The sequence below is a fragment of the Lytechinus pictus genome, chromosome 17 (assembly GCF_037042905.1).
Source record: "Lytechinus pictus isolate F3 Inbred chromosome 17, Lp3.0, whole genome shotgun sequence".
NCBI lineage: Eukaryota > Metazoa > Echinodermata > Echinoidea > Temnopleuroida > Toxopneustidae > Lytechinus > Lytechinus pictus.
This window is the reverse complement of record NC_087261.1, coordinates 25194678-25338856: the sequence shown is the minus strand read 5'-3', so window position 1 is coordinate 25338856 and position 144179 is coordinate 25194678. Positions and strand designations below refer to the sequence as shown.

At 35.0% G+C, this 144179-nt stretch overlaps 5 protein-coding genes across 6 annotated transcripts in view; 4 read left to right on the top strand and 1 right to left on the bottom strand.

Annotated features, from left to right (window-relative positions):
- Positions 1-6315: 6315 nt before the first annotated feature.
- Positions 6316-20711, bottom strand: LOC129280941 (peptidyl-prolyl cis-trans isomerase E-like). 2 transcript variants are annotated; one of them, XR_010296355.1, is made up of 11 exons: positions 20417-20525; positions 18217-18359; positions 16762-16788; positions 16246-16327; positions 14886-15013; positions 13571-13697; positions 11219-11298; positions 10724-10829; positions 9267-9342; positions 7609-8578; positions 6316-6620 (listed from the first exon to the last, which is right to left on the bottom strand). XR_010296355.1 is itself a non-coding variant. In XM_064112567.1 (10 exons), exons 1-10 carry the CDS (start codon positions 20451-20453, stop codon positions 8443-8445), a joined length of 942 nt encoding a protein of 313 aa, XP_063968637.1. In that variant the 5' UTR covers positions 20454-20711; the 3' UTR covers positions 6316-8442. The 2 variants fall into 2 exon arrangements, 1 of the variants encoding a protein (XP_063968637.1); XM_064112567.1 differs by having other exon boundaries at positions 6316-8578; positions 20417-20711.
- Positions 20712-48901: 28190 nt separating this feature from the next.
- Positions 48902-61081, top strand: LOC129281003 (uncharacterized; the record flags this gene model as incomplete). The annotated part of the gene is made up of 6 exons (XM_054916992.2): positions 48902-49148; positions 49955-50029; positions 50384-50677; positions 54247-54399; positions 57767-57848; positions 58110-61081. Coding segments are annotated over 6 exons (1527 nt in total), but the record flags the coding sequence as incomplete, so codon positions are not given.
- Positions 61082-89699: 28618 nt separating this feature from the next.
- LOC129280021 (uncharacterized) lies at positions 89700-112297 on the top strand. The gene is made up of 12 exons (XM_064112611.1): positions 89700-89961; positions 90393-90467; positions 96444-96737; positions 97440-97634; positions 104003-104104; positions 104435-104650; positions 105080-105154; positions 106182-106484; positions 107702-107749; positions 108564-108722; positions 109273-109360; positions 109744-112297. The coding sequence occupies exons 1-12, from the start codon at positions 89700-89702 to the stop codon at positions 110498-110500; spliced, it is 2574 nt and encodes an 857-aa protein (XP_063968681.1). The 3' UTR covers positions 110501-112297.
- A 3750-nt stretch (positions 112298-116047) lies between these two features.
- LOC129280035 (uncharacterized protein DDB_G0271670-like) lies at positions 116048-128114 on the top strand. Its single transcript, XM_064112610.1, has 9 exons — positions 116048-116451; positions 117936-118049; positions 118429-118644; positions 121835-121912; positions 123650-123943; positions 124698-124739; positions 125992-126294; positions 126894-126978; positions 127367-128114. Exons 2-9 carry the CDS (start codon positions 117965-117967, stop codon positions 128112-128114), a joined length of 1851 nt encoding a protein of 616 aa, XP_063968680.1. The 5' UTR covers positions 116048-116451; positions 117936-117964.
- An 8362-nt stretch (positions 128115-136476) lies between these two features.
- LOC129280025 (uncharacterized) overlaps positions 136477-144179 on the top strand; it is a 9850-nt gene continuing 2147 nt past the window's right edge. The window contains exons 1-3 of the mRNA XM_064112609.1: positions 136477-136638; positions 139487-139600; positions 140657-140872. Coding sequence (XP_063968679.1) covers positions 139516-139600; positions 140657-140872 — 301 coding nt within the window. The 5' untranslated portion in view covers positions 136477-136638; positions 139487-139515. The remainder of the gene's footprint in view (positions 136639-139486; positions 139601-140656; positions 140873-144179) is intronic.

The window sequence follows — 144179 nt, the reverse complement described above, 5'->3', positions numbered from 1 at the left end:
TGTTTGATACTTTTAAAAATAATATTTTTCGAGCAATTATATTGTTTTTAAAAAGATACGCTACGTTAAGGTTGACTTTATGATTTTTTTTTTAATTTCAAAGGATTTTAGGTACATTTCAAAGTGTTGTTGTTGTTGTCTAAGTTACCATCTATCCGTCTGAAATTTAATTATTTTTCTGTTTAATTGATTTAGAAATTTATTTGCATTCACAATCATTGTTTTAATTTTTTGCTGGATGTGGATATAAGAATGAACCATTGAAATATATGTAATTGACTTTAGGACTTGAAAATAATGAAAGTATTTATGTGTATTCATTGAACCAAAGAATGTTAAATTGTGAAGCTATTTAAATTTAACTCCTACATTTAGATACTCGGCTTAAGGCCAGAAATTGCATGTAGATAAACGTCTGTTTTGTAGTTAGTCATCTGTGATATTTATATAAAGCACCTTGAGAACCTTTTAGTTTTATTTTGCTTTTGTGAAGAATATATAACCCATAACAGCCCTACATGTTAATCATTCATATCTTTACTTTGCATATTTTAGGTATGGGAATACAGAAGAATAATTAACTTTATTGGTACATGTATTTGAATATTTTGAAATGCTCATCATCATTTTACCAAAAATGTAGAAAATTACTTTTTCTGATTTTCAAATGTTCATCCAACATTGAGTGACATACATATCTGAATACATGGCTGTACGCAGAAATATTTTGCGGGGGGGGGGGGGGGGGCGCAGCACGCGTAAACTTTTTCGAAAAAAAACTTCGAAAGCGACCAAGCTTGTCATTGGGGCTTTTTTTCATTTTGTCAAGTTAAATTGAAGGATTTGGCACATACTTTGGTGACTTTTGTGAAAATGTTCAGTAAAAAAATGTAAATTTTCAAAATTTCTGGGGGAGCAACTGCCCCCCCCCCCGCTGTGTATGGCCATGTCCAAATATATGAACAAAATTGCCAAATTGATATACATGCACATCTTATTCAGGCATGTAATATCCATACAGATGCACTAGTCCTGATTAAAACTGACCTCCCAGTATTCTCATGCTACTGAAATTTTGTACATTTTTAAAGTAATGAAGAGAAGGGCCAAGCTTTCAGGCATATGTGTCATATTGACTTCTATTTTGTTACTTACATGAAATGTATTATTCAGCCAGACAAAATGTGGTAAAAGATAATTCGCCTTTCACTAAGTATTAATGAGGAAAGTTTTCTTAAATTGCATAAATAATTGTTGTTTTCATTCATGTATTTCACCATTTTTTATTTGATTTATCATTATTTTTATGGTTTTATGTTGTTTCTTATTCAAGAGGTTTAGTAGAAAATGTATTGTTTTGGTCATTTGTTCAGAAGGTACAGTGTGAAAAAAGATAATCATGTTTTATCAAATTTCTATTATGAATTGATATTTGTATTTATATTTTGCGCGATATTTGATATTGTATTTCTATTTTGCACTGAGTAAAAGCAAGTAGATATAGTTTTTATGCAAAAATGATTTATGTAGAAAACCCCTTTTTGAAAAAAAAAAGAACTGAACTTGCAATGTTTTATACAATCCTCACACTACACTGACCAACTCTTATTTCAATTTCAATATTAAAGGGGAATCCAGCCTTGGCCATTAAATGTTGTGTGAGGAAGGAAAAAAATAAATTAAACAGAATGGTGAAAGTTTGAAAGAAATTGGACAAGCAATAAGAAAGTTATTGCTGCTTTAAAAATTGAGATCACTAATACTATGTAGATTTCAAATTGGCAACTGTGTAAGTAAATTATGACAAGGGGCAAGGACAACTTTCTCATTGGCCATGTACTTTATTATCAGGGATTTGTGGTTTTCTCCTAAGTACCCATTCCCCTGGGGCAGTAATCTAAATACAACCCAGGTAGTATATTGTTTTAGGTCCTGATGAAAGAAATATCTAATTTGAAATAAAACTTTTGGGAAAAATGACATTTTAGCCATAATATGTATTGGAGTACATGGAAGAGTAGTCCTTGCCTTACATCACTATTACATCCCATATGCGGCCAATTTGAAGTCTCCATGGTTATAGTGATTACCAATATTTACAACTTTTAAAAAATTCATAACTTTCTTGTTGTTTGTCCAATATTGTTCAAACTTTCACCTATCAACTTGTCTGATTTTTCTTTTCCTTATAAAAACAAGTTTTTATTTGGGTTGGATTTCCCCTTTAAGTAATGTGTAGAAATATTCAAGATTTGTATTAGGATATCTGTCAACAATTTTAACTGTAATTTTATAGATACACATACTTGTTTATTGGTAGATATCGCTCATCTTTCGAGAAAATGCTTACTTAACTGAAAGTGTAGTTGATTTTCCTCATTGTGAAAATCTGTTTTGTAGATGTTCAATTTTGTTAAGACTCTTGGTACTTGTACACATTGAAAATTAATGTATTTGTCGGTAGCCCTTTTACCAAAACATTTTTGTAATGACAGTAATCAATTCCTGTTCTGTCGAAAATTTGCCATTTATTGCACATTTCAATTGCATTTTTGCTATTGATGGATGAACTTTAAATATCGTAGATAATAAATTTATACTTCCTTTTACAAGAGACAAAACATCAATCAATGAAATTCTTGCAAGAGATTTGCAGGACTTATAATTGATATCAGCGCCAAAACTGGACTTGTAATTGATTTCTAGACCTACTTGTATGATTGATTCTTATACATTGTACCTAATGACTATCTTGTCATCGTAAAATTTTCTTTTAGAACCTCTTTAGATGATATGTACAATATTCTTCTTTCAATCTAAGGTTTAGTCTAATCTGATTTAAATCCAGTCCTATCCTAGTCAAAACTTTTCTCTATCAAGTTATCTAAATATAAGATAATCAATGAGTATATTTAGTTGGACATTATTTACTAACCACAAACATTGGTGGTTGAAGCAACATACCCGTGCATATCTTCACATTCTGTATGAAAATTGCTTGGACAATCTCTCTCTGGTCATTCATTTTAGCACATTCCGAACTTTGTAAGAACTGCATGTAAAGCAAAGGGTAATATTGAAAGTGCACATGTGCAACTGTATTGAACATTCTCCTTTAATCAACACTTTTGATGTCATTTTGATGTTTTGTCATGATAATTCTGAAAGAACCAATAGTTCATTATTATATATAATAACCAGTTGGAAGGTGAAGTGAAGTCTGTTCTTCCAAACTTGTAATAACAAATGAGTATTTGATTCCTATCGTAATAAGGTGTATAGGCTTTTTCATGAAGTTATTTTGAACTTTAAACTTTAAGTGGAATATGTGAGCTACAATGTACACGTGATATCCACCAAAAAAGGAAGATATATACAAATATTTTTTGAATGTCTGCTCATTTTTTTGTTTTTCATTCAATTCCACTTTTTGTGAGGGTGGACTTGCCCATAAATTTATTGATTTGGTGGACATGTTTTTACTTAAATAAAAATCCTTCAAAAATAAGCAACTCAGGGATGGTCTGGCTTTTAAATGTCACAAAATTGGTCTGGAATTTAGTTCTTATTTGCAATACTGCTGTTATACATTGAAATTATTAGAATAATGTACCTCCAGTGGAATTAATGGGATATACATGTATTGTCAGGTGTCACTCTTCTTTCACATGAAACTGTTTAGATCTGACATTCTCATTCATGAAAATATTTTACCAATTTCAATTTGTCCTGTTATCTTAACATAACTATAATCTACCAGTTTCTTTGTTTACTCAGATAGAATGTGAATGACACTGTTGAACAATCTTGATAGTCCAGGGGCCCGTAACACAAAGCTTAGCAATGATCGTAGACACATTTTGCTACGATTGATTCCATTGACTACAATGTACAATCAATCATGAAAATCAAGCGTACGATTAATCGCTAACCTTTGTGTTACGGTACCCAGTTCAGAGTTTACCTCATGGGCAAATTTTCTTAAGTGACCGTCCCTTTCAAACTATATAACCTGGTTGAATGATAGTAATTCATTGATTTTAAGTAAACAGGATCAATGTCGTGTACTTCCAACTTATTCAATGTCAAAAGTTATTTCCACAATAACAGCAAAGTGAATACTCATAATTATCAAGAAAATTATAATCCAAATTGAAATGTAACAATACATTCACAAAAGTGGTTGGATTTTTATGCTTGTAAATGCTTAACTGCTGTCTTGTGGAGGAAACCTTGAGAAAATATTGCTTGCAATTCAGGGCCCTGTTTCATAAACACTTGTTATCATAACAAATGCCCAATTCCTATATCAAGTTTTCTATCAGCCAGTCAAATTTGATTACTTCAGTAGCTTTCATCCGTTGTGGCAAATTGGTTATTATGAAAAGTTTAATGAAATGGATCCCAGGCTCGTGATAAATTGTTTGATGTAGGCAGGACTAATTGCATAAAAGATGATTCTAAAATGTATTCCTTTTGCTACTCTCAATGGCCCGTATTCTGAACTCGGGTTTAAATTAAACTATGGTTTAAAGTTGTGGTTTAACTATGGATAGCCGATTGGGGGACAAATCTTTATAAGTACACGTTCAATGTATTAATTCAAATGACACTCAAATACTTAATAACTGCTGGGAATGATAACTGAAGTATTTTTCTTCATTATGAAAGCAAATGGAAACATAACAGTAACATATGAAATATACAATGAAAACAGAATTTTTGGCTCACCATAATTTTAGCAGTTAGACTGTGGTGTAAGTTAAATCTGACTTCAGAATACGGGCCAACATATTTTTGTTCTACACATACATGCATGATGTAGATTAATAATATTTTGGGAATTATCTGAAATGTGTATTGTCATTTGTCCCTATAATTGCCATTTCATTGAAGTTGAATTGGATTTGCATTCTTTAATTTGCATGAGCTATTCAAAATCATATTCTTTTGTAACTATTTATTCATCTGGGCCCCGTCGTACAAAAAGTTACGATTGATCCAATCAATCGTAACTGTATGGGAATCAATCAGTTTCATAATTTTTTCTACATAAAATTTTCAAAATGTCCTTTACTAAGGTGAACACACCAAACTTGTCAAGAAAACAATGAATTTATGTCATTTACGTCATATCTAGAAAACATTTTGAACAAACATGCATTTTAGATGTTGACATAGCTGGCCATCCATAGTTGTGATTGATCAGATCAATCGTAACTCTGTGTAAGACGGGGCCAAGAAGAACTTCTATACAGATTATGACTGGTACATTTTATATTTGTATTCGGTCTGTAGGCAAATAATGTCTTTGTCTTTGAAAGGAGACCAAAGAAATATGTGCAAGAATATTTTTCTTGTTGATGAAATACTAGAGATTGTAATGCTCATGTTTTGTAAAGACTTTTGGGGAGAAGTTTTTTTGTAGTGTTGTATGTATAGTGCTGGGTGTATGTTGTTGTTGTTTTACGTAAAATAGAAGATATTTTGGTATTGATGTATATATTCGCGAGGCATCATTTTGATGCGAAAATAAAAAGGAAAGAAAACAATTCATATAATCTGCATTGTATGTCGTGTATGCTCTGTCTTTTTTTGTTTATAAGAAATCTTTGTACCATATTGCAGCTACAGTATGCGTGAATTAAAAAAAAAACCAATATATTTATTCTAGGAATAGGATTTTCTTTTTTAAAACATGGTCTTTTCCGTTTCTGAAAACCTCTAACTCTGTTTCGAAATGGGACTCAAGTTGTTCATAGCAAAAACATGAATTCTCTTCTGCAGAGGTATTTAATTTTCACATCAAAAGTAAAGGACCAAAACGGACAATCTGTTTTGATTTACCGAAAATGGAAAGTCACAGTACCTAGTATTCAGCGCTGATAAATAGAAAGATTATTCATTTTTAAAAATTTGATTCCATAGTCTGTTAAAATTAAATAGGAAATGAAATACGATATCTAGAATGTGATATACAGTGCGTCCCAGAAAAAAAGAAACCGGGATTCCCACATCTTTCTTCTTCAAAGGCAAATTCATGATGACATTTCATTTACATCATCATACAATTCATTTATTTCCCTACATTTTGATACCTAATATGTGACGAAACCTTTCCGCACAAATGAGCAAGACGAGTTTGAATTTTACATTATGGTTATCATAGTCATCACAATCATCATCATCAATCATCATTATCATCACCACCACCACACCACCACCATCATCGTTATCACCACCATCTTCTTCACCAAAAGAAATTGCAATATCGAATACAATACCAATAATAAATATAAAATAAAGAAGGAAGAATTGCCAAAGACATTTCCTATAAAAAGGTGGACATTTAATCATCCAATAAATATGTACACTGCAATATAATTGCAGAAATAACAGCTGGTTTCACAATGCATGTACTTATCAGTGATACAAAATGAAATTAGTCTTGTGATTGATATCATTTGTAAATTGTTGATTTGATGACCCTTGACCTTGCCAGTTGAGAGGACACATTGAAAGAAGAAATGTGTCTTTTCTTGCTTGAGTAGAAGCAGAAGACTTGGAGAACTGCCGTCAGTGATGATAGGGAGTTTCGGAAATCATTATGCAGACACTTTCTGGAACATAGAGAATCTATTGTCAAAAGCCCTTCATGGCAATGCAGTCTTTGTAGAAAATAGGTGTATCAAAACAGCTGTGCCATCCGTGACTATGGACAAACAACATATTTGCAATTATTCGTCAGCTCAGAATTTTATGACGATAAGCTGTCCCGGTTCGTCACAGTTCTTCGACAAAGACCTCTCAGCCGTCCGTTATGATTTGACAGACATTTTCAATAGATTAACTATTTTGCAGATTCTGTCCCAGTTGAAATTGCGAAAACTTAATATTGATGTCGATGATGGCCACAGCAGACCTGCCAACCTTCTACAACAAAAAAAGTATTCTTAGAAGGAAAAAAAAGAGTATTTTTTTACAAAAGAGTATTCTTAAAAATTTGTCTCAATATAACAATCGCCAGCCTGTTGTAGTGAGATCGATGAAAAAACACGTTATTATTATTATTTGTTTGGCGTCACCTGTGCCTGGGAGGCGAAAAGCGAACTGAATCACTGTGACCCGCAGGTCTCTCCTCCCGATATAACTGATTGGAGGGAGTGCAGGTGGACCACTACACCGGGGTTTCCCCCTAATCTTATTCGAATAGTGCAGTGGGTTCTTAAAGTGCAAAGGTGGTGGCTCTCCTCTACACGGGGCCTCCATTTAAAGTCCTATCCAAGGGACGGAGTGTGAAATGACTCTACTTGAAAACTTGATAATTCACCATTTTAAACATGTGCCTGTAGGCAAGAATTTACTTGCTTTTTTCATGCAACAAGTTACTGGCCCGACAGTGATTTTTACTGGTCTGGGACCGTCAGACCTGGCGCTAGTGTCGCGCGCTGTGTATACTAATAATACAAACTCCATGATTGGAAATTAAAAAAAAAGGTAACAAATCATACAAAAAAAGTATTGGCATATTCATAGCAAAAAAGAGAAACAAATACTCTAAAAAGGGAACAGTTGGCATATCTGCCATGGTGACAGAGGAGGTAGCACTGATAAATATGTTTTATAATTTATGATCCTGCAAAGTTTTCACAAGTCTATAGATGGAGGCATGTCCGTTTTACACTCACTGGACATATAAGAGGTCCGAAAAGAAGCCTGAACAAGTTAAAACTTAATATATGCTGTACAATATTAAGCCTGAAAGGCCTGACATGGGGAGGCATGAAGACTGGCATTTCCACACATTGTAAAGAGTGCTGTGTTTTTGAAAATGGCACATCCAACTAAATCTTTCTCTGGAACTTGTATCCAACTACATGTATCAGACCAGTTCTCCACGGTATGCAATGGTGACAGTTTCCTTTGGTTTTTGATTAATTCTGATCCTTCAAAATCGTCACAATTCCCTCTAGCCAGCTGCGTTGAAATACAATGCACCAGACGGAAGTCTTTCTTTCTACCTAGCACTCAACTATCAAACAAGTTCTCCAGTCTGTAATGGCAGGCACGTATCCAGCATCAGATCCTACAAAGCATTTCAGGGGCCCAATTGTCTGGGGACAATAGTGACTCTGCTATGCTTGTGCATGGGCCCATACATTTCCCTGTCATAGCTGATGCTGGATACACTAGTGTGTAATGGTGACACTTTCCTTGGATTTCTGATTAATCCTGATCCTTAAAAGTCCCTCTAGCAAGCTGCATTGACACAACACATCAAAACAAAGTCTTTTTAACTAGTATCATACCAGTTCTCCACAGTCTGTAATGGTGACACTTTCCTTGGATTCCTAATGAATTCTGATCCTTAAAAATCCCTCTGGCGAGCTGCGTTGAAACACAACATACCAAACCAAAGTTTTTCTAACTAGTATCCAACTATCATACCAGTTCTCCACAGTCTGTAATGGTAACCGTTTCCCTAGGTTTGCCTGACTTTGTTCCAACCGATTCCATCTTTTTCACGACATTCATCCCATCAATCACCTGCCCGAAGACGCAGTGTTTGCCATCCAACCTGAAAATGCAAATAAAAAATATAAAGCGTCAAACAAAATTATATCCACCAGAAATGGCAAATTGTAAATATTACAATAATTTGGTAGTAGAATGATATTTTAGTATACTTTATCTCTGATTCATGCAAATAAAAGTAATCAATTTTTATGTCTGTTATGTTACGAAAACTATTTTTTATAAATGATATGAATACATGTAGAAGAGAACAATAAATAAAATCAAACATCTGTCATAAATGTAAATTTCCAGTGATATAAAAGAAGGTGAAAACAGGGGATAAAATTATATAAGAACTAATTATTCCAACAATGAAACAACTTGCCACATATCACAGTGTCTGCACCTACAATACCCGAGAGCCCTTCCCTCTTGGACAAGAGGAACAATCAACTAAGTACACCGATTAAGTATACCAAGTAAAATCAAATTGAAAGTTGAATTAAAGTCTGATTTGGGTAAGTGAAAACTGAAGCCCTAATCAGTTCAACCAATATATTTACTTCGATATGTATTTTTTGTCTGTTGTTTTCATAAACAATCCTTGAGATAGCCACAGAGATATTTTGCAGCAGTTATTCAGTCATTGACTAGCTTAAATTCTAACTTAGAAGAGATTTCAGTTCATTTTTCTAAAAAGCTGGGGAAGGGGGACTACTTCTACAGAATATATTCATGAGTGATATTACCATTCTGTCTTTTCTGTTGTCAAGAAGAACTGTGATCCGTTGCTATTTGGACCCGAATTGGCCATGGAAAGCATTCCTGTAAAAGAGCAGACACAAAACATGTTTAATATAAATCAGCTTTAAGTCTAAAAGTTGAGGATATTGATTTGCTCTATCAATTTTGATCAATATTATCAACATTATCACCTGAATAATGCTATATTTCATGGTTCAAATGACAAACCTTGACTGGTTCATTCTGGACACCACATAAAATGCATTGGCTGGGTGTATGATTATTTGGATGGAAAGAACTGGACTTAACTTAGTAATGAAACCAGCCACAAAACATGTTTAATATAAATCAGCTTTAAGTCTAAAAGTTGAGAATTGTGGATTAGCTCTTTCAATTTTGATCGATATTATCAACATTATCGCCTGAATAAAGCCAAATTTCATGGGTCAAATGACAAACCTTGACTGGTTCATTCCATTATGTTAGCTGAACACCACATAAAATGCGTTGGCTGGGTGTATGATTATTTGGATGGAAAGAAATGGACTTAACTTAGTACTGAAACCAGCCACAAAACATGTTTAATATAAATTAGCTTTAAGTCTAAAAGTTGAAGATTCTGGATTTGCTCTATCAATTTTGATCGATATCAACATTATCACCTGAATAAAGCCAAATTTCATGGGTCAAATGACAAACATTGACAGGTTCATTCTAGTGTATTAGCTGAACACCATATAAAATGCATTGGCTGGGTGTATGATTAATTGACTAGAAACAAATGGACTTAACTTAGGACTGAAACCAGCCACAGTAAGATTTTTTAAAGGACCAGTCCACCCCAACGAAAAGTTGATTTGAATAAAAAAAGAAAAATCAAACAAGCATAACACTGAAAATTTCATCAAAATCGGATGTAAAATAAGAAAGTTATGACATTTTAAAGTTCGCTTAATTTTAAGTTATATGCACATCCTGGTTGGTATGCAACTGAGGAGACTGATGACGTCATCCACTCATTATTTCTTTTGTACTTTATTATATGAAATATTCTAATTTTCTCTTAATTGTCAAGTGAAACAACGATTAATTCCTCCCTGAACTTGTGGAATTAGGTTTGTTTAATACTATATATGGTTCAGTCAAGTTGGTCCTTCTTGTCAAATCTGTAAGAAGTGAAATATTGTATAATTCAAACGATAAAAACCCCAAAAGAAATAGTGAGTGAGGGACACCATCGACTGTCTCATTTGCATGTAACTGAGTTGTGCATATAAGCGAAACTTTAAAATGTCACAACTTTCTTATTTTTCATCGGATTTTGATGAAATTTTCAGCGTTATGCTAGTTTGATTTTTTTCTTTATTTGTTCAAATCTACAATTTTCTGGGGTGGACTTGACCTTTAAATTCCGACCCAAGATCATGCCATTCAAATTGTTATTAACCGCCTAAAAACTCACCTGGACTTGTGTGCTTCAGTACAAAGTTTTCATCAGCGAATTTCTTGCCGTAGATAGACTTGCCACCGGTTCCATTATGGTTGGTGAAATCTCCTCCCTGGCACATCTATATGTCACAGGTTAAAGGTCAAGGGTCATATCTCGAGAAAATGCCACTTGTGGTACCAATCCAAAAATGAGTTCAAACAGAATTCAACAAAATGACCACCCAGGTGTTTGTGTGTATACATACAGAAATATGAGCCAAATTATTCTGGTACAAAATCTGTAATTACTAACAAATTAACAAAATAGGCATGGAATTTCTAGCAAAGTGTCTGGCCGTCTTCCAAGCAACAAAAATGCAATGTCTTACATATGCTTATTTATATCAGGGGTATGAGTGATCTAAAATAACAAGAGTTGATAAAAATCTAAAAGACTTGCAGATTTTGTTAAAACACTGATTAGGCACCAATCAGAATTGAGCTTTCAGCGGGCTAATTAAAAGGATACAAATTGTGGGATGATCCGATGGAAGACACTGCCCTTGTAGCCATAGCCCTTCTCATGCGTGCACAAACAGCGGAAATTCTCTGCAACATGAAAGGAAATAAAGTTGATACTAGTACATTGGAAATATCATTTAAAGAAGTGCATCATTGCTTTATAATTACATGTACCTGCAGTTATCAGTGTGACATCTGGGCCCAATCTTACAAAGAGTTACGAATGCTCCAATCAATCGTAACTATATGGAAACCCATCAGTGTCATAATTTTTTCTACAGGAAATTTGCACAATGTCCTTGGTAAACAAAGAGCACAGTGAATTTTCAAGGAAACAATGAATGCTTGCATATACATCATAGAAAATATTTTGAACAAACATGCATAATCGATGTTGACATTGCTGGCTGTCCATAGTTGTTATTGATCGGATCAATCGCAATTCTTTGTAAGACGGGGCCCAGCTCTACGCTCCATTGTGTAATGACCTGCTATTTTTTTCATCCATCTACCCATTAGATTGGATAATTGTTTACTAACACCCTTTTAAAAGTGTATTATTACTTTTTTACTATCACCTGCTGTCATTGGTGTGACCTAAGCACTCTCCGTTGCATTGCGAAATGACCTGCTGTTTTTTTCCAACCATCTACCCTTTAGATTGGATATTTTTCACTAACACCCTACTAATAGTGCACTATTCTTTAACCCTAAGAAGACTGGGGGGGCAGATTCAGCCCCCCTCGACATTTTGCGCAAATTATTTTGACTGCGTCGCTCGCTGACTTTTTACTTTCAAGTCTCGCGCAACTTTTGAGACCAAAATTGCGACCCTCGGGTAAGCGGTTCTGATATCACCCAACATTTCGTAAGTGCATGCAGGCCCAAAGTTGCTCAAAAACGTGAATTTGTGTACAAATCCAATGCAAATAGTGTTTTTAGCCAAAGTTTATAAATGTATCATTATTTTCCTTTAACTGATTAAAATCAATGAACTCCATCTTGTATATGGTCAATATAAAGTCCCCGACAATTTCCAATGAAAAAATAATAAAAAACAAAAAGTACATGTAAAAAAACAAGGAAATACATAAGAAATTTAGAAAACAATAAAATACATAAGAAAATAAATCTGATGTTGTAATTTTTTAAAATAAAATTTGATCAGATTCCTGTAAAGAGTCTGTGTACCCAAAATTAACATTTTAGGGGCATTATTTAGTTCATTAGAGCAAACTTTTACTCTTACCTGTAGTCACTGGTGTGACATCAGCTCAAAGTTGTTGTCATATGACCAGCTAATTTTCCTCAAAACATCTACCAATTGGGAGAATTCTAAACACCTTACCAAAATGGCATTATAAGTTACTTTTACATAGGAAATATTAACTCTTAACATGCCATACACACTACTAACCCAACGCCACAGTGCTAATCCGATGCTAATCACCCGTGCCAGCCACAAAACGCCCCTGTGCCACATTGATTTTGGGATCGCAAGTCGTATTCACTCATTTCAATAGTCATGATTACAATTGCTTGTGACTCTCTAATTTTATTACTTATTATTAGTTTATCCACAAAATATTGTGTAGTAAAGTTGTAGAAAATTTCATACCCCTTATAATGGTGTCCTCATTATATGGATTGGTTATTATCTTTACCGCTAAAATATGAGTTGTATCAAGTAGTTCCATTTTGTGGAGTGTTTTGTATGGATCAAAAAACCTAGGTCTCTTCCCTCTCGGAGGCGGAGCCATATCTTGTAAAAAATGTAGAAATACTCGAAAAAGTCGAAAGTAAACCGCGTGAGTAAGTTGATATGTCAGAAAACAGAGTTCGCACTGCACACAATAGTGCTAATTACGGCGTGCATGCGATGCGCAATACAATGCAAAACGGCGTAACAATGATTGTAATTCCGAATGTGCGCAGTCATGCACGAAGCAGGCGAGGGTAGGAAACAATGCAAGCACAAGCAATCAACAGTAGGCGTGCGAGCACGAGTGTGGCATGTTATAGTAGGATACGTAGCGTGCACGAAGCACTCAATGAGTTAAAAGTACATCATTGCTTTACTAGTACCTGTACCTGCAGTTATTGGTGCGACAGCAGCTCTATGCTCCATTGTGAAATGACTTGCTATTTTTTTTCAACCATCTATCCATCTGATTTGATAATTATTACTAACACCCTACTTAAAGTGCATTATTTCTTTACTATTACCAGCTGTCAATGGTGTGACATCAGCTCTAGATTGTACTTTAATATGACCTGCTACATTTCTTCCAAATATCTACCAAAGTGGGATAATTCCTACTATTACCTTAGTAAAAGTACATTATTACTTTACTATTACCTGCAGTCATCGGTGTGACATCAGCTCGAAGTTGTACTGTGATGCGACCCGCTGCTTTACTTCCTATCTTGATATCAAAGAATACTTGAGGGTTGGCCTTGGTCTTCTTAGATGGTGGTTCAGCCGTCTGTACGTGAATATAAAATTTGACAAAAATTATTAAAATGACAATTTTTTTATGAATGAGAAGCATGCTGGATGATAACAAAATGCTGTGAGTCTTGTTAACAGATTGAGCACTATGTTAATAGGGAAAATGTGTGCCATAGGTTATAGTGAAATTGAATTGCGATCACAAGGTTAAAGGAGAATGAAACTCTTGGAGCAAGTTAGCTTTTGTGAAAGCAGAAAAATAAAAAAATAAGATCAGCAAAAGTTTGAGTAAAATAGGACTAGCAATAGAAGAGTTATGAGCATTTGAATGTCGAGATCACTAATGCTATGGAGATCCTCCCATTGGCAACGCAACCAAGATCTATGATATCACAGATGAACAACTCTCCCCTTTTGGACACTGAAAATATACCCCAAAACATCTCTTTTTGCTCATTCTAATCATATGACAAACGATTCATCAATGATATGATGTTGTGAAACCTCTGTACTTGTCCTCTCATAAAGAGAACACCTCACCTTGTGATAGATTCTATAAAAGTGAGAATATAAGTGAAATAAGTACTAAAGCAATGAGGGAGTTGTACGTGTGTGACATCACAGATCTTGGTCACATTGCCAATGGGAGGATCTACATGGCATTAGTGATCTCAATATTCAAATGCTCATAACTTTCTTATTATTCATTCAATCTTCCTCAAACTTTCAACAATATGTTTCTTTGATTTTTCTCTTTGATATGGATTCAGCTGGTTTCAAGGGTTTCATTCTCCTTTAAGATCACTTTCCTCAGATTAAAACAAGATATCCTTTACTGTTTTTGAGGGTGTCTGTGTATGGGAAACAATTCAAAGTAAGGGTTTGATTTCCTCCAATTTTACAAAATAGGCCCCCAAAATAAAGTACATGTCCAAAAAGTTGTGAAAATCCCTTTAAACAGAAAAAAAAAATCAGAAATCTTTTTTTAATGGTACCCTAAAAATTTGATTTTTTCAAATGTTTGATTCTTCATATTTTATTCCTGATACAAATGATTGAAAAGTGACTCGTTTTTCTGTAAAAAAAAAAAAAAAATCAGAAATACAAATTATCTGACATTACCTTGATTGGTTTGATGGGTGTTGCCCCAAGCAAGTATCCCCATTCATTGAAAAGTAATAATTTATATAAGATATGACATTATTGTAAACAGTTCAAATACCTCTCCTGCATTCTCCGCTGATCGCTTGGTTGCCGTGGCGTCATCATCATCACCTCCCACCACTCCCCCTTCCTCTTTCTTCAAAGTGGCACCGGCATACTTCTTCAACCAGGTATCGTCAGACCATACTGAGCGATGGACAAAGACAAAAGACAATAGCGGATAGGGAAAGAGAAAAGGGACGAGAAAAAAAGAGGTGAGAGAATAAAGAGGAAAGAGTGGAGATGGAGCAGAAAGAAGAAAGACAGGAGAAAAAACCAAGGGGGGAAAGATGATGACATAGAAAAGGAGGAGATGGATGGGAAAGGACAAGAAGGAGCAGAAAGGGGAGACAAAGAATGAGAAAGGACAGAAAAAAGGGGGATGGGGGTGAGAAGAAAAAAGGAGGAAATAAATATCTTTGGCTTCCATTTAACATAATTTTGGTTGCCTTGTAACAAGAACCTTGATTATTTGTGAACTACAACCAACTTCACAGTGTGGTCAGGCCCTGTAACATAGTCCTTTGTGATCGATTGTAAGGCTGACTTTTATGATTGATGGTACACAATGATAAACACACACAAATGTCAAATCAGCCTCACAATCCTCACGTGGAGCGTTGTGGCCCAGTGGACTAGTCTCAGGACTTTGAAAAAGAGGGTCGTAGGTTCGAATCCCAGCCATGGCGTAATTTCCTAAGAAAGAAATTTATCCACATTGTGCTGCACTCAACCCAGGTGAGGTGAATGGGTACCCGGTAGGAAGAAATTCCTTGAATGCTCGAGCGCCCGATCAAGGTAGCCGTGCTAAAGCCGGGGTAATAATAATAGCAGGGTCCGCTGGGAGAACATTTTTCGGAACTGAAGTGGCTACCCTGGGTATAAAATATGCCGTTATTATTATTATTTATACAATCAATCAATCGCTAATCTTTATGTTAGAGGGCCCAGATGCTTCTGGAAGGTCACTCAGTCCGTATCCAGCTACATGAGTCACCTGCTGAAGATCATAGACATTCTTGCAATATCGTACCCTCAGGACTGTGAATGTCAACTGAATTATATAAAAAAAACTCTATTCTAGCTATCTTGACTTCAGGGGAGTGTTTCATTATTACTTTTTTGTCCCACAAGTTGTCCAATCTGACAACTTTCCTTGATTCTGATTGGCTGAGAAGCAGTTCCTATAGATGGTAACTGTCAGATAAAACATAATTTGTCGAATGAAATATCCAACATTTTAATACAATATTATCCATTAATGACATGCTTCCCTGGTGATTCTTAAAAAGTCTGCTTATCATAATAATAAAATTTTGCTTAAAATCATGGTAATGTAATTTAGAATGCCTGTAATTTTAGCATTATCTTAATCTTACCTGCTTTGGCTGACCCATCCTTGATTTTCATTGGCTTGGCAAGGTTGACACGGATCGTACGGCCAAATAGTTCAGAGTCATTCTGAGGATAAATAGATGAATAGATAGAGAGAGAGAAAGAGAGTGAGATAGAGATATCATATGGCAACATTGCATGAGACAAAGTTATAAAATACTGTAATCTGGCAAAATAAAAAAAAAAAATCATACAAAGTGATGATCAAATCATCTTTAAACATGTATACACCAATATACACCGATATGGGTCAACGCCCCAAAATGAAACCTCAAAATTAATTATCCTACTCAATCTTCCCAGACAGTCAATGATAACATGCATAAATGATTTTACAGATTTACAAATACTTTCATCTCCCCTCTTCAATCTTCCTATTTTTCTTCTTGTTGTTATTGGATCTTCTTCCTTTCTTCCCTCATCTTCTTCCTGTCCTTATTCTTTTTCTCTCCTTTCTGTTCCAACATTGTACAGTTAAAAAATAATCTCCGATCACCTACCATGTTATCGATTGCAGCTGCGCAGTCCTGCATGGACAAAAACAAACAAAACAATTACTGTAAATCATCATCAAGTCAGAAATTTTAAACGGACATGAAATATCAAAATATGTATAAAGGGATTGATCACTCAATTAAAAATAAATAGATGAAAGAGTATTTCACAGTCTTTTCAAAAGTCTTATTAACAGAAAATAATTTTCTCCCTTACTTTCACAAGAGTTAAAATTAAAAAATATGAAATGAAAATAATAGAGATATTTTCAAATGACAGACATCAAAATTATTCACTGTTCCTTCTTGGAACATTTATTTTTTAATAAACAGTTCCTTAACTCACAAACAAATACTGCATGAACACTTGATCCACATTTCTCAAGTATGCTGAAAGTAACATTTTTTCCTTGAAGATATCATTACTACACCATACAAAAGAGCTTTACTTGTTGAAACTCAATCAAAAAGTAAACTTTGTCTCTGCATCCATCCCTGGGTCCCATTTCTTCAGGTACTCTGAACTTTTACAAATTTGGACACATTATCATTAAAAAAATTGATATACCGTATGGGCACCAGTATTCAACCTAGCATAATTCAAAGATTTTGACATATTCCCCCAAATATTTAGAAATAGGGAATTTATCTTAATTTCATACCTTTGTTATTTCCAGGGTAACCTGTTGTCGGTACTTTCTTTATCAATCTGTCGACTGAGCGCGCGGAGGATCGAATTATGTGGCGATGGCCTTTTGCACTGAATGGCACTAGTATTCAACCTAGTGAGGATAGATAGCGAATCTTAAAATGGTTTAGATCGCTAAATTAGATCTAGATCTATGTAAGTCTCTGGCTTTGATTAATTCCCTGTTTGGTCTCATCTCAAATGGTCTAGTCCATAGTCGGATGGGACAAGGGCAGATTGAGAGACAGGGCCATCTTTCATTGCTAGGTTGAATACTAGTGCCGACGGGTTAAATACTAGTGCCAAACACCATCGCCGTATAATTCGATCGCCCGCGCACACAGTCGACGGGTTGAAGAAAAAAATAACGGAAAAAGAATAACGGAAAAAGAATAACCAGCATTTGCTCTTGAAAATAAGACGGGTCTGAAATTCAGGTAAATTTTATATTTCTATATATTTGAGGAAACTCTCCAAACGGGTTGAATACTAGTGCCCTTACGGTACTGGTAATTCTTTAAAAATACACACATCCGTCTCTGAATCACTTTAAGCTGATCTAACCCTACAAATGTACGGTACACTTGGTTCAAATTCCTCAGTTTACCAATACATAATTCTGATTAAAAAGCGATGTGGTTATTGTTCGTTTTGGGCCTATTTCACGCCATAGTAGTCTCATCAGTGGTGAGACGCTTGGTGGTGAGAACTCAAAGGTAGAGAAACTGTTACATGTAGGTAATTAAATAAAAGAATAAATACAGGAGCTTTACCTCTGCAAACTCAAACTCTACAAAAGCAAAACCTCTGTGCTTTTCAGTCTCATAGTCAAGGGGGATTTGTATGTCCATGATATCGCCAAAAGGAATGAAGGCTGCATGAAGCGTCTTCTCTGTTACCTCTTCTGCCAATCCTCCTAGAATCCGAAGAAATGATAGTTGATACATGATTAACAAATTGCTATGGGTTTGGAATGTAGCCTTATCACAACTAATAATAATATTAATAATATAGGATTTCATTTGTATAGCGCACGTATCCACCTTGCTAGGTGCTCAAGGCGCTCCTATATTACCCCGGCTAAGCTAGTCTACCAATTCTGGTGCGCACGGCTTTTTGAGGAATTACTTCCTGCCGGTACCCATTTACCTCACCTGGGTCGAGTGCAGCAGTGTGGATTTAATTTCTTGCTGAATATCAGATAGAGTTCACGGTCTCGAAGTTCGGGTAGGTGGACCGTAGTGTAGTGGTAGTGAAGTGGAGTGGAGCCTGCACGAACTTAGCTCGAGGTACATGGGCGTTAGATTGTGCTGTTGCCGTGTTGGGCATGTGCACAAATAGTCATGCGTGAATTTGCCCCAAGTGTTCTTGCATATTATATTTTGAGTGGTTCGTTTAGCGGTATCTTAACATTTTCTGGCAGCCGAGACCGAGTTGATGGTCTATCAATGTGACATGTTTCCATGGCTCCTCCGAGAGGCTCAACACAGTCCCAGGGTAGCGAGCATGGTGAGGGACCATTTCTTCTGTGTATTTTTTTGGCACATAACCACAATCTAGTTTGCTATTTTTCCAGAAGTTATAGGGAATTTGTGTAACTTTTAAGTAATTTTTATTATGTTTTAGCCTTGAAGATCATTTTTAATTTATGTGTTTTTAAATGAAGAATTAAGAGCTTTCTAAATTTTGTGGTCCTTGCTAAAAAAATCTTGACAAACTCACTCATTCAATTAACAAGGTTATGATATAACCTTGTTCTCAGTTACATCTCCATGTTGTGTGGCAAAAATAAGGTAGTGCCACTAGTGGCAATTTTGGATTATTTTCTCTTTTTCTATGGGACAAATGCTTGTTTTTTTTACACTGTCAGTTTCCAATACAGCTATTCATCATATAACTTGGCTCTTATGTAAATTTGATTCTTTAAATCATTTTTTCTTAATCAAAAATAGAGATTGAAAAATGAAAAATTTCTTGCCATGTTAGTTACTTTCCACCAATAGAGGGCTTACACAAAAATATGCTCAAAATTCAAGTTTTTGAGCACTCTGGTGAAAAAAAACAATTATTCCCACGTTACTAATGAAAAATAAATTGCAACTGTATGAAAATTAGTAATTTTGGTCACAAAAGTGATATTTTAATGATTTTTTTAAGTATGTGCTATGTACAGCATTGGCATACCATAGACTAGTTCTACCCACTTGTTCACTGCAACCACCCTGCCTGTGGGGAATCTACAGGTTGGACTATGGCATGCCAATGCTGTACAGAGCACACACTTTAAAAAATGATTAAAATTTCACTTTTGTGACCAAAATTACTAATTTCCATACAGTTGCAATTTCTTTTTCATTTGTAACTTGGGAATAATTTGTATTCACTAGAGCGCTCAAAAACTTGAATTTGGGGCATATTTTTGTGCACGCCCTCTATTGGTGGAAAATAATAATATGGCAAGAAAATTTTCATTTTTTAATCTCTATTTTTAATTAAGAAAAAAATAATTTTAAGAATCAAATTTACTTAAGGGCCAAGTTGTATGACGAATAGGTGCAATGGAAACTGTCGGTGTAAAAAAAATCAAGCATTTGTCCCAAAGAAAAAGAGAAAATAAGCCAAACATTGCCATCCTTATTTTGCCACACACATGACATGGAGATATAACTGACAACCACTAGGTTATATCATAACCTTGTTCATTGAATGAGTGGTTCTACCTGTAGATTCCCCACACTCCACAGGCAGGATGGTTGCAGTGAGCCAGTGAGCAAGTGGACAAACTCAAGTTTTTTTCAGGACAAGCAAACACACAAACCATCATATGGGACTACGTCTACGAATTAGTACACACGTATTTATTCTCAATTATATATTGCCATTTCATTTTCATAAGTAATGAAATAAATGAAAAAATATAGACGTCCCTTCGATCAATAGCAAAAATCATTGGGAAATGGATTAGAAACTCACCAACGTAAGCGATTCTCTTGGTATTTGTTGACGACATGACTGATTACGCTTCGTATCTCGCTCGATTGACTAGTAAACTACGGTAGGCACTTATGATCCAAGTTTGAAAGGAGACTCGTAAAATGACGTCAGTCTCGCCGATGAATATTCATTAGATCGTGGTCGTGCGTGTTCAATACACACTGCGTGCAGGCATGCAGATACTAGTAGTTATATGCGAGGAACTTTGGCTCCAGAGACAAGTTGTCAAATAACGTGTGTGTGTGTGCGTGTGTGTACCATCGGCTGGTAGTATGCCATGCTGTCTAAGACTTCAAACGCGTCGGAGAGAGTGCATGGCAATTCGGTAAAACGAAGTTTCCGATATAAAGAGATAATAAAATAACACTATGTACAGTACGCCCGGGGGGGCCACTTACATTGACGAGTGGATACCATGCGCGACCAAAAAAAACACGTAAAAAGGATGTATTTTTCAAGAGAGGGCACGTTACGTACGTAACGTGATAAGGGTGTCAAAAACACAAAAATATTGAAAAAAGGGTATCTATTTCCAGTACGTTGAGAGGCAAATGTCAGACTCAGATCAGGGGAGGCAGGAGTACAATCAGGTTTTTTTAAAGGGAAGAATAGTGTAGAATAAAAGGTATTATATATAGCCAAATGATCTAGGTGAGGGAAGTGAACAATGATGTTTTTTTAAAAAAAGAATGAATATACCTTACCTGAATATTATGGTGAAGCCAATTTAAAAGGAGGTGAGACAAGTTTCAATGGAGGTTTTAAAAAAGAATAAACTGTATTATGGTGAAGCCAATTTAAAAGGAGGTGAGGCAAGTTTTAATGGAGGTTTTTAAAAAGAATAAACTGTATTATGGTGAAGCCAATTTAAAAGGAGGTGAGGCAAGTTTCAATGGAGGTTTTTAAAAAGAATAAACTGTACTACAAATTATGGTGAAGCCAATTTAAAAGGAGGTGAGGCAAGTTTCAATTGAGGTTTTTAAAAAGAATAAACTGTACTACAAATTTAAAAGGAGGCGAGGCAAGTTTCAATGGAGGTTTTTAAAAAAGAATAAACTGTACTACAAATTATGGTGAAGCCAATTCAAAAGGAGGTGAGGCAAGCCTCAATGGAGGTTTTTGAAAAGAATAAACTGTATTATGGTGAAGCCAATTTAAAAGGAGGTGAGGCAAGTTTTAATGGAGGTTTTTAAAAAGAATAAACTGTATTATGGTGAAGCCAATTTAAAAGGAGGTGAGGCAAGTTTCAATGGAGGTTTTTAAAAAGAATAAACTGTACTACAAATTATGGTGAAGCCAATTTAAAAGGAGGTGAGGCAAGCCTCAATGGAGGTTTTTGAAAAGAATAAACTGTATTATGGTGAAGCCAATTTAAAAGGAGGTGAGGCAAGTTTCAATTGAGGTTTTTTAAAAGAATAAACTGTACTACAAATTTGAAAGGAGGTGAGGCAAGTTTCAATGGAGGTTTTTAAAAAGAATAAACTGTATTACAAGTTATGGTGAAGCCAATTTAAAAGGAGGTGAGGCAAGTTTCAATGGAGGTTTAAAAAGAAATAAACTGTACTACAAATTTAAAAGGAGGTGAGGCAAGTTTCAATGGAGGTTTATAAATAGAATAAACTGTACTACAAATTATGGTGAAGCCAATTTAAAAGGAGGTGAGGCAAGTTTCAATGGAGGTTTTTAAAAAGAATAAACTGTATTACAAGTTATGGTGAAGGCAATTTAAAAGGAGGCGAGGCAAGTCCGTTTTTAAAAAGAATAAACTACTACAAATTATGGTGAAGCCAATTTAAAAGGAGGTGAGGCAAGTTTTAATGGAGATTTTTAAAAAGAATAAACTGTACTACAAATTTGAAAGGAGGTGAGGCAAGTTTCAATGGAGGTTTTTAAAAAGAATAAACTGTACTACAAATTATGGTGAAGCCAATTTAAAAGGAGGTGAGGCAAGCCTCAATGGAGGTATTTAAAAAGAATAAACTGTATTATGGTGAAGCCAATTTAAAAGGAGGTGAGGCAAGTTTCAATGGAGGTTTTAAAAAAAGAATTAACTGTACTACAAATTATGGTGAAGCCAATTTAAAAGGAGGTGAGGCATACATATGTAATGTCTTTCAAGCTGTATGACAAAAATATTCTTTTCCATCCAACATCAGCTTCTACTATTTTTTAAGGTTAGTTTTTATTGTCATGTTGGCAAATTGTGAAATAGTTCATGTTGAAATTACCTGTCATGCATTTGTAATGTTATTTTTTTAGAATATATTCTGTCATCATTTTCAGTACATAAAAGTTTATTCAATGTATGCCTTTACCAAAGTTGGCCATAAGCACAGTGGGTACCAACTATCACTGAAGACAACACAACAATTACTCAAAATATATGCATAGCCTTATGAATGTACAAGTCAATAAAATCTACTATGACTACATAGCTTTTTTTTGTGCAACACAGTCATATTTCATTTGGATCAATTCAAAATTGAGTGGTGTTTTGGGGGTAATGATATGGTAACTGCAGTTCTGTTGTCCTCTGACAGTTGGTGTTGTAAGGATGTGATTGGCAGTGTGTGGACGTCATGTTATAAGAGAAAAAAGTTAAAGTGAGAGTGTTGGCTTTGAAATGGACTCAACCTATGAAAGTTAAAGTTTGTGCTGCAGAAACTGGTGTGGTAGTAGGATGATAATGATGATGAGGAACAGGGCCGGTATTCAATGCTACTCTTAAAGCCACAATTTCAAGTATATTTTACTCAGTATTTTGCAAAAGTAAAATACTTATCCATCTTTGGTATTCAATTGCATTTTTTTTGGGCTAAATATTTTGCTTAAATGTAAGTCAGCCATCTACTAGACTTAAGTCTACATATACAAAAATGATACGCACAGAAATACATTCACACATTTGGCACTATTTGGCTCAAAATTTATAACATCACAATGGGTATTAGTATTTAGTTCAATTTGGATAAGGTAAATTCTGAGATCTGATCTGCATACAAGTTTAAGCATTTTGATAAGCCAGCCAAATTGCTAAGTAAAATACTTACAAAATAAAAACTTAGAATTTAATAGGCGGCCGAGGTATTATTTTCTTCCAGAGGACATGTACAGATTTCTTGTTGACAAAGGATGACATGATGATTATTTTGCAAATATGGCTTATTAAAAAATATATTATGTATATTCCATTTCAGTGACAATTGCATTTTTGGGGAGGGGATATTACGTATTTGGGAATGGAAAAGTTCAAAATTAATGCAAACTTAACCTATTTACGCAGGGGGGGGGGGGGGGCTCTGAGCTCTGCGATTTAAAAAAAAAAGTCTTTTGCATGTTTTGAGACCAGTTTTGCGAAGCCCGGGTACTGGGTTCTGAAAATTACCAAACAATTTGTAAGTGCATATCAGACAAAAATGGCTCAAAATTGTGATATTTGTGTACCACGTCAATGGAATATGCGTTTTCAACCAAAATTCATGAATGCCTAATTGTTTTTAGTTTTGTTGAACTAAACTGATTTATTTTATGCTGTTACGAGAGTCCGAGCATCGTTGAAAAATAACAATGCAATACAAAGGTAAAAACACAAGAAATACATTATCGAAGAACACCACAAAGAGTTTCTAAACCAAAAATTAGAACATTTGGAGCTTTATTTAGGGAGTTAGAGGAATAGGTATAGTATACTAATTATGCACAAATGAGCATAATCAATTAATAGCAATTTGCATGAAATAAATAACTACACAATTTTGTGGATTATTAAAAGCAATTGCGAACTTTCTCTTCACTATTCATTGTTTTTAGAAACCTCATTGAAAACTTGCCTCATGCACCTCTCAAGATGGCTTCATCATTTGAATTATATTCTACACTTATCATTCTTTAAAAAAAATCATTGTAGACATATGCCTCACCTCCTCTCAAATTGCCTTCACCATAACTTGTAATACAGTTTATTCTTTTTAAAAACCTCCATTAACTAATTACCTCACCTCCTTTTAAATTGGCTTCACCATAATTTGTAATACAGTTTATTCTTTTTAAAAACCTCTATTGAAACTTGCGTCGCCTCCTTTTAAATTTGTAGTACAGTTTATTCTTTTTTAAAAACCTCCATTGAAACTTGCCTCACCTCTTTTTAAACTGGCTTCACCATAATACAGTTTATTCTTTTTAAAAACCTCCATTAAAACTTGCCTCACCTCCTTTTAAATTGGCTTCACCATAATACAGTTTATTCTTTTTAAAAACCTCCATTAAAACTTGCCTCACCTCCTTTTAAATTGGCTTCACCATAATTTGTAGTACAGTTTATTCTTTTTTAAAAACCTCCATTGAAACTTGCCTCGCCTCCTTTTAAATTTGTAGTACAGTTTATTCTTTTTAAAAACCTCAATTGAAACTTGCCTCACCTCCTTTTAAATTGGCTTCACCATAATTTGTAGTACAGTTTATTCTTTTTAAAAACCGCCATTGAAACTTGCCTCACCTCCTTTTAAATTGGCTTCACCATAATACAGTTTATTCTTTTTAAAAACCTCCATTAAAACTTGCCTCACCTCCTTTTAAATTGGCTTCACCATAATACAGTTTATTCTTTTTTTAAACCTCCATTGAAACTTGTCTCACCTCCTTTTAAATTGGCTTCACCATAATATTCAGGTAAGGTATATTCATTCTTTTTTTTTAAAACAAATCATTGTTCACTTCCCTCACCTAGATCATTTGGCTATATATAATACCTTTTATTCTACACTATTCTTCCCTTAAAAAGAACCTGATTGTACTCCCAGCTGCCTCGACCCTGATCTGACATTTGCCTCTCAACGTACTGGAAATAGATACCCTTTTTTCAATATTTTTGTGTTTTTGACACCCTTATCACGTTACGTACGTAACGTGCCCTCTCTTGAAAAAGACATCCTTTTTATGTGTTTTTTTGGTCGCGCAAGGTATCCACTCGTCAATATAAGTTGCCCCCCGGGCCTACTGTACATAGTGTTATTTTATTATCTCTTTATATCGGAAACTTCGTTTTACCGAATTGCCATGCACTCTCTCCGACGCGTTTGAAGTCTTAGACAGCATGGCATACTACCAGCCGATGGTACACACACGCACTCACACACACGTTATTTGACAACTTGTCTCTGGATCGCGAGCCAAAGTTCCTCGCATAACTATCTGCATGCCTGCACGCAGTGTGTATTGAACACGCACGACCACGATCTAATGAATATTCATCGGCGAGACTGACGTCATTTTACGAGTCTCCTTTCAAACTTGGATCATAAGTGCCTACCGTAAACTACCGGTACCGTATTGAACATATGGTATCGTATATAAACAAACACAAATCAAAATTATTAAACGGTAAAATAGCAGATTACAACATGATTTTGTTAAAGGCAAAGCCAAAACCAAAGGTACAGGTAAACATATTTTATGTATAGAGTACCGAAGTGATGACGTCACAAAAACTTTTTTTTGTGTGTGTGCATTTAAGTGTTTTTGATACCATATTTGGTAGAATATATGATGAAAATTAACCCCCAATACCAAAATTTGGTGGGAATCGGTCCATCGATGCATGGGGGCCTTAAGATATGACCACATCATGTGGTATTCAAGTGGTCCACATGAATACATAATTAGCCCCATTGAAGTTGATGTATTATTGGCCTGATTCTTGACTTCAGTGGGACTAATTATGTACCCATATGAGGCCATATCCTATAGGGCCCCGTACCGATTCCCACCAAATTTGTTGTGGAGCATGCTCTACCAAAATGGTTTAAAAGTGCTCACATGCAGAAAGGGAAGATTGATGACTTCACACTTCAGTACTCTATTTAGCTTGCGCTTTGTAATTATGAATCTAACTATCAGTAGTAACTTAAAATGTTATGTATTGTTGGAATGCAGAAATTAGGCCATGTTGTGGAAAATTCTGAAAGCCCGGTGCACAACTAACTTAAGGGAATCCCTTTATTTCTTCAATTAAAATAAGTTTTGGATATTCGTCAAGGAGAACTAAATGTGACGAATTTGAAGGTCTGTTACCATGGTTACACCATAAATTTGCATAGGGATTTTCCTCTGCTATAATGAATCGTCATTTTTTTTAGTAGTATGATTGGTAGCTAGGCCTAATTGCGTTAGTATAGAGAGTCATATCATATAAACACAAGTGTAAAAAAATGTATAGGCTCCTAATAATTTTTCACTTACCCTTTTTATGTTATCATGTGAAATTATATTTACTCATACTTCGTCCAGCAATCGATCCATCATAAGAATTCCAAACTACATATTCTTAAAAATGTGGGTTTAACTGAGTACTCGTGGTGCAATGCATGGCAACTTCCGATTTGGAGATTAAAATGCCACATAGGGAATTAAAATAATGTTCATATATAGAGAGCATTATATCCCTTATTATATATATATATATTTATATATATCATTTGTTGGAATACAGTGATCGCAAATAGTCTTTAAATGTGAATTAATATCCCAATAGGCTAATAATCGATTTCTTACATAGCCTGTTGCTTATTTACCAATTTAATAATTTTCACTGCACTACATCAAACGCCAGACTACATATATAGGCCTATATGATCTATGAACAAAAATATTTACAATTAATCAAAACATATAATTACTATCATGGGCAGATCCAGGTTTTTCCAAAAGGGAGGGGGCACAGTTCGCCACTGGAATTCTAACAAGCAAAAAGAAAGAAAAAAAAATCGCCTTCACTTCCAAGGGGGGGGGGGGGGCACATCCGGGTAAAAAGGGCATACACGTATTTACATCAAATTTTTTTAATTATGGCTCTAAGGGGGGGGGGCACTTGCCGAATATGCCCCCTGGATCCGTCACTGATTACTATGTTCATTATTGTTATTGTTATTATTATTATTGTTGTAATTAGAAATATATTTAAATTCTATGATCTTTTTGTTCTGTTTTCTTCCCTCTTTTTTATCATCAAAAGTGAATTTAATCAATTGAATGATCAGTATAAAGATGGACTATAAAAGCATGTAAAGAAAAATATCATATAGTCAAATTTGCCAGAAGTGAAAGTCGACGGAGATATGAGATCCCACACGGCATATTAAAGAAACATATGAATATGAAAAATAATACTGAGCAGTACACTGAATTAGTGATTTGGAAACAACCGTTTTCATCAAAATGTGGGAGTTCTGCAGTCCGGCCTCAAATTTGAACCAGTATGAATCATCAATTTCATCGAATTCTCTGGGAAAAAGATTACTGTCAGAAGACTATAACGGAAGTCGTCGGTCAGTAAAGTTGAATCCATTGCATGGTGTTCCGGATCTCGCTTTCTTTTCTCAACCCGTTGAAAGTGAAACATGACCAACAAGGGCGTAGGCTGAGTGGGGGGGGGGGGCAGTGGCGTACCTAGGATTTTTCACAGGGGGGGGGGGCAAAACCGTCCGCCAAAAAATTTGACAAGCAAAAAAAAAAAAAAAAAAAGGTCTTCAATCACAAATGAAGGATTTCGTACCAGAAAAAAAAGGTCTTCAAGCTCGTCAGGGGGGGGGGGCAAAAAAGGTCTTTCAAGCTCGTCAGGGGGGCAGGGATACGTCCTTTGCATGGATGGTGGCTCGTACGTCAGGGGGGGGGCAGACTGCCCCCTCTGCCCCCCCGTAGGTACGCTAGTGGGGGGGGGGGTGCATTGGGTACACGTGCACCCTCCAGTTGAGTCGTGTGGTCCAGTGGTTAGAGCATTGGACTCATAATCGCAAGGTTGTGAGTGCGAATCCCAACTCTGCCATTGTCGCCATGCACTTTGATAAAAGGCCCGAGAGTGATATCTGTCGTCTATAACGTCAGCCACTATAACTGATTAACCTATATACGTAAATGTTTCCTAGGTAAATGGTTATACCCTCTTGGCGTTTACCAGCAAAATGCTGTCCTGCCGAGTTCCTGCGGAAGTTACCATAAACAGAAACAGGAGTTCCGACACTGGCAAGCGAAACGAAATTTGTACCCCTTTCTCTGTTTAAAATCTTGAGCGTGCTGATTAAGCCCGTCATTCTAACAACTATTGTTTAAACTTTTAAACATTATTTTTTAAACTATTAAGCAACTTGTTTATAAGTTTAAATCAGCTTGTTTATAAGTTTGAATCAGCTTGTTTATAAGTTCAAATTATTTATAACTTTAAATAACTTGTTTATAAGTTTAATCATTACTTATTTTTAAGTTTTAAACAACTTGTTTATAAGTTTAAGCAATATTTCTAGGAGTAACACGGAGTAACAACGTGCTTGAAATTTAAAACTGCGTTTTACAGTGCACGAGGCCCCAAAAATAAAGCGGACTTAAGAAAAATAGAGGCATAGTGATGTTCAGATCAATTAACAACTGCAGCGTCTATTGATTTATACATAAAATCCTAATACAAGGGCCTGTGTAGACCCGTGTGTAGAGGTCTAGAGGAGCTATACAATACTAAATTCAATACTGCAGGTATATATATAGCTAATGGGGAGAAGGTTAAGTGCCCCCTAATGCCAAAGTCGGTTGAAATTTAATTTCATGTATATACCCCTTGCCTTCTTCACTACTATCAGTGGATTGATTGATTTTATTTGGCAAGTCACCACATAATATATAGCATAAATAAACAACAGGCTTGCACAAGATGACCAACGAAAGCTAGAAAGCCAGTGGGGCCCTCGACATGTAAAGAATTACGATGATAAAATGTAAAATTATAGTATTTACACAAAGAAAATTTACTATCAGCAATAAATAAGATATAGAGATGATATACAAAGAAAAGAAGAGGAAAAAAGAAGGAGAAGAAGAAGGGGGAGGAGAAGGGGAAGAAGAAGAAGAAGTAGAAGAAGAATGAAGAAGAAGGAGGAGGAGAAGAAGAACGATATTTTGAGGAAATGGAATCACTCCTCTTAGTTAGACCCGATCCTTCGCCAATATTACAAGGCAGCTACAGCTTACTAATATGTGCCATATAGAAAGTTGTATTTCGCAGGCTTCTCTGATTTCAAACCAAAGAGGAACTACTTTGACAATATTTGACTTCACACTTCCCGGTTCCAAAGGCGGTTTCGAATAGGTGAAGGGGGGGGGGGGGTAGGTACTGCGAGTTACGGTGAATGATCAGGGTAGTAAAATCATAGTTTATTTACCTTTATTTCCCCCTCTCTTTTTTAGTTCCCATTACGTTCGTGTTTTTTCTCCTATACGAGAATATACGAAATAATAATCAAACTTATATAGGCCGATTCAATCGACTTTCACCTCCATTAATTCAAGGGTGGCAATTGAGTAAGTTAAAGGACGAAATAGATAAAAATACATTTTGAATAGATGTATTCAACAACCTTGATAGTATCTTGTTCATGAATAAGAAGAGACTTATGAAAAGACTATTCTGTTAGTGTCATCGAAACAAAATTTATTTCGATTGAACATCGTCAGTGAAAACGGATATGGATATGATCTCCGTTTCCAAGATTGAGTTGAACTGAATTGAATGCAATGAGGGGGGGGGGGGGAGGAGGTGGACCCATAGGGGGTAGGGGGCAATCTTCCCCTAAAATCTCAAATTTCCCATAGAAAAAATACCTTTTTTTCCAAATGAAATGTCCCTTTTATGGAGTAACATTTTCTCTTATTCTGCAAGCGCACATTCGTCCCTGGAGTTTATTCTCTTTATTTTGATATGTATTAATTTGATATTGTATTTCCATATTTTCTTCATTCATTTTCTCTTTTGCGCCCGTACCTGAAGGTGGAGGGGGGGGGGGGGGTCGTTTCCCCCCTCACTGGATTCCCTGGATCCGCCAATATAAGGCCCATATACCGGTCCTACAGAAATAGCGCAGTATCATATAGGCCTACCGAAATAAAAACAAACGCGTGGATACAGGGCGGGGAAATACCACAAGCGGGTGCTATGATTAATATATGTAATTATGAAAATGGCAAGTCAACATTGAAAGTTGTTTTATGTATAGAAAAATGAACACTTGGCACAACAAAACCGAACGATGACCTCAGCTCATAAGCCCACGTCGCGCCGTAGTCTGTTTGCGAGAATATTGTTTTCGGAATGTCGGTCTCAGGGGTTGGTCTGTATTGGCCCATTGTGTAGATGCTATTGTGTATTCCATGGCTGAGTGAAGAACAAAAAATCACCGTCTCTCATTTTCAAAAGAAACTATTTGAATGGACAGCAAGTTTTTATACACACTCGCCCCCTCAAAAAGGAAGATAACACCACCAAAATCACCGACCGTGATGTATTTCCGTGTAAGCTATTTCAGGATATCGGGCTTGTACTCCTGATGAACTAATATGTTATTTTTGCCAAACACATTGAATTGACTTACTACCATATTTTGCAAATTTTGTGGAAAGTGATGTTTGATTGACGCCGTGCACTGAAAAGTTGTCAAGATCATCATGACAATTAAATGACTGAATTTGGAGTAGTTGGATATGTAAGAAGTACTACAATAAGGTAAGTAGACCTGTACATGATATCACATTCCGCTTTTTATATTTCGTTTTACATACTAAGAAAGCCTATAGCTGCATGTATAGATTAAAAAAGTAATGTCTATCCGGCATTAACTTCATTATCATGTTTGTACACATTAAGAGTAAGGTTAAACAAGTAGTTGCAGACTTGCAGTGTGATTATGCATACATGTACATGGACGGGAGGAGGGGGGGGGGGGGGGTGCGGCTATATAGCTTCCCGGATCAAGCCTCTTGACAGTGACCTTAATTGCGTGATGGTACTGGTCACTGTCACATTTCATGTCAATGTCAGAATACAAAATGATGACGTGCGGCACTTGGTTCGAAAGGTTCACAAGGTTCGAAAACAAGAAGGTCTCGCGCTATTGGACATTAGATGGAAGAATTTTTGCCGGCGTTCCTACATCATCTGGCAACATCGTGAAGAAGCTCATCACATGCGATGAAGATTTAGCGAGACCGTGACTGTGATTCGACTTTGCTTTCTTCCTCCTGTTTGGACATCTTTTAACTTCTATACCTATGATATCCTATGTACTGAGTCTGTATTACTCAATGTACATTGTGTGCATGTGCGGAGTTTATATTGCTCTCTGCTCTGCTCTCCATTTGTACATACTTGTGCAGTACCGGTCACACATCTTTGATGCCTGTTTGCCTGGCTCAGCCAGGAATCAGTGAATTACATGTATCTATTGTTCTCCGGTTTGAGGCAGGTAGGCAGTGTCGGGGATGTGTGACTGGTGGTGTTATTTAATTGCACCTGGCAAGACTTTATTAAGCTTTTTTTTATTCTGTCAAACTAGTCTTAAGCATTAACAAAATCTAATATCACTTTTTTTGTATTCTTTTATTTTGAATAATATATAAGTGTAATTTTTGTATGTATAATCTTGAGAGCCAATATCTGAATGATATTACAAGATTAAATAGATTTTTATCACCTGATGTTGATACCGAAGATGCTACTTTTAACTTATCTAATAATGTTTTTTCTATTTCTAAATTCAATACCAAATTGAGGGATTGTGTGTCAAATAATAATTGTATAAATGATAAACATTTTTCATGTATACATATAAACTGTCGAAGTCTTTCTAAGAACCATGAGAATTTGATTTCATTCTTAAGCTGTTTAGATATCAAACCTACAATCATAGGCCTAACAGAGACTTGGATTTCCGAATCCACATCAAGTGCAATATTTAATATCGATGACTATAAATTTGTTGGTTTAGAACGTAAGAATAAAAGAGGTGGAGGAGTTGGTTTTTACATTCGTAATAATGTTGAATACTCCCATGTAACAGAGTTTGATATCAATGAATGCCACGTAGAAGGTATGTTCTTGGAATTGAAACTTTGTAATAATTCTATATATGTCGCATCTATTTACAGACCACCTGGTCAGCCCATTGGTTTATTTGTTGATTCATTATGTGCAATACTGGATAAAATAAATATATCTTGTGAAAAACTGTATTTACTAGGGGATAATAATATCGACTTGTTAAAAGTGAATAGGAATTATGAGGTTAATATTTTTTTAGACACTTTGATATCTTATTCCCTGAACACTTTAATTCGTTATCCAACCAGAGTCACTGATCACTCTGCGACTCTGTTGGATAACATCTTCACCAATGACGAAAGTGTTTTTTTGTCAGGTGCATTGTTTTCAGACATAAGTGATCACTTTCCTGTTTTTTGTTTAAGTAACACCATTCTTAACTGTAATAAATATAATAATATATCTGGGAAGCGGCGTAACATCACAGATCAAAACATTGCTAAATTCATTCTTGAATTAAATAAAGTTGTTTGGAATGTTGATCATGAAGATCCTAATAAGTCTTATGATAAGTTTTTAGACAAATTTTTACATGCATACAATGTATGCTTTCCATATTCCTCTTTTTCCATAACCAATAAGAATAGGAGCTATAAGCCATGGATGACAAAAGAAATACAAAAGTTAACTAAAAGAAAATGTAAGATGTATAAGAAATTTATTAAGAATCCATCTGAATAAAGGAAATGTGTTTATAAGAAATCAAGAAATAAACTCACAAATTTAATTTAAAAAACAAAAAAATAATATTATCGATTACAGTTCCAAAATGCCTCTGGTGATATGAAACAAACATGGAAAGTGATTAACAAAACACTTGGTCGTTCTCAAAAGAAAACTGGTCTTGATAAAATTACATACCATGATCAGGTCTTAACAGATAATAAAGTGATATGTAATACAATAAACAAATACTTTGTTAACATTGGTCCGAAGTTACATTCTGAACTTACATCTAATATAAATACTCAATCTGATTTATTAAAGTATATTACTGAAAACGACAAATCTTTATTTTTGTCCCCAATAACTCCTAAAGAAATATTGGATATTGTAACTGGTTTTCAAAATAATGTCAGTGCTGGTTTTGATGGTATTGATGTCAAGGTTGTAAAGAAGTCAGTACATGTAATTGCTAAATTATTATGTGATATATTCAATTATTCTTTTGTTACTGGGATTTTCCCAGACCAGCTTAAGATTGCAAGAGTGGTCCCTGTTTTTAAATCTGGTTCTCCTGACATTATTTCAAATTATCGTCCAATTTCCGTTTTATCCATTTTTTCAAAAATATTAGAAAGATGTATTTATTCTCGTTTACATAGTTTCATTTCTCAGTGCAATATTCTTAACAATAATCAGTTTGGTTTTAGAAAGGGGCACTCCACATCTTCGGCCTTAGCAGAATTTGTATATAAAGTCACAAGTGCATTAGATAAACAGGAAACAATGATCGGTCTTTTTATTGATTTAAGCAAAGCTTTTGACTCACTTGATCATGATTTATTATTACGTAAATTAAGTTATTATGGAATTAGGGGGGTTGCACTCAGTTTATTTGACAATTATTTTCAAAATCGTAAACAGTTTGTTTCGATTGATAATTTTTCTTCCTCGTTGCAAGGTATAAGATGTGGAGTGCCTCAAGGGTCGATCCTCGGCCCACTTCTGTTTATAATTTACATTAACGATTTAAGTAATGTCTCAAAAATTGTGGACTCTATATTATATGCAGATGACACCAGCTTGTTCATGTCCCATAAAAATGTACAAACTTTACAAAATATTTTCAATAAGGAACTGAAATATGTATCTAACTGGCTTACTGTTAATAAATTAACCTTAAATGTTAAGAAATCAATTTTTTTGGTTTTTACAAATAAAAATAGATCACAATTCAAATTTGAGGTTTGTTTAAATGATAAGCCAGTTAATGAAGTTACATTTACTACCTTTCTACGTGTTAATGTTGATAATAAGTTAACTTGGAATGAACATGCTGGTGTCATCTGCAATAAAGTTGCCAAAATCGTTGGTGTTATGTATAAACTCCACACATTGCCGAAGAATATTCTTCTTTTATTGTATAATACCTTGATTTTACCATATTTGAATTATTGCAATATAGCCTGGGGTAATGCCTTCCAAACACATATTAACAGAATATTTCTTTTGCAGAAAAAGGCCATGAGAATTATAACTCACTCTTCTTATCTCTCCCATTCTGGACCATTGTTTACATCTTTGAAAATTTTGAATATAATGGATTTGAATAGAATGAATATTGCACTTTTCATGTTTTTCTATAAAAAGGATCTCTTGCCTAATTCACTTAAGAATTATTTTTTATTAAACACATCTGTACATACTTATTCAACAAGAAATGCCCAAAATATCCATATTCCACAGTGCAGTACTTCCATCTTCAAAAACAGTATATTTTATCAAGGACCAGTTATTTGGAACTCAATCCCTTCTGACATTCAATCAAGCCCTTTGGTAACTGTTTTTAAAAGGAAATACAAAACATTTTTATTGTCTAAGTCTTAGATTTATTTTTGGTTCTCCCCCCCCATTCTCATTTGGTTAAGGTTTAGTTAGGTGTTTGTTTGTTATGTTTTTTTGTTTGGTTTTTTTCTCATTGAATTTGTAATTATATGATGTTTTTAATATTTCTTTAACTTTAAGTACAATTTTTGTTATGGGTTGGCCTCACACAAGGTTTCTTCCTTTTTGGTCATTACTCACTTTCTTTAAATTTGATGTTCATTGTATTTACATTGTCTATTTTTTATGTATTTTTATCTTGATCTCTTGAGGAGAAATAAATGAAACTTGAAACTTGAAACTTGATGAAAGTTCGGGGGGGGGGGGTACGTCCCCTATTACCACATTAGTATTATTTCTCTTTCATCATTTCCTCTTTCTCTTCTTATAGCCCTGACGTTTTTATGCATGTTTTAAGAAGCTGTTGCTCGAGAATGAGCTAACGTGAAAGTATACGACCAATGGCAAAAGTTGCAGTTTTTTAAAAGCCACTTATGTTTGGGTCTTTCAACAAACTTATTATGCGCAATTGTGCACATTGTGACACAAATATTACTATTTTTTTTTTGCTTGTGCCTAAAGCAAGTCTTGCAAGCAATTGCTGTTGTCTGTTTTCGAAGCATTCTAACCGGTTGAGTTATAGGGTACTCCGGGCTGAAAATGTCATCAAAATCTGATAATAAAGTTATTGAATTTTCAAGTTTTAGCAATATTTTGTGAAAAAAAGGTATATGCACGCCGTCATGAATATGAATTAGGTGGGCTGAAGATGCCAAGTCTCCACTTTTTCTTCTGTTATTATACATTTGATATTTTTTTTAATACATGTATGTGTGATATGTCTCCTAAAAGCTAAAAATATGTTTCAGCAATGAATATTTTAGGTGTCAAATCCACTTTTTTCATTCTTGCAGGACAAATTTGAATAAATAACTTTTCATAAAATAAAACACAAAGAGGAAGTAGGGGATGTAACATCAGTGTGCTCATTGTATATTCATGAGGACGTTCATATTATTGTTTTATTACCGAAATAATACGAAGGTTTTAAGATGTCATAAATTTGTTATTGCTTGTACGATTTTGATTACATGTATACTTTCAGTGTTTTGCTTGTCTACTTTTACTTTATCTGTTCAAATCAAATTATTTTCAGCCCGGAGTACATCTTGAAATGGGAGTATGCAACGCAAACATTGCAAATTGCAAGGTGTTTGAAATGAAAAATTTAAAAGAGAAATTGACATAAATAAATTAACTGTTAATATCTTTAATCGCTATATGGAAACTTCTAATCGGCTGAACAGAATTTATCATTGAATGGTAAATATAACATCTCCATTTGCTCAAAAAAGACAAAAACGACAACATTTCTTTGTCGAAAGTTTTTCTCAGAACAATATATTCTTGTATGAAAATCTATAGCAATATTCTTTATACATTATATTTTGATTCAGCACAGGCATGGTGGAAAATCGAGTTTAGGATTAAAAAAAATCTTTTTACTTTATTAGGCCTTAAAATGATAAAATTGATGACAAAGTTTTTTTTTAATGCATTTTTTGATAACTACTTTCCACAATAAGATGATTACTGTACACTTCATTTTATAGACCACGTTATGCTACTTAAGATTTACCATGATTTTCCATGTTAAAATATTCATAACATTGCAAATATTGATTTTCATTTATGTTTACACATTCTTTTACTTGATGCAATGACTAGTATTTCAAAATTTTGTTCATATTATGATTTTCTTAATAAATTTGACTAGCAGAGACTATAATTGATTTTGTTTATTTTACTTTTTACTATCTTCTGTTTATTTTGTGTATATAAATGTTTGTAATTTTATGTGATTTTATGTTTTGCAGGGCCCCCATGTAAAACAGTATTTTAACTACTGATGGGGCTACCATGCTGAAAAAAAATTAACTAACCAAATAATTATTCAAATAAATGAAAAGATAAAAAATAGATCAATAAATAGATGAATTAATAAACACACGTTAAAAGCCATTTCGCTTTTCATAATCTTCTCATCCAAAAATTGCCATTTTAAGATGAACAAAGTCCCAGTCTTTCGTTTTTCAAACATCTGAATTTCATATTTCTCCTCTAACATGTCGAACCCCTTTCACACCATTTACCATCAGGTTTTCCAACCGGTTTAGCTTCTTAAAAATGAAATATTATCAGACTGGATTCCGGACGTGTGTGAATATCCATATTGAGGGAGCCAAATATGGCAGAGGGAGCAAAAACTTGATCTTTTTATATAAAAACTAATTGTTGTTAACATTAGGACGTAATATTCAGAAAATGTATCAGTATATCTCGCTTTCTCTATCCTTTTCATCTATCTTTTATTTTTTTCTTCCTTTTAAAAAAGTTTTATATTAGACGTGAAACAATTTTTTATCGGGGGGAGGGGGGGGGGGATACTTCTAAGCCTCCCATATGCACACCAGTGATGTTAGCGACGTATTTACATTATAGTCTTCATCATTATTTTACAGATCAAGAAAGCTTCTTTTTGACCTCCCAGTCTCTCCAAGTCACTAGACATCGTGTGTATATCTAAAGAATATGGCTACTGTCAAGGTGATCATCACAACATTACTTCTTGTATACTGCGGGAACAACTTCGTCAGTGGTGACATAACAGGTGAATGCATCTTTAAAGGGGAAGTTCACCCTGACAAAAAGTTTATTGTAAAAACAGCAGAAATAAAATAACAAATATTGCCGAAGGTTTGAGAAGAATTCATCAAAGAATTAAAAAGTTATTAGAATTTCAATTATTTGATTTGTGACGTCATATGCGAGCAGCATTTCTACATAGCGAATGGTAAAAAAAAAAAAAAAAATCATTTTTAGGGTCAACCGCAAACAAATTGCAATATAATTTTTTTTACCAGGATGCATTTTCCAGACATCCCTAAAATAACGTACTAAAAGTCCAGAAAAACCCAGTAGTGGAAAGACGTATAATTTGCATAAATCCCAAATAGCCGCCAAATTTTCAAAAAAATTGAGTTTTCGTACATAGGTTTTGACATGAACATTTCATTGCCACAAAATTAGTGTCATATGGAAGATAATTGAATTTCCTATAATTTGGTACTATTCATAAGGGATAAATAGATAATTTGGCTGAGATTTTTAGTAGAAAACTGCATTTTTGTCATTTTCCCCCCAAAATTGAAAATTTTGGAAATACATGATTTTACATAAATCTAAAAAGATAGAGCAATTACATGTACCTTGAAATGTTCCAGAAAACTTTATTGATATACTATTATCATGTGAATGCAATTCTAAATTGGTCTCATTCTTTTTAACAAATTAATAAGGTATCAAAGTTGATTACTCGAATTTAAAAAATGTCTCGTTTTGTACGCACTTTCGTAGACTAATATATGTATAGAGTGTAAAGTTAAGAATTGCATGCATTTGTGTACGCTTTTTAACCACTTGGATAGTTAAGATTAGGCTTTTCTCTATCAGCTACATAAAAAGGGCTGGTACATCGACGCCTATCCCTCTCAGGGGGCTGTCGAAGTCACGCCCCCTGGCTATATCATGTTGTACAGTGTATATCAAAATAAATACAACCACATTTCATTTCAAATTTGTGAAAATTTTATTAGCTTTAAAGTCCAGGAAAAATTACTGATTTTGGGGGTCAACCACAAACAAATTGCAACATAATTTTTTCACCGCAATGCATTTCCTTGAAGCTCCAAAATTACATACTAAAAGTTAAAAACAAAATCCGTGTAGTGGAAAGATGTCTAATTTGCATAAATCCAAAATGGCGGCCATCGTGAGAATTTTCAGTCATGATTACTAATAGTAGTACAAACACTGGTCTGCTCGTAGCACTTTTAAAAATTATGATTAAAGCATTTACCTTTCACCAGTATTATACCTTACCATAGGCTTCATCTTACAATTAGGATGCAAGTCAGATTTGACCTCTGCTGACCTCTAGAGGTCAATGACCTTAAGGTCAACGACCTCAACATATCAGAAATGGATGTTTTGCATCGTTAGTTCATGATAAATATAGTAATAATGCAAACAAAATTATTATTCATCATTGACTTTCAAGGTAACCTGATATTCTAGAAAGAATTTTGTGTATTTTAAATGTTAACCTTTGACCCAGGAGCAATGGGAGAGGTAAATAACCTTAACATATTAGAAAATTGATACTTAGCATCAGTGGTTTATGATAAACGGGCCTCTCGTGAAAAATTGCAATACAATTTATTTCAGCACAATGCATTTCCATGAAGTCTCCAAAATGGCATACCAAACGTCCAGAAAAATCCATGAAGTGGATAGACATCTAATTTGCATAAATCCAAAATGGAGGCCATCGTGAGAACTTTTCATTTTTACAAATAATAGTAAAAACACTGGTTTGATCATAGCACTTTTAAAAATAATCATTAAATCATTAAACTTTCACCAGTGTTTTATCTTACCATCTGCTTCATTTAAAAATTCTAATGCAATTCAGATTCGACCTCTCCTGACCTCTGGCGGACAATGACCTTATTAAGGTCAATGACTTTAAAATATCAGAATACTGATGTTTTGCATCCATAGTTCTTGATTAGCATGTTCATGTTGAATTATTTTTTATATCAACTTATGTTTGAAATATGAGGATCTCTAAAGGTAATTGACCTTAAAATGTAAAACTATTGGTTATCGGCATAACTGGTTAATATAAATTGATATTTTGTGGTAATTGACCTTTCACTTTCCTCAGCAGTCAAATGTAGAGATCTGCGATCTTTACCCAAATGATCTGTTAAAAATAACAAAACTATATCAGGGTGATTCCATACGTGTCGTACGGGACATTTAGAGAACATTTTACAGTTTTTCGACAAGAAAAACAAAGAATATTCCAGCTACTAAAGGTGATCAACAAGTACTACCAGAGTGTTAGGAAAACCAAGACTTAACATGACTTAAATTCACATCCTGTATAATACAGATTTAAATAGTAATGTATCGTACGGGACGCAGAAAAAGTGGATTTTTTGGAAACCTCAACATGCTCAAGTTTGTACTCTAAAGTCTGTGAGTTGGACAGATAATTTTCACATATATGAAAGAAAGCAAAATAAACATTCATGGATAAATAAAGAAATTTAAATTTTCGAGAACATTTTGGCGTACGGGACACTCAAAATGTGTCGTACGGACATCTCTAAATTGAAGCCAAACTTTCTTACTTTATGTCTCTTTGACTTCTTCAATCACTTTATTTGGCTGATTATAATAATAATCCTATCAAACTAAAGACATTTATTATGTTAGAAACCGCTATTGGCTGAATATTTCTGTCAATATATCATAAACAAAATTCTGTGTCGTACAGGACACTTGTGTGTTGTACAGGCACTTGCGTGTTGTACTGGACAGCCTGTATAAAACAATGAACTTTTTATCAATCAGAAAGGGAGCATTGCCCCTTAATTCTTCCTTTTTTAATGAAAAGCCTTAAATAGTCATTCAGGACAATATAATTAAGTAACCCCATTCTATCCGTTATATATACAATTGAGAGCAAAATATCATCATTTTGTCAAGATGGACAATGTACAATCATGGTTCACAGCATTTTTAAGAGCTAAAAAAAACTTGAGGTCTTGTGTGAAGTAAAATTTTAGTGAATTAAGTGATGATTTCCGATACACTTTTTAAACCATAAATGAATGAAACTGTGTTTGTGTAAATTATGGGGCTAAAATGTTATGATTTTTTCATATAAAATGTATATATGTTACAACTCTCACTTGTAATTCCACAAAATATTTTTTTCTAAAGAACTGTGATTTTACTTTTTTAAACTTTTCTGCATTTCATGAAATCATATTAGTCAGGCAGCATATGTCATTTACTTCGACAAATTGGCTAAGTCTGATTTTTCACTTTTATGTGATTGGTGACATCACAAGGAACAACTTCCAACTTGGTGACAAATTTCTAATGGTCATCTTGACCATGCTAGGGGTCAAAATAAGGTCAATAGGGGTCAATTTCTTAAATTGCCCCAATTCTGTCAAACTACACATCAAATTGTTTGTCTTGTTATACTGAACAAAAAAGTGTACACAATCATATACGCTTGACCTCCCGTTAAAAAGTTATGACCGGAAATGTCAAAGGTCAACGAACTTTCGTTAAATGGCAAATTACACTGAAGGTGTTAAGAAAGCTCATTTTTTCCGTGTTTTTATGCATGTGTGTACTTTTTTATTTTCGATTTTGATATGTCCATCGTCAGAAGTCCTTATCCAGAAGATATAAAGGGTCAAGACAATGTCAGGGAAAGGTCAAAGGGTCAACAAACTTTCATTGGAGGCCAAAATACACGTCTAATAGCGGTTAGAAGTTTAGAAGTCTTATTTTTTGTGGGTTCTTTATTTTGAGTCTATATCTAAGAAGATATTTCATATACAAAGGGGTCAAATATGCTTATTTAGGAACAAAATAGATAAACAGAGATAGACGTCAAATACATTCAGTGTGGTATGGTATTGCATGAATACTTTGAAACGACTTGACAAACCCTAATGCCGTTAAAAGTCGTATCATCTTCATGATGTTATAAGTGCAACCAGCTCTTTCCGAGTTTCTTGATTTTCTTGATTTAGGAATTCAATTCAAGTTCATTTCATTTTCAATTTACTATAGTCTTTGATATGTAAAGATGCATTTAATCCGCTTGCTTTGTACATAATATTTTAATCAACAGAAAGTATTGTAATGTATTGGGGTATATAATTATGTGCACTGTGTTAACAGACACATCGATTGATCAGTGCTCCCAGCTCCTATAGAAAGATGCCTAACATCTTATTTGGATTAACTTACGAATAAGATAATGAGGTAAGGAATGAGGATGATATGATAAGTTGGACTCAAATTGCTATTAATTCTAATGTGTGACTGTTATATTATTTCTGACAAAGAGGCAACATCGTACAAGCATGCTCATTGTAGTCAGTCATGGGTATCCATCATGCTGATGTGATATGTTCTGACCATTACTCGATCTCTGGAGCCAAGGACTACACATTCCTGATTATGTGCTGACATTAACACGGCTTGTACTATTTTATCAAGTGTGTTTTTCCAGAGCATACAACTAACGTGAAACTAAACTTAATACCAGATGCAGATTTTGTTTTTGTTCTTTTGTCGTTCTTGTTTTTTCCTACTTGCTGAATTACCTGGATGTTACTAGAAAGAATAATTATATAATTGAAGTAAACCACGGCCATACCGCAGCGGGAATGGGGGGGGGGGGGGATGGCAGCTGCCCCCAGAAATTGTGAAGACTTGCATTTTTACTAAAAAAAATAAATTTAATTGACCAAAAGTATGCACGAAATCCTTATAAATTTTCACTTTACAAAATGCAAAAGGGCCCAATGATAAGCTTAGAACAGCACATGAACCACATTTATGTGTAGTCCTTCTTGACTCCAGAGATCGAGTAATGGTCAGAATATATCACATCAGCATAATGGACATACATGACTACTGACAATGAGCATGCATGCACGATGTTGCTTCTTTGTCAGAAATAATATAACCTTCATACATTATAATTAATTGAGGAGCAATTGGAGCCCAACTTATCATCCTCAATCCTAAAACCTCATTATCTTATTTGCAAGATAATCCAAATGAAATGTTAGACATCTTTCTTAGGAGATGGGAGCACTGATCAATCGATGTGTTTATTCTGTTAACATAGTATTATACTTATACCCCATACATTACAATAATTTATGTTAATTAAGATATTCTGTACAAAGCAAATGAAGGAAAGACTTCTTAACATATCAAAGATGAGTAAATTTAAAATGAACTGAACTTGAATTGAATTCCTAAATAAAAAAAAACTCCCTGGTTGCACTTATCACATCTTGAAGATGATAAAATTTTAAGGGCATAAGGGTTTGTCAAGACTTTTCAAGGTATTCTCGCAATACCACACTGAATGCATTCGACGTCTATCTCTGTTTATCTATTTTGTTCCTAAATAAGCATATTTGACCCCTTTGTATATAAGATATCTTCTTAGATATAGACTCAAAATAAAGAACCCACGAAAAATAAGACTTTTAAACTTCTAACCGCTATTAGACGTGTATTTTGGCCTCCAATGAAAGTTTGTTGACCCTTTGACCTTTCCCTGACATTGTCTTGACCCTTTATATCTTCTGGATAAGGACTTCTGACGATGGACTTATCAAAATCGAAAATAAAAAAGTTTACACATGCATAAAAACACGGAAAAAATGAGCTTTCTTAACACTTTCAATGTAATTTGCCATTTAACGAAAGTTCGTTGACCTTTGACATTTCCGGTCATAACTTTTTAACGGGAGGTCAAGCGTATATGATTGTGTACACTTTTTTGTTCAGTATAACAAGAAAAACAATTTGATGTGTCATTTGACAGAATTGGGGCAATTCAAAAAATTGACCCCTATTGACCTTATTTTGACCCCTAACATGGTCAAGATGACCATTAGAAATTTGTCACCAAGTTGAAAGTTGTTCCTTGTGATGTCACCAATCACATAAAAGTGAAAAATCAGACTTAGCCAATTTGTCGAAGTAGCCGGTAAATCATGACATATGCTGCCTGACTATATGGTTTGTCTTATTTTCCAGACTCTTTTAACAACATGGTTTGTCTTATTTTCCAGATTTTTTTTGACAACTTGAGAAAAGTAAGGAGTTACAATACTGTATATAAAAAAGTTAGTGATCATCAAGGGATCGGGGTCCAAATAGATGATTGATATGTAGATATATATATATATATATATATGTATTGTAAAGAATTGGATGAAGAGAACAATGGTAGGCGTAGCTTAAATCAAGGTTCCCCAGAGCTATCTACCCTTTGGAAAAATTGGTGATGCCGAAAAAATGTCTCTGCCGGGAATCGAACCCGGGCCCCCAGCTTTGAACGGTAGATAGCTCTGGGGAACCTTGATTTAAGCTACGCCTACCATTGTTCTCTTCATCCATTTCTTTACAATATTTAAATAAAAGAGTTGCCAAAGCTGTTGTACATGTATAACTTCACATTTATATATATATATATGTATGTATACATGTATATGTATTTTACATCTTCTAATAATTTCACAATAGTATGCAAGAGGAAATCATCTTCCATGCTAGGGTTAATTAATCATAAAGGTTTTATTTTCATGCTCAATGACAAAGAAATGAAAATCACCAGTTTAGCTGAAGGGATTCACGGAAGAATAGGCCTACATGAAGTCAGTTAAAATGGTTAGAATCACCTATTTCATGTTCTATGGAGAAAAAAAAACCCTATTCAGTTCACTTAATGTCAAATCAATTAGTTAAATTAAAATAGGCCTACTGTTGATAGTTTCTGAATCCAAATCGTGCAATGAAATGCATTATATATTGTGTGTCGTACGGGACAACTTTTAATAGGACTATTATTGAAAAATGAAGGGCAGTAATAAGATCCTTTTACGATAAATCGATCACCCATGGGTCAAAGATAGAGAAACTGATATTGTAAGATTGCATCATAAAAAATGAAAAAAACTTTTGCATTTTCATGTGTCGTACGGGACATTGCCAAAAATAGGTTCGGAAAAATCAAGGCTGCCCTATTATTAATCATAAAAATGTTGTAGATATTATTTGGAACCATCATTGACCTGCAATATTTTCAACCTTCTCGTGCTTTGCCAATAATGGTTTCAGGCAGTGTTTGTACTTGACTATTTAATCAGCAAAATTATTGAAAATTGAAAATTCCATTGTTTCCCCCTATAAAACTATATCTGATTTAACTTTCTGACTTAATTTTCATAAGATTTAATTATCATAATAAAATATTACACTTCTTATGACTTATTGAAAGCATGTTGAAATTTTTGAAAATTTTGAAGTTCTAGTGTGGAATCGCCCATCATCTGTATACATGTAGTTGTAAATCTTTATGAAACTGAATCCAGGGGCCCATTTCACAAAGAGATACAACAGGGCTCAGCAGCCAATCAAAATCAAGGTTACCATGGTAGTTCTCATAATGGCAACGTTACAACAGTTGTAACTCTTTATGAAACGGGCCCCAGGTGTTTTTTGGCTAGTACATTCCTGACTGAGGTTAGATCACTGGGGGAGTTTTGACATGATATGTGAAATGCCTCAATCAAATCTTTGCTGTTATCATCTTTGTATACTCCCCGAGAGACGTGCAAGTTTTCCTATCTATAGATTTGTAGTTGCTGTTTAGAAGGGAGATGCAGCTTACCATGATGGTGGTTGACACTGCACTTACATGTAGTCATGATGGTGACTCTGCCAGAGGTTGGACAGAATTAAAAATGTTTCCTAGATTTTCATGATTTTAGGCTTTTTCAACTAGTTTGGCATCATAGAATGGATGGACGCTATATTTTCGCTTTGCTTAGAGCTCTGTGGTATAGCTACTGATCTGCGTATATCAGATGGGCAATACTTGACAGGACATATACAGACTCTTCACATTTTATGGCCCTAGATAGTTTGTGATAGTCCAAAGAGTATTGTCTATAGAGGTCGGTCCACGGCAGGACATGCATACTCTGTCGCAGAGTATTGGTGGAGGAGTTTGTCAGTTACGGAGAAGGTTATTATTATGGATCCTCACTTTCCCCCTTCACTCTTCATGTGACTGATCAAATGTGACACCAAGATAATTGCATGGTCGCAGTACTAGAAGGGAATTCTAACCGTACGTTGTTTTGAGTTTCCTCCAAGCATGAGGATTGTGGGGATGAAACAAGCTTACCTTGGTCTATGGGTTTGAAGAACACTGGACCCGAGCAAGAACACTACCCTGAGCCAATTCTTTTGAATTCTTTACCTGCTGGCCTTCCTGTTGAGCCCCATAAAGAGATGTCTGTTTTCTAGTGCAAGTTTGGTCAGATAAATGTCATCAATGTTTTGTATAGTTATATGAGTAGACCACAGTATCAGATGCAGCTTTTAATTCAACAGAATTTTCTACACCCGTTAGTTAGTTACCTTATTAAGTCGGAAGTCCTCATGCAGTGAACTGGGTCTGGTCCAGAACCTAGCCTGTATATTATTTCCCAAGTTAAAAACCACCCTGGTTAGGAATAGGATATGTTGTTCTGATAATTGTACCATCTTTTGTTCAGGATGTAGAGATATCAGAATAGGGTGAATGGCCTGTAGCTTGTAGGCACATTTGGATCTTTCTCAGGTTTGAGAAATTACTTTAGCCTTCCTCAAAATTACTGGAAAATGGCACTGTGTAGCACATTGTTAAACGGACTGTCAAGCCATTCTTAAGCAATACGATCAAAATGTCTTTAATCAGAGGGATGTCACCGAAGCGTGCAGCCTTTCCCATCTTTGTTCCTTCAATATGAATATCCAGGCGAAGTCTCAATTTGACTGGTCCCATTGAAGATATTCATTTTGGTGTGGCTTATACTGGGATGTTCTATTCAGGAGAAGCTGGATAGTAAACTAGTTAAGTTTAATATTCTAAATAAAGTGACCATTGAAAGTTTCAGGAATAAAGGTCACAACTTTTAATACTCGCAAATTTTCTCATGTATCAAGGGACCTTACAACTTAAAATTAACTATTCTAACAACCTAACAAAATAATAAACGAACTATTATGATGCAAAACATAAATTGTTATGATATTTCGACGTCAATAATCCTTTAGGTCATTGCCTCGAGAGTTCAGCAGAGGTCAAATCTGAATGGTATCCGAATTCTAAAATGAAACCTATGATAAAATATTACACTGATGAAAGTTTAATGCTTTAATCATATTTTTAGTGTTATGATCGGACCAGTTTTGGTTCTACTACGATAAATCATTTTGGATCACTTTGGATGCAAATTAGACGTATCTCCATCACTTGGATTTTCTGGACTTTTGGTTTGTCATTTTGGAGACTTCATGGAGATGCACTGTGTTGAAATAAATAGTATTGCAATTTTTACACGAGAGGCATGTTTATCATAAAACAGTGATGCTTAGCGTCAATATTCCAAAATGTTAAGGTCATTGACCCTTTCTAGCTCTCCAGGGTTCAAAGGTCAAAGCTAATAACCCAACAAATTCTTTCTAAAATATCAGGATACCTTGAAAGCCAATATTGAATAATTTTGTTTTCATTATTACCATTTTTATCTTGAGCTAATGGTGCAAAACATCAATTTTCTGATATTTTGAGGTCGTTGACCTTAAGGTCATTAACCTCTATAGGTCAGAAGAGGTCAAATCTGACTTACATTCTGATTTCAAAATGAAGCCTATGCTAAGATATAACACGGGTGAAAGCTTAATGCTTTTATCATAATTTTTGAAAGTACTATGATCAGATCAGTGTTTGTACTACTATTAATAATCATGAAAATTTCTCACGGTAGCCGCCATTTTGGAGTTATGCAAATTAGACATCTTTCATTACATGGATTTTTCTGGACTTTTAGTATGTCACTTTGGGGACTTCATGGAAATGCATTTCGTTGAAAAAATTATATTGTTTGCGGTCAAACATTATTTTTCCTGGACTATCAGGGTGAGCTTCCCCTTAATACTCACATCTTAGAGTCGAAACAATTTGATACACATAAGTTTGTGTTCGACATTACTTTTATGGAATATTACAGTTATGTAAACTTTTGTAATTATTAGACAGCGGGAACTAAATTATTTGATGATAGCTTTAATTCCAACTTTTATGTTTAATTCGTTAAAGTTCCCTTTAAATTCACTTCAATTCATTTCCCATGGTATTCATAAGAGCAGACAGGAACATTGGAAGACTTAAAATGTTCAATATCGAAATGCAGGTTATTAATTATTCAACTATTTTTAAGCATGTGACCATTACATAATGCACTTCGTACACTAAAAAAGTAAACAAACTTGCCCACTATCCTAGGAGGAGTGTCATCAACATTCGTCAGCCGTCAACCGTCAGCGCATACTAATTAAATTCAAAATTGATTGGCTAAGAAAAAGCACCTGCCTCTGACTGTTACCATGGTTACGATGGTAACTTTCAGAGAATGATACAGTGTTGGTGTTGATAACTTTCCTGAATTGGTAAATCCACGTGAAAACGTGAAGGGTTATGACCCAGTGGATTTGTCTCCAACCTCTGAAACAGAGGGTCATGGGCTCGAATCCCAGCCTTGGCGTAAATTCCTTCAGCAAGAATTGATCCACAATGCGCTACACTTAACCCAGGTGTGGAAAATGGGTACCGGCATGAAGTAGGCCTATAGTTCTTCAATTTCAGCCGTGAGAACGGAGATCGGTACCCGGAATATAGTAGCGCATTGAGCAACCTAAGGGGCCGTTCTCATTACGCTTTCTAAAACTAGTTTACTGGAAACCGATTCAGGAAACCAGCTTGGAAGATCGCTTTGCTAGCGTTCCCACTTGATCACACGAAAGTGGTTTTCAAAATCACTTCACGTAAAGCGCTCTTGTTGCTATGGAAACGCTCTCATAGGGGTGAAATGTTTCGCGCGAAATTCGAAACCGCAGCATATGCATTCTACACCTGTCATGTGGAGTAGCGCGCTCAAAATGTGCGAAGATCGCTTCCCGAAGAACGGTTGTGTCCTCACTTACGCTAAAACCAGTTTAACGAGGCAAAGCGATCTACATCGCGAGGTGGTTTTCCAAACTGGTTTGCAAGATCGCTTCCAAGACCGCTTCGACCGTTCTCACTACGCGTTAAACTAGTTTCCACTAAACTAGTTTCCAGTAAACTAGTTTTAGGAACGTAGTGAGAACAGCCTCTTACAAGGTGGATATGTACGCTAAAAATTCCCTATGTTATTATTGTTATCATTTTTTTAATTATTATTTTAATTATTGAAGTAAACATTGAAGAACATACTCATAGTTAACTTGTTGACAATTTCTTGACCAATTTATCTGCAGATGTACGTCTTGTTGGCGGTCCATCTCCCGATAAAGGGACAGTACAGATAATGCAGGATGGTCAATGGGAGACAACATGTGGACAGAATTTTGATAGCAATGACGTCATTGTCATTTGTAAGCAGTTGGGGTACACGGGGGCAAATAGAGCAATAAAAAGCACGCCATATGAACAGGATTCAACTCCACCCACAACAGGGCTAGGTTGTAATGGTGGTAAGTAGGCCCCTTTATTTTCTCCGGGAAATTTACAAGAAGATAGACTCGAGTAAATTTTCAAACATTGTTCCAAACGTTTAATCGATAGTCGAATGACATGGAATGATTGAATGACATGATGTTGTGGATTCAGACCACTGATATTCTGAAATTAATGCAGTATCCTGAATGAGACTGCCAACGCGGAAAAAACAAGTGTTTGGCATTTTTGTGGTTTTAATAATAATAGGTAATACTCGTACTCGTATTCAAGAAACGCTATTCACGTTTGTATCATATACCTTTACAAAAAGTCATATACAATGAATACAATAGAAGATAGCATTAACATGACAATTAAACCATACAGCAACATAAATCACGCATCAAAGAAATAGGACTTCAGGTGCATCTTGGAAGTAATGGTACTGATGATCGTTTCACGAAAATTTTTGGTATGTTTTATCGTTCTATCTCTCTTTTTGTGGAGTACAATTATATAAATAAATATTGCTGTCAAATTAAAATAGCTTTCATAATAGTGCATCATCTGCCGTATATTAATTCGATTAATTTCATTTAAAACGACTGGTGAAACTTGGCAACGAGCAGAATGATTTCTCAAATTTTTACTTCCTCTAGTCGGTATAAGACCAGTCGTAATATTTGGCAATTATGTTGAAGTATGTTTACAAAAAAGGAAATTGTTAATTTTGTGGCCCTTATCATGCTCACCTTCTCTTTAAGATGAGACCCAAACCAAATTATTTATTTTCAAGAGAGAAAATTAATATGTTTTTTTTAATTAATATATTTCTTTTCAGATGAAATCAATTTAGCAGGGTGCGTATTGCATCAGGCACCAACTTGTCAAAGCGCTGGAGCAGCTTCATGTCATGGTAGGCTATAGATTCATTAAATAGAGATTAGTTTCTCTTAGGTTGATTTTAATAAAGTTAAGGGGGGGGGGTTAATTAATAGCTCGAATTTCGCAAAGATAACAACTCTGCCATCAATGGTAGTTCCATCATTGGAAATGTCAAATGTTAATGGTCCTGGCGATTTTAATTACGATGCAAAGTTTCATGAATAATTTGCCCCAGATTAGAGAATAAATATAGTATTGTATTTCTAGAATCATGATCGACTAACAAGGTATTTTTTGACCACCCTTTTCTCCAAGAGAAGAAAACACAACGACATGCGAGATGCTACTGGAATCAACGTAACATATCTGTTTGTTAATTTTCCAGGCGAAAATTATCTTGGATGTTATGGTGACAAACGTTTTGACCGAGTTTTCCCTGGCGATAATTTACTTAGTGAGCCAGATATGACTATATCCTACTGCATCCAGTACTGCAACGCTTCATCCACATTTAACTATGTATACGCGGGCGTTGAACATGGCAATGAATGTTACTGCGGCGAAGAAGGTGATAACTACACTAAGCATGAGGTAGCATCAGACAGCAGCTGTCAAACTGCATGCCAGGGGGACGATACCGAGAGCTGTGGCGGTTCAGGATACATAGCTGTCTTTAGAAGTGAGTACAATGCTTTTGGATGCAATAATTAATAAAAAGTGAAATGTTTCAATTTGCCTCTGAGTCAGGTAGTCTTGATGACAAAGTCCACAGGGGACATTTCGATAATGTAAACATTTTGCTTTTCAAGTATGCTCATTAATAAACAATAAACTGTCGAAATATGGTTTACACGAAAATAAGTAAAACAAAGAACAGAGACACTTGATGCTACTTGAAATTTGTTATATCTAAAGATAACCGGTACTTGAAAGGCGTTTACATGAACGCAATGAAGTTTTTTGCATTGACATCAATACGAGTATATTACATTCTTTACAAAATGAAAGTGGCAACAGTTTGGAGTGAAGTAAAAGAGAGTGTGATATTGAAATGAGGTAAAGAGCAAACATTAATATCCGATATTCCCAAAGCCAGTTTTGTTGTTTTCATTAAATTCTATGATTATGTTTGGAAAATTAATAAATAACAGCAAACAATGTGACGATTGCATCAACTGCGGTAGCTATCTCGGCTACAAGTTCACCAACCTTTCAGAGTACAGCAGGTAGGCTTGATATAAAGTATTAATCACCCATCGAATGCCGGCTTTTGTTTTTATGCATTTACATTTCTGAGCATTTCTGGTAATTTACAGCAATCTATTAATATTATCATAATTTCAGTTCATGCTTTTGGTAAATGGTAATGGGATATCAGCATTCTACTACAATAATGAATTAATAATTATAAGAAAAACTTCTTATTTTTTCAGCATTGTTCTTCACTCATTAGATAATGTGCAACAATCTCTCTTGTAATTTACTTCATTACGTTCCTTATTTTGGCATAATTGTTACGTTTTATTCGATGCTATTTGTTCAGAGGCTTCGATCCTGGAGGGTGAAGACTGGGGAGCGGACGACTGCCCCCATTGAAAATAGTTTGTTGGGGGCATACATCGATTTTCCCCTATAATTTTTAAACCTGAAATATTCATAAACACTTTTCAATGCAAATATATAATATAAAGCATCGGAATGCACTTTAAAAACATAAAACCTGGCATAAAAATATTATTAAACACACAACTTTTGGTGTGTTTTATTTTGGTGTGCAAAATTTACTACTATATCTTGGCGCGCACAGCGCACCGAAAATTTTTGACCTTTCTTTGCCCCGCCAAATCCAAAATATAGATCGACGCCCCTGTTTGTTTTTGATTTTTTTTTGTACATTTGAGAATTCATTGGTATTTACGGGTAAACTTTCATAATCACATTGATCACAATAGATACCATCTTTCTGCAGGGAAAGTGAAAGTGTTGGGATCTTCTTCCACACATCTCTTTGAAACAGCTGTAAAAATTCTCGCAATTTTCTTCTTTTCATCATTGGGTAGCTTCCCATTATAATAACGTGTTGAATTAGAATGAATTTATCAAATGTTCAAAGGGGCAACTCAACACCTACTTTTACCTTACAGATAAAAATAATATCAAATAATTTCCCCTAGTTTTATACCCGGAAATTCAACAATCTGCATCCGTTTTAATAATGAGCATGATTATTCACTGGCACAGATATGATTTTACGCAATCATTTTTACTAAAGCTTATGAATATTATCGTAAATATATATTTTTATAATCAGTGTTTCTGAGACTATTCTTTGCATTGCCCTTTTTTGCATTGTGAAACTGTATAGATACTTAAAAATGAAAAAAAAAATGCTTAAAGTGCACTGCAGGTTGAAAATAATATGATGTCAATTAAATATAGTAAATGAAGCAATCAAATAACTATAAATTCATAAAAATCGGATGAGTAATAACGAAGCCATCGAGTATTAGTTTTGAATGATTTCAGGAAACATTTTTATTTGTCGTCATGAATATGCAATTGAGTGGGCTGATGAATTTTTGTCACTCGCTCTGTCCATGTTATATGAAGTCCTTCATTGTTTTCTTCATACATTTGCATTATGAAGTTATCTCACTTGTAACAAACGAATCGCAACACTGACGGTCTTACCAATTTAATCTGTTCTTCATCTTATTTTCACAATTTCTGGAGAAGAAATCACTGTTATCATATGTGATAAAGTAGAAAGGAGATCATATGACGACATGCATAGTTCGATATTTCGTTGAAGAATGAACGTGTGACTAAATCGATGACTTCATTATATTTCATCCGATTACTGTTGGAATTATGATTTTTGTTCAAGTTCAGTCTTACTATATTTCTAATCAAATCTTTTTAATTGTTAGCCTGCGATATTCTTACATATGCGTGTAAGGATACTACTTCAAGTTTCCAATTTGTTGGGTTGAAATAACCCCTTCACCTTATTTACTTTTGTAAAATTTCCTCTAAACGTTAAGGGTATTGGTTCAAAGTTTATTTTCCTCCTCATTTTCCTCATCTTCCTCAAAATCCTCTACCTCTTAAATTGCTTATTCACTCGTAGTTCCTTTTCTTCAAATTCCAGCCCTTTGTTCTTTTACCAGTTTACTGCCGGGTATCAAAATGATAACGATCAATAATACAAATGATAACAATGATGATAAATATTATTCACTCTAAAAAGGTTTACCCAATATTGGGTAAAATGGGAACATGCATGTTGGTTGGGTAAAAAGATACCATTAAAAAAAACCCCGCAATGTTGCGTTGAAATAGCCCAATATGGAGCAACCAAAAATACCCAGCAAACATGCATGTTCCCTTTCTATCCAAAATTGGGTAAATTTTTACTCAGTGTTTTTAGAGTGTTTGTTGGTGATGATAGTAAATGATGATAAAAATACTGCCACTAATATCATTAGTAATAGTTATAATGATGATAAAATTTATACAATGAAAGTAAAATTGATAATTATGATAAGGATAATGCTAGTGATAATTGTAACAATTATTTTGATTTAAGAATTTAAAAACAAGATCAAGAGATATATCATGAATATTATTATCGCATCAGTAGCGTAATGAAACCCCCCAAAAATGAGGGGTCAGATAATTATGGCTAATGGAGCAAAAGATGCGAGCGGGCTAGCGAGAGGTTTGACATTTTTAATAATAATGTTTTTGAGAGAGATTTTGACATAACATACAAAAAAATTATATTTCACTTTTTTGCTTTTTTTCTTTTCTCCCCTGTTCTTGGTCGTGATAATTTTGAGGGGTAGTGTCCCCCAAACCTCCATTTGTACGCCAGTGATCGTCATTATGATTCAATGAAATTTTCTCCAGCGACAATTCCTCCACTCTAAATTCCACACACCAACCGAATGACCAACTTCAACCCCGGATTTAACACTATACCCTACCTTAAACCTAAACCTAAGATAGAACCCTATTGAAACCCTAACCCCACCCCTACATCTTACACGAATTTAAGCCCGGAGCAATTGTCGCAGGAGCTAATGTCGTGTCACCCCCAAAACCGTCATTGTCACTAATAACACTGACGATGGCTTAATTTAAAGCAAGTCGAATGCAATGACGTAATAGTATTTGACAAAGTGAAATCTCAAACTTTCAACTAACAAGAACAATTAAAGTGAATACTGTTATAATCCTTACCAGTTCCTAGTCCGTCTACAGCGAGCCCAGATGTAAGTCCTACCATCTCCATGGGAACGGAGAGTGACACCCCAACAACAGCACCTCCAATTACGACAGCGATGAGCCAGTCACCGGTAGTCCGTCCCAGGAAGGGTGGCGATGGTGGTGATATAGGTGAGAAGATTTAACTTATTTTCGTAAAACAATACGAATTTATTCGTACGTAATGGCATTTTACCGTTGGTCCGTTAATCCCGACTTTTCGCTGGAAGACGCGGACGGAACGTTACGACGGTAGTAGAATTTGAAAGAGACTTTTGTGCCCGTCCGAGACTGTCCTACAATGCAAATTGTGTTACATGATAATTTATTTTCATTTCGCATCTACAACGGAAACATTAAATTCAATTCAATTTATTGACCATTAAAAAGACATCAAAATATTTACAAAAATGACACGATACAAACAAATTCAAAATATAACGGGTTACAAATTACTTAATGGTCAGGACCACTAAGAAGCAAGACTGCTTATAGCCGGTGCCCTACAAATACACAAATAACATAACTGGTAAAAAAAGGTTATAAATAAACAAACACACACACACTTCCACACATCATCACACAATGCAAAAACACAGGAGAATAGAATAGAAGATAAGACAAGAAAAAGAAATACTATTACAATTACAGGGTGGGATTGGAGTTCTTTAAATAATTGAACAAAAATGACTTTGATAGTAACTTAAATCGTGAGAGTGTTGTACTGTTTTTGATATCAGAAGTGAGAGAATTCCATTCTTTCACCCCGATATATCTGATGGAATTACGAATAAAATTAATTTTAGAAAAAGGAATACGTAAGTTGTTTTGATGTCTAGTAGAGTAATTATGAATTTGAGAATTTTTTTGAAACATTCGTGAGAAATTTTCTGGAATTTTCTGGCCTTTGTGAAATTTAAACATAAAAATCCATGTATTTAAACGAATTAAATAAAGGTAACACTTTGTGTTTAACAAAAAGAGGCACACTTGGACTCATATAATGAGAATTTGTTAACAAACAAACAGTTTTCTTTTGTAAAATAAGCAATTTAGATAAATTTGATTTAAAGATGTTACCCCAAATAATATTACAATAGTTAAGATGGGGAAATAATATAGAATAACAAATATTAATTTATATGCTGAGGGGCAAACAATCCTTAAGTCTGTACAAAACTCCAATACATTTTAGAATTTTACAAATATGATCAATGTGTTTTTTTCATTCCAAGTTTTCTTGGATAGTGACACCTAAAAGTCAATAAATCTTTCCTTTCAATAGCAATGCCATCAATTTTAAAATATTCAATATTACTTACAATTTTTTCTTTTTGGAATGGAAAATAACATACTTTGTTTTTTCAAGATTAAGTTGCAGTTTATTACATTTGAACCAGTCATTTAAGTTACATTACTCAGAATTAACTGTAGAAATCAATTTAGGTAAATTAGAGTGAGAACATAAAACAGCAGTGTCGTCTGCAAACAAGGAGATCTTAAATATTTTCGATGAGAAAAGAATATCATTTACATATAAAATAAACAAAAGCGGCCCTAAAACTGAACCTTGTGGAATACCGACATCGATATTCATGTGATTGAATTCAACACCATCGATCACCACATACTGTTTACGATTAGATAAATAACTGGCAAACCACTGCAGTGGAATACCACGAACCCCATAATAATTCATTTTTTTTTCAAAAGAATGTGGTGATCGATGGTGTCAAAAGCCTTGGATAAATCCAAAAATAGTCCACAACAAAAATTACTTCTATTCAATTCTTCTAAGGTAAAATCTGTAAATTTTAATATACTGAGCGATGTGCTAAAATCTTTACGGAAACCAAATTGGTCGTCTGTACGGTCAAACTTCCAATACTTGTTAGGATAGGGTTTCACACGCGAAAAACTTGTTAATGGATGCATGTTCATAATCTGGAAAAGAATCGTTTCCCTTGTTTATGGTGCTTTTCGAAACCCCATGGTCACGCCTGGTATACACTCGTCAATAGAATTGGTCCCCCGGGAATTTGAAATATTAGCCCCATTTCGGGGGAAAGTAAAATATAATGCCCATCACATTTACGAGATGGCTTGCCGTTTGTGTAGGAAGAGTGAGCAAGAAGAAAACAAACAAACAAGCACCCCCCGCAAATTCGGATGGTTTTTGAGACGATTATGGCATGCTGTGCACATACATGTATCAACGCATGCGAAATTGTTTAGCTGGAGAGGTGAATATGACCCATGGATTCAATTGCCAGTGATCAACCAATAATTCACGTTAGATACAATATCGATTAGATGGACTGTAATGATATATTAATAAGCCTTAATTCAGTAAGTTTTTTCCCACTTAATATGTACTCGATTTGTTTGAAAAACCACTTTCATATCCATGTCATAATCTACCATGTAAGCCTAGCGTTTCTCATATATCCAGCCGAGCCCAACTGCCGGAGTACAACCCCGGGCTCAGGCGGGCATGGTATAATGACCAGTCGTATGTAACTGTAAGCCTGAAAACACGGGATATAATCTCACAACTTGAAATGGCATGCATGGTGTCACGTTTTGTACACGAAACGCAGATCTAGGGCCTGTAACACAAAGCTTAGCAATGATTGTAGAACAGTTTTCAAGGATTGATTCCATTGACTATAATGTAAAATCAATCGTAAAATCGAGTGTACAATTAATCATAACCCGTGTGTTAGGGACCCTAATGTCCGCGTCCTGAGGTTTGCGAAAAGTGCGTGCTAATGAGGGAGAGGATGTGACGATGTGTATGTGTGTTTGCGTGTTTGTGAGGGTGCGTGTGTTGGCGCCTACGTGAGAGTGTGCGTGTGTGGGCGAGAGGGGCTGTCAAAAAGCATTGCGAGTTCCAGCTCGTGCAATATTTGTGTCAGTTTATCACAATGGTAATGCTCAGAGCCTTATAAACATTTAATATAAACATGATATCTGATTTGGATAATGATATTAATAATGATAGTAATATTGAACGGCTTTACTTTCGGAGAACATCAATTATATCGTCCTAAAAAGATCCATGGTGCCCTTACCCACTCGTTAAAACTTAATTTGCCTTCATATTTTTAACACTAGGCACATTTTGGTAACGGAACTTCGACAACTCCTTTGAAAGTTATTATAATGGAATCAAAGTGGAACAGCACAGATTTAGCAAATGCGATGGGAAGTGTGTTGCCATGTTAACATTTTAATACCGCAATAAATTAGAGGGAAAAATCTATTTTATCTCAAGTAAAAGACACGATTTTTTATGGTCCTTGTCAGTTACCTGACATTTTTGGATCTAATCTTGGGACTTGGCAGGACATTTCTCTTAACTAGAGGCATGCCTATTTCTCCGCCTAACTCGGTAGTACTGGATCATTAATGTATTGCTAAGGGAAATATGCTGACTCAGAGGGAATTGAACGTTATGTAAGCATGTCATCATTTCTTTTATTTGATTTTTTTACAGGATTATACGCTGGTGTCGCCGGCGGTGTGGTTGTGGTCATAATCGTCATCGTTATTGTTGTGGTTCTTTGTATGAGAAAACGGTACGTATACCTCGACATTCATTTACTAGGAAATCAGATAGTAGGAAATGACTGAAACCACGAAAAGCGTTGCGATGTACTTTCTATTATAATACCGATGACAGTATAGTTGATTTAACGATTGATATACTTGGACAAATTACACAGTGGCCTCATGCTGATCTACCACTTTCCCCAAAGAAACCAATGAGCGGTGATGTAATTTCACAGTATTCACTTTAATTCACTAAATATCAAATTCATTCAATTTTCAATTTACAGATCTCGAAGGCAAACAAAAGTACCACATTCACACGGCATGACCATGGTGGAACCTTCAAGCCCGAACCGCACGCAGGATAACCTCTACCACGACATGTTCGTAGACATGACAGATGAATCCCTACATGCTCCCCCTGAATCTTCCACGGATAACGATGTTACCTATTACTCTTCCATGACGGACCAAGAACAGCCAGGAACAGAGGATACCTACTATTCATCTGTAAAAGAGCAAGGAAATACGGATGTACCTCAGAGACAAGATGGCGGATCGCCTGATAATGAAACAGCTCGGCTGCCACCGAATGGCGGCAGTCACGAACTGTACGCCATGCCGGACAAGACGACGAAAATCAAGCAGCAAGAGGATTTTGGCGCGCTTTACGCGAAGCCTGACAAGACGGGGAAGAGTAGCGACGGACAGGCTCCGGAAGAATTCGCCGCGCTGTACGCTATGCCCGACAAGAGCCGAGGAGCTCCGGAAGGTCGCGAGGATGTCGCTGCAAACCCAGCAGGACTGGAAAATAGGGAAAATACCGGGGAGGGACCCTACACATTGGCTGATAATGACGATACAGGACTTTATGCCATGTCCACTGCGCCGGGACATATAGTCAGCGAAGATCCGGATGAATATGGCATTGTCATGGTTGACAATGAACTATATGCAATGTAAGCTCGTCATTTTGTGACACCCTCGCGAGAATAAGTAACAACTGAACATATACCCCACCATGTTGAAGCCAAGTCCATTCAACCAGCATTACGTTTATTTGGATCAATGTGGAAAACATACTTGTAATGTCCTTAATAGGAGATGGTACACACGTTTTTAAAAGCTTTCATTTTTTTAACTACTGTAACGAATCAATGATAATCACATGGGCAGTGTATGCACAAGAAAGTCCAAAATGTCACATAACCAATTTCCTTTTGCACTTTGTCAATGAAATGATTTCAATTATCTTATTTTATATACATTAGCGCAAACATGGTGGTGACTCCGACAGGGTGCCCCGCTGTCCATCCGTGTTCTACTGTTTGTCCACAGCAAGTGTACATTACATGGAACATAATGCAAAATCAGCTTTACTGTGTAATTTATTACACATTTTATTACTATGCTTAAATCATCATGTACACTGTATCAATACTATGAACGTAATATAATAGCTGTATTTATCTAACCATGAGCTTTTATTTTCAAGGAAATCTACAGGTATTTTCTTGTAATGAATGATTTTACATTTTTACTTCTTTTTAAATGAAATTCTTCTAATTGTGTTTTCTCAACGTTCTTTCATCGTTCACACTATTATGCCCTGTTTTTATATATTTATATTTTTATATGAACTTGAATGTTGGTGCTGTAATGAATCAAGTAAGAAAGTAGGGAAATATATCTTTGCCATGTTCACATCAAATTATTTTTAATATAAGCTGAGGAATAAAAAAACAGAGTAATGATTTTTAAAATCATTTTTATTTTTTGGCATCTCATATGAAATGAAATGGAAAATGAAAAGTAAGCTACAACGAAAGATAATTTCAGTTAATTGCCAACTTTTGATGGCTAATGGTTAACTGAATGTGGTTTTCACAGAACTATGTTATGTAAGAATTGTGTGGTCATCATATTTTGGATGCATATGTGAAGTATTTATCATTTTCTTGAGGAAATTATCAATAAATCTATTGTCATTAATGAATTGGCGCCAATAACCTCCGTTGACATGGTTTCTTATTTAATTTTTTCTTAGAATAAAAACAAATGGAAAGGCGTGAGGGTGGATTTCCAAATTAACGAAAAAAGAAAGACATTAAATTATCAAAGCAATAACGACTTTTGTAAGCTTACTACATTTCTATTTGTAAGTCCTTGCCATTAACGAAGCCTTTCTAATTTCAAGTAAGTGATAAAGTTATGTTTTTAGTTTACTAACGTTAGTATGCTTATTTAGCCTCTAGTATACCTTTGCGAATAGGTCATGACTAAAGTAAGCTTACTAATTTGATGTACTTGCCATGCATACTAGTAAGTCTGAAGTTAGTGATGCTTTAAGAATATGGCCATGTGTTCGGTAAATATTATGAGTCGCTATTTTCGCTATCTACTGTTGAAAATGACAAGGACTCATGTTAGGTATTTATTATCGTGCATATGATCATTGCAATTATGATACAAGTTATAACTCAATCACTTGCGGATCCAGGGGAGGGGGGCACGGGTCGGCTGTGCCCCCCTTTTTGAGAAGCAAAATAAAGATTTGTAATGTAAAAATGCCATTAGAACAAAAGCATGCCCCCTTTTGAAAGTGAAGGCTTTTTTTTTGCTCGTCCAATTTTTTCGGTGACGAAATATCATTCATTTGTGGTTAAAAACCTTTTATATATATATATTTTTTTTTGCTTGTCAAATTTTCCCTCGGAAAAATGTGCCCCTCTTTTCGAAAATCCTGGATCCTCCCCTGAACTCAATGACTATTTATTGATGTGACAACCATTGGCGATATATTGAGAGAGCTGTGAAATCACATTTTCTCTATAAAAATAATTGTGTAGGCCATGAAAATATTGACCGAAGTAAAATACAACAGAGTTGATATTCACCTTCGTTTATGTAAGTATAGTGGCGGCAAAGATTGATATTTGCATTGCACTGCACATACCTTATTTATCATCTTTAGATTATTTTTATCTCTAATGAGGTAAAGTTGTATCGGCCTGTGCTGAAGTTGCTATTCATAAGTGATATTAATTGAGAATCTAAGCGTCGGCTTTGTTGGCACCTCGATCGCAATCCTCGATCAATTATTGTTATGTTTGAAACAAAGCCAGTAACCTGATTGGTAGCATTGTACTAGCTTTCAATCAGATAATGATAATGATGATGGTAATAATCATATTAATAATGATGATGATAATAATGATAATATTAATAATTAAAAATTCGTGTCAAATCATAAAAAAAAGTGAGTACGTAATTATTCAACACTGGAATTGATACTTACGAAACACTTTTTGGAGGAATAGAATGATTTAGAGAAGAGGAGAGGATAAGGATAGATTGGAGAGGGAATAAGAGAGAGAGAGAAAGAGGGGGGGGGGGAGTGGGGAAAGGTTCGGGAGAGCAAAATAGGCATGCAGAGCGAGGGGATGGGGGAGGGAGAATACAGAAGGTTTTGAATGACCAATGGAAATCCCTTTTCCTAGAAAATTCGACCCATTAACAGTTGCTTCGTCGCACCAGTATATATATAATTAGTATACAGTGCTTTAGGTTTATACAAAACTTTAAGATACAAGCTAGTAAGAAATTCGACTTTACAAGGGGTCTTTTTTCTCTCTAGTGTAACGCAGGTCCCGACCTACCTGAGGGAATGTCATGCTGTCCTTGAAAGCTGTCAGGTCCCCATGCCATAGCGGACTCAGTCTGCCAAAGGGTTCTACCTAGTCAGTAGGGAGCTTTCGAACCTGTAACGGGACGGATTCAAGAACACAGTAAATGTATTGAAATCGACCATCAAATGACAAATAGCAGCTGGGAGGTCTTTGTCGAAAATTTCGGTATGATCCCGAACAGCAGTTTGTCCTAAGCTCTGGAGCTGACGAAAAATTGCAAATATGTCGTTGTCCAGAGCACAAGACGATACTGCTGTCTTGATTCACCAATTAACAACAAAGACTTATTGGTTGTGCTTTGTTTTGAAGGGCATTTGACAATAGATTATCTATGTTCCTTAATCTATCGTGCGACGTGGAAGCGGAAACTCGCTAGTTACTAACAGGGTCAACCAACCGACGAATCTACTGAAGACCAACTCATATACATGTATAGTGAGCGATTGTATTAATTACCGACCGGCCTTGTATTATCGAACGCGCGTCAGAAAATAATTTCATACTCTCAAAACTTTGTAACATCCTTCCAAAGGGAACTTGAATAGAAAGATGATTAAAAATGGTCAAAACACATTTTCAAAGTCTTAAATCCTAAGAATAATCAAATATGGTCAAAATAGCTCTTCAGTGATTTTGTTGTTTTCACAACTTTTCCCATAGAAAACACACGTTCGGTAATACGATGCCTTTTTCAAGTGACCAAAATATTTCAAATGCGAGGAGGGGTCCGATTGGAAGGTAATCGTAAAAAAGGAAAAAACGAATTCGGCAATTTTTTTTTTTACATATTACATATTTACATTTTGTAAGTAATTGTGCATTTATGGTGAATTTTATGAGAATAATGTGTTTGCTATGATTGAATTCATTTGATTTGATTTATTTTTTCTTCTGCATTCATAACATTCGTATACAATACAATTGTCATTACGTAACAAACATAATATATCGGGAATTGATTTTGGTATGAATCATAAAGAAAGAAAATACAAAATAAAAGAGTCATTCTAAACAAATATGATCTACTACCAACAAATAGAATTTAACATTTACAGTTTGCAGGAGAAAGATTGCTTGATATAAAATGACAACCCCGGAATAAAACTCATTAAATCAATACATACATTAATATAAAGCAGAATGGAAATGTTTTTTGTTCATAATTTTATGATGAAGATGGAGATGAATGAGGATGATGGTGATAATGGTGAAAATGAAGGCCATGATGGAGATGGAATGTCATGAAAATTGTTCGGTAATACAATTCACTACCATACATTTAGACTTATTACTACGGTATGTATGCTATGAATACCATGGATACATAATAAAGAATACACCCATTATGACTAAACAATGTAATATATATAAATAACATGAATATCACGAATAGATTCTTTTTGTTTAGTTAGTAGCTGATTTATCTTAGAAATTCATTACAAAGGCTTTTCATGTGCATTTCGCAAAAGTGAATCGGAAACATTTTCAGAGTGATCCTATGGCAATGATAAGTTCAACGACTACAATGTAAATTTCCAAAATTCAAAATAATATAGAATGGAATGTTAAAAAAAAAAAGAAAGATATGAGATAATTACTAGGAAGTACTTTACAGCTTCATGAACATCGATCGGTTTGCATATGTTCATGTGATTTATATTTTTCCTTTTATTCGACGGACAACTCTTTAAGTAAATATCTATAGACGCTCAATGCAGAAATAGCTTTCTACATGTATGAGAGAAAATTTGTGAGCGCAATAAAAAAGAAGAAATGAACTCAAACACGTAGGTTCTTTGAGTGCGTGACGAGTGATCTTTGCGAGTGTATGAATTGATATAGTTATGTGTGTGTGTGTGTATGTGTGATGCCATTATTTTGGCGTGGGTTAGTGTGTGTGGGCGAGCATAAAAAAGGATAGATGAGGATGAGGGTGTGTATGTGTACGTATGGTAGGATAATTACATTAAGGTATGTGTGTGTTTTAGTGTGTGAGGGGGTTTGGTGGGTGTGTGTGTGAGTGAAGGAGAGAGTGGTCTGCCTTGAGAGACAAGAACATCGGGACCCCGTTCACATGGAATTGATAATGGTAAACTTCTCCAGAACTACTTGGCTATAGTAGCCACAATTATTGTCAACGTTACCACATATGTAAGTTTGTTAAAACTGGCCCCGGTGATATCAGAGATAACAAACGAATGGGATATGCTAATGATGATAATGATACCATATACTACCACTACTTCTACTACTACTACTACTACTACTACTACTACTACTACTACTACTACTACTACTACTACTACTACTGCTGCTGCTACTACTATTACTCCTGCTATTACTACTACTTCTGCTACTACTATTACTCCTACTAATTTTACTACTGCTACCATACTATTATTACTAATGATGATAATGATACCATATACTACTACTACTTCTACTACTACTACTACTACTACTACTACTACTACTACTACTACTACTACTTCTACTACTGCTACTACTATTACCCATGGGCGGAAATCCCAGGGGGGACAGGGGGGACGTGTCCCCCCTACCAAAAATAGTAGGGGGGACACAATATCAAATGTCCCCCTACTATTTTTGGTCTTTTATGATGGAGAAAAATGCATCATTCACATTCGAAATAATACGTGTATTTTGGACTAAATGACCTTACATTTTGGGCGAAAACCTTTGTCTTTTTTTGCTTGTCAAATTTTCCAGAGTGAATAAAATAAGATGAGGGGAAAACTTGGAAAATAAAAAGAATCTTTCATGTCACTATATAAAATTTTCGCTCGGGCTTCGCGATCGCATTGCCTGTTAGGTGATTTTTCAATATGGAGCTTAAATATCATGTTTGGAAGTTAATATACATTATACATTTCACCTCGGAAATCAAACTTTCATTATTTTGTGTGATTTACAAACGGATTTTTAAAAAAGTGATCTGTAAAAGTTACAGCTTTTATGGTCTGAATATTGAAATTTTCTACTCGCACTGAGCGCTCGCAAAATTCGATTTATTCAGTACCTATTATTTTTGTGTATTCTATTTAGTTTGAAAATATCCCTTTTCAAGTCTGATTGTCAAAACGTAGCAGATAGTGCTACTCGTATTTTGATTGGCGATTTATGTATGTCTCAATATTGATTTTCATGACAGTTTATCAAAGATTTTGGCTCGCGATTTGCGCTCGCATTGATGGTTAAAATGTTTTAACTGATGCATTCTATTCCTAATTACAAAAGTGCTTGAAATGTCCAGTTTTCAGGCCATAATATCATCAGTTTTCTCGCCCGCATTATGCATTAATAAATAAGATATCAATTTAATGATTAAATTGTCCCTTTTGTTTCATCTTGCGCTTAATAGTAAGAGGAATAGGAAGATAGTCATCATTTTCATATGACTTGTCCTAAGGATGTCCCGGTCCTATGTCAAATCTCAAATAATAATGAAAAATATCAGCTCTTTATTAAGTGTTATCCATATCCACCTCACAATTTTCCTACAAAGTGCTTGAAATATATAGCTAAAATTGACTCCTTTTTTCACATCGGAATATCAAATAGTTTAAGCTCGCGCTTCGCGCTCGCTGATAGATGTGTAAAATGCCGAGATTCTAGGTCTAAATCTGAAACACGCTCATGTTTATTCAGATATTCAATTTGTTCTCTATTTAAATCATTATCCAGTTTCAGATCACAATATCAAAAATTTTCTGCTCGCACTTTGTGCTCGCATTATTAATGTAGAAAGATCCCCTATTACTCATCCTTTTCATGATTTACAAAACATGAGTAGAGTGTCCCGTTTTTAGGTCTAAATCTCGAATTTTTCTGCTCAAGCTTCGCTTACATCAATTGTTTAGTTATATAGCTACCCTGTTCACGATAACAAAAATTGATAAAAAATTTTGGATTCTGTTTGAAAAAATGTCAAAAATTTTCAGCTCGCGATTCGCGCTAGCATTGATTGTTGAAATATGTAACGTCTTCATGGCTAAGTGCAAGCAGTCCTTAACAAGTACCCTTTCGATCAATTCAAATTAAACGTATATGAACATTTTCTGGCTGCATTTTGCACTCGCTTTATTAATGTAAGGACCGGGTGTAAGAAAGACCCCAATTACTCATCCTTTTCATGATTTACAAAACATGAACAGAGTGTCTCGTTCTTAGGTCTAAATCTCAAAACCTTCCGCTCATGCTTCGCGTTCGCATCAATTGTTTAGTTATATACCTATTATATGTTTAAGTTACAAAAAGTGCTTAGAATTTCCAGTCTTTAGGTAAAAATTTCAAAAAATTTCAGCTCGCGCTTCGCGCTCGCATTATTTGATTGTTGAAATATGTAACGTCTTCATGGCTAATTGCAAGCAGTCTTTAACAGGTACCTTTTCCATCAGTTAACCTCTGCTCGCACTTCGCGGTCGTAGTAAATATTTAGTTGTATACATCTTTTTCAGGATAACAAAAATTGCCCAGAATGTTCAAATACATAAATTTTCCCCAAAAAATTGCCTGCGCTTCGCGCTCGCATTATATAAATAAGGACAATGATATCATATATTTATGTTGATTTATAAGGATAAAGCTAAAAAGTGACCATGAGGACTACTCCTTCAATGAAACAGACAAAAATTACCTTCGAGCTGCCGATCGGGGATTAACATATGACTGAAAATGTTTTCGCCCCCCCCCCTATTGGCGAAGGCTGGATCAGCCCCTGTTGTCCCCCCTACCTTTTGGGACAGATTTCCGCCCATGCTATTACCCCTACTACTTTTACAACTGCTACCATATCATTATTACTACCACTACCACTTCTACTATACTACTACTACTCCTACTATTCCTACTACTATACTACTACTACTACTACTACTACTACTACTACAACTCCTACTATACTCCTCCTGCTACCACTACTAGTAGTAGGTGCTATTACTACTTCTTTTTACTGAAATAATAACATGTGATGATAACAATAACAGGCATTTTGAAATACGGATGAAGAAGTATTTCCTTTATGAACTTTAAGGTTTTAGGGAATAAATTTCTTTACAAACACTTTTCCAATTTCAGTCATGATTCCCAAGCGTTTTACAAATAGGATATAAGCATGTTGAATACGCGTTCCTAAAAAGAGGAACTTGATTCTGAAAATGACTCTGCTCACCTATTATCCAGTTATCGTTTCAATGATTTCAGGTAGACTGCATATGAATCAAACATGAGCCTACTCCTTCATGACATAAAAGGAGTGCCATAAAGAACAGTGTTTTCTGCCATGTTTTCCCAAATTATATGGTCTCTGGATAATGGGGCAATAGCCGTCAAAAAGGTATTGAAAACTTGAAATCTGATTCGTGCAACAAAACTGCATAGTCACAGAACAGCGTAGTCACAGAAAAACTTTACGAAGAAAGCGAGCTTGAAGTCCGAAAGGCAAGTGTCACGAAAGACGTTTGTGAATCTGTGTAAGAATTTAAAGGAATGGTCCGGGCTGAAAATATTAAAATCTTAATACATAGAGTATAGTTCACTGAGCAAAATCTTGAAAATTTCATCAAAATCGGATAACAAAGAATAAAGTTATTGAAGTTTAAAGTTTAGCAATATTTTTTTTTAAACAGTCGTCATGAATATTCATTAGGTAGACTGATGATGTCACATCCCCACTTTCCGTTTTCTTATGTTATTACATAAAATCATAATTTTTCATTATTTCATACTTGTGTGAACAATATGTCTCCCTAATAATGAAATAAGTTGCAGCAATAAATATCTAATGCACTAAATCAGTTGTCAATCCAATTTTTCTAGTTCTTGGAGGAAAAAAATTGAATAAACCTAATTTCATATAATAAAATACAAAAGAACAAGTGGAGATGTGACATCATCAGCCCACCTAATGGATATTCATGACGACTGTTTTCACAAAATATTGCTAAACTTAAAAATTCAATAACTTTGTTATTTGTTATCCGATTTTGATGAAATTTTCGGCATTTTGCTCAGAGAATTCTACTCTATTTATAAAGCTATAAATATTTTCAGTCCGGACCATCCCTTTAACGATACAATTTGCAGTACTCTCTTTCACATGACTGTAGCAAACCTTCTAATGTCAACAGTGCATGGTATCAGCATGCATTGATATATTGGAATATTACTTAGGATCATCCGCTCGTCTTGAATGGTACAGAGGGATTTTAATCTCCATCTCAGATTACATTGGCATGTTTGGAGCACAAATATTTGAAAAGGTAATTGTCATTATTGCCTTCCTATGATTCTATTATCCGAAGATGACTTTCAAATGAATAAAATCGATATTGAATGGAATATGATATTCATTATTGTGAGAGTAGGGAGAGTGGACGGAGGCGCCTGACTCGGCACAAGGAAGTTCCCGATTACATTCACTCACGGTACATATTGTACGCCCCTAGGCTGTAAATGAATTCTCTCTAAATTTTGTCGGTCAACAAATATATCAAAATGTGTTTTGAGTCATTATTGGTATCAACGAGTGTACTCTTTATAAGAATGATATATATCAGTGTGAGGTACAACACATTTCACCAAATAACTTGAAATGAATTGAGTTAAATTTGTCCTTGGTTAATACGATCTATAAAAAAAGTTAATTCATTTAGAGAGTTTTTTTTTCTGACACGAATATTATAAATTGTTTAACGAAATGTTTTTAAGATTGTACATCTTCGACTTGATTCACAACTACCACCAATCGGTATCTCAAAATTAATTAGTCTGGTTGATTTGATCCTTTTTAATTTATGCAGATTCTTAGGTGATTATAACATTATTCGACATGGATCAGAATCGGATCACCATTGTGCTTCTTGTGATTCTTTTGACCCGGTTCAGCATTTGTGTCATAACAGGTAACCACATTTCGTTATACACTCATCGAAACCTCATCAGAATAATACCTCAATCACATTTCCCCTACGGCAGCCGTATGGCGCGTAGAAAACATCCGTTTTAACATTTTTTCTGTACCAGCTACATATGGTTGGTTTGAATAAAATGAGATAAAACGGCTGTCGTAGGGGAAATATGACTGAGGTATAACATATCGGTAGGGCATTAGATCAGGTGAAAAGGAGAGGTTTTCTCAATTCGGCGACATGGGTTCGAACCAAAGGCCTCTGTTACATATGCGTATGGTCAGGGCCGTAGCCAGAAGCATTTTGTTTTTGTTGGGGGGGGGGTGTACCAGCTAAATTTGCCAACTAAATTTGGCGTGACAGCGCCAACGTGAGCACAGGGGGAGTCTGATGGGGGATGTGCCCCCCCTACAATAATCACATGCTAAAAGATTTTGAATTTTTAGAATTGAATTAGTGGCATTTGGTGAATACTTTAAGGTAAATTATACAAAGATATACAAAGATATTTGCACTGTAAAAATAAATATTTGGATCAAAATAGAAAGGCTACTGTGCCATAGTTGCTAACTTGCAGTATAATGCCCTATATGCATTAATAATATCAAAATCAAAGATTTGTTAATTTTTAATTGACCTTCTGTGCAAGATGTCTCAACTAAAATTTCAAGAGTGCTACTGCTAACAGTGGCGTATCGTGGGTCACGGCATGGGGGGGGGGGCACCAGCAAAAATTTTGAGTCATTAAGTGGGCGCGCGAAGCGCGCTCAATTGCCAGGTATACTGACCTAATAGAGACATTTTAAGGACTGTGCCATTAAACGGATATGTATCTTAGTGGTCAAATAACGCGAGCGCGAAGCGCGAGCTGAAAATGTTTGATATTCAGTCCTAAAAAGGGACATTATAAGAAATGTTTTGTAATCATGATACGTACCTGTCTCACAAAACAAACAATGGAAGCGCAAAGCGCGAGCTGAAATTTTTGGTATAACTTAACCATAAAAAGGGACATTTTAAGGACTATCTTTTGGAATTTATGAAGTGCGTACGTATCTCATCATAGTCATCTAATGCGAGCGCCAAGCGCTTGCTGATTTTGTTAGAATTACACTGGTACATGAAGCACTTTTTGTGGTAATTTTAATCATGAACATGATACGTATTTCACTAATACAATATTGCGGGCGAGAAGTGCGAGCTGACAATTTTTGAAATTCGGACCTGAAGAGGGGCATTCTATGGCTTGTTTGTAGGAATTTACTATTTCACTAATTAAGTGATGCGAGCGCGAAGCGCGAGCTGGAAATTTGTTATAATTAGATCAGAAAAGGGACATTTTAAGGACTGTCTTTAGGAATTCGTGCACTGCAAAAAGGCCGGTGTCGATTTAACACCAGCCCGGTATCTATATCGGTCCACACCAATGCGAACGTTAGCACAGACTGGAAATGTTTTATATTAAGGACTTAAAAGGGGGCAATCACTTCAAATATATAGTCATGAAAAAAACATATGTCACTACATAAAACAATAATAACTTGAAGTGCGAGGAGATAATTTGGTGCATAATCTTTATGGACTTAAAATACAACAGGACTATATATCTCATTATTCAGACAATGCGAGCACAAGGAATGATGCAACCCGAACCTGCCCCTCTCCCACCCATCCCCACCCCAAGCACATTCTGACACCATAAATTAAAAAAAAATCTTTGGCGACAGAATTTAGTAAAAATAACTTAAAAATTAATTTTTTTGTGTGTTTTTTGCTAACTGCAAACCTGTAGACAAGTCTACAAGTTGTAGACTTGTCTTCATGAATTTGCCAACTGCAGATTTACCAGTTTTTTAAGTCTTGTGTTCTGTTCTTTTCAGATCTGAAACGGGGCAGTACTTGTACATCACTTTGCTGACTGGTAGAGCGTATAGTGTTCTGCCACTTTAATAGGCCCACTTTCTAATTTGCCAACTATACTTTGGCTTTGATTATTCAACTTAAGCCTTAAAAATTCATCCCATCCCCATTTTTATTTACCTAGTCTTGCCTCTAATTTAAGAAAACTAATGTGTTTGTTAAATCGTCAATAATTGTGGTAAAATTTGCTAACTCACATGCTTGTTTATATTGGGGGAGGACCGGGGGCTTACTTTGTGTGTTATTATAGCTCCATCTGTTTTGTCCTTTGTATTTTGCTGACTAGTAGGGGTTCTAAGCCTGGCTACATGGAGTTGGATTTGCCAACTGGTTGTCTTTACTCTAAAAGTCGTAACCTTCTTCAAAGTTAGTACCCCTATTTTTCTTTCATTTTTTTTTCTTTCTTTCTTTCTCTCCCCCTCTCTCCTTTCTTTTTTCTCTTCCTTTCTTTTTCTCCCCTATCCTCCATTTTGCCAACTGGTACATGATTTTACCGACTGCCATGAATGTTGGGGGGGGGGGGGGGTGTCACACCCCCCATACCCCCCTCTAGCTAAGGCCCTGCGTATGGTTCGAAGCCGGTCCCGACGCCGGCTTTGGAGCCACCATCAAGCCACCAATCTGAAGCCGTCTCAGGATCAGGATAATACTCCCCGTTGCATTTTTTGGGGTTGGGGCCAGCAATTTTGTGCGAACACTTAAGCCGGCCTCATATTTGATATTAAGTGGCCTTCGTAAAATTGAAAAAAAAAAGTCAGGTGAACGTGACAGAGGTGAAATTAATTTAGAGTAAAACAAGTTAAATAAGTTTTTGAAGTCTTCAAGAGACGAAAAAAGGCACAGATGTCGAAACGTCGAGTTTGGGTGGTCCTTTTCAGGACCAAGAATTGCCCTCAAAAGATACATGGTGTACCGTGAAACCTACTGCACTATTCTTCCTCACCATTGAAACCTTTAGAAGTTGCATGAGAAAAATATGTTGCTTGATGGATTGTTAACTAATTTAGATATCTAATGTAAATCTTATAACGGGTGATGATTCATTGTCATAATATCTGTTTACACGGTCTCAAAACATCAAAGCTTGCGTTCGAATATAAGGTTTGGTAGGAGTAATATGAGTTTATGCGTTGCTCCAGATCATATGCAGCTATTCCGTGAGATCTTTGGTCCATTCGGGTGGGGGGGGGGGGGGGTGTGAGGTGCGAGACGACCCTCTTCCAATGCTCTAGATTATCAATTTAACGATAGGTTCCAGAGGAAAGCAGATTCTGTGATCTCATGTTCTCTTTATATTAAATAGGTTGTCAAACCTGTATGCTTAAAGGACAAGTCCACCCCAACAAAAATTGATTTGAATAAAAAGAGAAAAATCCAACAAGCATAACACTGAAAATTTCATCAAAATCGGATGTAAAATAAGAAAGTTATGACATCTTAAAGTTTCGCTTAATTTCACAAAACAGTTATATGCACATCCTGGTTGGTATGCAAATGAGGAGACTGATGACGTCACCCACTCACTATTTCTTTTGTATTTTATTATATGAAATATGAAATATTCTAATTTTCTCCTCAATGTCAAGTGAAACGGTGATAAATTCCTCCCTGAACATGTGGAATTAGCATTGTTTAATACTATATGATTCAGTCGAGTCGGTCCCTATGGTCAAATCTCTAAAAAATGAAATATTGTATAATTCAAACAATAAAAAACAAAAGAAATAGTGAGTGATGGACATCATCGACTGACTCATTTGCATGTCACAGAGTTGTGCATATCACTGTTTTGTGAAAAATAAGCGAAACTTTAAAATGCCATAACTTTCTTATTTTACATCCGATTTTGATGAACTTTTCAGTGTTATGCTAGTTTGATTTTTCTCTATTTATTCAAATCAATATTTTACTGGGGTGGACTTGACCTTTAAGCCATGCAGCGACAGCGTAAACTATGTCAAATGTCATTTAAACCCATTTACTGACATTAGGAAATTCAAATTTTGATATTAAGAATTGTAATATGTTAATAAAAAACAAGATATGTTTATTTCAACAAATTACTTCTTGATGTCAAGAAATCTATATCTTGAAGAATTGAATTTTATTTCTTAGCAAAAAATAGGATTAGATGGTAAAATGGCTTGCCATAGGGCTGGCTAAAATAGGGAGTTTTCGCTTTCACGATGCTCGACGGATTAAAAAACATAGGAAATGTATTGTCAAATGCCTTCATGACAATGACCAATCAAGAGGTTTTTGTTGAAATATTGGTGAATGAAAACATCAGTTTCCTCCTGGACTCTTGACAAACTACATATTTGCATTTTTTTTTCGTCAGCTCCAAAATTTAACAAAGACTTAAACTGCTGTACCAGTTCATTTATATTCAATAAAGACCTCCCAGCTCTTCATTGTCATTTTACAGGCATTTTCAATATATTTACTGTGTTCTTGAATCCCTCCTGCGTCGCGGTGCAAAAACCCGCTAAATACAGGTGTGGCGGCCTCTTAAAGTTTCATACATTGAAAAAAAGAGTTGTTTTTATATTCATTGGGATACATGAGCGTACAGAGGGGGTTGCTTTTTTACGACCCCCCCAAACAAAAATAGAGAAAACGAAAGAAAAGGAAAGGGTGAAATATGATATCATTTTCCGAATAATATGTCAGAATTTTTTTTTGTAATAAAAATTTCGAAATTGTTTCTTGCTTGCTTCGTTCGCAACTTCTTATCAATTTTAGGCGATACGCCATATCGAGCCCCCTCAAAATTTTTGGCTCATTAGGCCACTGTTGGGATAAAAATAACTACCGCAAATTGGAATAAGAACGAGATTAAAAAAATTATTCATTGCATTTTTTTTTCTTTTCCTCGTATTTTTGTTGACAGATGTTCAACTTGTTGGCGGTCCAGATTCTAAAAAAGGAACAATTGAGATCAAGATAGACAACGGGACTTGGGAGACAGTATGCGGGACCAATACTGATATCATCGATGTCGGAGTAATTTGCAAACATTTGGGATTCGAGGGAGCAAACAGAGCAATGCAGCAGACGCCTTATGGACAGAATTCATCTCCTAACCATGGGTTATTTTGTGATGAAAGTAATGGCGTATCCGTTAGATTTATTTTATAAATATTAATTCTTACTATCATGACAACTGAAATAGATTTCTTGGCGAAATCACATGGAAATGAAATCGGGACAAACAAACTGCGTTATCTGAGATTTTATCTTTGAGATTTTATGATAGACCTATAGGTATTGCCTTTAATTAGAGGTATTTTATGCGCTTTTCAGTATTCTCCGTGTGATCCACGACCTCCAATTTTACGCTTATTTTATAATAAAACGATGTGCAAATCCAAATCAATATTTTTTTCACGTACCCGCATGAATAATGGCTGTAGGCTCGGACGACGCTTACTGTGCATTGTTCGTCATGTTTTCCTCTTCTGCCAAATTTGCGAAAAGTATGATAAAATTCTGATAACATTTGATGTCATAATCTTTTATTTTTGATTGTTCAGAGGCCACTAACCTGTCAGAGTGTTCATTCATGCCTTTCATGGGATGTTTTTCAGCAGGTGCAGCTTCTTGTAATGGTAACGTTTCCGTTCTTATCTCGTTAAATGAAACTAACATTTATTTTTCACTGTTATTAAGATAATAGTCAGGTTCATTATGTTCATATTTTAGCTTTCGCCGGATTTTTTTTGGAGAAATTGAAATTTGAATTTTTGAAAGGTTATTGCATGAGCTATCAGAAAAACAATGTTTTCATTTGCACTGACCCCTGTATTGACCACCATCTTGGATTTTTTTTTGAAAATGGCCGCCCTAAAAGGGTTTCTTTTCAATATCACGGCTTCTAAATAACCTAGAATAATATTATTTTTTTACCTCAGTAAACCACCATTTATGAGGACAAGGAATCTAGTGGTATAAACATAATTAACCTTTGTTGAGAGAAAATATGATTTTATGAAATGACTTTTTTTTAAAGTTACCAGACTCAAACTTACATCAAAGGTCAAATAAGGTAGAAATAAACGGACATATATCATAAAAAACCTTGAAATAAGGCTATTCAAGTATCATTGACCAACAAATTCATTTGAATTAACATGAGAATTGATTTACTAAATATTTGTCTCGAAAACATTCCCCATGTTCATTAAGAAAACAAAATGCAATGGCTTTAACTTTAAACTATTGTATGACTATGATTTTATCAAAACCTGGATTCATTATTTTGAGTCCAGTAATTCTCAGAAAAGACATAAAACTAGATTAAAATCATATTTTTTCTCAACAAAAGTTTATTATTTTGATATCACTAGATTCCTTGAGTGGGTGGGCGGGCCCCTCGGCCCTCCTGAATCCGCCTTTGGCCTTTACCGGTGCCTTTAGGGTCTAAATTTGAATCTAGCACCCTCTCTTGGTAGAGTGTTCCTGCCTATTCCATGGTTAAGAGATATGGTTAAGAGATATATAAAGAAGGCGAAAATATGCATATATTTTATCATGATAGGGCTCCAGATCGAATTTAATCTCGATCTAAAATTTGTAGATATATATAATAAATGTTGCCGTGGCCGAATGTCAAGCGTTCGATACCCGCCACGGCACCTATGCCCGTGAGCAAGATAATCATAAAATGTATTTTTAGTTATACCCTTCATACCACAACCGGTTTGGGGGCACATCCATCCCCCTTTTTCGAATTATTTTCAAGGAACTGGAAAAGGAAGAATTTCTTCAATGATTCACTCATGTACTATATTTATTATTAACCATAAACTGATAAGAAAGATAACGTACTATCAAATTCCCTCTAGCAATATCTTACATTTCGAATGTGAAATTAGAAGAGGCATATAGAGTGCCTTTAATAATACCATTCTGTCCCACCTCAGCACGTACGCTCTGCGCTACCATGCCTTTCTAATATCTGTGAGGTGCGTTGTTACCTGGATCATTCTTTCTCATAGGTGAGGGATATCTTGGCTGTTTCCGAGATTACGTAATTGACAGAGTGTTATCTGGTGACTTCAACTTCAGCTTATCGATGACAATTTCATATTGCATCCAATTCTGTCAAGAGTCTGCCACAGCAAGCTATACATACGCTGGTGTTGAAAATGGAAATGAATGCTATTGTGGAGAAGCCAGTGATAACTATACTAGATATGGAGTGGAATCAGGTGAGAACTGTCAATATCATTGCCAAGGAGACCATACCGAGACTTGTGGTGGACCTGGACACATATCTGTCTTTAGAAGTGAGTTCCAATCTCAAAATCATCATTTGCTATAGACAATGATGTATCTAGTCCTAGCTGACATAGGACGACACCCTATAGTGAATATTATTTTTGTTTTATTCATACAAAATTGTCAAAATATATTATTATAAATATACATTATATGGTTTAGATTTCAATAATAGTAGATAAAGACGATGAAATACCTCGAACGTAGGAGAGATTAACGTATTTATACCTGTAGAAGTAGATTAGTTTTACAGCCGGAACAGCTATAGTCCAGTCAATCTAGCCAGAATAGGGGGGTAACCCACCACTAATTGCAACACGAGATATTCCACTGAAATGCTTTCCAGGAAGGTCCCCTAAACAACATACTAAAAGTCCCAAGAAATCCAAGCAGTGGAAATTTATGAAATTTGCATATTATGCAAATTAGCCATGAAAAATTAGAAAAAGAAGGGAAATAATCCAAAGATTACAAATTAAAGGTTCAAAACAATTTAATTTGAATGGAAATTCATGAAAAATAACTGTTTTTGATCAAAAGTGTAAAAATTTCTACCTCATTTGCATATTATGCAAATGAGCATCCTTATATGGAAAAAATGTCAAGATATTGTGATTTTTCTCATATAGACTGCTTGAAAACATTTCATTAATGTTGACATTAATATGCTACTATATCACTAAGCATGAGAATTCATCCCAATGCCTGAAAATTAATTTGCATATTATGCAAATTAGCCATTTAAAAAAAATAAAAAATGCAGAAATTAATCCAAAGATTACAAATTAAATGTCCACAGCAAGTAATTTTGAACAAAAGTTCATGATGAATAAATAAGTTCAATGTCTTTATTTAAAAAAGCTAGCAAATCTGCCTCATTTGCATATTATGCAAATAAGTATCCTTATATGGAAAATGTCAAGAAATTTTGATTTTTATCACATTGACTGCAGTGTAAACATATCAGTTTTTCAAATTAATATGCTGCTATCACTAAGCATTCAAATCTATCCTAATATGATTTTTATTGAAGGAAATATACTGGAAATATGTTCTTCGCTTCCTAAGCCGCGTTGTTAGTCTGACAAGATGATGGGATCAGCAAGAACAAAGCACATTATTTGAACTGGTGTGTAGTTTGTTAGAGTTGACAACCCTTTCTTATATGGATGGGAACGACTTATACTTTGTTGAAAATTCACCGTAAAAAACATGATAAAGGGAGGCCAGGAAAAGCAAACTTATGGCAGGTAATATATGATGAGTAGTCTCATTAAGAAGTGTAGCAGAGCAGGATGTTTTCTTTAACAATTTCTTCAGTAGTCTGGCTACACCTGTTTGACTAAAGAATATGTTATCTGGCCATATCTGGGTCAGGACTGGGTCCCAGGACTTGTAGAGCAGCGTCATTATCATCATCATCATGATCAGTGCCGGATCAGTGGTGAATACTAAGACTAAAAATCGTTGCCTTCCTTTAATAATGCTATTCCAATGTAGTCATAGCTATTGATATTATGGGCTCCCAACATGCTAATTGTTACAGCCTGGATCATTGTCAATCCGGTCAACAAATTATGTATTATAGGCTTGTCTACAAACCCTATTATGGTCCTCTTAGCAATTCTGAGCTTTACCTTACTGATGCTTTTGGAGCACTAAAATGTGCAAGCCTTCCTAGCCTTTCTCTAAAACTCTTGACATCTTCCGACACAACTTATGTCCATTGTACATTGAGGCAACTTGTGTCGGAAGAAGACATGGTTAACGGTGTGTTCTTGTTAAAGTCCTCTAGATTGGCATTCAGTCTCCTATGCTCGACTTGTCGGATTTCAGTACAGAGAGTTGTATGATTGTCCAAAGTACATCTACATGACACTATTATAAAGTCAGCATTCCTCCAGAAGAACATCCTTAGTTGTACCATAATTGCTAAAAGGTTTATTCCTCTTGATAACCTCACAGTATACCGATGAGTAACACATTGTGGCAAATAAATCCTGGAAGTGGTACACACTGTCTAATCAATGTTGGATGGTATTTGATGGTGATGTTAAGGGTGTTCCATTGTGTTGTGTCCTCTTGTTGGAAAGGCAATAATCTGGCTTAGTCCTCCATCTGGTTTGTTCATTCTCTCACTGAGGAATTTCTGTTTACCATAAATATCAGGACATTAATATTATTATTTGCATACGACTTACTTAGAAACTATAGCTTTAATATTTGGAGATGGTTGCCATAGGATATTTATCAAAGAGGAAAGAACAGAAAATGGATGCTTCATCATGAAGCAGCAACTGGATTCAGCAAGAACGTCTAATCACGATTCCTGCATGTTGTTGTTGTTCATAGTTATCTTGACATGTATTTTAAACTGCAGGGCGCCTTTGTAAAGCAGTTTTAAGAACTGAACAGGCCTACCCTGCAGTATAAAATAAATAAAACAAAATAAATAAATAAATAAATAAATAAATCTGAGAAAGATGCCTATAATGCACTTTAAGCCTTCATCATGAATTTATGAATGGCTTTCATGTCGCTCGTATAGGCAAATGCCCATTGTTACTCTTATAATGCATGCCCAGAGATCTTGTGACCCAAGCAAGTACTCATATTCACCACCAAGACAAGTTATGATGTTGATGATGGGTTCTTGTAAAGCGCCGGTATCCGCCTCAGCTGGGCGCTCATGCCGCTTGCTCAGAAATAGGAAATATCTCACAAATTTCAATGTCTTCAAATTGTGCTTAGGATCATCATTCAGTTCAAGTACTATTTTAGTAATGCTACAATGGAGTTATTCTTGGGATAATATGTTGGAGTGGGGAACAGAAAGGTACGACTCAAAAGTTGATTGGGTCTCTGCTCTCCTGGTAAATTGGGGAAGGCTATTCCACAGCTTTGGTCCAGAAATGTAGAAGGCTCTGTCACCCCAGGTTGTGTGGCTGAGAGATTCCCTCAGCAATGCTTGATCTGCTGATCTGAGACTGCGTGTTGGTCTATGCTGAGCTAAGAGCTCCGATATATAGGGTGGAGATCTAAGGTTATAAGCTAAGTGGTGTGCTACAAGGACCAAATATTCGAAGCTAATGGGCTTTTATTTGTACGGGTGTGAAATCTTGTGCTGATCACTTGGCAATCCAGGAGCTTGCTAGCGTGGACTATACTCGCAATAAACGCAAAGTCTCTACAAAGTCAAGAAGAGAGCAAGACTTGGATGGAAATAATGAAGCATTCAAGCAGTGGGATCCATGTAGAATGGACTCATCATTGTACAATATGAGTGGGGTAAATGCTCGTGACAAAAGTCAATATCAACCAAGCAAGAAGTGTAGGGAAGGTCATCATGGTTAATACACATAATCTACATGGAATTTTAGAGGAAAGTATCACTATTGTGTTTCCTTGATTATTTATAACATGTCGGATGCTTATTTGCATACTATGTAAATATTACACTTCAGATATTAAGCTGATAATTAATGTTTTTGCCATTCTTAGTGATCGCATCATATTGATCTAGACTGAAATGTTTTCATAACTGTTTTTGTGAGAAAAGTCAAAATTTTTGGATTTTTTTTCACATAAAAATGCTCATATAAATGTATATGCAAATGAGGTAGATATATTTACGATTTCCTTTTTAAAAAATAACTAAATTTGTAAAACTTATCATGGGCTTCAGTTCAATTCATATTGTTTTCTGCACTTGATTTCCAATATTTGGATTATTTTCCTTATTTGTAATTTATTATGGCTAATTTGCATAAAATGCAAATTTTGTGATTTTTCTATATGCTTGTATATTTAAGGACTTTTAATATGGTGTTTAGGAAACCTTCCTGTAAGGTATTGCCATATTCCAATTTCAATAGATAATCTACTTGCAATTTTTGAGGGATGTATCACCAGTGTGTTTTCTTGAATATTTATAACATGTTAGATACTTTTATTTGCATAATATGCAAATTACACTACAGACACTAAGCTGAATACAAATGTATTCAACGTCCTTAGTGATAGCAGCATGTAAATTTCAATATTAATGAAATTTTCAAGCAGTTATTGAGAGAAAAATCACAATACCTTTACATTTTTCCATATAAGGATGCTTATTTGCATATTATGCAAATGAGGTAGATTTTTTGCACTTTTGACAAAGAAACATTGAATACAGTTATTTATCATGGATGTTCGCTCAAATTAAATTGTTTTGGACACTAAATTTGTAATCTTTGGGCTATTTTCCTTATTTTTCTTACTTTTTATGGCTAATTTGCATAATATGCAAATTTCATAAATTTCCACTGCTTGGATTTCTTGGGACTTTTAGTATGTTGTTTAGGGGACCTTCCTCGAAATAATTGCAGTGGAATATCTCGTGCTGCAATTAGTGGTGGGTCAAACTCTATATTGACTGGACTACTAGGTTTTGTGAAGATGTACGATGTTATTGATTATATACATTTAACAACGCGCCTCGGAATAACAACGCGCCTCGGAATAGAATATTTCTAGATAGATGGCGCTATCTATATATGCCTATTATTATTATTATTTATTATTACATGTATTCATCATGTTCATATATTTTATATTATATGTAAAACCATTGAAAATATGTTATACTCTTATCTCTTCTTGCTAAAACTTTCAAAATGCGACCGAAAATGCCAACTTTAAAAATACATACAAACTAAAGGACAAGTCCACCTCAATAAGAAGTTGATTTGAATAAAATGAGAAAAATCTAACAAGCATAATACTGTTAATTCCATCGAAATCGGATATAAAATAAGAAAGTTATGTCATTTTTAAGTTTCGCTTAATTTCACAAAACAGTTATATTCACATCCTGGTCAGTATGCAAATGAGGGGATTGATGACATCACTCACTCACGACTGAAATATGAAATATTCAAATTTTCTCCCTGCTGTCCTGTGAAACATAGTTTTATTCCTCCCTGAGCATGTGGTATTACCATTGTTTTAACAGTCAGTCAAGTTGGTCCTTATTGTGAAATCTGTAAAAGTTGAAATATTGTATAATTCAAACAATAAAATACAAAAGAAATAGTGAGTGATGGACATCATTGACCCTCTCATTTGCATGTCACCGAGTTGTGCATATAACTGTTTTGTGAAAATAAGCGAAACTTTAAAATGTCATAACCTTTTCTATTCACATCCGACTTTGATGCAATTTTCAGTGTTATGTTTGTTTGATTTTTCTCTATTTATGCAAACCAACTCGACCGTTAATTATGGTCCATGCAACATTTTTATTGTAAAAGAAAAATATGTCATGATCATATGTGTTTGGAGGTATAACAGTCCCTCAAAAGCGATTGATATATGCTAAGAGGAGTATATTAAGTATAAAATAAATTTATTAATAAATGTTCACGAAAAAGAGGTTTTTAAAGATCCCGTTGGATGTGATAATAACGATGATGAAGAGTATGTTCTCTAAATAGAAAACAAACGACACATTGACACTTCTTTTTTATGTTCTTCGTATTTTTTTCTTTTCTTATATTTCTTCTTCTTCTTCATCATCATCTCTTTCTTCTTCTTATTCTCACTATTGATATCATTATTATCATTATTATGATAATAATTATCATTTTTTTATGTTAAACATCATCATTATTTTTATTATCATTAATATAATTTTACTATTTACTATTATTTTTACTATTATTATCTTTTTATTAACTAGAACTATTTCTATTATTTATCATTACTTTAGTGTAAGACATTCGCTATGTACTAAAATATAAATGGCATGCTTAACCATTAGTTCCCGTAGAGACCAAGACCAGTGACACCCCACCTACCATTTCGCCAACATGGTCGACTAGTGAGATACAAGATATAAGCACCCAAGAGAAACCGATGACCAATCAGCCAAGTTCTGAGATTACCAGTGGTCATAGTACAAGGAATAATCTTACGTCATCAACAATTGCTACAACCTTCTTCTCCCCACTCCAAGCAAAGAGCCACATTCTTGTAATTATAGAAAATTAGATCTTAACATTTTTGAGATGGATACTGTATGTCAACAAGTACCAAATGATATTTAACGTGTTCTGTGGTTGATTGAGACAAAAGACTAAATCAGAGTATTTCTGGTCATAATTTTATAGATCATCATTAAAAAATATGTTTGTGTTCATCATACTACTAAGATATATGTGGGCCAGTAAAATGGAAAATACCAAAACACACTACCGGTCGCAATAAGATTATATTCATTCAGTAATTAAGCAATGATAACTACAGAAAGTACAATAAAATGCATTCATACAAATCATACATATATGCCTTAAGCTAATTGGGTATTACCATTTTTTCACATTCAATTTAATCTCTACAGATTTTGGTGCTGTAGTTGGTGAAGGTGTTGTCATCATACTTTTGAGTGTACTCCTCATGGTCTCGGTACTATACATCATTCGAATCCGAACGTGAGTCACACTACTTATTAAAAGTTTTAGATTTTGAATGAATAAAAAAGGGAACATATGTTTACACAACGCGAACAGACTTTTGGAAAGCAGAATCATATAACTGTATGGCAAACTAGGTAATCCATCTATCTATTTTGAATCCAAACACCTGACCTTATTAGAAATGTTCGGTTTTGTGTCGAATGGTAGCACAAAATAATCTGGAATTTCTGGTCAAGATATAAACGGTCATCGCAACCGAGCCTTTATCGATATAGTCAGGTGACGTTCATATATAAAATAAAACAAAAACTTTAGGATACATAGATCTCTATATATCAGGGGATTGACTTCTCTGAAAGAAGATACGAACCAATAGCGCCATCTCGAGTCCTCAACTACTCATACCTGGCCAATTTCCTGACCCATAATGCTAGTGTAGTCAGTAATATAGACCCATTTGAATGATAACATGCTAATTAACTTCTCAATACACTTATACCGCAATAATTATGTCACCATGTAGCAAAACAGTTACATTTCCTCTCAAAACATTTTAGTTTCTCTACACGAATACAATAGGTCAACTCATTCTCTGGAGTGTTAGTATATATCTGAAAACGTATATTTTAAGACTATGTATTTATAACACGCAGACAATGAGAGACCATATATAGTTCACTCCCCCTTTTTAAGATAAGTAAAAAAACAAAACAAAACATGGTTCATTACTATGATCTATTTCTTTTTCTGTCACACTCAATCCGCATTCGTCTATATTACATTCTCATTTTCTCTTTTCTACCTTAAAGGATGATGAAAGACCCTAACAAGGATCAGAAGACACAACATGTGGATTTGGTCCAGGTATCAGGTTCGCCTGAAAAAGACACAGGCTTTTATCATGATATTGAGGATGTCAGAAAATCGGATCCATCAGCACCATCTGATGGCGATATTCACTACTCCTCTCAGATATACGATCAGAAACGTGCCAATGTATTGGATCCTGACGACACCAGTGCACTACACCACTCTTACATAATCTAAGGGAGGAATATACCGTAGATGAATCGGACTTCAGATCATTAGAGAGTTTTCATAATCACGCGGCGGTCCCCGCTCTATAGAACGCACAAACTCCTTTCAAAATGCAAGTCAAACCACAAAAGCGAGCTGAGAGGCTTCTGTCGAAAGTTGATGGACCGACCGGGACAGCAAATCATCCGAAGATTTGCACCGGAAGAACAATTGCAAATAAATCGTTATCCAGAGTCACGAGACGACGCTGCTGTCCCTGTCCACAAAATTTTCGACAAAAGCTTTTAAGTTTTCCGTTGTGATTTGACTTGCATTATTGAAGGAATTGGTGCGTTGTAGAAAGTGGTCGCTTAGTGGAAGGGAAAGCTCTCTATTGCAACTTATTACAGCCATAAGTGCATCCTAGAACCGAATTGCTCTCTATACAGTGCGTATCAAAAAAAGTTTACACTTAGAAAAAATCCTGTAAAATTATACATTTGTAATATCCTGAAGACTTTTCCACATTTTAACATTGGTACAGATCCATTAAAGCAAATGACGATATAACTGTCGAAAAATATTTCCGCTTGAGTGAGCATCACTTACTTTTGAAAAGTTAGTGAAAAATGATTTGCGCAGAACCTTGAAATAGTTATGCGAATAAAAGTTGACCTTAATCATGAAGAAAACGTGGAATTTAGCTAGTAAAATTGATTTGAATATATCTTTTACCTTGTTTAAACTTGTTTTCTTGCCCAAAACATTTCGAAGAGTGCATTGCGCCCCTCCCCACTTCCCCACTCACCGAGGCCATTGTGACGATATTTGCTTTACACTGAGCTGTGATTTACATGAAATGACTAAGGCTTGATTTTCATTTTGTTAATCATTGTCAAGCTTTGAAAAAGTGTGGAGAAACAAGTATTAAATGAAAAATGAAATGCAAACCCACTTTAGATGATAAAAACTTCGTGAAAAAATGCTGAAGATGACTGATATAAACCTTTGTTCAGATTCAGTTAATATGTCCTCAGATCCAGCTGGCACAAAAAGGGTAAAGATTGTGCTTACTAAGTGTTGAAATTTCAATTTGGGTGGCAAAATTGTTACAAAATGCTTGAATGTATCCGTTTTATTTCAATTGACTAAAAGTGCAAGGAAAATGTACGAGAAATGTTTCGCGGGGTAAGTTTAACTTCGCCTTTTCCCCTTGACACAACGTAAAAACGAGCATTTCTGCGCAAACAGATTTCTGCGAGCTTTACAAAAATGGACATTGCTCACTCAAGTGTAACATTCTGTCAACACTTTACTTTAATTGGATAGATAAGACTTAAACCCAAGATTATATGTGAAAAAATTACCGACCTGTTGCATATATTTTAATTCCCAGGGCTTTTTCAAAGAGTAAAGTTTTTTTGATAAGCAATGTATATACCAGTATTTACATTCCTGTTGTGAAAGTCGAGAAAAATAAGTTTTATGCATATCAGGGAAAGGCTAATCTAGTTATCTGAATACTTAGTTTAATAAAGTTAAAATTAGAAGGGGAGGGAGGGGGGGGGGGCAGGAAGAGAGCCCCATATTTAGTTTTGTTCGTTAGTCCAATGTCTACATATTAATATAATAATACAACAGTAAGGTTATATCAATGCATTTTCAAAAATAAATTGTTAAAAGAATGGTAGGCCTAATAATAGCCGAAGGGAAATGCAATTATTGTAAATTGAATAGTATTTGTTTTATCAGACTATGTTTTCTTTGTGAATAGTTTGAGAAAATATTGTTTAAGAAATTAAAATATGAATCTTTCGATTGAAAAATGACAAATTTAAACTACAGACCCATTCATAAAACATTATAAATTAGACCCACCATTTGTATTAGAAATTGTCTTATAAAAACAAAAGGGTCCAAAATTCGAATAAATTGAAAACAATAATTTGAATGTGCAACATCCACACTGGATAGAAGAAAGAAAGAGAGAGAGAGAGAGAGAGAGAGAGAGAGAGAGAGAGAGACAAAGGAAGAGGGATGGTGGGGGTGAAATAAACAAATGTTTGAATGTGAGAGTGAGCTTGTGTGTGTGTGGTTGACTATAGATAAAGTATCATATGTGTATGTGAGAAATAGCGATAGATAGGATGAGAAAGAGAGACGGAGACATGCAGAGTCATAGTGATATTCTAAATTATTCTGTAAAGAAATTTGATTGACAACCTGAAAACAATACAATGGAATGAGGATATAATTGAAAAAAAATTGATAGTGTTGTTTTTGGGTGAGGTTTGTGCGGGTGTGCGCGTGTGTGAGACAAAGTTTACTTTACAGAATGAAAGAAAGAGAGGCAGAGAGAGAGAGGCAGAGAGAGAGAGAGAGAGAGGGGGGGGGGGGGAGGGTGGGGGGGGGGGGGGGTTGTGACCGAGTGAGACGGATAGAGCAAATGTTCCGATAGTGATATTCTAAATTCTGTGAAGAAATTTGATTGACAACCTAAAAACTACATAAAAGTGTAAGGATATGATCGAAACACAGTGTTGTTTTGGATGAGGATTGTTAACCATTAAGAAAAAAAAACGCGTTAAAGATTCTCACACAATCTGTAAATCGGCTGTGAACATGAATAATACATGTTCGTAAAAGAGGAACTTGACTGAAAATGATTCTGTTCACCTTTTGTTCAATTATTTGATCAGTAATATAAAGGAGACTCAATAGAAATCAAACAAAAGAGGTTCCTTTGTGACATAAAAAGGAGTGCCAGTAAGGGCAGCGTTTTAGGCCATGTTTCCCGAAATGTGCTTTCTGCAAACCGATGCCATATTCACTAGATTGTATTGGAAACTCGAAATTTAATCCACGCAGCAGTTACCTGATCCCACCTTCGGTTGATAAAAACCAGGTCCATACGTCATACCCTCTACCAAAAAAAGGGGGAAGTCCGGAATAAAACTACCATGAATCTGAGTATTCAATCAAACAAGACAATTGTGAGTATACTCTCTATCATTATTAGAAACTTGATGATCGTAACAGCTCGTTGTATCATTGTATTAAAATATAAATAGAAGAGGGCCCGCATCCGTTCGTTGTGAATAAGACAAAGGAATTGGAATTTGCATCCTAGATTTTATGTTTGCAGCAGAAATATTTATAAAATAGTATTTATAATTATTTTATTGCCTTCCTTTGATTTTTTTCTTAATACGAGTTGCAAATTAACTAATATAATTAGGAGTGTGCTATACATGGGTCAATTATACTTTTTTTGTCATTTTGATATGGCAACAGTTTTTTTTAAATTCCTTGTAATGTATCTCAACATGAAATGACAATATTTCTTTGTGTCGGGTCCGAGAAAAAAGTGTGCCGGGCCAATTTTCATTAAAGTGGCCGCCAAAACCCCCCCAAATCACACTTATGGTCACAAATTCTTTATTTGGTGGTCTTTTTTATCTGGTTTTGGTGTCTATTCCTTTTGTTTTTGGGGGGCAGGCAATTCGTTTTTCCTAAAATTAGTACATTTAAAGCATTATTTGTAGAGTTAAAAGGTGATTTCACCTAAATTTACCAATTAAATAAAAATATTGTCATTTCATGTTGAGATAAGATAAAAGGAACACAAAAACTGTTGCCACGGTAAAACTAAGAATAACTCATTTATAGCCCACTCCTAATATAATTTATGATATACCAAACAAAATTATGGTAAAAATCACAATAACTGTTGAATAAAATTTCTACCAACCTTTTGATTGACTGTGTCTATTTTTTCTGTTTGGACACGAATGTTTTAAGATGGATTTTCTATGACATATAGTTCACCACCACAACCCTTGTGTTTCCCAAATTTTGTGGGCTAAAAATCATCAAGCAATAAGACAATAACATTAATAACAATAGAGTTTTCGCAGTTGCAACGGGATGGATTATACAACGTAGTAAATTTATTGAATAAGTCCGTCAAATTACAATGAACAGCTTAAAGTTCTTGGTTGAAAATTGGTGACCCGGGACAGCTGAACGTCCTGAGTTTTGGAGCCGATGAAAAACTAGAAATATGTCGTTTGTCCGGAGTCAAGATCGGCACTGCACATTGTCTTCTTTTTCCAAAATTTTAGAAAAAATAGTGTTCACTCGAATGATAACTTTCTTGAAAAAAAAAACAATATCTTTTCAAACTTCCAATTTGGTTTTAGGGAAAAACGTAGTATTATTCACGCTTTAATGACTTTTGTAGAAGAGGTTGCCCATTCAATTGACTCTTCTTCTCACACAGTTGGTATATTCCTGGACTTCTCCAAAGCCTTCTATACGATAAATCATGACATTTTACTTTATAAACTCAATCATATCGGTGTCCGTGGAAAGGCCTTGGAGTGGTTCAGGAGTTACCTCTCTAACAGAAAACAATTTGTCTATTTAAATGAGCAAGAATCTGATTTTAGAAATATTACTTGTGGTGTTCCGCAAGGGAGTCTTTTAGGCCTTTTGTTGTTTATTCTTTATATAAATGATTTTCATAAATCGTCCAATTCACTGTCATAAATTTTTTTGCAGATGACACTAACTTATTTTTTTCATACAGAGATCCAAATGTTCTTGTTGATGTCGTCAATGCAGAGTTGCGAAATGTTTTAGAATGGATAAGAACCAATAAACTGTCATTAAATCTTTTGAAGACGAATTACATATTATTTAGTAACTCCTTAGCTTCATCACCGACTCAAATTATGTTTGACAATACCCCACTTAAGCAGGTTTCTTATACAACATTTTTAGGTGTTTTGGTTGATAGCAAGCTCTCCTGGAAATTACATATCGACAATATTTGCAAAACAATCTCTCGAAGTATTGGTATAATTAACAGACTAAAATCACATCTTCCACAACCATCTTTGCTTATTCTTTATTATTCTCTTGTTTTACCCTACCTAAATTACGGAATTTTGCTTCGGGGAAACACTCATCAAACTCCGTAAAAAAAATTATATTGTTACAAAAAGAGTAATTCGTATAATCTGCAATGCTCCGTTTCGTGCCCACTCGGATCCACTTTTCCATGAACATAATATGCTCAAAGTAAACGATCTCTACTTGTTTCATCTTGGAGAATTTATGTATAAATTCAATTCTGGTGCCCTTCCCTTAGTTTTTCATGACATGTTTATAAAGAATCAAACTATTCATAAATATCCCACTAGACAGTCTGAAGAATTTCATTTACCTTTACTAAAAACACATTCAGCACAAAATACATTCATTTTTGAAGGTCCTAAATTTTGGAATACTTTGTGCATAAATTTGAAAAACTCCCCTTCACTCGCAGTCTTCAAAAGTAAACTTAAGACATTTTTATTGGCTACGTATGAAACCTAGCTCTCCTTGTTGTACTTAATTATCACTATTATCATGATTATTTTTGTTATTAGTATCATGATTACTATTATTATTGTGATTATCAATATCATTTACATTATTATTATCTCTATTATTACTGTCATTGTTATTAGTGTTGGTATCAGAAGAACTCGTCAACACTTCTCAACCAGGCATAAACTTTGATCCGTTTCCTTTGCGTGTTTACTTCATACTCGTTATACATCACCTGTGAAACATTTTCTTATTTTAGTCCACATGCAGATATGTTCTCCTCATCGTCTCTCCTCGTTATTCTTCGTAAATTACTCATTTCATGCATTATGTTTATTTCACACTTTTATTCCCCTCTTTTGGCCACTATATCATTATTTTAATTATGTAATCTAATATTAATGAATAATTTGATTTGAGGGGTCCACGATTTACAAGCACAGCATCACAGTGGATCTCCCCATTTCCAGCATGTTATTTTCAGCCGCAAATATATCATGATCCATATTGAGGTTTCAAATGTATAATTTAGATGAATATATTGTGTTACATATTTATTTATTACATTTCAATTGTTATAATTGTATTTATGATGGATTTTGTCTACTGTTTTGTTGGAAATGAGAAAAAATAAAACTGAAACTGAAACTTTTGATTAACCGATCTCGACAAAGAATCCTTTGTCATGAAGGGCTTTTGAAAATAGATTCTCTACATTTCAGAAAGTGTCTGCGTGGTGGTTGCGAAAACTTGCTATAACAGAGGCCTTGTTACAACAAGTAATGTCACAGCGATGCCAAATGTCACAACTTTTTTTAAAGGCCGATACATGTTGATTGGCCCGATTTATTTTTTTGTCCAGCTTCATCAGTGATTGCAACACTGTTCGACATGAATCAAAATCGGATAACCATTGTCTTCTTAGTGAGTCTTTGGATTCGGTTTAGCATCTGTGTCATAACAGGTAACCATATTCCTTTATACTCTCATTCATTTCTCTTAATCCGGTAACCCAGGTTCGAAACCATAAAGATGCGTGAAAAATCCTTGGAAGATTATCAATAAATACTCGTAGCAAGACCTACAATGTCAGCAAACACTGCCTAAAAAAATCCAGGTTTAATTTCGTTTTTAGAGATCCACATATTACATGAAACAAAAATTAATTTCAAAATTAAGACTAGATCGTGAACAAGACTTTTTAAATGAGTTATTTAGTAATTTTCCATCTCTTTGCATTTCTATTGACAGATGTTCAACTTGTTGGCGGTTTACATTCTAATAAAGGAACAATTGAGATCAAGATAGACAATGGGACGTGGGAGACAACATGTGGGGCCAATACTGATACCTCCGATGTCATAGTAATTTGCAAACATTTGGGATTCAAAGGAGCAAATAGAGCAATACGGGAGACGCCTTATGGACAGAATTCAACTCCTAACCATGGGCTATTTTGTGATGAAAGTAATGGCGTTTCGGTTAAATTTATTTGATAAATATGAATTGTTCATACTACCGTGACTACTGCAATGGATATAGCCTAAATTACGTTGAATTGAAATCGGGGCAAACAAACTTCATCTTCCGAAGCCGATGGTCTATGAGATTTTATGATAGACCTACATGTATGGCCACTAATTAGAGGTATTTTCTGCGCTTATCAGTATTCTTTGTGTGATGCGCAACCTCAAATTTTACTCTCATTTTATCATAAAACAATGTGCAAATCCAAATCAATAATTTTTCAGGTACATGCAAGAAAGAGGGTTGTGCTCTCGAATACGGCTTACTGTGCCTTGTTCGTTATATTTCACATTTATTTTGCCACGTTTGATAAAGGTATGATGAAATTCTAATTATTTGGTGTAATATTCTGTTATTATTTGATATGTCAGATGACACTAACCTGTCTGAGTGTTCGCTCTCAAATACAGAGGGATGTTCTCGAGCAGGAGCAGCTTCTTGTCATGGTAACGTTCCCGTCAAATTTGTGTAAACGGCTTAAAATTAAACTTAAATATATATTTTTCATTTTATTGAGCATACTAAATAAAACATGGTACTTCTGTTATGGTACAGATATTGTACTAAAAAAAATAGGAAACAGATTTTAAGATCACTTCCAATCTATTAAACTATTTGATAACGATGAAACACACGAAAATATTTGGCTTGTACTTTTGAATTGTGCAACACGCATTTCTGTTCTTTAAATTCAAATCTAGCACCCTATCTTGGTAATGTTATTATTTCAATTCAAAATGGCAATTTTAGCACGGAATTTATATAGTAATCGGAATTGGTCTACAAAGTTCATGTTCTGAAATTTCAAGCCCATTCCATGGCTGAGAAATTCTGAAGAAGACAAAAATACGCAGATATTTTATTATGATATGGCTCCAGATGGAATTTAATTTCAACGCAACATTGGTGAATTTATCCAAGAAACCGTGCCGTGGCCGAAATTCAGGCGTTCGATCCCCGGCCAGGGCACCCATATGCCCGTGAGCAAGACAATTAATGAAAAAAAAGCTCTTTTGTCCTAAATTGAAATAAATGGAAATGCTCTCAGCATTCTCTGTGATTATGTGTGCGCTAGTTAAAAAACCCAATAAAATGCGGGGTTTTTTTGGTTTAATTTCCTTCACGTACGTTCACGTTTTACCACGTACGTTTCGGAAGACATGCGCCAAGGGTTAATATAAGATAAGATTTAAGTAAATAAACTAGACAACTTTGAGGTTACGTGTGACTGTCTTTAATGACCATGGTCAAGAGACCATAGCAGGGCCCGCTGGGAGAACAGTTTTCGGAACTGAAGTGGCTACCCTGGGTAAATATGCCGCTATTATTATTATTATTATTATTATAACACTAGATGGCGCGCTTACAATTTGCGGTTGCAACATCGAATCATCATAATACAACATTCTGGCGTGACTGCCTTTTACTTTTCTCTCCTCTTTTACAATATAATCTGTATAACAAAATCATGATGATTCGTAACTAGCTCACTATTTGATAAAAAGGGTTAGACCTCCGTTGGTGTAAAACTCTAATAAATATAAACACCAATGTATCATAACGAGTTAAATATTAAACTAATATATTAATACAACAAAGGTCACAATTCAAATAACATCAAATGGCATCACCACTTCCCATCTCCCTCCATCATCAAGAAATGGGAAAACCACATTTGTGGGCTTAAAAAGGTGTAAACAACAAATCATTATCCCTATCTAGGCATCAAATTATCAAAAGTAAAATGTTAACCCACTCTACTCCAAAATACAAGGCTCAATTAATGCTATGCACTAAAAATCAATTCCCGACACAAATTAAACAACCATAAACTCGCATGAAAAAAAAAAAAAGGCATATGGGCAAATGGTTCAAATAATGAAGAAAAAAACCCAATAATCTCTCAGTGCAAAGTATCCACATAACAAATAGACTAAACACAGTTTGACAGCCTCATCCTAAATAGCAAATGTCTGTGTATCATAAAACAGAACGGCACAAAAAGTACTGAATCATTAGCAGTTCCATACCATTCCAATGAAATCACAAAATACTCGCAAAAAGGGAAATGGATAAAAGACAAAAAACAGCCATGTACCCAAAACTTATGACTATTTAACTACATGAAGTCGACACGCGGACTCAATATCACCAGGCATAATGCATGATATACATGTACATACAATGACTGAAAACAAGGGCATATACATCATTATTCAAAACACAATAATTCTAATTAATATCAGAACAAAACAGAAATCATTTCTCAAACATCACAGTAGGCATATATTAAAGGACGAGTAAATATTAGATAAACATCACCAGTATGACATCATAAAAACATACCACATCCATAAAATCAACAACACACATAACTGGCAAAATCACTCACCCAAAATACATCACAAAAATTAATGACAAACATCATGAAACTGTTTATAGTGATCAACCAAAATCACATATCAAAATGCAATCCTGTAACATAAAAATACATGCAAAGGAATATAATGAAACATCCCAACATAAAATCACAATCAAAATCACTATCAATAATATAAACAAGGCACTTTAAAGCATGTCAATTGAAGCAAAATATACCTGCAAATAAACATAAAACAAATCATCATGGTAATTGGTATATGAAATCAATTAGGCATCGGTTAATAAATAACTCAAAGGACATATCCTAATCAAGCGATGAAACTCCTGTTTTAGTCCGTTCCTCATAATCATATGATAAAATTAAAAGTCCAATCATAATAGAAACATTCACATCTGCAATGGTCACTATCCAACACATGACTCCGTCAATTCTTGGGAAGACTAGCCGAGCGGAAATGGACTAAAGTAACAAGTCTCTGTACCGTCGATATTCAGGCGAAAATGGCCTAAACCGCGAAGCTCTTCCACTAGGGGAGACAGACCAGCAGGACCATGCCCTGGGTTAGCATGGGGCCGGTCTGGCGGACGAGTGCAACGACAACCTCCAGGAACCAAGGGAGAAAGACCAGCAGGACCATGCCCTGGACTAGCATGGGGCTGATCTGGCGGACGAGCAGGACATCCTTCAGGGACAGACAGATCAGCAGGACCATGCCCTGGAATAGCATGGGGCTGATCTGGCGGACGAGCCTGATGACATTCTTCAGGCGTGGACAGATCAGCAGGGCCAAGCTCTAAGGCAGCAAGGGGCTGATCTGGAGGGCGACTATGGCAAGCGACATCAGTCCAGATGGAATGAACGTGCTTATTAGCAATTGAGACGCTAGCCGAGTACGGACATTCAGTTGAAGGCGACGCTTGCAGGGTGAACGACCGAAAGTTCTGCGAAATCAACCCATCCACGACAAACGGTACCCGTGCCAGATAGATAGCTTGCGAAGTAGAGCTACTGCTGCTGACGTTAGCCGGGCACAGAGGCATAGCGGTTACCCCGGTGCTTGCTCCGTGGCTGTGACTCGCGTCGAAAGGTAACACCGAATCGGCCGATTGTGTAACGGACACGGTATCAACACTACTGGGAGTGTCAAACCTATGATCAAGAGGCAGCACGGTACCTCCACGGTCAACGACACGGTTGCTACCAATGCAGCGATCCAGTAGCATATCAGGCGACATGTTAGGCAATACCGTCACGTCAGGCAAAGTTGTCACATCGGGCAAAGTCAAGGTAGGCATAACTGTCACATCAGACAAAGTCATGATAGGGGAAACTGTCAAATCAGACAATGTCAAGGTAGGCGAAACTGTCACATCCGGCAAAGTCAAGTTAGACAAAAATGTCACATCAGACGAAGAGTGAGAAACATAGTTCCGACTAAGATCCAAATCAAGGGAATCTGTGAAACTGTAGATCACGTTGGATTGGCAACAATCCCAAAGTAACAAAGACTGAAAATCATCGGCAGACAGTGGAGAGCAACTTAATCCACTCGGAGTAGGAGAGGCAACATTGCCATGCCAACAATCAATGCAATGAAGTGAAGAGGTTCTTAAATCACTCAAACATGAAACTGGAGAACACGAACTGCTTTCATGAGTGTCTTTAACTGTACACTCTCGGAACAATGAGGGCACACTGGCATTGGTATCCAGACCAATTACATTACTAACATTAGACCCTACATTATCTTTCCTTGTTTCTTTTACGTCTCTCATGTGACCAATAATCACATCATCTACATTAGCTTTATTTACCACACCAACATTAGCATCATGTCTATTTTCCTCATTCCATTGTTTCACATCACACTGATCACTTTCATAAACCAGACAATCACTAGTTGCATACTCAACCTCTTTATTCCATCCTTTCATGTCAGCACTGTTTGTTATATACACCTCACCATCACTAGTCGTGTATCCATAATCTGCATTACATTGTTTCACATTAACAATGTTAGATTCATTACCTCCACCATCACTACTCTCATAACCATCATCTACATTGCATGGTTTCATTTCACCTTTGTTAGTTTCATGCACCTCACCATCACTAGTCAGGTATCCATCATCTGCATTACATTGTTTCACATCAACTATGTTAGAGTCATGACCTCCACCATCACTACTCTCATAACCATCATCTACATTGCATGGTTTCATTTCACCTTTGTTAGTTTCATGCACCTCACCATCACTAGTCTCATCTCTTCGGTCTTCATTCCGAGATTTACAACTATTACTTTTAGATTCATTCATCTCCCTATCACTTGTCTCGTATCCAACATCTTCTTTGTGTATGTTAGTGTTTACTGGTGTGACCGTGGTCCCTAATGTAACATGATTATTAATTCCATGACTATCATTCATTTTACTCTCATTCTTCACACGTTCCCGATTAATGAGAGTGTGCGTTGTAATTGAATGTATGCCAGCGAGATCAACATCACAAAAACATGGCGGAGCTGCTTGAGATGACGAAGCATAGCAAAAAGTAGCACTGTCTCCAAACATGATCAACTGCTTGGAGGGGCGAACCGAAATATCGTTCTTCTCCATAAATGGAGCCCCAGCAACAATACTGTGAGTACCACGCAAGTAGTCATCATGGACTACCACACCATCAAACCAAAGTTCACAACCATCATAGAATAATGTGAACTGAGTCACACCCACAATGTGGGTCTGATCGACGAGACTAACAATGGACACATCATCAACAATGTATTCATCAAAACCAAAATCATCAACAAGAATCTGGACACCAATATCATCTGCTACAGATTCAGTGATTAAATTGAGCTGTGATCCGCTCTTCAATTCAACATTAATCCGCGAATTATCAATTGTGCTGGCACAAAAACAAGGTTTATTTAATATCTGCCTGCTAGCAGAAAACTGGCGCAACCCTGATGGTTGCGACGACCTGCTAGCCGCATCGTGAACGGCTGCCGCGGCGGTCAACGCGGCCCTGGCCATGGTACGGTATATGTGGGACTACACAAATTTATCTTCCGACTTCGGGAAGTAACCCAACCTCTCGTCTACCACCGATAATATAAAACACGGCGTGCCTAGCCCCAATTTACAGGGTGAAATTAACTTAGGATGGCTTATTTATTTTCGATGGGTGGATAGAATCCAGCTGCCACCACGCCAAGGGTTAATATAAGATAAGACTTAAGTAAATAAACTAGACAATTTTGAGGTTACGTGTTACTGTCTTTAATGACCATGGCCAAGAGACCAACACTAGATGGCGCGCTTACAATTTGCGGTTGCAACATCGAATCATCATAATACAACATACTGGCGATGCATCTTTGTTTAGGGAGGGGGGAGAGGGCGGTGGGAGGCTGGAAATATAACCAGTACTTAATTTGAACAACTTCCCTAGATTTATGACTGGAGCATTTCGTCTTCAACCATATGAAATGGACAATCAAGAATTCGTCAAGGATTCAATCATATGGAGCGTTGTGGCCCAGTGGATTAGTCTTCGGACCTTGAAACAGAGGGTCGTGGGTTCGAATCCCAGCCATGGCGTAATTTCCTTCAGCAAGAAACTGATCCACAATGTGCTGCACTCAACCCAGGTGAGGTAAATGGGTACCGGTAGGAAGTAATTCCTTAAAAAGCTGTGTGCGCTATGAACGCCTAGCTTAGCCGGGTAATATAGGAGCGCCTTGAGCACCTAACAAGGTGGATATGTGCGCAATATAAATACCCTATATTATTATTATTATTATATCGCATACGGTCACTACTATATTTACCATAGACTATAAATGAAACGTTATCTTTCATCTAACACACTTTTACATTTCGAATATAACCTTTTAAGAGACAAGGAGTGCCTTAACACTATTTGTCCTTTTTCAGTTCGCTCTGCCCCGTACTATCTCTGATAGGTCCAACTACGTAACTGTCCAACACGCTTAAACAAGCATGTTATAACGTTATCGTTCCTTTTTATATAGGTGATGGATATCTTGGATGCTTTGTGGATATCAGGAATGACCGCGCGTTGTCTGGCGAAAGTCTGGTAAATAGCGCATTGATGACCATTTCTTATTGCATCCAGTTCTGCAAAGAATCTACCGAGGCCAATTATACATACGCTGGTGTTATAAATGGAAATGAATGTTACTGTGGTGAAGCCAGTGATAACTATACTAGACATGGACTAGGATCAGATGTGAACTGCCAATATTCATGCTCAGGAGACCCTACTGAGAGCTGCGGTGGAGCTGGATACATAGCTTGCTCTACAAGTGGGTGTCAATCTTAAACTTCATAAATCATTATTTCCTCGACAATGAGGTATCTATCAAGACCTAGCTGACATGGGCTGAAGCGCTATTGTTTATTTATATTTCCCCTGCATTCATAAATGATACAAATGTTTTCAAAAGATAACATGATACGTAGAAAGAATACATTTCAATGATGAATGATATAGTGAAACAAATAAACCTAATAATTTCCCCAAAACGCAACCCCTAAAAACCCCGAAAAGATAATATCAAACAACATTTAAGATTAATTATCATTGTTCATTCAACATTAGTTTTATAAAAGAAAAACAAATGCCACAGTCTAATGCCCCTGGAGGTATGACTGTCCCCCAAACCTAATAGGATATAATAACCAGAGTACATTAACATAATAGAAATCCATAAACTAATGTTCATGAAAAAAAGTTTATAAATACTCCGATTGTATTGATAATGATGATGATAATGATGATGATGGTGGTGGTGGTGGTGGTGGTGGTGTTAATGATGATGAGGATCACGGACATGTTCTCTGAATAAAAAAAATATTATGATTATTATTGATGTTACTATTATTTAGCATCATCATTATTGTTTAGCATTATTATCATTATCATAATCGTCGTTATTACTATCATTATCTTCATAGTGCGATACTTTTCAGTTTGCTTAAGTATACATGACATGCTTAACCTATAGTCCACACAGAGACCAGTGAAACCACACCTACTATTGGGTCAACGTGGTCCACTGAGGAGATACAAGAAGAAAGCCTCCAATCAGAAGTGATGACCAATCAACCAAGTTCTGACATGACTAGTGGTCATAGTCTAAGGGACGATCTGACTTCATCACCACTGACCACAACCTTCTCCTCAACGTTCCAGCAATATTGTAACAGCTCTTGTACTTATACAAAATTGATCATTTTCTTAAAAGAGACGTCATTCTTTTTTTGATATGAATAAGTTACCCACGTGCCTTCAAAATGAAAATGATGGTATTTAGTGGTCACTTTGACATTAATGACGAAGTCAGAATAACTCTAGTCAAATAATATTACATATGTCATTCTAAAAGAAATATGTTTATGGTCATCATATAGCAAATATAGGCCCTATATGAGGGCCAGTAAGAAGGAAAAGAATAGAAAAGTATCGCTACCGGTTGCACTAAGATCACATTGATTAAGTAATAAAACAAGGATAACCACAGAAATGCAATAAATGCGTTTTTTCACATAAATAAAACACAATCGAAATAAAAATAAAATGCACTTATTCATATGATACAAATGCCTTAACCTAAATGAGTATTAGTAATTTTCGATATGCGCATACTGCATATTATGTGTAATCTCTACAGATCTTGGTGCTGTAATTGGTGAAGGTGTTGTCATCATTATCCTTAGTGTCCTTCTCATCTTCTCGGTCATATACAACATTCGAATCCGAAAGTGAGTCCAACTACTTTAAAAAAGTTTTGTATTATCAACATAAAGGAATAGAAGTTTACACAACGTGAACTGACTTTCGGAAAGCAGAAGCATATAACTGTATCGCAAACTAGGTAAAATCATACATTTAATTTGAATAAAACACCTGATCTCATCATGAATGATTTTAACCATAAAGAATGTTCGGTTTTGTGTCCAAAGGCAACACTAAGTAATATTTAGGTCAAGACAGGGGATTGACTTCTTGAGAATAATATCTCATCTTATTATATGATTCATCAGAATGCCGTGCCTCTTTGTTTATCATTCTTAATACGCACTCGACTTATCCTATTCCATTTTTGTCTCACCTGCATAGCAGAGTGAGACTATAGGCGCCGCTTTTCCGACGGCGGCGGCGACGGCGGCGGCGGCGGCGACGGCGGCGGCGGCGGCGGCGTCAACACCAAATCTTAACCTTAGGTTAAGTTTTTGAAATGACAGCATAACTTAGAAAGTATATGGACCTAGTTCATGAAACTTGGCCATAAGGTTAATCAAGTATTACTGAACATCCTGCCTGAGTTTCATGTCACATGACCAAGGTCAAAGGTCATTTAGGGTCAATGAACTTAGACCATGTTGGGGGAATCAACATCAAAATCTTAACCTAAGGTTAAGTTTTTGAAATGACAGCATAACTTAGAAAATATATGGACCTAGTTCATGAAACTTATACATAAGGTTAATCAAGTATCACTGAACATCCTGCATGAGTTTCACGTCACATGACCAAGGTCAAAGGTCATTTAGGGTCAATGAACTTTGGCCGAATTGGGGGTATCTGTTGAATTACCATCATAACTTTGAAAGTTTATGGATCTGATTCATGAAACTTGGACATAATAGTAATCAAGTATTACTGAGCATCCTGTGCAAGTTTCAGGTCACATGATCAAGGTCAAAGGTCATTTAGGGTCAATGAACTTTGGCCAAATTGGGGTATTTGTTGAATTACAGCCATAAATTTGAAAGTGTGTTGGTCTAGTTCATAAAACTTGGACATAATAGTAATCAAGTATCACTGAACATCCTGTGCGAGTTTCAGGTCACATGATCAAGGTCAAAGGTCATGTAAGGTCAAAGAACTTTGGCCACGTTGGGGGTATTTGTTGAATTGCCATCATATCTCTATAAGTGTATTGGTCTAGTTCATAAAACGTGGAAATAAGAGTAACCAAGTATCACTGAACATCTTGTGCGAGTTATAGTAGTTTTCAAAATCAGCACTGCTGCTATATTGAATCGCGTGATGCAGGTGAGACGGCCAGAGGCATTCCACTTGTTGTCTTTACTTTTTGATACCCTAAAGGATGATGAAAGACCCTAACAAGGATCAGAAGACACAGCAAGTAGATTTGGTCCAGTCATCAAGTTCGCCTGAAAAAGACACAGGTTTTTATCACGATATTGAGGATGTCATGAAATCGGATCCATCGGCAACATCTGATGGCGATGTTCACTACTCTTCTCAGATATACGAACATAAACATGCCAATGTATTGGATCCTGACGACACCAGTGCACCACACCACTCCTATATGATCTAAGGGAGTAATATACCGTAGATGATCCGACTTCAGATCATTAGAGAGTTTTCATCATCACGAGGCTGCTGCTTTATACAACGCACAAAAAATGCAAGTCAAAATCACAATAGCGAGCTGAGAGGTTTTTGTCGAAAATTGGTGGACCGGGACAGCAGACCATCCGAAGATTTGCACCGGACGAACAATTGCAAGTATATCGTTGTCCAGAGTCACGAGACGACGCTGCTGTCCTGGTCCATCAACTTTCCACAAAAGCTTCTAAGTTCTCCATTGTGATTTAATTGGTGCGTTGGAGAGAGCGGTCGCTTAGTAAAAGGGAAAACTCTCTATTGCAACTGCATCCTATAACCGAATTGCTCTCTCTCTCTCTTTCTCTCTCTCTATATATACACATCAGTATATACATTCCTGTGGTGAAAGTGGAGAAAATTAAGTTTTATGCATATCATGAAAAGGCTATTCTAGTTATCTAAATACTAGGTTTGATAAAATAAATATTTTACCCTGGCAATCTTGGCCAAATAAAGCATGGGAATGCGTTTGACAAAGGTGTTCTTGCGTATATCATGTGGAAAGAAGATTAGATCATGATGTCCGAAATGAGACTATGCTTATCGTAAGTAGCTGTGAAGGATGAGTTGTTTGATAATAAAATGTATATTTTTAGGCTTCGTCAGGCATCAGCTCCCTATCACCCTCTTATTCTCATTTACCTTGCAACGCACCACGGCAGCTCTGTTCACTTATTATGATACCCTCGCAAATTGTTACAATAACATTTTATGCATTTCACAATAAACCTTTGAGTGGCGGTGAGGGCTCTTCCCTTTTATAGATAAGGAATGCCGTTTTATTTTCTTTATACATAATACAGACTTTTCAAATTACTTGAATTAACTCACATGAATTTTCTCAAGACTACTATTATAATAAGTGAAGGTGGCGTTTACCCCCGCGAGTCACTATTTTACACTAAACCAGAGAGGGTGGGAGGGAAATCTAATTGTGAACCGGAAAAATTGCAAGGAATGAAGTTATGGATTCATATGCGCATGCGCATACATTGATAGTGTCGGCTGCAGCTAAAGCTAAGCCCAGCTCGAAAATCATGCCTATCTTGCATAAAAAGCTGTTTTTGCCAAAACAGTCATTTTCCTTGTTTTACTCTATAAACTGTGATTTTTTGTGTGAAGTTTTGAAAGTTACTTTGATTTAATGGTAAACGCATGTAACTTCATATTCTGTTATTATGATTGTTCAATACTCGAATGTCATAGATGTATACCTTTAGTAATCTGTCTATGTTTCATTTGGGATGTCATTTTTCGTTCGAAGATGAATAATGTTATTTTTGATAGCTAGCAAAGGTAATGATTAAAGTGCCTATTTGAAATATTAAAATTAATAATGTAAATATGTCACCAATATTGCTAAGAAAAGAGAGAGAGAGAGAGTGGGAGGGGGGGGGGTCGGGAGGGAGGGAGAGAGAGAGAGAGAGGAAGAGAGGCCCATATTTAGTTTTGTTCTTTAGTCCAATGTCTACATAATAATATCATAATACAACAGTAAGGTTATATCGGTGCATTTTCAAAAATAAATTGTAAACAAAAATGGTAGGCTTAATAATAGCTAAAGAGAAATGAAATTGTTGTAAATCGAATAGTATTTGTTTTATTTATCAGACTCTGGTTTCTTTGATAATGTTTTGAGAAAATATTGTTTAAGAAATTACAAATATGAATCTTTCATAAGGTAAAATCTTTCGATTGAAAAATGACAAAATTAAACTACAGACCCGTTCATTAAACATTATAAATTAGACTCACCATTTATATTTGAAATTGTCTTTTATAAAAAGAGAAGTGTACAAAATTCGAATAAATAAAAAAAAACTTAATTTAAATGTGCAACATCCACACGGGATAGAGAGAGAAAGAGAGAGAGAGACAAAGGAAGAGGGATTGTGGGGGTGTGAAATAAAAAAATGTTTGTGTATGTGAGAGTGAGCTTGTTTTCGTGTGTGTGTGTGTGGTTGATTATAAATATAGTATCATATGTGTATGTGAGCAGTAGCGATAGATAGGATGAAAGAGAGACGGAGACATGCAGAGTCATAGTGATATTCTAAATTATTCTGTAAAGAAATTTGATTGGAAACCTGAAAACAATACAATGGAATGAGGATATAATTGACAAAAAATTGATAGTGTTGTTTTTGGGTGAGGTTTGTGCGGGTGTGCGCGTGTGTGGACAAAGTTTACTTGGCAGAATGAAAGAAAGAGAGGGAGAGAGAGAGAGAGAGAGAGAGGGGGGGGGGGGGAGGGTGGGGGGGGGGGGTGACCGAGTGAGACGGATAGAGCAAATGTTCCGATAGTGATATTCTAAATTCTGTGAAAAAATTTGATTGACAACCTAAAAACTACATAAAAGTGTAAGGATATAATCGAAACAGTGTTGTTTTGGAGTGAGGATTGTTTACCATTAAGAAAAAAAACGCGTTAAAGCGAGATTCTCACACAATCTGTAAATAGGCTGTGAACATGAATAATACATGTTCGTAAAGAGGAACTTGACTCTCAAATTGATTTTGTTCACCTTTTGTTCAATTATTTGATCAGTAATGTAAAGGAGACTCAATAGAAATCAAACAAAAGAGGTTCCTTTGTGACATAAAAAGGAGTGCCAGTAAGGGCAGCGTTTTAGGCCATGTTTCCCGAAATGTGCTTTCTGCAAACCGATGCCATATTCACTAGAATGTATTGGAAACTCGAAATTTAATCTACGTAGCCGTTACCTGATCCCACCTTCGGTTGATAAAAACCAGGTCCATACGTCATACCCTCTACAAAAAAAGGGGGAGGTCCGGAATAAAACTGCCATGAATCTGAGTATTCAATCAAACAAGACAATTGTGAGTATACTCTCTATCATTATTAGAAACTTGATGATCGTAACAGCTCGTTGTATCATTGTATTGGAATACTTGTAATTGGAAGAGGGCCCGCATCCGTTCGTTGTGAATAAGACAGAGGAATTGTAATTTGCATCCTAGATTTTATGTATAAAATGGTAATTATAAGTATTTTTATTGCCTTCCTTTGATTTTTTGTTCTTAATACGAGTTGTAAATTTACTAATATGATTAGGAGTGTGCTATACATGGGTCAATAATACCTTTTTGTCATTTTGATATGGCAACAGTTTTTTTTAAATTAATTGTAATGTATCTCAACATGAAATGACAATATTTCTTTGTGTCGGGTCCGAGAAAAAGTTGTGCCGGGCCAATATCCATTAAAGTGGCCGCAAAACACCCCAAAACCACAATTTTGGTCACAATTTCTTTATTTGGTGGTCTTTTTCTCTGGTTTTGGTGTCTATTCATATGTTTTTTGGGGGCAGGCAATTCGTTTTTCCTAAAATTAGTACATTTAAAGCATTATTTGTAGAGTTAAAAGGTGATTTTACCTAAATTTACCAATCAAAAAAAAAATTGTCATTTCATGTTGAGTAAGGTAAAAGGGACACAAAAACTGTTGCCACAGAAAAACCAAGAATCACCCATTTATAGCCCACTCCTTATATAATTTATGATATACCGAAGAAAATTATGGTAAAAATCACAATAACTCTTGAATAAAATTTCTACCGACCTTTTGATTGACTGTGCTGTTATTTTCTGTTTTGACACGAATGTTTAAAGATGGATTTTCTATGACCTATAGCTCACCGGCACAACCCTTGTGTTTCCCAAATTTTGTGGGCTAAAATCATTAAGCAATAAGAGAATAACATTAATAACATTAGAGTTTTCGCAGTTGCAACGGGATGGATTATACAACGAAGTAAATTTATTGAATATGTCCGTCAAATTACAACGAACAGCTTAAAGTCCTTGGTTGAAAATTGGTGATCCGGGACAGCTGTTTCTGATCTTCCAGAGTTTTGCAGACGATGAAAAACTGGAAATGTGGTTTGTCCGGAGTCACGGACGGCACTGCACTTTTGATTAACCGATCTCGATAAAGAATGCGTTGTCATGAAGGGCTTTTGAAAATAGATTCTCTACATTTCAGAAAGCGTCTGCTCGGTGGTTGCGAAAACTTGCTATAACAGAGGCCTTGTTAACCACCAGTAATGTCACAGTGATGCCAAATGTCACAACTTTTCTTAGAGGCCGATACACGTTGATTGGCCTGATTTTAATTAATTTACAGCTTTATCAGTGATTGCAACCCTATTCGACATGAATCGAAATTGGATAACCATTGTCTTGTTAGTGATTCTTTGGATCCGGTTCAGCATCTGTGCCATAACAGGTAACCATATTCCTTTGTACTCTCATTCAAAATCTCACCAATTTGAATCATAATATATACAGTTGGTAGGGCGGTTTTCTCTTAGTCCGGTAACCCAGGTTCGAAACCATAATGATGCGTGAAAACTCCTTGGAAGGTTATCAATAAATACTTATAACAAAACATATAATGCCATCAAACGCTGCCTAAAAAAATTCAGGTTTAATTGTCTTTTTAGATCTCTACATATTAAATGAAAGTTTATAATTTCAAATATAAAACTAGAACGTGAACGAGACTTTGCAAAGGACTTATTTAGTAATTTTCCATCTCTTTGCATTCTGTTGACAGATGTGCAACTTGTTGGCGGTCCAGATTCTAATAAAGGGACAATTGAGATCAAGATAGACAACGGGACGTGGGAGACAACATGTGGGGCCAATACTGATACCTCCGATGTCGTAGTAATTTGCAAACATTTGGGATTCAAAGGAGCAAATAGAGCAATACGGGAGACGCCTTATGGACAGAATTCAACTCCCAACCATGGGCTATTTTGTGATGAAAGTAATGGCGTTTCGGTTAAATTTATTTGATAAATATGAATTATTCATACTACCGTGACTACTGAAATGGATATAGCCTAAATTACGTTGAATTGAAATCGGGGCAAACAAACTTCATCTTCCGAAGCCGATGGTCTATGAGATTTTATGATAGACCTACATGTATGGCCACTAATTAGAGGTATTTTCTGCGCTTATCAGTATTCTTTGTGTGATGCGCAACCTCAAATTTTACTCTCATTTTATCAGTAAACAATGTGCAAATCTAAATCAATAATTTTTCAGGTACATGCAAGAAAGAGGGTTGTGCTCTCGAATACGGCTTACTGTGCCTTGTTCGTTACATTTCACATTCATTTTTGCCACGTTTGATAAAGGTATGATGAAATTCTAATTACTTGGTGTCATATTCTGTAATTTGATATGTCAGATGACACATACCTGTCTGAGTGTTCGCTCTCAAATACAGAGGGATGTTCTCGAGCAGGAGCAGCTTCTTGTCATGGTAACGTTTCCGTCAAATTTGTGTAAACACCTTAAAATAAAACTAAATTATGCTTTTCATTTTATTGAGCATACTAAATAAAACATGGTATTTGTGCGATGGTACATATATTGTACTTAGAAAAATTTGGAAACATATTTTAAGGTCACTACCAATCTATTAAACTAATTAATAGGGATGAAACAAACAAAAATATTTAGCTTGTACTTTTGAATTGTGCAACACGCATTTCCGTCCTTTAAGATTTAAATTCAAATCTAGCTCCCTGTCTTGGTAATGTTATTATTTCATTTTGAAATGACAATTTTAGCACGGATTTTATATAGTAATCGGAATCGGCCTACAAAGATCATGTCCTGAAATTTCCAGCCCATTCCATGGTTGAGAAGTTCTAAAGAAGACGAAAATACGCAGATATTTTATTTATGATAAGGCTCCAGATGGAATTAAATTTCGATGAAATATTGGTGAATCTATCCAATAAACGGTGCCGTGGCCAAAAGTTCAGCGTTCGATCCCCGGCCAGGGCACCTATATGCCCGTGAGCAAGACAATTAATCAAAAAGCTCTTTTATCCTAAATTAAAATAAATGGAAATTTTCAGCATAATGCTTGTTTGATGATCTTTGAAGGTTTCCATGGTGGAGAGAATATTGAAAGGTTTTACGGTAAACACCATGTATGTAGTCCTGAAAAGGACTGTTTGTTATTCTATCTTGAATATATGTTAGCTCTGAAAAGAACTGTTATCGACGTTTCGACCAGCGTGACCAACTTGACGACCAGAACACGCTGGTCGAAACGTCGATAACAGTTCTTTTCAGAGCTAACATATATTCAAGAAAGAATAACAAACAGTCCTTTTTAGGACTACATACATGGTGTTTACCGTAAAACCTTTCAATATAATGCTTCTTTGATTTTTTCTCTTTTTATTCAAATCAACATTTTTCTGGGGTGGACTTGACCTTTAAATGTCCAACACGCTTAAACAAGCATTATAACGTTATCGTTCTTTCTCATATAGGTGATGGATATCTTGGATGCTTTGTGGATATCAGGAATGACTGGGCGTTGTCTGGCGAAAGTCTGACAGATAGTTCACCGATTACCATTTCATATTGCATCCAGTTCTGTAATGAGTCTACCACAGCTAATTATACTTATGCTGGTGTTGAAAATGGAAATGAATGCTACTGTGGTGAAGGCAGTGATAATTATACTCGACATGGAGTAGGACCAGACATGTCAGATAAGAACTGTCAATATCCATGCCAAGGAGACCCTACCGAGAGCTGTGGTGGAATTGGATACATAGCTGTCTTTATCAGTGAGTATCATTCTTAAATTCAATGATTTTGATTCCCAAGACAATGAAGGGGTGTATCAACTTGCTTTTACTAAAGGAGGTACATCTAATTTTGTTCGATTTAACTGAAACCTAAAGGTTCTGGGCCCCGTTGCATAAAAGTTACTATTATGGTAACTTTGCCCTCCAATAGCTACTATGGTATTGGTCAACAACCGATCAAAGTCAAGGATTATATGTCCATTTAGCATTGCATGGCAAAGCTACCCGGGAGCGGATCTAGGATTTTTCGAAGGGGGGGGGGGGGCACATTTTTCCGAAGAAAAAATTGACAAGCAAGCAAAAAAAAAGAAGAAGGTTTTTAACCCAAAATAAGGGGTTTCGTCCAAGAAAATATTTGACAAGCAAAAAAAAAAAAGAAAAAAAAAGAAAAAAAGAAAGGTCTTCACTTTAAAAATTGGGGGAGGGGGGCACACTTCTGTTTTAACGGCATTTTTACATTACAAAGTTAAATTGTGCCTCTCAAAGAGGAGGGGGGGGGGGGGCACGGGCCGGCTGTGAGCCCACCCTGGACCCGCCAGTGAAGCTACAGTAATGATAGTTTTTGTGGAAACGGGCCCAGGTTTGTATATTTTTTAATCTCAGGGGAGGGGTGTCTATCAAGACACAAACAAAATTATGTATAAGTATCTTTTTGTATAGGCAAATCCATCAGTAAGTACAGCATGTTCACTGAATTACTGAATATTCAGAAATATGTACCAAACATCGCCTTAAAACTTAATATACATCATGTTTTAATTTTTTATCCCAGCCTATCAACATATCAAAGGAGGATATATCCGTTCTGTTTTAGTTTTTTTGTTATTCATTTTAAACAAAGCCAGTTTTATGTAGCTAAGTTCCAATTTATCATTCATTTTTCCTTTGAATTATTATGACTGACATGCTCTGTGATATATTGTACTTTTTAATGTTATATTTTTTTTAGTGTGAATAGAAAATCAATAAATGCAATACAATATCTGCTTATGAGACAAAATCTAAACGAACACGCACAATCGTTTCAATCAATACCATATATCGTTTGGTTCGCATGTGCATTATTTTTTAAATCGTTCACATTTAACAATTTGTTTATAATGCTTGCTATTCATTTCGACTGAAGAAGTGTTAATTTGATCCCTTCACTATATTTCATTGTCTCACTCCCTTAAAACGTTTAAATGGAAATACAGTATCAGCCGACACGATGACAACGATGAATACGCCAACTGAATCAATGGGTATGTTTCCCTACCTATTGTGGAAATGCATCTTCATAATATGCAGAATCATCATTTTTAGAAAAAATATGGGTTTTGAAATATTAGAGTTAAATTTTTGAATTAATAGGACTAATGGACTAAACACCATAGAAATATTTCGATGGCTAATATCCAAACACAGGCAAGTGAAGACAATGTATAGTAGAGCAATACATGGTTACCATGCTTTTGCATTTACATATGTCATGATAATTGATGATGCTTGAGGTTCAATTCAAGAATTATATTTCCCATCACTTCAGTTCCTGATTTCTGTATATCTTTATTTCACTTATCATACAGATAGCAGAGAAAATTGCATTATGATTAAGAATCAAAGAAATCATAGCATTTATAATGTTAAATAATTCAGAAAAAATACAAACTGGGTGTGATATAACTTTAACCGGATCTGGCACATGCAGTTGATTTTACATGTAATTTGTTTAAAAAGGACATGGTTCTTAGGGTGAGGGAAAGTGTATGATTGCATAAACGGCAGCTTTTTAATATTCTCTATTGTTACTGTTGTAAAAAAAAATGGCCGTCAATGGAATTCATGGTCCTTTCGAATGCAACTTGAACAAATTACCAAGTAATATTCAAACAAGAAATAATCGTCTCTCCTTATCATGCTTAATCTACAATGATGGCACAATGAGCTGGGCTAATCTCGATAAACATGTCGCTACTTTGTTAGCTCAAATTGCCAACTTATGTATTTCTATCCATTGACTAATGATAGAAAAATTTGGTCCTGAATTCAATGTAAATGTTTATTGATCTGACACAGTTACCTCACCACCACCGACGACATCCGTCACCGTCAACCAGACCGCCACAACAAGTAACGAAATTGTGATTTCGACATCGTTGTCATCGTCATCATCAGTTTCATCATCTCTGAAAACTCAAGGGACGTCCAATCTTCCCACAGCGGGAAATAGCACAGGTAGTTCAACTAGTTTAATGAATACCTTACAAATTTGATTTACGTGATTCCTACACTTCTTGTGCTTTCGTTATTTTATAATTTCTCTGATTTTTCCCTATCTTTTCATAATAGCAAGGAATCATATTTACACCAAAACCTAATAGCGATAATGATAATGAAGATGATAATGATAGTGATGATAATACTAAAAATGAAAGAAATATTAATGATAAATTTATAATGATAATGGATGTAATTTGTGTTGAGTTAATAGTGATCAAATGATGTTCATCAACAAGTCCCAATCCATTCCAATTCCAATGCAACTCAAGTCCGGTTACAACAAATCATGATGAAGAAAACTCCCATGACAACCATCGTACTGCAATTAGAGTGTGATGAATGTATGTTGCAGACTAATCAAACTGAATTTAAAAACTTGAAAATAGGCTTCACTCAGGAACATGTTACTTCACGCAGGTTTGTCACAGTTCCCTATTAAGAATACTTATATGATCATTTTAAATGAATAATCTCGTGGAATGATCGGTATTGTTGATTTAATCAGGCTTATATGCAGGGATTGGCGGAGCTGTTGCTGCTGTTATAATCATCATCATAATCATCGTCGCCATCGCATGTATCAGAAAGAGAAGGTCTGTAGCAATTTTATTTAATACATAAAATGGTAGTACAACAAATATAAATTTGAGAATAACTGTTAGAATTCCTCACATGTAAAATCATTCTAAAATATATCAAAGATTACGATTGCTACGATATTAAGTCGGTATCAAAACAAAGCTAAATTTGATAACAACTCTCGAATTTGCTTTGTCATGTTTTTGCCTTTCTTAAACACTGGTACATTAATGGAAAATTAAGCAACCAGATACTGCTCAACCTTGTAATTGAAAAGAAACCATATCAATGTCATAATAAAAACAAACAAGAACAAAGGAACAAATGTAGGATACCCCGTTATGAAAACTATGAATATTTCTTATTTTCCATAATTGTATCCAATATTCCATTAAAGGTCACAGCAGAGGACAAAGGGTATCGCCTCGTCACAAAGAGCGACGTTGACTCCAGTCAGCATGCCTCCAGCATACGATGAGATAAACGACTTCGGTATCCCCAACGGTGCAGTTGCAGAGGCACCGTCTGCCAGAGGTTTCCAACCTGGGGCACAAACACACAGTAACGCGAGTTCTTCTAAAGGTGTCAAGAACGTTCTCCTTGTTAATCTAAATCCTAGGAAACCATCGAATATATATGAGGGGACAATGGATGAAATCCCAGACACAGAACTGACGTCATATGCTTCTTGTGGCACCACTGCGATGAAACAGAACAGCAACGACCGATTAAGCGTCCTGCACGCCACGCCTGACAAGAACGGAAACGGAGCACAGGACGGCTACGACGAAATTAATATCGCAATTGCACCTTACTCTTCTTTTGAAAATTCTAAGCAGCCAACCACCTCGGCGAGAATGGCCGACAGAATGAGCGTCGTTTACGCTGCACCCGATAAGAACAGCGAACGAAACGGCACCTCGGAAGATATAGACAGTCTGTATGCTATGCCAGATAAGAATGGAAACCGGAACAACACTTCGGATGATACGTCGGAAGATGTCGGCAGTTTGTACGCGATGCCCGATAAATCCCGAGGAAAGCCGGATGGGTACGATGGTGATCAGGATCTCTACGCTATAGCTAATGACTCCTTTTCTGGTGATCAGTTTGATGAAATGGAGATGGTTGAAAACGAAATGTATTCTATGTAGATAAAGAGGTGTTGGTTAAGTAACAGTAAATATGGTAAATGAATGAAAAATTTTCTAAAAATATTTTTGTTTTAGAATGTCGTAAAAACGATCGTTAGATTTGGAATTTACAAAGCTGTACACAATCATCCACACAATTATTATTTTGCTTTTACTTAATTTCTCTACACTTTCCTGTTCATTCAAAAACTGCGTTCCTTCAAGACATAAAATGTAAACAAAAGGAAACAAGTTGTAGAAATGTACATGTATCTTATTACAGAATTGTCAAATGAATACTAATAAATACAAACATAATTGTACAAATACTATATTAACAACAGAAAAGATAAATTCATCTTCTTTTTGTACTAAAATAAGGATAATTTCATCTTCACGATGATTACACTAACTGATCAGCTAATGTATTTTGACGATGCATAACAACCAAAATTGCAGCAAAGAACAATGATGAAGATATGGGGATCCATTGTATACATCTCTTTTTAATAATGCTTATAAAAATACGCTCTGACAAATAGCCACTTTTGTGTACTTCAGACATATATTATGCAGAATATGGGAAATCTTAATATCTTATGTTAGTTCGCTGAAAAACGCAATGTGCTGAATGGTTTATGCAGTGATCAAAGCTAATTGTAGTGGATCAATTATCTGATTATGCAGTAGATTCATATAACCATGAAAGATGACAGAAATACATAGCAAATGTAAACGAGGCATAAATGATATTACCTATTTAAACTGATCTTGGTTGTGTTCTTACCTACTGTATTGGTTGATGTTAAAGCACTTATTTTTATTTTGGTGAACGGGTCACTCTGCAAATCAGGTAGATATCAGTACTACGTAATATTATCGTTATCGCATTGCTTACTACGCATTCTATTCAGAATTGTTTTCTAATGTTTGATATATATTTTCATACATTTTTATAAACAAGATTGTAAAATGTAGGATATACAAAAGGGGGAAAACCTTTGATTTCGAAAATGACATGTTATTCACGCACAGTATACATATTTGTATCATTCAAGGATTCCTGTAATAATTCCTTGTTTTTGAATCTTTACACTTAAATTTGAATTCAGACTTGCTGTCATTAGGGAGCAGTCAATTACTGAATTTTGATAGATTAAATCTGAAAATATTTGAATCTAAATCCTTTGAGATTAAGAAATATAGGTTTTGCGTTTAAATTATAGCCAGTGTTTGACTGGTCACTGTTTACATCATTCTGATCTGGATTCAATTTAAGTCCATGTAATTCATAGTATAATAATGGGGGGAATATATAGTATGAATTACCCCAATGCATTCTTTCATTTTTTCATGAAGAGGAATTAAAGTTGTTACAAGGATTTTCTGTCAGAGTTACTGTATTTCATATCGGCATCACAATCTACGTGTATTTTGAACTGATAAAGTCGTAGCCAATGTAAAGTCATAGCTTTTATATTGAGTTTACATTACGTTTACAGTATGTGCTCTCCTTAATTGTGCATGTATATGTATATAAATATATATATTAAAATAAATTGATAACATAAACAGTAATAGAAAGTATTGAGAAAACGGATATGTAATTTGTACGAAATTGATAAGTTAAGGGGAGCTTAGAAATTGGTCGAAATAGTGTCTAGTATCCGTTTTAGGATGATTAGCCCGTCTCGATATTCTACAGAAGCTTGGTTAAAATATCTGTATCATGTCATCTTGTAATCGATATTTTGCATTTTAATTCCTCACTTTTATTACTATTTCTGTTGTTAATAAAAGATTCCATTTTGAAACTAATTTATTTATGTGATGATTTTTAGCACAATTTTTTTGTGTGGAGAATGATAATGTATGCATCCGTTTCTTGTGTATAAAAGTTTGAATATGAACTGCCTTGAAATAATAGATGAATTATATATGGGCTGGTATATTTATTAGGGTGCACAGGTTCATTTTTATTTATAGCAAATAAATAACTTTATTTTCTACATATCTGCAGTATTTTATATTTCATTGCCACTTCGCTCCTGCTCCTCCTGCTCCTCCTCCTCCTCCTACTACTACTACTACTACTACTACTACTACTACTACTACTACTACTACTACTACTACATGTAATACTACTACTGCTACCACTACTACTACTACTACTCCTACTCCCCCTCCTCCTACTACTATATTTTCTACATATCTTTTAATACCGATGCAGTATTTTATATTTCATTGCCACTTCGCTCCTCCTCCTCCTCCTACTACTACTACTATTACTACTACTACTACTACTACTTCTACTACTTCTACTACTTCTACTACTTCTACTACTACTACTTTTGCTACTACTTCTACTACCACTACTAGTGTGTTGCTAAACTTCGAGTCTCGAGTTTCGAGTTTCGAGATTCGAGTCTCGAGTCTTGAGTTGCCAGCATTCCAGTGGATAAGTTATTAAAGACTTTATTACTTTTCAGCCGCTTTTTCTCACGTATTTGCGAAATCTTTCTGTCACGCACGTAAAACACTTTTACTCTGATGCCGCTAAAATCATAAAAGGAAATGACATTGATATGTTGCAAGCTTGTAATTCTTTTTAAGAATTGATTGGAGCAAACGTGCTTACCCTCTTCTCAGCTAATCGTAGCGAGCTTTAAGAGAATATGATTAAACTTCTCGATTGAATGATTATGAAAGGTTACGCAGTTAAAGGCTGGAGAATAGCCATGAGAAGTGTTTGCCTCCCGCGATTAATGAAGAAATTGTGGCTAAAACATTATGAATCAAAGGAATAAGGAAAAAACAAAGCTCTGTAATGACATAAACAAAAATCGTTAAATACACGTTTCCGCCAATAGTAGAATAAATAATTTTGATTGCTTTGTAAAAGGGATGTCAAGGTCTATCTTCTACTATAAACAAAGTATCAGAAATCGGATGAGAAAGACGAGACTCGAATTTTTACAAAATTCGAGTTAAAAGCGCTGTCCTTTAATACTAATAGTAGGAGCAATAAATTTGATTGATTTGTAAATAGAATGTCAAGACCTATCTACTACTATTAACAAAATATTATAATTCGGACGAGAAAGGCGAGACTCGATTTTTTCAAAAATTCGGGTTAAAAGCGCTGTCCTTTAATACTACTAGTAGGAGCAATAAATTTGATTGATCTGTAGATAGAATGTCAAGGCCTATCTACTACTATTAACAAAATATTATAATTCGGATGAGAAAGGCGAGACTCGAATTTTTCAAAATTCGAGTTAAAAGCGCTGTTCTTTAATACTAATACTAGGAGCAATAAATTTGATTGATTTGTAAATAGAATGTCAGGGCCTATCTACTACTATTAACAAAATATTATAATTGTATCTATTTACAATTTTTACAAAATTCGAGTCTCGTCTTTCTCACTCGATTTCTTAAACTTTGTTGAGAGTAGTAGTAGATAGACCTTGAAATTGTTTTTACAAAGCCATCAAAATTATTTTTCCTACTATTTTTGTTTATGTCATTATAGAGCCCTTTTTAAATTAAATTTATTCATAGTGTTTTTAGCAATAATTTCTATATTAATCGCGGGAGGCTACATACTCGTACTCTCCAGCCTTTAACTGCATATCTTTTTATAATCGTCCAATCGAGAAGTTAAATCATCTTCTACTGCATACATGTAGCTCGCTTCGATTATCTGAGAAAAGATAAAGCATATTTTGCCCAAATGGAATTACAAGCTTGCAACATGTCAACTTCATTTCCTTTTATGTCCTTAGAAGATTTTAGCGGCACCAGAGTAAAAGTGTTTTACGTGCATAATTTCGCTAATATGAAGAGTTTAGTTGCAAAAGGGCTTAGGTCTACTTTGGACCATTCTGAGAAAAAAACATGTTTTTTATTCTCACTTACTGCAATATTCTTATGAGAAACTAAATTGTCATGATGTACTACCCTATCATGTGAACATAAAATTGGGTATAAATGAAATCTACCTGTCTTCAATTTTTTTCTATAAGTTCTTAAAAAAATGATCATTGTGGACCTAAGCCCTTTTGCAAGTAAACTGAAATGAATCCAATCTATTTTGATTAAAAAAGTGATTTTTCTTTGCCACTTTTTTCACGTTTTCATGTAAATTTCAAATTTTCTTTGTTTTCATCATAGCGACTAAACATTTAGAGGTTTTAAGACAGAAAACAATAAAATTTATGAACAATGGACCTAACCCCTTTTGACAAATGAGCTCTTCAGAAGAGTTTGTTTGCAAAAGGGGTTAGGTCCACTCCAAGAAAATCATTTTTTTTAATTCTCCTATATTGCACATTCTTATGCGAAACTAAATTTTCAAGATTCCCTACCATGACAACATAAAATTGGGTATAAAAGAAATCTACCTTTATTCATATTTTTTAAAATATTTTTTTCCAAAAAAAATTCGGTGTGGACCTAATCCCTTTTGCAACTAAACTGAAATGGACCTAACCCATTTTGAAAAAAAAGTGAGTTTTCTTTGCCATTTTTGATCACTTTTAAATAGGAATTTCAACTTTTCTTTGGTATCATCTTATAGAGCTACTAAAAATCTATACATTGAGACCAAAAATCAAATTTGATAAAAAATGGACCTAACCCCTTTTGCAAGTGAGCTCTTCATATGTGGATAATAGCGGCTTAAAAGCAATTGAAAGCAAGGGTCTTTAATGACCAATTCCAATGAAATTTGGGAAACTCGAGACTCGAAACTCGTGACTCGAAGTTTAGCAACACACCTACTACTACTACTACTACTCTACTACTACTACTACTAGAACTACTAATCATATTAATACTTCTACTGGTACTACTACTATTTCTACTACTACTACTACTACTACTACCACTACTACTACTACTACTACTACTACTACTACTACTACTACTACTACTACTAATATTACTACTTCTGCTACTACTGTAATACTACTATTACTACTACTACTACTACTACTACTACTACTACTACTACTACTACTACTACTACTACTACTAGTACTACTACTACTACTACCACTACTAATACTACTAGTACTACTACTGCTACTGCTATTACTACAACTTCTTTTTCTACTTCTACTACTACTACTACTTCTAATAATAATCCTATTAATACTACTACTGGTACTACTATTATTTCTACTACTACTACTACTAATACTACTACTATTACTTCTACTACTACTACTACTACTACTACTTCTGTTACTACGACTGCTACTTACTGTAATCATAACAAAATGATGATAACAAATAAGAGGCTCCAGATATACGAATGACGAAGTACAATTTTATGCACTTTTATCTTTTGGGGAAACAAGTTATTATACGAACAAATGTCAATTCATGATTGTCAAACGTTTTACAAATATGCTATAAATATTATGTTGAATATGTGTTCCCAAAAGAGGAACTTGATTTTGAAAATGAATCGGGTAAACTATTGTTCCGTTATTGGTTCAATAATTTTGGGTGGCTTATATGAATCAAACAAAAGGCTGCTCCTTTATGACACAAAAAAAGGAATGCCAAAATGAACAATGTTCTAGGCCATGTTACTCAAACTGTGCTTTCTGTAATACTATGGAATATTTGTTAAAAACAATTTGAAATGCGTAATTGGACTGCCGCATATTCGTTAAGATGGTAATTTTGTGAAACCAAGTCTTATCCCATATCGTTTACAAGGCGAAAGGTGGATTCTTGGATGTGGGTTTTCTGACACTCGTGCACCTGTTGTATGTCAACGATCCAACGATTAATTTGCAGGATTCATAGATACATTGCTGAACAGTATTGCGAAAAGCAACAGTAGTAGCGCAAGTATAGTATTATCATACACGACAGCTGTTTTAACTTGTTAGCAGATGATTATTGGATTGATTGCAAGAGACAAGAAAGACATGGAGAATTAATTAGGAATAATGGTAAATATTTTTTCATTATTTCGAATGTCATTTTAGGGTATAAATTCGTTACAAAAACATTCAAATTACATGTATCATTGTCACTATCAAAATTATGAATGTATACATTTACATGCATATACTGTATAAGGAGGGAAAATATATTTCTTTTCGATTATTAGATATGCTCGAACTGCAGATAGAATAAATTCTTATGATGAGAATGATAATGTTAAGGATGTATATTAAGGGGGGGGGGCGTAATACAAAGTGGTAGAAGTTTCTCAGAATCTGACAATGAATAAAAAAATTGTGACTGTTTAAAACAGTATCAAATAAGTAGGAATACTGATTTCTCAAATTGCAAACTTTTATTTAAGTGACAAGCGATAGAGACAATCATCCCTTTTATTGGGAATTTAACTGCCATGGATTTGTTTTTTTTGTCCTGATGATCCTTTCTGTACCATTTTATAAATGTATTTGACTTTCTAATTGTTTGTCTTTGACTGAAAAAACAATCGCCCATGCAACTTTCAGATTTATCATTTTTTCTTGTAAATTAACTTCCCCATTTTTTTCTGTGTGCGTGGGGGGGGGGGGGCTCTATAATAAAGCGGAATTTAGCCTAGGTAGTAAATCGAGTTGTGTGCGACGGAAAACGGGAGAAAATAATGTGAAGAGAACAATGGTACAAGATTCAAGGGAATGAGACTATGACTATGTAAATATCAAATAAAAATAATTATAATAATAATAATTATAATAATAATAATTATAATAATAATAATAATATTAAATGATAATAATAAATGAAAATAATAGTATAATGAATTCAATAATAACAATAATATTCATAATAATAATGATAAGAACGTTGAGTAAATTATTATGCGATAGGCACTATTGTCCATTCGTCATGCACTTCGGACAGCAAGCAATAAGCAATTGAAAAGGGATAGATGGTGTTAAAATAAATTATTATGCTCCAATAGCTTTTGATAAATAGGATACATTAGTCATGTTATGTATTAGAACAAATCAATGAGTTCTTGCCCTACGTTACAATATAGCATTTGGTCATGCATGCAATTTCCAAAGATGATAAAACCTTCATTGTTACCAAAGTTCACAAATTCAGAACTTGTTCATGGTTTGTCCGCTTTACTTCACATCTCGTATTTTGATAAAACTTTTTCATCCAAAATCCACTGTTAGCAGAAGGTGGTTTTGGTTTCGACGTGTCTCCCATAGAATTTCGAGTTTTGTACATCTTCCTATTAGGTTTCGTCTTGTACGCCTATCAAGGAACCAAAAGCATCACGAATTCGTCGCCCGTGCTTGTTGGTATCGGTCACTAGTTTCAAACAAGACAGAATGTAGTTTTATCACTGATAACACACAATGGTTCGTCTCTAAAATATTTTTCTTCTGCTCAGAACGTCCCGAAACCACTATTTAAGTTGTAATTCTGATATTCACCCCAAATTTCAATTGATCTGCAGATTTGCCGCTGATTGTATATGATTTAGAAATGGATTTGTATCGGATCACCCTCGTATTCCTAACGGTTCTTCTAATGCAGTACAGTAACCACATGGTCCGATGCGTCATAACAGGTAAACGAATCCTGAGTGTGAAGTATCATGTTATTATTTATACAGAATTAATTACACGGCACCATGTATGTAAAAGGTTTAGATCGCCCTAATGCGCTTGATGAGTTGGTACATTGAAGTGATTAAATAATAAATTTAAAAATAATACAAATAAAGACACATTATAACTTAATTAATCTCAATGTAATTTTATCGGAATCTCTATTAAGGTAAAACTCGCTATAGTGATCAGATATTTTCTGTGTTTATGAAAATCTAATACAACTATATTGTCTGTAGGGGATGGGTGACAGTTGGAACTTGGAAGAAGTTGTTTCATTTCAAATTTAGTTCTCTCCTAGATTCATATTCATTTTACCACGTTGCCCTTTCTTGATAGATGTACAACTGGTTGGTGGCCCAGTATCTAATAAAGGTACAGTAGAGGTCAAGCAAGATGGCGGCAATTGGGAGACGACATGTGGAATAAATCTTGACATCAATGATGTCATCGTCATTTGCAGACAGTTAGGATTCACAGGAGCAAGCATATCAATGAGGGCCACACCTTATGGACAGAATTCAACACCTGCCATGGGGCTAGGTTGCGATGGAAGTAAAAACCTTCTTTTGATTTTTCATATAGTCAATGGAACCTCCCCCAGTTACAATATGTCTTTGATGCATAATTACCAACCCTCAAGAAATTTACGATCCTCATCATCTAATCTCTTACAAATTCCAGTCGCTAAGAAACCATGCTGGGAACAGGCCTTTGCTCATGCAGGGCCTAGTCTGTGAAATTCTCTCCCTCAGAGTTTGAAAACCCAGACTTCAGTGACCACCTTCAAGGGCAACCTGAAAAAATACCTGTAAAAGAGTAGGGGAAGGCGGGGTAAGTTGAGCATAGAGGCAAGTTGAGCCACCAGCCCCAGGCCAATAATGAATGAGTCAGACATTGCGGTGGTGTGATGTATTGATGACCCATGGCAAACCCCTAACCCCACCACATTGTTTTCAAATTTGAAACAAAAAGTACTTTATAATTTTTAGAGGGAAAAAAGACACATTTCAGCCCAAAAAAGTAAAAAAAAAAGGGTGTGAAATTAAAGGGGAATCCAGCCTTGGTCGTAAAATGTTGTGTTGGGGAGGAGAAAAATAAATTAAACAAAATGGTGAAAGTTTGAAAGAAATCGGACAAGTAATAAGAAAGTTATAGCTGCTTCAAAATTGAGATCACTAATACTATGTAGATTTCAAATTGGCAACTGGGTCAGTAAATTATGACAAGGGGCAAGGACAACTTTCCCATAGGCCATGTACTTTATTATCAGGGATTTGTGGTTTTCTCCTAAGTACCCATTCCCCTGGGGCAGTAATCTAAATATAACCCAGGTAGTATATTGTTTTATGTCCCCATGAAAGAAAAATATAATTTGAAATAAAACTTTTGGGAAAAATGACATTTTTGCCATAATATGTTTTGGAGTACATGGAAGAGTAGTCCTTGCCTTACATCACTATGACATCCCATATGCGGCCAATTTGAAATCTCCATTGGTATAGTGATTACCAATATTTACAACTTTTAAACATTCATAACTTTCTTGTTGTTTGTCCAATATTGTTCAAACTTTCACCAATCAACTTGTCTGATTTTTCTTTTCCTCATAAAAACAAGTTTTTATTTGGGTTGGATTCCCCTTTAAGTGCTTTTTACCCACACAAGTCTTTGAATATAGTAAAGACATAAGAACATTGTTAGTCCAGGTATGGATCTTCATTCTTGTCATAGTCTTTTACATGATGGATCCATAAGAAATGTGTTCGGACTGGGGTAGTTGAGCTAGCAAACATGGGGCAAGTTGAGCCATGGTAATTCTATTGGTAATGTAGTGTATATAAAAAAAACCTTAACAAACCCGATCAATATGCAGGCAGAAAGGAGCAAATTCACATGGCAGTTATTTTTCTTTTAGAGGATGTTAGTATTTATAGAGAATTAGCAAGTGAAAAGACTTTAAAAAAATAACATGCTGGTTCTTCCCGCATACATTTTGTACATAGTTTTTGTGGCTCAACTTATCTCCAGAAAATATCATGTTTATTAATACCGCAGTCATACTTGCCAAAATCGACTACAGACCAACTAAATAACCAATGGCAGTGATCAGTTTGGATTCGGTTCCGATGGTCTGATTAATATCGTAGTGTTATCGAGGCGCTTCTCCGCTGGTCATGGCGGAAAAACGATCTGAATAGGATGTGAATAGACTTATGGGTATATCGCGGTGAATTATACAGAGCGCATGAAGTCGAAATCCGTTTCAGAGTGTGTAACAAGTCATCTGCTAAATCTGTTTCGAACTGTCTAGGACCGTCATCTAATTTTGCAGTATTGATTTTCTCCTAAAGAAGAAAAATAAATTCTTGTACGTCGATGTTCTAACAACTTCCCATTGGAAGAAATTTATTACGGAGACATAACTTGCAATTTGAAAATTGCATGTTGAAATTGGTGGACCGGACAGCAACACGCAGCAGTGTCGCACAGAGGGCCAGAGTGAGTTGAAAGTGCTCCAAAATTATATTCCGTGTAATATTTTTACTATAACATTTTGATCACGGGTAATTGTGGGCGTAGAATCGACTGAATATAATTTCAAGCCAACGTGATACCAAGAATGTAGTATGATGAGGATTTTTGTCTTAACTGATTCTACAGGTAAATTTTATCTCTGGAAGACGGGTGGGTAGCCCTTACATTGCGTTATCAACCTTCATTTTGTTTGCATTATGTCCGGAACTTCATGTCATGTTCGTAGAACTGAAGAAGAATGGACCTCGCCATGCAAAACTGAATGGCAATGTACTCCCCATACGGTTCGCTGGGATGACTGCGCGGTATAAAAATGACAATTTTTCGGGGTAATGTGTCAAGTAATATCTAACATAAACGGTTGCAGGAGGGTGCAGCTAAATCTAGCATCAACTTTAAGCTTAGACAACAGATAAAATGTACGTGATAAAATTTAGACGGAAATCCGCGGAAATCTAAACGTTTCTAATATGAATGTTAAAAACATGAATAATCAGCTTTAATATTTCGTGGAATAATCATGCTATATACCACGTGAAGGGTGTATTTTATCCACTTTTAACCCATCCACACGAAATGGAAATATATCAGGATTGTGTGGTACCAATTTCAGATCTATACATGAAAAAAATTAGTGAAATTACTTTTTTCAATGTGTTGTTATTCAACTGGGCATGAAACAAAATTGAAATTTTTAAATTGACCAAAATGACTTTTGGCGCACTTTGGTTTCGCCACGGCCGACTGTGCGTCCTCTCGTGACTCTGGAAAACGACATACTTGCAATTGTTTGTCAGGTCCAAAGATTCGGATGATCCATCAACTTTCGATAAAAGCCTCTTAGCCATCCATTGTGAATTGACTTGCATTTTCAAAGGAATTGGTGCGTTGTAGAGAGCGGCCGCGTCGTGATTGCGAAAACTCTCTATTACGTGTAGTGTTCGCCGATATCCATCATTATTTTTGTTTATATACAGTCCAGCGCTTTGAACCTAGCTTGTTAAATAAAAAAAAAATGAATATGTGGCTTAATATTTTCCACTTTTTTCCATTATACATCTACTCCCAAAGAAAGTAAAGCCTTTTCAAGGACTCATCATATCTTTTATTATGTCACATTTATAAATATTGAATATATTTTTAAGAAAAAAGTATGTTGACGTAAATCAACAGATTGTTCTTTATCATATTTACGTTGTATTTCTAGGTGAAGGAAGCCTATCAGAATGTCCTATATTACCACCTACATCCGAGTGTTCTTCAGCAGGATCAGCATCTTGCCATGGTGATTAAAGAAACAACATTACTATACTGAATCCGAATCAATTATGTGAATTGGATATGGACAGTCTACTAGGGGACTCATGATTAAGTTATAACTCAACCTCATCAATTTGATAGGCAAATACAACTTCCGTCACAAGAAGTGAAAGATTTTAACACATGCGATATTGAATAGTCATTTTTAACAACGATTGTTGATACCACAGGCTTAATGGCCAATAATGTTCTGTAGCAATGAAATTGGTTATGCCATTTCATTTTTCATTTCATTTAATTTAGTTTATTTCCATTTCCAACATCTACAAATTGTTTCATATATTTTAATATACAAATTAAAGCCTACAGACTCGTTCAAGGAGAATAAAACAAAAAGTAAGGGACAAAGGGGTATGAAAATAAAAAAATGTTAAACCATACCCTTCTTGCTTTAAAAACTGAATTTCGGCACTGATGTCCCGTCGGTATTACTTTAACGAAAGTGAATTTCCTGTCCTTTACTCTTCATTTGGCATTTGTGGGCGTACTGTGGCTTGATTCTCTTAATTCAGTTCAATTAGAAATTTTTTTCTTAAAATTTCACATAAGATTTATAAATCAATAAAAACAATGAATGTAATATATCATTTATGTTGATGGAAGAACGCAAAATAAACCCAGAAAGCAAGTGCCCGTGTCGGGAATTTCTCCAATTGGTCTGAACTTTTTTTCTCTGTCTTGTTATAATTCGCATTTTTCTAGAGAATAAATATATACGAACAATTTTTTGCTATACAATGTCAATGATGTTCAATTAATACAATAAAAATACTTAAACAAAATACCTATACATGTTTTAACGGATTTATTCAAGTATGCAATAATACAAAATATATATCTTTGCGTACACACTAATTGTTGATCTATTAAAGCATGCCAATTTATTAAAAAAATGGAATAAAAAATGGAGTATAACTGTACTATCCAATAAGCTATGAAGCGCTGTTAAAGGTAAAGTCCAATCTAGAAAAATTTTGATTTGAATAAATGGAGAAAAATCAAACTAGCATAACGCTGAAAATTTCATCAATATCGGGTGTAAAATAAGAATTTTAAAGTTTCGCTTATTTTTCACAAAAGCAATTATATGTACAAGTCAGTGACATGCAAATGAGACAGTTGATGATGTCCCTCACTCACAATTTTTTTACTTTTTGTTTGAATTGCAAAAGAAATAGTGAGTGGATGACGTCATCCGTTTCCTAATTTGCATACCGACCAGGATGTGCATAAAACTGTTTTGTGAAATTAAGCGAAAGTTTAAGATGTCATAACTTTCTTGTTTTGCATCCGATTTTGATGATATTTTCACTGTTATGCTTGTTGGATTTGTCTCTTTTTATTTAAATCAACACTTTGTTGGGATGGACTTGTCCTTTAATGTTTTATTTTTGCACCCTGGGAAATGTAGGCAGAGTAGCTATTAGGAACATATTAGGTTACTGCTGGGTGGTAAGCCAGGTGTAATAAATAATTAATTCACTAGAACTGACTAGTATTAAGAATATAGCTCAAAAAAGAAAAATATGAGATTCATAATAATTAGGTAATTTACAATGTTTTGAGGTAATGCATATGTAATTTCATATTTCGGCAACATTGAACATAATTGACTTTCATATCGTTATGATTGTAAGACAATTTTTTTATATTCCTAACGTTTCGAAGTTCAATGCGAAAATTCATTACTTTATCCATATAGGTGAGGAATATCTTGGATGTTTTAAAGATGTTTCGGATGACAGAGTGTTATCTAGCACCTCCGTCATTAATAGTATGTCGATGAGTATTTCATATTGCTTCTGGTTTTGTGGAGTGTCTACCACACCTTACTATTCGTACGCTGGAGTAGAAAATGGATCGAGTTGTTCTTGTGGAGAAGCCAGTGATAACTATGCGAGACATGGAGTGGGAGAAGATTCAAGCTGTTCCGTTCCATGTCATGGAGACCTAACTGAGAGCTGCGGTGGTATTGGATACATAGCTGTCTTTAGAAGTATGAATTCTAAATCAAATGAATTTGATTTTCCAGGCAATGGTGTATCATTACCTTTTAATATTTCATCATGTTCATTTGAGGAGATACATCTCATTTTGTTCGTTTTAATACAATTCTAATTTGTACATTTTTAAATTGGAGGGTAGGGGGGTCTAAGAAGATACGAACAGAAACGTGTCACCGTATTTGTATAGACAAATCCATTAGTAAGTACAACATGTACATTTATTTATGTAATATCAAAACTAATGTTGCAAAAATCGACTATAAACTTCATACTCACCATGTTTGTAACGTTTACCCTGGTCTATTAACAAATTAAAACATGATATTGTCGTTCTATTCTGTTGTTATCTATTTTGGCAACGTCAGTTTTATACAGTTCGAATTCATTTTTCTTCTATGTTATGAATAATTATGATTGACATACTTTTTGATATATTTGACTTTGTAATGATATGTTGTTTGTTTATTTGAACGGAATAATCAATAAATACAAACACAATGCAATACATGTTTATGAGAAGAAATCTAAACACATACGGCAGTAACAAAATCGTTTCAACAGATGAAACAGTACGCTGGGTTTACCGTTTCTTGTACTTCTCTACTTCATTTTTTAAAAATGTATTATCATAAAAATATTTGTGATATTTAGACATGTATTGTAAATTTGATTGTCATTTGGTGAAATTGATAAAAATCTTAATTTTCTCTTTCCTTTTAATAAAAAAAAAAAATGCAATTGCAGTATCAGCCGCCATGACAATGAACACACCGACTACGGTACTGGGTATGTTTCCTCTCTTATTATGACAATACTGTATATGTACTAAATATGACGAATCTTGATTTTAGCAAAATAGATTTTGAAATCGAATATTATTAAAAAGTTAACAGCTACTAATCAAGTTAATACGAGTAGTACTCATTTATTAACACTGGCGTACCGGGGTCACTGTATGCGGTGGGGGGGGGGGGCGGCACCAGCAGAAAATTGAATCACTTCTTTGGCGCGCGAAGTGCGCTCAATTGCCAGGTATACTGATCTAATAGAGACATTTTACGGACGGTGCCATTAAACGGATGTATATCTCATTGATCAAATAATGAGAGCGCGTAGCGCGAGCTGAAAATCTTTGATATTCAAACCTAAAAGGGGATATTATAAGCACATTTTTGTAATTATGATACGTACCTGTGTTATGTATAAGAAAAATAGTAAGAGAAACTACATGTATATTCACTCATTTAACTATTTTTCTCTTGGGGAAGTTTATTGCATAATAAGAATATTCCAGAATGTCTCAGTTAGGGTTTGTTAGGCACGCATATTAAATGAGGCACTGCAATGTCTGGCATTTTTGTAATTTACAATGGAAAGTAGACAATAGAGACTGCTAGACAATAGAGGCTTCTAGCGGGGAAAAGGTACAAGAATTAGCTATGTTCACTGAGTTAATTCAAGAGTCTTAGATTTGAACTTCACTACCTGTTCTGTAGCTGATGAAAATACCAAACATTATAGTTAATAAATCAAAAAGATCATTGCATTTATAATGTTAAATAATACAGATACATCTACAGTCTGGGTTTGATATTATATCAACCCAATCTGGGAAATGTAGTTAAGTTTCCATTTATTTTATTTTTTAAGAAGAATATGGTTGAAGGGTGAGGGCTGAAATGTATCATTGCATAAATGGCGACTTTTTGATATTTTTTTATTTATGGAATTCATAGCCGGGCCATGACGATCATGAACAGCTTCGTCAACGACATCTTCGAGCGGATTGCCGGCGAATCTTCTCGGCTGGCCCAATACAACATATTCTCTTTGGAATGCAAGAAATAACTAATGAATAATTGAAAAATATTCAAGGACATCTTAAAACAAAATATTTATGAGTCGCGGCTGTGTTAGCTCAAATTGCCATATTACAATGCATTATGTAAAATTGATAGAAAATGTATGACATTTAGTAATAAATGTGACATTTAGTAATAAAGTCAATTAATCTAAATGTTCTTTCATTTTGACACAGCCACTTCACCACTTACGACGACATCCACTATACCATCCACTAACCAGGAAGTTACAACAAACGGTGGTATAATTTCAACACCATCATCACCACCACCACCATCACCATCATCATCATCATCATCCTCATCATTACCACCACCACCACCACCATCATCATCATCATCATCATCACCACCATCATCATCATCATCATCATCATCATCATCATCATTATCATCATCGTCACTACCACCACCATCAGCATCATCACCTACGGAACCTCAAAGAACTTCCAATCTTCCTACGGCAGGAAATAGCACAGGTAATTTACCGAACCCCTGACAACTGTTGTATATATTTTCAGCTAACCTTACGCTTACAATTACTCTTTCAATATTTTTTTCTTTTTCTACTTATATTTCCATATTTCCTTTCTTTTAAGATAGCAACACGAATCATATTTAAACCAAATGATAACAGTCACAGTAATAATAGTGAGGAAATGCAATAATTTTTTATATTAATGTAGTACCAGGATAAAGGTATACATGTATATTGCGTAATAAGTTATCTGAGTTATATTTCATCATCAAGACCCACTAAATGCCAATTCGAATGAAACACGCGCGGGCGGTAACACAGGCAATTTGGTAACAGAAAATCAGTGACTTCTCCCATGATGAAAACCCCCAAGGCAACCACCATGACCACTGCATGGGAATAAGAGTTAAAATTGTCGCAGGTCCATCAACCTCAATCAAAACGCATGAAAACAGTAGGAATTAAGAAACCCGTTACCATATATTCATGCAACTTTTTATCATTTGAAGAGGTTCTTGACACTTTTGCATTAAGAATAGTTTATACGATAATTTTAAACGTATAATCGAGCGGAATAATTAGTAATGTTGATTCACACAGCCTTGTATGCAGGGATTGGTGGAGGAGTGGCTGCTGTTGTGATCATCATCATAGTCATCGTCGCCATCGTTTGTTTCACAAGGAGGTTTGTAGCAACCGTATATTTTTATAGATATAATGGTAGTAATGAAACTGTGAAATAGAAAGATAATTCCACGAAAATACAATGATATAAAACGTGATTGCTGACTACAATTGTGACGGTGTTTATGTTGTTATAAAAATACAGTTAAATTTAAAGATAATGACTTTCGAAGTTGCTCTGTCATGTTCTTGTCTTTCCTAAACACTTCAACATCAATGGGAAACTAAGCAATCAGATAATCTCCATCCTCGCTTTAAAAGTTGAGATCCTGAGCGGCCATAAATGTGGCGCTAAGATTCACGACAAAAATACTTCAAGCGGATACCCGCTATGAAATGTATAAAATTGTTCATATTTCTTCCTAATTATATAAAAAAAATAATTACAGGTCACAAGATAGGATAAAGGGTATCGCTTCTTCACAAAGTGCCACGTTGACTCCAGTCTGCAGGCCTCCAGTGTATGATGAGATAAATGATTTCGGTATCCCCAACGGTGCAGTGGCAGATGCGTCGTCCGCCAGAGGCTATCAACCTGGGGCACAAGCACACAGTAGCGCGAATTCTTCTAGAGGAGGCAAGAATGTTCTCCTTGTAAATCTTAATCCCAGGAAATCGTCGAATATATATGAGGGGACAATGGATGAAACCCAAGACGATGAAATGACGCCATATACATCACGTGGGACCACTGACATCCCGCAGAAGAGCAACGGCCGATTAAGCGTCCTTTACACCATGCCTGAGAAGAACGGAAACGGAGCACAGAACGGCTACGAGAGAATTAATCTCGGAATTGCGCCCTATTCTTCTTTTGAAAATACTAAGCAGCCAATCGCCTCGGCGAAGGTGACCAACAGAATGAGCGCCGTTTACACCGCGCCCGGTAAGAACAGCGAACGAAACGTCACCTCGGAAGATATGGACAGTCTGTCTGCCATGCCAGATGAGAATGGAAACCGGAATTACCGTTCGGACGATACTTCGGAAGATGTCGGCAGTTTGTACGCGATGCCCGATAAATCCCGAGGAAAGCCGGATGGAGATCAGGATCTCTTCGCTAAAGCTAATGACTCGTTTTCTGGTGATCAGTATGATGAAATGGAGATGGTTGAAAATGAACTGTATACTATGTAAGAGGTGTCGGTTTGAAGTAACAGTAAACATAAAATGAATGGGGAAAAAATCTTTTTGTTCAGTTTTGTTTGAAATGTCATAAAACTGTCATTATTAAATCATTCCGTATATACAATTTCGTTCACAATCATCCACACATCTTATTTTTAAGCCCTTTACACTATCATGTCCATTCAATAAATGCGTTCCTTCAAGACATAAAAATAATGTAACATGTGGAGATGTGGATTTGTCTTATTGGAAATTATGTACAAATGAAAATATAATCATCATCGTACGATAATTTAATGCTAAACGGAAAGGAATTCATCTTAAAAGCTGACATAGCGATAAACTATCTTCGATAATACGGCTAAGGAAAGAGAATTTCGTACAAATGGGGAAAAAAGGCTTTGTTCACGAAAATGAAATGTTATTTACGCACAGTATACATATTTGTATCATTCAATGATTCTTGTAATTTCTTGTTTTGAATCATTGCACTCAAATCGAATTCCGACCTGCTGTCAATATAAGGAGCAGTCAATGACTGAATATCAATATATTAAATATGAACATATTTGAATCAAAATCCTTAAGAGATTAAGTAATATAACTTTTCCATTGAAATCGTATCCAGAGTTTGACTGCATTCAATTAAGACTCATGTAATTCATGGTATGACAACGGGGAAATATCAATAAGTATGATGTACCACGATGTATTCTTTATTTTTTTCATGAAGAGAAAATTAAGTTGCTACAAGGATTTTCTGTCAGAGTTACCGTGTTTCATATCGGCATCACATTCTACGTGTATTTAGACTGATAAAGTCGTAGCCAATGTAAAGTCATAGCTATTAATATTGAGTTTATATTACGTTTACAGCATGTGCACTCCTTAATTGTGCATGTATTATTTATATATATACATACACACACACACACACACACATATATATATATATATATATATATATATATATATAATTGGCGATGGAATGGTTTGCTGCTTGGATGCTTATACAAAAAGTGATGGTTGCTTTAGCGGGGTAAACAAATCTCATTATCGTGATTATTACGAGATATATTATTTTTGCGATGTTCATAATCAACAACAACAATAATCATTCAAATAAATATATAACAACATAAAAAGTAAAAGGAAATATTAAGAAAAACGGATATGCAAATTTGTACGAAATTGATAACTGAAAGGAGCATAGAAGTTGGTCGAAATGGTGTCTAGTATCGGCTTAAGGATGATTAGCCCGTCTCGATATTCTATAGAAGCTAGTTTAAGATATCTCCTTATCATTTCATCTTGTCATCGATAGTGTGTATTTTATTTTTCACTTTTATAATTATTTGTATTCTTAATAAAAGATTCCAATTTGAAATATATTTATTTGTGTGACGATTTGAGCATATTTTTTGTTGTAAAGAATGATCATGTATGTATTCGTGTATTGTACAGTTTGAATATGAACTGCCATGAAATAATTTTTTAAAAAGATTATACATGGACTGGTATATTCCTGAGGGTGTACAGGAAAACAAAAGAAAAAAAATCACAAACTTCCAACATACTAGAATTGAAGATCAATAGTTGGAATATGTTTATACATGGTGTTATGTGTCACAGATGTTGCTACATGCGACCAAGCGACTTATTTCGAACCATATTTCACGTTATATTTTCTCTTCCATGTAAACGTGCGATATGTGTTGCTTATTTTATCAGATAAGAGCCAGCGATAAGTAATTATAAATGGAAAAGAATGTTTCATTTTGTATCTGGCCAGTAAGTTTGTAGTTAAGGCATGAATGTTTTGTTTACAATCTGCATGGATAGGGCGATTCCAAGCAAAAGCTGACATTTTTTTTCAAAAATCTATATTATCTTTATTTCAAATCACGTAAAAGTTTTCTAATAAAACTCATATGGAAGTTTATAAATAAGAAGGGGGATCATTATTAGCCAAAAAAATGTTCTTACCGTTTTCCTTATAGGAAAATCCGAACCATACAAAAAATTATATACATTGGACTACATGTACATATCATCACCTTCCCGCAGAAAGGCCGTTAACGTATTTTCGCCCCAATTTTTTTTTTTTACTGAATAGGAAAAAGCATGTCATGAACTTTCTTCTGGTACCATTCTTGAACTTAAATGTGATGTCATTATGACATAATAAGCAAAAACATTTCCACGAGCCTTAGCAGAAGGACGCGTCCTTCCTCTGGGAACAAGACGCTTCACGTTCAATATGCGCGCGCGCATAGACTGATTCGCGCTAGCGGCCTTTCTGCGGTCACTGGATTAGCGGATTGCGTATTTTTCTTCCAGGAAAAATGGCGTAAGGTATTCCTTCCTAAGATTAGAAAGCATTTAAAGTGTTTTAAATAAAAAAAAACAAAGAGAACATCTTGCTTTGTCAGAAAATATGAGCAATAGGACAGAAATAATACACTAGCTGCTAAAAGCGCAAAACTAAGGTCAAAACATAATTTTCGTTTTCTCGCACACGTGCACGTTAGCGTAACGGCCTTTCTGCGGGAAGGCGACGATATAATATACATTGTTACTTTATTCCAATTTAACAGAAACTATAAACAAAAATTGTTGTATAATCTGAAGGCCATCATTTTGCAACATAAGAAGAGAAAATATTCAAATATAAGTTGCGGGAAAGGTTAAAAACCTACTCTTTCGGGCCATATATAGGGCTATAATAATTATATGTTTATGACATAAATATTCCTGAAATTGGGAATTTGCGAGTTATCATTTCTTTACTCACACGGTGAATATGTATAAATAAATAAATATATGTATATAATACATGTATATATATACATATATATATACACACACACACATATAATATATATATATATATATATATATATATGCAGCAATGGAGATACACACCTGAAAGTTGACCCTGAGTCAACCGACTTGAAGTCAATTTACTCAGAGTCATGTTCAGGACTTGAATTTTTTCAAGCTCAGAGAGTATACTGCGGGCGGCAACGGAGTGCTATATCACGATTGCAGTTTCTTTCAGTTGATGTTTCTAACATGTTGTCTGTTTTCTTGATAACTGTTCAACTGGTTTGAGTTTTTGCTTGGTTATTCATCTCTATTTGCGTTTCCTGTATTAATTATAATGCCTTAATAACAAAATAATGAGTCTAGATTTGTCATTGTAATGTTCCACGCAGAGCGATTAATGTGGGGTTGTGGTCGCTTATTAGAACAGCCACTATACGTACGTGCATAGACCTACTGCGTACTCTGCGGAGCGAGAGCCGATTTTGAGTAATTGTGTAGTCTTATTCCAGGAATAATTCAATTCAATTCAATTCAAGGCTTTAATCCAGACACAGCTGCATATGCAGAGGTCCATATCAATAAATAACATACATGTAATATACATCAAGACAAACATACAAAGATAATACTGGAATAAACAAAGAACAAATAAAGTATAAACAGTCAAAAAGGAGTAAAACAAATCACACTAATAACTAGGAACAAACAATGAATACCTAAAACAAGTGGTTAAGCAGTAAGTGAATAGTACAACAGTACAATGGAAATATTTACATATGGCAAAATGAGTAACTTGTCTCGAAAAAGACAAAGATACAGACTAATATTAGTAGACCACTAATTACTTATGACTCTGCTAACAAATTGTCATACCAACGCTTCCACAGTTCCGAGGTGTACCTCGTACAGCTCTGTAAGGGGTTAACCAATGTATTTACAATAGCATTTTCAGAAATGTCAATTCTCTCAATAAACTTAAAAGTTAGGTTTCTAAGAACGGCTTGACATGAAGGTACATGAGCGTCAGCGAACATTCTACTAGCACTAGAGTGCCTAGGTAACTGAAGAAGCATTCTCATAGCATCGTTATAGGCTACCATAAGTTTCCTTAAACTGCTCTTTTTATATCTGCACCATAAATGTGCAGTATACAACGGTGTACAATATGCTCGAAATAATGCAATCTTTACTCCATGGGAGCACATATGGAACTTCCTGCATAAATAAATAAGTAAAATAATAATTATAACAATGCTCTAAAATTGTTTGGTTTTGTTTTTGTTGTTCAAACTGTGGTGTGATATTATGGTTCGACGCTTATTTTCCAAGATTCGTCAATTTTGACATCCAATAAAGTGTACTGACAGTGGCGTAGGCCTACTTCTGGTAGGGTTTGTGTCTTTGTGGGGCGCGCTGCTGTCATAACAACACACAGTCCCATTCGCACGAAATCGCGTGGGCATTGCTGCGTTAAGTCTCCATGCTGCAGAACTACTGGCGAGGAATGTGCGTCGTTAAATATCAACCCCCCCCAAATAAAAAATAAATAAATGAATAAATGGGAAAAAATAGTATGAGTAGGTATGATACGTGGATGTCGGACATGCCGGGATAAATTAAATGTCTCTAGACAACGTACACACATGATGAAAACCATAAAGTGACCCAAAACTTCAAGTAAAGTTAATACTACCCACAAAACCCTCAAGTCATCTAATTAAAAAACATGTCATCACTTTTAGTCAGTTACATGAAGGAATCTAATCACACGACTGAGGTTGTTTAATTAACAGTTTTATGCAAAATCATCATATCAATCACCCCCCCCCCGCTGGAAAACAAAAGTCATAGACATGGTATGGGATGAGGTAATGTTATCTCAACATGAAAATCCATGAAGTGAGGCATAACAACATCAAGTTAAGTGAATACTACAGACAGTGACCTCCAGTCACCGTACAAAAACATTCCATCACTTTTAGTCCATTATATCAAGAAATATAATCATAATACTGAGTATTATGCTATATTAATATATCAACTGCACCCCCCCAAAAAAAAAAATTGAGACATGGACAGGATCTATGATATGTTATGTATACATCGAAATCAAGTCGATCTACCTTTGTTTCCATTTTTATTGTTAATTCAAATATCAACTGCCCCCCCCAACTGCAGCCCTGGAAACCCTACTAATCTAGGCCTCAGTACACTTAATTGAATGTAATCCAAATTGAATTGAATTAACAAATATTTTGGTGATTAATCTTGGAACCATATTATTCAACTACAAAAAAAAATCCAAATTTTACTCTTTTTTTTATAGTTATTTATTCGTTCCTGGAATAAGACTACACTATTTCACAAAATCAGCTCTTGCTCCGCAGAACACACAGCAGGTCTATGAATGTACGTAGTGGCTGTTCTAATAAGCGATCACACCCCCCAACTGTGTTTCCCATCGTGAAAGCACTCCATTGCCGCCCGTAGTACACTCTCCGAGCTCAAAAAATTCTAAGTCCTGAACATGACTCTGAGTAAATCGACTTCAAGTCGGTTGACTCAGGGTCAACTTTCAGGTGTGTATCTCCATTGCTGCATATATATATATATATATATATATATATATATATATATAAATCTATGTTGTCGCACATACGACCTTGAAGCTACAGGAAAGGTACTTCTTGACACAACATTAGGCCTATATGGCGCCATACCAACTTGAAATAAACAAATACACACGCACTGGAACTGTGTGTGCGCTTGAACTTTAGGAGTACTTTTACCTGTTTCCGCTTGCCTCAAACGATCCATTTTTTAAAAATATCGATTGTTGTGAGTGAGCAAAATATTCAGGAAAAAATAACCTTACGGCAGATTGCCATTAGGAAATAAATCACGTTAAAAAGGGATTTTCAGACATTCTACAGTGCGTCCAAGAAAAAACGAAACCGAGATTAAGCGATGATTTATCATAACTTAATCACAAATACAATAGACAAATGACCTACCAATGTAAAGCTTACAATCTCCCCTTTCATCTGATATTACTTAGACCATCCCCATCCAAGCATGAGTGAGCAAAAAACTATTTGAAGAAAGGATACCAAAAACTCATTTTGCGGGTGGTATCTGAATTTCAAAAAGAAAATCACATGCCTTAAAAATTCAATATCTGCTCTTTTATTTGATACCTTGATCACAAAAAGTGGTCAAGAAGTAAAAAAAGTTATGTTCCCTCGAAAAAATGCTTGCATTTCCATAATTTCATTAAATAAACGTGTTTTCACCAATTTCCCTTTTTTTTAACCAGTACTGGTCTTCTTTATTTGAATAAAAATATACACATATATATGTACACAAACAAAAGTTTTACAAGTTATACAGTATTAAATTCCATTTGCTCACATTCATATACAAATTTTCCTTTCGTTTACCTCTCTCATTATCATATCTTTTTTCCAGAACATATATGAACATAATTTTCAAATCATAAAACTTCATCTTTTTCATTGTAACTAATGTTATCTTGTAACATTTGTAAATAGAGTATAATGCATAATTCAACATTAAATTAATTTATTTTCCTTTTTCATTTCTTAGACCGTAAACAATATGCTGAGGCTTCAAACGAAAATTTTGAATTAGACATTTTCTTATGAGTGCTTCGACGTATTTCCAAAACTTATCAACCTCTGTACACAACCAAAACAAATGAAATAAATCACTCAACTTATTGCACTCACTACAATATCTGTGTTTCTTAAATTCCATTTTTTAAAGTTACAGAGAGTAGGTAATAGATTATACATAAAATTGAAATTAAAATGGGCTATGGTATTATCTTGAATACTTTTGAGTTTCAGTGTCCATGTAAACAACCAAGAATTCTTATTTTTCTTCATCTAAAATTTCTCTCCAAAATAATTCGGCCCTTGATCTTTCAACATTTAATTGCAACATCTCTTGATAAATTTGTTTTACTCTAGAGTTACAATTAAGAAATGTATTTACAGATGGCATACAGGACTCATCATTGAAAATTGAATTTTCTAAACAAATCAATGTTATTTTCTTTTAGTTGTTCTCTCCACATTTTTGGTATTGACATTATACAAACTGCATATTCTGACAACCATTGTCCATCAAGATTGACTAACTTTTCTTTTAACTCTTTTACAGTAAGAAAGGTATTATTCGATACCAGATCACCAATGAACAAAATATTTGACCGTATCCAGTTCCTGAATAACAACATCCTTCCCTTAAGTCTGATATTGTTGTTAAACCATAACAATTCTTTCCAAATCTCTGCACTTGAGATTATATTTTTCTTTTCCTTAAGCAATTTATCTTTTTTAAAAAGTAAAATAGACATATAATATTTCACGATAAAACTTTGGAATCGTTATCAATGACAGGATATATTGTGGATCACACTTACAATTTCTTAAAATTTATCAAACCAATAATAAAACATCCATTTCCATTTTGATTTAGTGTCATCGAAATATTTGAAAAGACATCTTAACTTAAAACTGTTTAACTGTATACCTAGATCTAACATATTTAATCCACCATTTGACAAATCACTAATTACCATAGTTCTTTTTACTTTGTGAATTTTGGATCCCCAAAGAAAGTTCATCATTAATTTGTCTATATTTTTAACCAGGTCGTTAGGACAAAAAAATAATTTAAACAAAAGACTTAATGCATGGCTGATCGTCAACAAAACGGAGTGTCAAGTGAGTCTGAACGCTAGCCTGTAGAACCTCTTAATTTTATGAAATTATTGAAATTCAAGCCTTATTTCAAATAACCAGAACTTGACCATTTTCTGTAATTGAGGTATCAAATTAAAGAGCAGATACTGAACTTTTTAAAAATGTGGTTTTCTTTTTGAAACCAAGATACAGCCCGCCAAATGAGCTTTTGGTATCCCCTCTTCAAATTGTTTTTGTTTACTCATGTGTGTATGGGAAGTAATCTAAGTAATTTCAGATAAAAGAGGAGATTCTAAGCTTTACAATGGTAGGTCATTATTGTCTATTGTATTTGTGATTAGATTATGATAAATAATCGATAAATCTCGGTTTCGTTTTTTTCTGGGACGCACTGTACAAAAAGTCTATGAACACTATGAACGTTCCTTCGTCAAAGAGGAACTTGACTCTGAAAATGATTCTTGATCGCCTATTATTTATTTACGTGATCGGTAATTTAGAGCAGACTCAATAGAAATCAAACAAAAGACTATTCCTTTGTGAAAAGTGGGAGTGCAAAATGAACAGCGTTCTTAGTCTCGTTTCCCGAAATGTGCTTTATGCAAAAGGATACCATAACCGATAGAATCTATTGGAAACTCGGAATGTGATTGGTGCAGCAGAACCTCTTGGTTACAGGTTCCCAAGTTCTGTTGTGGTTTAGGTTTGTGAAACCAGGTTCTGCCCAATATTCTTGACGGGGCAATAAGGGGAATTCCTGAAGGTTAGTCATCACTTGTGAACCTGTATGTCAAAGTATTGATAAACACAGTGCTGCACATTATACTGACAGGCAACTGATAGCACCATGTATCATCAGACATGATAGTGGTTTTATTGTAAGGAGATTACCATTCTGCTCCTTATAACTAGCAACAGACTCGATCGTGGATTTGGGCAAAAAAGATCTCATTGAGAACTCATTACGAATAAGGGTAATTATACATTGTATTTTCATTGTTTCCTTTGTTATTTTGTGGTGAGACGATGGAAAAACCATGGAGCTCTGTCAATAGCTCTATGGAAAACAAATCATCATTGTCATTATCAAAATCATATATATAAATACACATGTATATGAATATATGCATGTATATATTTAGATTATTTAGATTAGACATGTTCTAACTGCAGTATAGAATTAAGACAACAGAGAGTCCTACTATGTAAATAACACGATTAGTATATGAAAGATGAGAACAACAGATTGGTGAAAGTTTGGCTGAAATCGGACAAGGAATTCGATATTTTATTTGTGACTGTTTGAAAAAAAACCCGATTGATAAGATTGCGGTAATCTGAAATAGGTAATTGCGAAGTGACAAGCGAAAAAGACAACTTACCTTTAAATTGTGAAATTAATTATCGAGTTCGTGGGATATCTTGGGCACGTTTCCTTTACAACCTTTATTCATTTAACTTTAATATTGTTTGTTTTATATTGAAATAACCTTAGCCTATATGATATTCTGATTTTTTTTTGTTTTGGTACTAATATAATCTAATTCCCTCATATTATTTATTTTGTTATTATATATTTATTTTATTTCATTTCATTTCATACCATTTCATTTTATTTGAGACCATTTTATTCATTTTTATTCAATTTTATTCGTTTTTGATATTATTGTATTTCATTACATTATAATTTCACTTTCCAATTTTGCTAAATTATCTACAAATAAAATTATCATGAAAGAAACATTCAATACTTCATTTCGAAAGATAACTGATGACAACATAAACAATCTAATTAATAATTTAAATACAACAGACTGGTCAACTGTTTTTTAATCCACAGACGTTGATGACGCGTATAACTTTTTCATTTCCAAATTAACCTCTTCTCTAGATGCTCACGTTCCTTTTACCACTAACAGAAAATCAAATTATTAAAAGGTTCCACTCCACCCTTGGATTACTAAATCACTTTTGAGATCAATCAACCAAAAGAACAACCTGTACTATAAATACATAACTAAACAAAGTAACGAATCTCGCTTTAAATATACTTCATATAAAAACACACTTACTACTTTATTACGCATTGCAAAAAGAGAATATTATACTTCCCCACTCAATTTGTTCAAAAACGATATGAGGAACACATGGAAAATCATTAATGGAGCATTAAAAAAAAAGAAAAAAGTACTTATATAACAAAAATAAAAGCAAACAATACAATTGCCGACGACAAGTCAAGCTAACACATAACCTAAACTAAAACTACAAAATAACTTTACTTTTAACCACCAATAAATTTGTCAAACTTTACTTATTAAAAAAAGACAACAACACTACAACATTATACAATACATTACGACCTGTGCACCTGTCATGTTTCTCTTTTCATTTTCACTTTTTATTTGCACCTCCTTTATCTCCCTCTTTCTTTCCTTTGCCACTTTTCCCTCCCTATTATAATTTTGTAAGCATTTTTTTAATTGTTTTTGTTATCACTGTAATTAATAATATTTGAACTACTTTCTCTTAGTTTTGTTGTCGCTCATTCGTTTTATTTTGATATTTGTGGATTACTTGTTTTAAGCTTGTCTTCTAGGTCCGTCTCGATTTTTGTTTTAGTTGTATATATAGTTTGTTTATAATTAGTATTGAAACTAAGTTCAGGGGCTTGCCTTCTCTACAAGCTTTTTCTTTCCTTTGCAAGTTCCTCCGGTCATTTCTACATTCTTTTCATAGATAAAATTATTGCAACACATTGTAGTTTTGTTTTATTTATATTCAACATTTGTTACGAAATTTCATTGATCTGTTTGTATTATATTGAATATGTATTGTTACTTTGATTATATTTTGAAAAAAAATTGTTGAACGGAAATAAATAAATCTAATCTAATCTAATCTAATCTAATTCATATTATTTTGTTCATTGGATGATAATCAAGGCTCAGTATTAATTGATTTGTGCGCGAGTGAAAAAGGAGGAAGTGAATTATGGTAACAATTTTAAATGAATCAAACAAGGATTTTTTTCTAGATAAGGACTATGTTAATCTAAAAAATTGTAATAATGAAGTGAAGAGGACTATGGTTCATGTTGTCTGTACTTAGGACAGAAAGGAAAATATACCAAAAAAGTGGAATGTCTTAAGGTAATAAAAGACTGAATCTGTGAAAACATTTTGATACATATGTAATTCTTATCATTTTGTGTATTAAAGCAAATAGGCAAGTTGTCCCTGCCTTTCATCACAATGTTAGTACATTTGCAAATATATGAAATTTTCGAGGTGATTATCATTCTTTTTTACCGAAATTAAAACAATATAACGTTTTGATTTTTATATATTTCCTTCAAACTTTTGCGTATATTTGGATATCATTTTATTTGAACAAAAAGTCACTCTTATAGATCGGGAACTGAAGATTCAAGACTGTTTAAATTACAGATGGGGAAGGGGGCTTTAGGCCATTGATGGAAAAAACAAAACAAAGACATAGTCACCAAATTTTTAAAAGTGAGATTATGTCTTTGATCCACGAATGTTCTTATATTCCTCCTTACTATTTACATATTATTTTTATTATTTATTTATTTTATTGAATTGCCAAGCATAATTTGGTGTAAAACCTAAAAAAGTTTTTTGGATATGATGCAATACAAGTTTACTGAGCCTGTAATATTCTGATCGGGCAACAGATAAGAGAGAAACCATTGATAAATGGTTCATCCCTGAAATACATATTTTCTTTTCTGCTCTGAACGGCATTTTGTACAATTTATTTCTGTGGTATTCACCCCGAATTTCAATTGATCCGCAGATTCACGGGTGATTGTATATGATTTAGAAATGAATTGGCATCGGATCATCCTCGTGTTCCTAATGACTCTTCTCATGCAGTACAGTAATCACATGGTCAGCTGCGTCATAACAGGTAAACAAACCAGACTGCCAAATATCATGGGTTTTATCGTTATTAGAGGTCAAGTCCACCCCTTAAAAATGTTGACTTGAATCAAGAGAGAAAAATCAAACGAGGATAAAGCTGAAAGTTTCATCAAAATCTTGTGTAAAATAAGAAAGTTATGACATTTTAAAGGTTTGCCTTTTTTTCACAAAAAAGTTATATGTACAATTCAGTGATATGCAAATGAGAGAATCGATGATGTTCCCCTCTCACTAAATTTTTTTTTGCTTTTTATTGTTTGAATCATGCAATATTTCAATTTTTACAGATTTGACCTTAAGGACCAACTTGATTGAAACATTGAATGATATAACAATGTTTTTTCCATATGTTCAGGGAGGATGAAAACTTTGTTTCACAGGAGAATGAGGAAAAAAATAGAATATATCATATTTCATGTTATAGAATACAAAATAAATAGTGAGTGATTGATGTCATCACTCCCCTTATTTGCATACCGATCAGGATATGCATATAACTGTTTTTCTGAAACTAAGCAAAACTTTCAAAATTCCTTATTTTACATCCGATTTTGATCAAATTTTCAGTGTCATGACTGTTGGATTTTTCTCTTTTTATTCACATAAACTTTTTGTGGGGTGGACATGTCCTTTATATGATCTAAGGCTACGTTAATTGCATGACATCATGTTGTTCAAAGATGAAAAACGCCGTAATGTGCTTAATTGATTTTAGCCCGTCTGCCCTATTGTTTTGAGGGGTCTTAAAAAGTACTTTTAAGTGATTAAAGAAAAAGTCTACAACAATGAAAAGAAAGACAAATTGTAACCTAAATAACTTCGATATATCGGAATCCATATGAAGGAAAAAATCGCGATAGTGATCAGATATTTTCTGTGTTTCTGAAAATCTGATACAAGTATATTGTCTGTAGAGAATCGAGTGACAGTTGTAACTTGGAAGAAGTTCTTCTCTTTTGCATTTTTCAAAGCTAAACCTAATCGCAGATTTTATTCTCTCCTAGATTCATATTCATTTACACACGTTGCCCTTTCTTGATAGATGTACAATTAATTGGAGGTCCAGCATCTAATAAAGGTACAGTAGAGGTCAAGCAAGATGGCGGCGATTGGGAGACGACATGTGGAATGAATCTTGACATTAATGATGTCATCGTCATCTGCAGACAGTTAGGATTCACAGGAGCAAGCCTAGCAGTGAAGACCACACCTTATGGACAGAATTCAAATCCTGTCATTGGGTTGGATTGTAACGGAAGTAAACACATACATTTAATATATATTTCACAAAATACTCTTACGTACCTTCCTAAACTAGTAAATTTATATTCTTTATTAAAAAAAAAAAATGTAGTTTACTGTTTTGGCGTCACCGATACATGGGAAACGTAAAGCGAACTGACTCACTATGACCCGCAGGTCTCTCCTCCAGAACTGACTTGTAGTGTGCAGGTGGACCACTCCACCGGGGTTCCCCTGTCAGATGTGTGTTTAGTTTCACAACTCTTTAGTAAATATCACATATGGCCGAAAAGGTTGTCGGTGCATAGAGTTGGCGGTTTATGGACAATTTCAAACTGCTATGAACACGGTGAAGAGCGCATCGCCAACACGGATAAGAGCTGTAATAACTCCATATAAAACACATTGCCGTTGTGTCGCTCCCTGCCTTGACCAGGGAGCTGCATATACATGTAGTGATTGTGCCTCCATGCCCGTTTCATCCCAAACCACCAATACTGTAATACTGTCTCTAGAAAAATAAAAGGTTTACTGATGCCACATTCAAACTGGCCAAAACGAATCCAAACAAACCAAATTTAGAAATAAAAAACCAGCGGTCAGTTTGGAGGCAGATGTAACAATTTATCTGCCAATTTAAACTGTCTAGAATCGCGACCTAATTTTACATCGTCGATTTTTACCTATGAAGTAGAATTAATTGTTATACGTCAGTGTTCCAGCAGCCTCCCATCGGAAAAAAAGTAAATGTGGATATAAGATGGAGGGGGTATAGTTCGCCTATACCATCAATGTCTTTGTTGTACAGTCCAAAGCTTTGAGTTCTACTTGTCAGATGTTTAAACATTCTATATGTGGTTTAATATTATTTACTTATCCATCACTTATCTACTCTCAACGATACGAATGCAGGGATGACTTTCTGGCCCGTATTCCGATAGCCAATGCCAATGTTCAATTCTCCTCCAAACAGACGGATATTGATCTTGGGCCTAGGCTAGATCTAGGCCTAATGTTAGACCCAAGACTAGTCTCAAAAGTTACAAAAGTTTTCCCTTAGGTCTACTTCAACTAAAGTTAAAATAAAGATGTCGAGAGGAATCTATTCAATTTAGATTTTGACAAACAATACATGAAAAGCAATAAATGGGACTGATACACAAAAAAACTGTGCAAGTCACTCGGTTTGAGATTGAAATGTTTTAGTAAGTAAGAAATATAAAGATAATCTTAATGAAAAAATCCTTATCATATATGGGTGATGAATGTTTTTCTTTCACTACAATAGTTGTAATCAGTTTTCATAAAATCCAAATTTTTGAGAAAAAAACAACTTTAGTGACATTTTTCAACTTTGTTGCAGTCACCCCTGCAGCAGTAATTTACCCAAAGGTTGCTAGTCTTGGTCGAAAGAGGCTGATTATTTCCAAAAATAAATTTAAACCCGGGTTTAACCCAGGTTTAGTTAAACCTGGCTATCATAATACCAAAATTAAACTACACTTAGACCAGAGGTGAGGTTTAGAGGATGTTTATTTAAACCAGGGTTAACTTTAGACTAGGGTTAAATTACACCTGCTATCAGAATACGGGGCTCTGTCTTTTCAATCACCCCCTAAATCCTTCATTGTGCCTGCATTAAATTTAAAACATATTTTAAGATTTGCAGACGTAAATAAACAGACTGTTGTTTATCATGTTCATGTTGAATTTCTAGGTGAAGGTAGCCTGTCAGCATGTCCTACATTACCACATGCATCGGGGTGCTCCCCAGCAGGAGCAGCATCTTGTCATGGTAATTACAAAAAAAGCAAATCATCAGTGATATCCAGTGGTTGAATATGTTTGAATATCATATCAGGCAGGTATGCAGTATTTTGCGCCCGGGGGGCCCGACCTAATTTTGCGTCCCTGTGAACTTTCTGGAAAATAGCGCTCCCCTCGCAAACAAAGATGCCTTAAATGCATGTTGATGTTTTTTTCATAATCACGTGAAAAAATGCAATCGAAGACCATTAAAAAAAATATGTTCATGAAAAAAATATATTCATGAATAATGTTATAATACCATTTTCTGAAAATAATAAATGCGACCAGGTGGGTGTTTCATTAAGTTGTTTGTATGTTACGAGCAACTTTAAGAAAGACTGGTGAACATTTCTTACGCTATACATAATCACTAATGAACATGTAATGGTCAATATCATTTACCACAACAAAGGATCACCAGTCGTTCTTAAAGTCGCTCGTAACTTACGATTAGTTTTATCGAACCACCCAATGAAAACATATAATTTTAAGTACTTTCGGGTTTCAATTTAGTTCAACTTCACATCAGAGTAGACCCTACTAAAATTATGTGAGCGGGAGCTGACATTTCTGTACCAGGGGCGGATCCAGCTTTCGCTAATAGGGGGAGGGGGATATTTTCATCTACATGTATATGTTTCCTGATTGGATATTCGTAGCACTGTTTATAAACGTGAACATGAAGGGTATACGTATATCTAAACCTAAACAATTGATGCAAGCGAAACGCGAGCTGATTTTTTTTTTATATTCTGACCACAATTTTGGAACAGATGGGTATATATCTCAACTTTCTGTTCAAGCTCAAAGCACGAGCTTATTTTTTTTGAATTTCCGACCAAAAATCTGACATTCTAAGCACATTTTGTAACTATGAATAGGATGGGTCTTTAGTTTTACAATTGATGCGAGCGCGAAGCGCGAGCTGAAGAAAAAATGATAGTGACCTAAAACTTGGATATTCTAAGCGCCAACTATATGTCGGAAGTCAGAACTCTACCGATTCAATATAATACGTTTTTGGCAGATGAGTTTAGTGAATACTTTGTTCATGTTGGAAAGAAACTTGCGGCCGGATTTAAGGATGACGAAATTGATCATTCGATATTTGATGACGATCCTGAAAATCCAGGGGATGATTTGATTTTTGAACCAGTGACCATGGCGTTTTATGCAAAAGGAAATAAAAGCTATGGAATCTGATAAAGCCACACGAATCGATGGAATATCTCCCAGGCTTCTAAAATCTGCATGTCTTGTTGTTTTGAAATTACTGACATATCTTACAAATATTTCGTTAGCTACATATATGTTTCCTTATAAATGGAAAGTAGCAAAAGTTTCTCCAATTTTTAAGAGATGTGATCAAGAAGACATCGGAAACTATATCCATCCTTCCTGTTGTATCCAAAATATCAGAAAGAGCAGTTCATAATAAACTGTACAAATACTTTAACGAGAGCAATCTGTTTTAGACCTCACCACTCAACCCAAACTGCACTGATAAACTAATC

Excerpts from the sequence above, each read along its gene's own strand:
- LOC129280941 (XM_064112567.1), bottom strand. The coding sequence starts at position 20,453 with ATGTCGTCAACAAATACCAAGAGAATCGCTTACGTTG. Across the intron at positions 15,014-16,245 it reads GGATGGGTCAGCCAAAGCAG|TATGGTCTGACGATACCTGG; the intron begins GTAAGATTAAGA and ends TCCATCGCTCAG. Across the intron at positions 10,830-11,218 it reads ATCGGATCATCCCACAATTT|ATGTGCCAGGGAGGAGATTT; the intron begins GTATCCTTTTAA and ends TGTGACATATAG.
- LOC129280021 (XM_064112611.1), top strand. The coding sequence starts at position 89,700 with ATGAGTTATTTAGTAATTTTCCATCTCTTTGCATTTCTATTGACAGAT. Across the intron at positions 105,155-106,181 it reads AGGAGCAGCTTCTTGTCATG|GTGATGGATATCTTGGATGC; the intron begins GTAACGTTTCCG and ends TTTCTCATATAG. Across the intron at positions 108,723-109,272 it reads CACAGCGGGAAATAGCACAG|GCTTATATGCAGGGATTGGC; the intron begins GTAGTTCAACTA and ends TGATTTAATCAG.
- LOC129280035 (XM_064112610.1), top strand. The coding sequence starts at position 117,965 with ATGGATTTGTATCGGATCACCCTCGTATTCCTAACGGTTCTTCTAATG. Across the intron at positions 121,913-123,649 it reads AGGATCAGCATCTTGCCATG|GTGAGGAATATCTTGGATGT; the intron begins GTGATTAAAGAA and ends TTATCCATATAG. Across the intron at positions 124,740-125,991 it reads CACACCGACTACGGTACTGG|CCACTTCACCACTTACGACG; the intron begins GTATGTTTCCTC and ends ATTTTGACACAG.